The sequence below is a fragment of the Lepidochelys kempii genome, chromosome 3 (assembly GCF_965140265.1).
Source record: "Lepidochelys kempii isolate rLepKem1 chromosome 3, rLepKem1.hap2, whole genome shotgun sequence".
In the NCBI taxonomy this organism is placed as follows: domain Eukaryota; kingdom Metazoa; phylum Chordata; order Testudines; family Cheloniidae; genus Lepidochelys; species Lepidochelys kempii.
In genome coordinates, this window is record NC_133258.1 from 120,793,154 (window position 1) to 120,936,330 (window position 143,177).

General features: G+C 42.3%; 6 protein-coding genes and 1 non-coding gene across 14 annotated transcripts in view; 3 read left to right on the forward strand and 4 right to left on the reverse strand.

Annotated features, from left to right (window-relative positions):
- The window catches only part of SOD2 (superoxide dismutase 2), a 15,036-nt gene extending 751 nt beyond the window's left edge, over positions 1-14,285 (reverse strand). The window contains exons 1-4 of the mRNA XM_073337820.1: positions 14,134-14,285; positions 11,187-11,389; positions 4,427-4,543; positions 1,212-1,391 (exon numbers count right to left, since the gene is read on the reverse strand). Coding sequence (XP_073193921.1) covers positions 1,212-1,391; positions 4,427-4,543; positions 11,187-11,389; positions 14,134-14,162 — 529 coding nt within the window. The 5' untranslated portion in view covers positions 14,163-14,285. The remainder of the gene's footprint in view (positions 1-1,211; positions 1,392-4,426; positions 4,544-11,186; positions 11,390-14,133) is intronic.
- Positions 14,286-33,244: 18,959 nt separating this feature from the next.
- WTAP (WT1 associated protein) lies at positions 33,245-69,599 on the reverse strand. Of its 5 annotated transcripts, none has more exons than XM_073337822.1 (8): positions 69,424-69,599; positions 58,405-58,440; positions 58,247-58,302; positions 49,270-49,328; positions 47,363-47,490; positions 41,967-42,145; positions 36,855-37,009; positions 33,245-34,598 (listed from the first exon to the last, which is right to left on the reverse strand). In XM_073337822.1, exons 2-8 carry the CDS (start codon positions 58,432-58,434, stop codon positions 34,015-34,017), a joined length of 1,191 nt encoding a protein of 396 aa, XP_073193923.1. In that variant the 5' UTR covers positions 58,435-58,440; positions 69,424-69,599; the 3' UTR covers positions 33,245-34,014. The 5 variants fall into 5 exon arrangements, with proteins under 5 accessions (XP_073193923.1, XP_073193922.1, XP_073193925.1 ...); XM_073337821.1 differs by lacking the exon at positions 69,424-69,599 and adding an exon at positions 69,057-69,257; XM_073337826.1 differs by lacking the exons at positions 33,245-34,598; positions 69,424-69,599 and adding an exon at positions 69,057-69,257 and having other exon boundaries at positions 36,902-38,573.
- A 12,410-nt stretch (positions 69,600-82,009) lies between these two features.
- ACAT2 (acetyl-CoA acetyltransferase 2) lies at positions 82,010-99,319 on the forward strand. The gene is made up of 9 exons (XM_073337828.1): positions 82,010-82,209; positions 84,746-84,880; positions 86,900-87,081; positions 88,737-88,854; positions 89,884-90,027; positions 91,346-91,468; positions 92,943-93,097; positions 97,746-97,856; positions 99,068-99,319. The coding sequence occupies exons 1-9, from the start codon at positions 82,152-82,154 to the stop codon at positions 99,239-99,241; spliced, it is 1,200 nt and encodes a 399-aa protein (XP_073193929.1). The 5' UTR covers positions 82,010-82,151; the 3' UTR covers positions 99,242-99,319.
- Positions 99,320-99,486: 167 nt separating this feature from the next.
- Positions 99,487-116,021, reverse strand: TCP1 (t-complex 1). Its single transcript, XM_073337827.1, has 12 exons — positions 115,866-116,021; positions 112,935-113,020; positions 111,577-111,705; positions 110,855-110,952; positions 110,488-110,598; positions 109,087-109,268; positions 107,154-107,280; positions 103,134-103,309; positions 102,171-102,294; positions 100,696-100,888; positions 100,166-100,329; positions 99,487-99,805 (listed from the first exon to the last, which is right to left on the reverse strand). The coding sequence occupies exons 1-12, from the start codon at positions 115,930-115,932 to the stop codon at positions 99,589-99,591; spliced, it is 1,674 nt and encodes a 557-aa protein (XP_073193928.1). The 5' UTR covers positions 115,933-116,021; the 3' UTR covers positions 99,487-99,588.
- On the reverse strand, positions 114,005-114,139 carry LOC140909843 (small nucleolar RNA SNORA29). Its single transcript, XR_012158379.1, has one exon. It is a non-coding gene; the product is annotated as a small nucleolar RNA SNORA29 (small nucleolar RNA).
- A 5,000-nt stretch (positions 116,022-121,021) lies between the features above and the next one.
- Positions 121,022-125,208, forward strand: MRPL18 (mitochondrial ribosomal protein L18). 2 transcript variants are annotated; one of them, XM_073337830.1, is made up of 4 exons: positions 121,022-121,577; positions 122,950-123,133; positions 124,394-124,628; positions 124,959-125,208. In XM_073337830.1, exons 1-4 carry the CDS (start codon positions 121,511-121,513, stop codon positions 125,001-125,003), a joined length of 531 nt encoding a protein of 176 aa, XP_073193931.1. In that variant the 5' UTR covers positions 121,022-121,510; the 3' UTR covers positions 125,004-125,208. The 2 variants fall into 2 exon arrangements, with proteins under 2 accessions (XP_073193931.1, XP_073193930.1); XM_073337829.1 differs by having other exon boundaries at positions 121,027-121,577; positions 124,979-125,208.
- Positions 125,209-127,391: 2,183 nt separating this feature from the next.
- Positions 127,392-143,177, forward strand: part of PNLDC1 (PARN like ribonuclease domain containing exonuclease 1) — a 23,032-nt gene continuing 7,246 nt past the window's right edge. The window contains exons 1-12 of one of the 3 annotated variants that reach the window (XM_073337831.1): positions 127,392-127,526; positions 130,448-130,505; positions 130,634-130,707; positions 133,075-133,108; positions 133,261-133,384; positions 135,128-135,216; positions 135,503-135,603; positions 136,213-136,292; positions 137,405-137,542; positions 138,602-138,671; positions 139,003-139,088; positions 140,485-140,540. In XM_073337831.1, the coding sequence (XP_073193932.1) occupies positions 127,451-127,526; positions 130,448-130,505; positions 130,634-130,707; positions 133,075-133,108; positions 133,261-133,384; positions 135,128-135,216; positions 135,503-135,603; positions 136,213-136,292; positions 137,405-137,542; positions 138,602-138,671; positions 139,003-139,088; positions 140,485-140,540 (986 nt within the window). In that variant the 5' untranslated portion in view covers positions 127,392-127,450. Of the gene's footprint in view, positions 127,527-128,220; positions 128,282-130,447; positions 130,506-130,633; positions 130,708-133,074; positions 133,109-133,260; positions 133,385-134,347; positions 134,543-135,127; positions 135,217-135,502; positions 135,604-136,212; positions 136,293-137,404; positions 137,543-138,601; positions 138,672-139,002; positions 139,089-140,484; positions 140,541-143,177 lie in introns of those variants that run through there. The other 2 variants (XM_073337832.1, XM_073337833.1) reach the window with 2 other exon arrangements.

A 143,177-nucleotide genomic window follows, 5' to 3' on the forward strand; every position in this document is an offset into this window, starting at 1 on the left:
GGATTAGGAAACCCCAACAAGGAATTGCAACTGAATCCAGCTAAAAAGTCTTTGCAGTTGCTAATCCACAGAGATTCAGTTCATCCTCTGTATTGTGTTCTACATAGGTTCTTGTATGGCCCTCAACACCACAGTATCTGAGTGCCTTCCAAAAGTCCATTAACTGATGTGATTAACAACTGTCACGTGTGGTTTGTTCTCTCTCTAGAGACATGGAGGAAGTTTGCAGAGTTTTTGCACTGGGATGGGAGGGAGAGACGGACAATAAGAGAAACCATCAAAAATTATGCACCTTGTTAGATGTACTGTGGTATCTTCCCTCAGCAGCACAGTCTGAATCCAACTGGCTCAACTGCTACCATCACAGCACAGAGTCAAATAAAATCTGCACCCATGGCAAATCAGACATCTTTTAAAAGAGGTCAGGTCCAACATTTTGCTGTTGGCTTATCCCTGGCTGAGAAATCTTTAAGGGCCATCTCTTGTTGACAATAATATCTGTCATGACCATATACCTTCCCTAGTTGTCGTGATTCAAAGAAAGGTAAGTGTCATTTCAGGTTTTAACATATGCCCCAGTGTGCCCTATCAATGTCAGTAGGTTTAAAAATAAAAATGGTGTGATTGTAAAGAGGAGAGGTTTCTCTCCCCTCTGTTGAGAGACAAGCCTACACACAGGAGAAGTTAATTATACACACAGTGCTGTCAAACACACAGAATAAACAAAACAGTTTAATCTTCCACTTATAGGTGAGATTAAGTGTTGTTTGCAAAGAGAAGCAAAAAGTTTTCAGATGAAGGCAATTTTTAAGTTGATGCCTCTTAAAATTACTCTCTCCAAAGAGGAAACCTTATGAGCAACCCTCCCATCATCCATGAACGCCGAAGTCCCTGTACAGCTGAAAATTCATCCTCCATACATCTTCCTCCTCTCCCTGTCCACCGAAGCTAAGATTTTAACCCCCACCCTCCATATATTCTCCAAAATTCATAAGTGGTTCTTCACAAGTGTTAGGTTTAAAAAGGATATTACTACTTTTCATCATTTTTAATAAAGATACAGGCACATGCAATCTCTGTCTAGCCATATTTACGTAGAAAGAAAAAGATGCATGTATTAAATAGCCCTTTCAAGCTGCTGCTGCAGCTACTTTCCTCATAAATATACAGTTTGTGGTTTCTTTCAAAGATCATTTAAAAACAAAACTAACCTGTTGTTCCTTGCAGAGGGTCTTGATTGTAACAAGCAGTGACCTGCAGGCGGCCTTGGTCCTGGTTAAAACCAAGCCACCCCCAGCCTGAGCCTTGAACACCAACCGATACTGCCGTCAGCTTCTCCTTGAAGTTTCCAAAGGAGCCAAAGTCACGCTTGATGGCTTCCATCAGTTCCCCTTAAATTTATATTTAAAAAAAAAAAAAAACACACACACACCACACTTTACACTATTTTCCAGCGGATAAAGATTTAATTTTTGAAGTCAGAGAGAGGCCAAGGCAGTTGGCTTCCCTCTCCCCATTTTTTCTGAGAAAGGAAAGAATTAATTCTGAACAGATCTTATGCATTAGTATTTTATATAGATAATCCAGTTTAAAAGGAAAGCAGAAAGGAAAAAAATCTCAGCGAAGTGCAATAATCAATATAAAGGTACTATCATGTTGTTATCCAGTATTTATAATGCTAAGGAGCTTGTGTGTTTGTCAGTCCACAGCAGAATGAACGGCTGGGTGACGGGGAGTGTTATTTGAAGAGTGCTAGATAGTTTGACTTGAAAGTATACAAGACAAGTATCCTTATAAACTTTCCCACGAATTGCACCTCTGATGCTCACTGATGACCAGGTGCCAGCTCATGCCATGGTCCCCACGCCTCAACTGAATACTGACAAATACATAGCTGAATCAGGCTGGCTCCCCCGTGGTATTGTTAAAATAGGCATGAGAATGATAAGAACATGTTTAGACTTTACTGAATGTTTGTGAGCTGCAGCACGCAGTTAGTAATATCACTAACATCTGTATCCCATATTGTAAGGTACTATTTGAGCAGTTGTAATATAACCCTCTGTAACTAACATAAGAATAGCCATACTGGGTCAGACCAACGGTCTATCAAGCCCAATACCCTGCCTTCTGACACTGGTCGATACCAGATGCTTCAGAAGGAATGAACAGAACAGGGCAATTTATTGATTGATCAATCCCCTGTCATCCAGTCCCAGCTTCCAGCAGTCAGAGGTTTAGGGACACCCAGAGCATGGAATTGTGCCCCTGACCATCCTGGTTAACAGCATTGATGGACTTGTCCTTCATGAACTTATCCAATTCTTTTTTGAACCCGGTTATAGTTTTGTTATGACCTACTCTCTTCCCTAGCCGCTTTGTCTAACTTCAACTGTAGACTCTTTGAGTAAGTGATGCATCTTCTGTACCTGAAGGAGCATGAACTATTCTAGTGCTGTACATAAAGGCTTTAATGCAGCATTGCTAGGTCTTTGCTTAAACTTCCAGGAAAGCATGTTCTAATCATTTCTAACTGAGGAAGCTGCAAGGGAGTACAAAATAAGGGGAAGCAAAATTAAGGCAGACTTTAGACTAAAGTACTTCACAAAGTTCTTGAACACAAGTGAGCCTGAACTGTATTATTCAAGCTTAGCCTCAGTGACACATTTACTCCTCCCTTCCGGTTTCTCAATTCCATAGTGGAAATTCTGAATTTTCTAATGTTTTTTTTGTAGTTCGAAGACCAAGAAGAACTAGCAAACATTGAATCATGAAACTATAATTTTAATGAGAGGTTATGATGTTAAACTACAGCCCTATATATAATGGATAAGGATACGATTCTGTCATAGAGGTCGCAGATTCCACGACTTTCCAGGACCTCTGTGACTTCTTCCGCAGTGGCAGGGTTGATGCAGCGGTCAGCCCCAGAGCTGAAGCAGCGGCCAGGATTGGGTCAGCCCCCCGTGGGGCTGGAGCAGCAGCGGTCAGCCCCTTCCACAGAAGCAGTGGCAGGGGTAAAGCAGCTGCCGGTGGTCAGCCCTCAGCAGCACTCTGACTGTTACTCCCCCCCCTCCCCTACAAACCCCCAGGGTATTCTTAGTAAGAGTCGGGGACAGGTCACGAGCTCCCATGAATTTTTGTTTATTGCCAGTGATCTGTCCCTGACTTTCACTAAAAATACCCATGACAGAATCTTACCCTTCACAATGACTCTTCAAAGCATGTTAACTACTTCACAGCAACAACAAATGCCTAGTTTCTACCAGAGAAAAACTGAAGTAGTTATGTACTATCCTGAACCCCAGAGATTGAAAGAACTGACACGTCCACTCAAAACACTTTCCGATTTTACATAAAAACAAAATTGTTAATTTTTTGGGAGGGCTGGGGGAGAATCACCTTCGTCTAAAGCCTCCTTCATGTCCTTCTCCAGTCCTTTTCTACATGGTCCCCAATATCTTTAACTGCCTCCCTGTCATAGTCTATAGCACAATGATTCTCAACCAGGGTATGTGTACCTCTAGGGGTACGAAGAGGTCTTCCAGGGGATATGTCAACTCATCTTAACCTCGGAGTCGCAGGACAGGTTTAGGGAGTTGCAAGTGCAGGACTGGCATTAGGGGGTGGCAAGCAGGGCAACTACCTGGGGCCCCACATCACAGGGAGCCCTGCAAAGCTAAGTGACGTGCTTCAGCTCTGGGCAGCAGGGATCAGGCTTCAGACTCCCAAAAGGGGTACAGTAGTCTGGAAAGGTTGAGAACCACTGGTCTATCATACCTCTGCACTTTCCTTCTTTAAAACTGCACTTCTTCCATGAGGTCTTTTAAAGCTTTAAAGCTAATAAGTCAGGTCAATGACACAGCCCGATCCAACTCCTGGAATGGTTGATTTTTGTTACCTGTTTTTTCTTTCCATGGACTGCAGTGCATTCAGCACTAATCTAGGTCTTGGAGACTTTTATTACATTATCACAGTTTCGGGTGGTTAATTTCTTCCTCCATAGTCAATCAATAAAATAAAAGGTTAATGAATTTTACAGCGGCAACATCATAACAACAGCAGTTTTTACACTGTGAACAAATATATAGCTACCTATGTAACCAAGTCTGTCTTTAGAAAAAGACTAGTCTCATGCTCAGTAAAGCTCTATTTTAAAGTGTATGTAAAAGATTAGAACACTATTAATTATTTGTATTACAGGAGCCTCTAAAGGTCTTGATCAGGATCAGGGCCCCATTATGTTAGGTGCTGAGCAGACATACTAGAAGACTGCCAATTTGGAAGGATCTTAATTTTTCGAAGTCTTTTAGCTTTTAAGTGACAAACTACATACAAGACATTTCTCTGCAGGCCACAGTTTGTCACAATTAATTCCATTTGTTAATGTTGACATATCAGTAAGCCATCAAAAATGAGTACGAACCTTGAGGCTCTCCTCCCGCATTAGGAGAAAGGTTTGTCCAGAAGATGGTGTGGTTGATGTGACCACCACCATTGAACTTTAGTGCAGGCTGAAGAGACACCTGAGCTGTAACATCACCTAAAGACACACAAGATCAACAGAATTAAATGGAAGAAAGTGTTGCCACAGTGATGAATAAGTACAAGTAAGCACTGTTCATACCAAGATAAAAGCTGAACTATAGTACAGTGCTGTAACAGGTTATTAAAATTTGGGAGAAAGTCAGTTTGTGGCATTTGTGCTCCCCACTGTAAACCGTGTTCTACACAAAACTGTTTTAACATAGCTCTCTGACGTCTTGACACATAATATCTCAATGTTTGGCAACTCTTTGCAATTATCAACTCTGCATCAAAAGACCATGTACGTTCCTGCACAGGTGTTAACTGGTGTTCTACCATTTGGCTAGATGAGCAGAAGGGGGTAAAATACAGACAGCTTTAGGTTGTAAAATGTACCAAACTCACAAGGGTTTTCTGAATTCATGTCCCTTGCAGATTTCTTTGCTTCCCTGTAGAAAATGACAGGGAAGCCTCAAGAACGGTCATGCACCCTCCACCAGCAGCACAAGCATGTCATTTCCGGCGCCTGGACCAGCCGGTGGAGAGGTAAATCACCGCACAGGGGGATGGGGCTGGGGACACCCAGTGGTGTAATTTTAGTGTTGGGAGTACACTGCCCCCCCCCTCAAACAAACACTGCCCCCTCCCTCGCCAGCTTCTGCAAGTACAGAGCTGCTCACGTGAGGGAGCCTGCTGCCCCAGCTGGCTGACTCTGCAGCTAGACATCACCTCCTGGGTCCTAGTGCCAGTTGTTCTCCCCTCCTATTTGTGCTGGGGCGGGGGGGGGGTGGAAGAGGCAGTGGGAAAGGAAGGGGGATGGGATAGGGCAGGGGAAGGGGATGTGGGAGTGGGTAAGGGGGATGAGATGGGGAAGAGAAGGGGATAGGGGAATGAGGGGGCAGCAGGAGCCCCACATGTGGCATTCTCTCTGCAGCGGCAGCTGCAGTTGGGGCTCCCACATTAAGCAGGCCCATTGAACCCCCACCCTGATGAGCCCACCCCCCTGCACCTGGACCCCCCAACGAAACCCCCCACACCCAGACCCCTACCCAGCTGCTTCTGACCCCCACCCAGCCGGTGCAGGGTGCTCCCACCTCCATGCAGCCAGTAGCCTGTACTCCCCACTTCCATGCTGGAGCCTCCACATTTATTAATTGACAAATAAAATCTGAAAATTTTTAAAATACTGTGTGCAGAAATTTTAAATTTTTTTGGTGCAGAATTCCCTTACGAGTGCTTACTGTATGTAGCATTTACTTTGAGGAATCTAGTGCTAAAGTTGTACTGTATCTGAACCAACTGCTTAAAACAGACATTGAATAAAACAAGGATGGTAGGAGATACAGTTTTGGAAGAACACCTATCGTATCCTTCTGACAGGATATTTAAAACAGAATTACAGTTCCATAAAAAAAAAAAAAGGGACCTAGTCAAATGTTATTTTCAGACAGACCGTTTGTGTGTATGTATGTATGTATTCCTTCACACCCAACAAGTTAAACTCCAGTTTTCTTCACTTTGTATTTTTCCAGCTGATTTAGCTTGAACTATACAGACTACAGTACATTTAATACATGATCTTTTTTGGAAACCTTGTAAGCAAAAAACTAAGAAGAATCTCTGATTCAATTGTTAATGAACAGCATACTGTGAGCCCCAACTGTTCTGATTAAATCAAGAGTGCAGTGTTTTGTTAAATCCTCTTAATAACTAACGCTAAAGCATACTATAAGATATCCAGTGTGTTTCATTTCTTTGTGGAAGACAGTCAACGCACATTAATACAACAGTTACTAGTCTGATAAAAATAGTAAGTTTACTTAAGATGTAAAAGTTAAAAAACAGATTTGCTACAGGTTCTTATGTCTCATGTTATAGCTGTATAAAAATTAGTTATTTTTAAATTTGTTTTTCTTTACATAAAAAGAAAGAGGCATTAAAAGGATTTCATGCTAATATGTTGTCAATATATTTTCAATCAGGGTCACTATCAGAACAACCCATCTAGACTGGGCACTTTGTTCAGTAATTCTGCTCCTATTTATATGAGCTAGGAAATTATCATCATCACACTGAAACACAGTAGGTATTACAAATAGTACCGACAGCACCTCTGAGGATTTGTACGGTCCCTTACACTTCTGCTTTCCTAAGAAAAGAGGTCAGCCCAGCACAAGTGAGATATGGAAGCTCACAGCTTGAAAAGGCACAAATCAGGGTGGAAGGATAACTCTCAGCACCTCTTAAGCTCCCTCCCTCAACCTTCTTCCTGACCCTCTCTTCTTACTCAGTTAGGAGTGCCTTTCACCTTACAGGCTGATAACACACTACCTTTGCCTTCTGATGCTAATCTGAGAGGGTGGGATCTCTTGTGCTGCCAAAGCAGTCCTGCTATCCTTTATCCAACAATGGGGCTAAAGCACTGCAAGGAATACATAGGATGGCACTGAGGAGAGGTGAGTGGAAGAGAAGGTAATTGGCACTCTGCCTATGGTGTTTTGTGTGCGCGCATGCATGCCTGCACACGTGCGCAAACACATATTCTAAGGTAGGAAAACCAGGTATATTCTTACCTTACGTTAGCTAACAGATGGTAATATGAGATAAAATCCTAGTGTAGACAAGACAGTTTGTAGTCTTCACATGTGTTAGTAGGTCTAGATAAAGACCGTGGGGTAGCCTGAGGTTTACCTTAATCTGCTAACCCAGGTTAAAACTACAAACTGCTTTGTCTTCACTAGAATTTTACCTCATATTAGTTATCACATGTTAACTAAGCGGAGGTAAGAACACTCCTTTTTTCCCCTAGTGAAGACAAGGCCACAGCAGTACACACAGGCACTGGAAGTTATCCCACTCCACCATGTTCCTCATCCTAGCCATTCAAAACCCTGTTTAGAAAACCGAGGTCAAAACCCAAACAGCCACTTGATAGACTATCATTACGCTGATTTTGCAACCCACTAACAGAGCTGCACGTTATTGTGTGAGAAGCAAAAAATGAATGTACTATAAGCCAGAGGCAAGTCACTATATAACTGCAGTTAATAACCACACACCTCCATTTGGAAGACGCTGTATAAGTGCATATGACGACATGGTCTACACCCTAAAGAACTATTTGTTCAAGGATCTGATCCTGCAACCGGCAAATCCCTGAAATTGTGAGGGGCCAGTTATAGAATCGGGGCCTAAATTGGAAAAAAAATTAAACTTATTTAAGTAAAATATTCTTATTTTCTGTAGTAAGGACCCAGTTCAGGAAAGCAAGCAGCACGCATTTTACCACTTTCCTGAACTGGGACATAAATCTCTTCAGGTACCTTGTTAATTTAATATTTTTCAAATGAATACAGAACTTTGGAAAGCAATGTTCTCTAAATAAACAAACATTACATGAGCTATACTTAAAATACTAATTAACAGAGTACAAGATAGCACACACCTACAGATTAACACTTCTTTAAAAATACTTCAGTATGTGGTCCAATGTTGAAATGTATTACTAACACATTTTTCTTTAAATATGAGGAAGTTTCATTCTAATTTAAGTTTTCATTCTCAGAAAGGCACGCTTTCGCATATTGCTTATGTTGTTGGGGGTTTATTTTTAAACTAGATGACAAAAATGGAGACTTTGCTCTTTCCTAGCAATGTTTACAAAACTGAACTCTGAAGGACAAAATTCATGCTACTGGAAGTATTGAGTTTATTGGCTTTGAAAGCTGTACGAACAACAATTTACTAACACTGCTGTTCGTTAACAAAAAACAACACTACATAGTAGTGAACATTCAGGGTTAACAGAATGTATCTGAAAGACTTTTTTTTAAACAAAGGGATAAACCCTGTCTTCTGATATACACATGCAATTCAAAGTGAAGTCAGTGGAAGCTGTGTGTACATATCTAAGTGCAGTACTTGGTCTGTACCATTAATACACCATATCACGAACAGTTGTCAATGCTGTAGACAGATATCTGCTTATCTAGGAGCCACCAATGGAGACAACAATCCTGCATTCCTTTAGTTACTACGCATTTGTGCAATATAAGCAGTATGTCTGGTTCTTTTCCTATTTATACTTTTTCCCTCCTTAATCCTATTTTCTCTAATTCTGCTCTGCAACAAAGCTTTCCTTTGACCACTACTGAAGGGAAAACGCATTGTCTAATCCAGATAAAAGAGGGAACTAAATTCATGCTTCTACTATAGACAACATGGCATTTGAAGAAAATGGATCCTAAATGAATGACCTAGTTAGTTAAGTACCAAGTGATTTTCAGAAATACCCTGATTTATGTGCGTAAATCCCACTGACCCCTAAAGTGCACCTAAATACCTAGTTATTTTTGGAAATGAATTGTACATACTGATATATGACCATCAAATGACTCTGTACAGTAGTGGATAAAGTTGTCTTCTTTCGTATGGGTTGGGTAGGTAGCAACGACTACAAATTTATATCTAAGTTTGACAGCCAGCACACTGCTGCAGCAGGCCCCTGGCAAAAAAATGATGAGGACACTCAGATATGACGTGCTCCATCATTTGTGCCTGGTGACCACAGTCACATACAGGTGATTGCCTCATTTTCCATTTTAAGGGGGTTTGTCCACATCTCCCATGATATGTCCTGATGCGATTCAATCTGCACCAGTCTTTCCGACATAAAGCAAAATTCAGTGGTTCTTCAACAGGATCAACAAGCTGTTTCTACTGAGTGGTCGAAATGCTCCATGTGACTCTCCATTGACCTTCAGCATCGAAGTTGGGTGTAAGGGTCTTGGTAGAGTTCCACAGAGGGTTGTGGGATTTTAATCTCATCTTTGGCAAATTCTGCAGGTTATGATGCAGCGGGATTGTCGCAATTGCATTGACATGGTTAAGAAAGCGAGCTGCCTGAGCAGTTCTTCTAATCTGTGGAGGCTGGATGTGCAATAGCACCGGGAGCCAGTCACCTGGAGTCGATTTGAACATTTCTGACACTACGCACATACCATTATTGACTTGAGTGTCAAGGAGTTTAGTGTGACTGATGAGAGACCACGCTGGCTGAATATTCAGCTGAAGAATATACCAAGGCAATTGTTGTGGTCCGTAAGGTCTGTGGACTGGAGCCCCATAATGTTCCGGTCAATTTTCTGATAAGCACAACATGAGACCTGACTTTATCGCAGGTGTTCTCAAGGAGTTATCGAAAGGTCAAACTCTGGTCCAGTGTAATGCCACGATACTTTGGATTAGCCTCATGGCTGACGCTCTCACCACAGACCTGTACGTCAAGTTTGGTATTAGCCATTTTATTGTTCAGATGGAAAGCAGTTACCATGGGATTTTTTGGGTTAGGTCTAAGTTTCCAGAATTGGAAATAATCAGCCATTGTGCTAAGATCTCAGATTAGGGTGCAGCAGACGGGTATGGAGGATTGTATGCTGAACAGCTAGGGCAATGTCATCCGTATACATAATTTCCTTGACTTTGTTGCTGGTATATCCACGGTGTATAGATTAACAAGTATTGGGGCCAGGACAGACTCCTGAGGGATGCAGGAGTTAAGAGTTCTTGGTCAACTGATCTGGCTATTAAGGTGTACCTTACAGCAGCACTCTCCAGTCATTGCCGCCAAGAGGTGGATTGTTCACCATCAGCGAATAATGCGGGAGATCTTGAGGAGAAGTCCCTGTCTCCAGACAGTGTCGTATGCCGAGGACAGATCAACAAGGGTGATCCCCGTCTTCAACTTACTATGGAATCCTGCCTCAATGTGGCCAGTAAGTGAAGCTACTTGATCACAGCAGTTCCTCTTTGGGCAAAATCCAGCCTGCTACGCTGGGAGGATGTCTTTGATAATATTAGACAGGCTGTGGAGCAGCACCCGTTCCATGAGCTGGCTGGTAGTTGAGGGAGATGGGGTGGTAGCTGGCTGCATCCTCTGTGGGTTTCCCACTGTTGCCTGTCACCAGCTTCTTGGCACATCTCCGATTCTCTGCACAGCAGTAAAAAAACTCCGCCAGCTATTCCTGTGAAGTGTTAACCAACTACAGTAGCAGAGGTGACTCTCTAGACAGAACACATCTTAAAAATCAGGTGTTCTTTAGAAACCCAACAAAAATTGATCTGCCTGGCTAAAGGGAGGTTCACTCATTTTTACCAGTCCAGTATTCTGACAGAACAAGATGTAAGATGCACTTCTCGATATGATTATACTGAAACATATTTGAAAACAGTGCTAACAGTATGTAAGATTATTGCTGCCAACTTTCTGAAACAGAAGACATGCAGCACTGACATTACAGGAAACCAATGCAGAACTTTTTAAAATGTTTATTTTGGCAAGCAAAAAAATGTGTAATATTGCTATGTATCTAAAGTATTATTAATATTATGCACTTCTATAGAGTTTTTTGGAAAACCTTAAGTTTGAGCCCACTAATAAGTTAAGTCTAACATGCCTGAGAGGAAGGCAGATACTCTAGTATCACCCTTTTATAGGTGGGAAACTTCTGTGTCTCAGTTAAGTGATTTTTCTAAGGTCATGACAGTAAGACTGTCGCAAGCTCGGAATAAGACCCATATCTCCTATCAGTCACACGCATTAACTACAAGATAAGATTGTAGTAGCTTTCTTCCATTCTGTTAACAGCACCCACCCATACCTTTTGCCAATGCCTCTTTATATTTCTCCTCTGCAACATTCAGATTATTCACGTAAGTAGCATGATGTTTGCTGTGGTGCAGCTGCATGATTTCTGCATTGATGTGGGGTTCCAGGGCACCATAGTCATAAGGCAAGTCAGGAAGAGTGTGTTTTTGCCTGGAGGCCAAACATCCCAAAGCTGCAATCAGCTTCGTGCAACTCCTGGGGAAAAAAAAAATACACTCATCTTACTGAGCATTCAATATTAAATTATTTTTAAAAAAGCAAATACAGTTACACAAATGATCTCATGTGCCAGATCCTGCCACTCTTACGCTGATTAGTCTCTTACTGTGACAGACTCACAATATCTTGGACAAACTTATGGAATTAAGATAAACTTCACTGAATGAAGTTAAACTTTAATGAATGAGGTTTAATCCTTATGAGGTCCAATGTATTAAAAATCTATAATTGTTTATGGGTCGTTGTAGTATTGTTTGTAACTTTTCTAGAAGAATAATGTAAACCTTGGGGGAAATGTTAGGAATTTCAAAGGACATTTGGGGACAATGCACATAAAGTGGATTTCCTAGGAAATACCTGGGGGTAAGAGGAATCTAAATTATCCTCCTTAAATCCATCCTTCTGAAACTATGCCCTGAGAAAAGAGTCCCAGTGTCTACTATTTACATGCTCCCCAAACTGCATGAAATATGAACTCCACTGTTCATGAGCACGCTAGTTCAGAGCCGAAATTGCTCTGAATTAGTGACTACAAAAGAGACCCCCTTGGGAGTCTGAAGGACTCACCATCCAAACCTGGGGGGAAATCTCCGGTAAACTGGCTAGCATATAACTTGGTTCTTTTATTGTTTTTAATGTGTTTTCGCTGTCGTGCTTTTACCCAAAGAATAAAAATAGGCTTGCATAGGAAGAACTGTGTGGTAACTTATAACCATAGCAATTGCACTATTATGTCATTGAAGAGAAACTAAGCAGCGCTGCTAAGACAAACTGTCTTTGCTAGGAGTAACACAACAAAGGCAGGGAACTGCTCAGCTTGGAAATACCCCCGTCAGAAGGGAGAGCAGATTTCCACCCTAGTGAGGTAACAGCTAGGCAGCTGAATGCCTGAGTGTGGGTGCCCTTGAGGGCCCACAGAGGGCAATAGGGAGCAGCTGCCCTGATCTGTGACACTTCTCAACTTGTCCCATTAATTTCATTGTGATTACTTGTGGCATAAAGTACTTCTCAATGTGAGTAACATTGGCCGAATTCTTCACTATGTAATTAAGGTCCAGACATATAAAGAAGTTAACAACAGTATTGGCAGCCCCAAGCAACCTTTTCACTGCAACTATGGGAGCTAGAAACCACTCTTTTTAACAAAAGTCAAGATACTTGCGCAATCTCTTGGTTCCAACAGCTACGACTTTAGGAAAAACACCAGCTACAACACAAATAGTGATAAAATCATGAGTTAGCAACATCCAGCTCCCTGATGCTAGACTGTGTTGTTGTAGCCATGTTGGTTCCAGGACTTTAGAGACACAAGATAGGTAAGGTAATATCTTGTATTGGACCAACTTCTGTTGGTGAGAGAGACAAGCTTTTGAGGACCTGAAGAAGATCTCTAGGTAAGTCTGAAAGCTTGTTTCACCAACAGAAGTTGGTCCAATAAAAAGATATCATCTCACCCACCCTTGCTCTCTGATACTAAACAGTTCACACAAAGGAAATAAGATCTGTTCATGGGGGCTTTAAACTTTGAAGGGCTCAAGTCCCTAAACACCTAAGCATTTGCTTAGATTTACTCACATAAGTAGCCCTATTTAGTTCAAGAAGCCTACACAGCTGCAGAAGCATTTGGAGCCCCAGGCCAGGATGAAGCTGCTGAGAATTAAAAATGATAATCTAATCACAGCCAGAAAAGAAAACCCAACCCTTTCCTTGCGCCTTGCCAGCCAGGGTATGTGAGCTGACGGGCAAGGGCTCCAAGCCAGGAAACTTCCCACCGCACTGGGAAGAGAGAAGTGAAGTGGGCCTAAAAATTACCAAACAAACCTCTGGCTACCCGCTGGTCTGGTCCCATGCCAGGGCTGGGGGATATGGGGTGAGAAGAGTGGAGGGCAGCTGAGGTATGGGGGGGGCACAGCGTGGGGATGTAATGAGGTAGGGGGGAGCAGAGCAGGGAGCAGATGGGATTAGGAGGTAACAGGGAAAGGCAGAAGAGAGAGAGGGAGTAATGGGACAGCAAGGGTACCAGGGGCAGAGTAGGGAAATAATGGGGTAGGTGGAGCAGAGTCACGGGGTAAGGAGCAGGTGTGTGGGGGGGCGCAGAGTAGGGGGTCGGGGGGGCGCAGAGTCACACGGTACGGGGCAGAGCGGGGGGGCAGACCGGGGGGATGGGGGGGGGCGCAGAGTCACGCGGTAGGGGGCAGACCGGGGGGGCAGACCGGGGGGGATCGGGGGGGGGCGCAGAGTCACGCGGTAGGGGGCAGAGCGGGGGGGCAGAGCGGGGGGATCGGGGGGGGGCGCAGAGTCACGCGGTAGGGGGCAGACCGGGGGGGCAGACCGGGGGGATCGGGGGGGGGCGCAGAGTCACGCGGTAGGGGGCAGACCGGGGGGGCAGACCGGGGGGGGGCGCAGAGTCACGCGGTAGGGGGCAGACCGGGGGGGCAGACCGGGGGGGGGGCGCAGAGTCACGCGGTAGGGGGCAGACCGGGGGGGCAGACCGGGGGGGGGCGCAGAGTCACGCGGTAGGGGGCAGACCGGGGGGGCAGACCGGGGGGGGGGGCGCAGAGTCACGCGGTAGGGGGCAGAGCGGGGGTAACACCCGATTAATGACCCGCCCCGAGACGGCCCCCGAGGGCAGGTCAGACTGACATTGAGACAGCGGCGTTCCCCTCCCGCCGTGCCCGTAGCCGGGCGCCCCAGAGCCGCAGCGCCGAGCGGGCGCTCACCTGCCCCGGGAAGCCAGGCGGCCCAGCATGGCGGTAGCTGTGGCGGTGGCGGGTCCGGGCCGTACTGAGCGCAGCAGGAGGCCGCTCGCTGTCCCGGGGTCGCGAACAAGGCGCCTGCGCCGCCCCGCCCTGGCCCAGCGCGGGGGTGGGGCTGGGGCTGGATCCGGATCCGGGTCAGCGGAGCCCAGCCCGGGCAGGGAGCGGCCGAGCGGCTCCGGGACTGCTCGCCCGCCCGCCCGGCCCACACGCTGCTGGGGTCAGACCCGCCCAACCCCAGGCGCCCCGGGGCTCCGCGGAGGCGCCGGGCGGCTGGAGCCTGGGGGGCTCCCTGCCTGTAGGGCAGCTCAGTGGCGCTCGGGACCTGCCACAGACCAAATGGTGCCCGGGGGGGTGGAGCATCTTTGGCGCCTCCCTCCGGCTGTTAAACTTTTGAATACTTTATTTTTGATTGCGTGTGTAGCCGTTTCACGACTGTGAGACCCGAGCTACGTCCATGATCGAGACCTGTCATGTACCAGATGATAAATTTGCAGGGAAATGGCGCATCAGAGTAATGAAACAAAAACAGCCCCCCGCCCCACCCCCCCAGCATGGCACCCTAGACCAGCCCCGCAGCCAAACAGACTCCTGAAAAGGGATGGGGAAGAGGGTGTGGGTAGGGAGGATGGAGGGGAAAAGAATGAATGAAGTAACCAGATGTGATGGCCTCCAAAATATAATCTGCTCCTATGCAGGTTGGAAATGGGAGAGACAGTCTCTAAAGGGAGGGAGGTCAGCAGGGTGGGGCAGCTGAAGATTTTGGAGGTGGGGATGTTCTGGACCCTTGACCAAACCATCAACATTGTCACTTGGATGAAGAGGACAGATAGGTCATGGAAGCAGTTATGGTAGGTGGTCTTTTCATTTGATATCTCGGCCACCTCTTAGATGGTTCAGAAGGACTTTGTATGTAAAGACCTGAACCAGATGAGCTCTCTGTGCTATTTGTGACCTGCTAGATTTTCTTTTGTTTACAGGCATGTATGTGCCAAGGGACCTGAGAATGGGCCTAGAATCCCTCAAAGTTTGGAGAGGTTCTTTGGTGGACCTGGAAAAGAGTTTCAATGCATCAAAAGGAAAGTTTTTGACCTCCCTAAGTATTTTGGACCTTGAAACACAGATAGCTGTAGCCCACAGTATGGCTTTTGCTAGGAGTTGACGCTCAGCTATTATGGACTTGACCTGGTCACAGTGTTCTGCAGGGAGGTGCTCAATAAAATGATTGGATTTTTCACAAAGAGTGTGGTTGTATTTCATCATCAGCGCTTAGTAATATGCAATCCAAAATTGCAGGGTTGCTGAAGAATAGCTCTTGGGAAGCAATTGGTTGCATTGCTTTTGGTCTTCATCATAGGGTATAGAATCATAGTATATCAGAGTTGGAAGGGACCTCAGGAGGTCATCTTGTCCAAGCCCCTGCTCAAAGCAGGACCAATCCCCAACTAAATCATCCCAGCCAGGGCTTTGTCAAGCCTGACTTTAAAAATATCTAAGGAAGGAGGTTCCACCACCTCCCTAGGTAACAGATTCCAGTGTTTCACCACCCTCCTAGTGAAAAAGTTTTTCCTAATATCCAACCTAAACCTTCCCCACTGCAACCCCGAGACCATTACTCCTTGTTCTGTCATCTGCTACCACTGAGAACAGTCTAGATCCATCCTCTTTGGAACCCCCTTTCAGGTAGTTGAAAGCAGCTATCAAATCCCCCCTCATTCTTCTCTTCTGCAGACTAAACAATCCCAGTTCCCTCAGCCTCTCCTCATAACTCATGTGTTCCAGTCCCCTAATAATTTTTGTTGCCGTCCGTCCACTGGACTCTCTCCAATTTATCCACATCGTTCTTGTAGTGTGGGGCCCAAAACTGGACACAGTACTCCAGATGAGGCCTCACCAATGCCGAATAGAGGGGAACGATCACGTCCCTCGATCTGCTGGCAATGCCCCTACATATACATCCCAAAATGCCATTGGCCTTCTTGGCAACAAGGGCAAACTGTTGACTCATATCCAGCTTCTCGTCCACTGTCACCCCTAGGTCCTTTTCTGCAGAACTGCTGCCGAACCATTCGGTCCCTAGTCTGTAACGGTGCATTGGATTCTTCCGTCCTAAGTACAGGACTCTGCACTTGTCCTTGTTGAACCTCATCTGATTCCTTTTGGCCCAATCCTCTAATTTGTCTAGGGCCCTCTGTATCCTATCCCTACCCTCCAGCATATCTACCTCTCCTCCCAGGTTAGTGTCATCTATAAACTTGCTGAGGGAGCAATCCACACCATCCTCCAGATCATTTATGAAGATATTGAACAAAACTGGCCCGAGGACCGACCCTTGGGGCACTCCACTTGATACCGGCTGCCAACTAGACATGGAGCCATTGATCACTACCTTTTGAGCCCAACAATCTAGCCAACTTTCTATCCACCTTATAGTCCATTCATCCAGCCCATACTTCTTTAACTTGCTGGCAAGAATCCTGTGGGAGACCGTGTCAAAAGCTTTGCTAAAGTCAAGGAACAACACGTCCACCGCTGTCCCCTCATCCACAGAGCCAGTTATCTTGTCATAGAAGGCAATTAGATTAGTCAGGCATGACTTGCCATTGGTGAATCCATGCTGATTGTTCCTGATCACTTTCCTCTCCTCTAAATGCTTCAGAATTGATTCGTTGAGGACCTGCTCCATGATTTTTCCAGGGATTGAGGTGAGGCTGACAAGCCTGTTGCTCCCAGGATTCTCCTTCTTCCCTTTTTTAAAGATGGGCACTACATTAGCCTTTTTCCAGTTGTCCGGGACCTCCCCCAATCGCCATGAGTTTTCAAAGATAATGGCCAATGGCTCTGCAATCACATCCGCCAACTCCTTTAGCACTCTCGGATGCATCGCATCCGGCCCCATGGACTTGTGCTCGTCCAGCTTTTCTAAATAGTCCCAAACCACTTCTTTCTCCACAGTGGGCTGGTCACCTCCTCCCCATGCTGTGCTGCCCAGTGCAGTAGTCTGGGAGCTGACCTTGTTCGTGAAGACAGAGGCAAAAAAAGCATTGAGTACATTCGCTTTTTCCACATCATCTGTCACTAGGTTGCCTCCCTCATTCAGTAAGGGGCCCACACTTTCCTTGACTTTCTTCTTGTTGCTCACATACCTGAAGAAACCCTTCTTGTTACTCTTGATATCTCTTGCTAGCTGCAACTCCAGCTGTGATTTGGCCTTCCTGATTTCACTCCTGCATCCCCGAGCAATATTTTTATACTCTTCCCTGGTCATTTGTCCAATCTTCCACTTCTTGTCAGCTTCTTTTTTGTGATTAAGATCAGCAAGGATTTTACTGTTAAGACAAGCTGGTCGCCTGCCATATTTACTATTCTTTCTACACATCGGGATGGTTTGTCCCTGTAACCTCAATAAGGATTATTTAAAATACTGCCAGCTCTCCTGGACTCCTTTCCCCCTCATGTTATTCTCCCAGGGGATCCTCCCCATCAGTTCCCTGAGGTTGTCAAAGTCTGCTTTTCTGAAGTCCAGGGTCCGTATTCTGCTGCTCTCCTTTCTTCCGTGTGTCAGGATCCTGAACTCGACCATCTCATGGTCACTGCCTCCCAGGTTCCCATCCACTTTAGCTTCCCCTACTAATTATTCCTGGTTTGTAAGCATCAGGACAAGAAGAGCTCTGCCCCTAGTTGGGTCCTCCAGCACTTGCACCAGAAAATTGTTGCCTACGCTTTCCAAAAATTTCCTGCATTTTCTGTGCACCGCCGTATTGCTCTCTCAGCAGATATCAGGGTGGTTGAAGTTTCCCCTGAGTCTCCCTCTTCACAGGGCCTGCGATCTAGTAACTTCCGAGAGTTGCCAGAAGAAAGCCTCATCCACCTCATCCCCCTGGGCCGGTGGTCTATAGCAGACTCCCACCACGACATCACCCTCGTTGCTCACACTTCTAAACTTAATCCAGAGACACTCAGGTTTTTCTAGAGTTTCATACTTGAGCTCTGAGCAGTCATACTGCTCCCTTACATACAGTGCAACTCCCCCACCTTTTCTGCCCTGCCTGTCCTTCCTGAACAGTTTATATCCATCCCCGACAGTACTCCAGTCATGTGAGTTATCCCACCAAGTCTCTGTTATTCCAATCACATCATAATTCCTTGACTGTGCCAGGAATTCCAGTTCTCCCTGCTTGTTTCCCAAGCTTCTTGCATTTGTGTATAGGCACTTGAGATAACTCGCTGATAGTCACTCTTTCTCAGTATGAGGCAGGAGCCCTGCCCTCTCGCGCGCTCCTGCTCGTGCTTCCTCCCGGTATCCCACTTCCCCACTTACCTCAGGGCTTTGGTCTCCTTCCCCCGGTGGACTTAGTTTAAAACCCTCCTCACTAGGTTAGCCAGCCTGCTTGCAAAGATGCTCTTCCCTCTTTTCGTTAGATGGAGCCCGTCTCTGCCTAGCACTCCTCCTTCTTGGAACACCATCCCATGGTCAAAGAATCCAAAGCCTTCTCTCTGACACCACCTGCGTAGCCATTCATTGACTTCCACGGTTCGACGGTCTCTACCCAGGCCTTTTCCTTCCACGGGGAGGATGGACGAGAACACCACTTGCACCTCAAACTCCTTTATACTTCTTCCCAGAGCCACGTAGTCTGCAGTGATCCGCTCAGGGTCATTCTTGGCAATATCATTGGTGCCCACGTGGAGAAGCAGGAAGGGGGTAGCGATCCGAGGGCTTGATGAGTCTCAGCAGTCTCTCCGTCACATCATGAATCCTAGCTCCTGGCAATCAGCAGACTTCTCGGTTTTCCCAGTCGGGGCGACAGATAGATGACTCAGTCCCCCTGAGGAGAGAGTCCCTGACCACCACCACCCGCCTTGTGTGATGTCATTTGTCATGTTCATTGACACATCCGATGAAGTGAGCTGTAGGTCACGAAAGCTTATGCTCAAATAAATTTGTTAGTCTCTAAAGTGCCACAAGTCTTCCTTTTCTTTTTACGGATACAGACTAACACGGCTGCTACTCTGAAACCTGTCCAAAACTAAAGAATTTGGCACAGGGTGTGAAAACAAGAATTCCAAATTTTTCACCATAACCTAATACATTTATTGGCCCATTTTCGTCTGGGTGGTGTGGTGGCAAGAGTTAGCCAGATGGTCTTAGCAGGATTCACTAAGGTATCATTCCCTGGTAGAGCCACACAACTAGAGCAAAATGTATGCAAAATGTCCAACAGTTTATGTTGTGACTCATGGACTTTCTCTAACAGAATCTGTAATGAGTCAGCAATGTTTTTCATCAGTTACTGAAACTGTTTAAAAATTTCAGTAAGAGAAAGTGGGAAGGAGAGGCATTACCACGTCATCTGGCAACAGTGATGAAATATTAATCTGCAGTAGTCATCACTTTGTCCACTGCAACCTCTTGCTCCTCAAAAGATTCCTCCTGAGGTTGGGGATGTTGAGAAAGGAGTGATGTAGCAGGAGAATATCTCCTTCAGTGATCTCCTCAAGAGGAGCTAGATCTTCAGGACTACTGATGATAGGCAGCCCAAGTGTCCCAGTATGGCTACCTAGGTGGATCATAAGGCAAAAGAGGGGGCATCCAATGTTGGTAATGCCAGTGAGAAGGGACATACAATTTTTTTTCCCTAAGAATTTCCATGCAAGGGACAGTGATAGGGAAAATGTCCCTTTAATGATAGACAGGAGACCCCTGTACCAAAATCTGGGAGTCTAAGGAATCATCCTCGACATAGTCCCAGGGTGGGGTGGACAATGATGGTGAGGATGGCTGAGGTAGGTGTTGGAGATCAGGTGCTACCAGGAAAAAATCAGGTCTGGTGACCTAGTTATTCAGAATCCATTAACAGTAGAGATTCTATCGCATCAAAAATATACAAGTCCTTGGGGTGTCAAACTTCCTGAGGTACCTGATATACGTGAGTCGAGGTAATACGAGGCTTTGTAGCAGCTGGTGTCAGCACCAAGAGAGCTGAATGCTTCAGTGGTTCCATTTTAGAAGATGGCGTTTGTACTGAGGGTGCTGTTTCAGCAATACATGTTTAACAGATGGCACTGGTACTGAGGACATTGATGACTTCTGGGACAACATCTGGTTACTGACACAGAAGAGTCTGAAGGTAGTCTGAAAGCCAGAGTGCTTGGGCGCTTCGATAAAGCAATCATGCTTAGATGGTACATAAGAACGGCCATACTGGGTCAGACCAAAGGTCCATCTAGTCCAGTATCCTGTCTTCCAACAGTGGCCAATGCCAGGTGCTTCAGAGGGAATGAACAGAACAGGCAATCAAGTGTGCACCATCTCCTGTCGCCCATTCCCAGCTTCTGGCAAACAGAGACTAGGGACACACACCATCCCTTCCCAACCTACCTGGGTTGGTTTCTGACACCATGGGTTTTTTTTGAAGAATTGAAAGTCTGAAGAGCTCCCAGTACTGGGACACAAGAGGTCTTTAAAGTGGTCAGTCTCTAGGGTAATCGGCTGCTCTTTGGTGGAGGCTGTCTGTTAGGAGTTCTAGAATGCCTCTTATTTAGAGCCTTGTCAGTGTCTGCCTTACTCTTCTCCTATGAAGATCTTAGGGACTGGGATATGGAGATTGACAGGGTACTGTCATAATGAGCCAAAACAATCTTCTTATTTTTTTGAGATGTGATTTTAAAAGAGGGCAGATCTTGCACTTCAAAGCTATGTAGGTATCTTCCAAACAGCTAAGGCACCAAGTGTGTCAATCACAGAGATTGATCCCCAGCAGGAGAGACAGTGCTTGAATCCCAGGGATCTCTGCACACCTCAGTGATGCAGCCCCTGAGAAAGCCCCTCAGGTAGGAGGGCGGGGGGAAGGGACCCCTTAAACCCAAAGAGATGTAAAACTAATATAAATTAACATTAAGGCCTGGTCTACATTATGGGGTTAGGTCAAATTTAGCCGCGTTAGGTCGATTTTAAAATGAATGCATGCACACAACCAACCCCATTCTGTTGACTTAAAGGGCTCTTAAAATCAACTTCTGTACTCCTCCCCAGCGAGGGGAGTAGTGCTAAAATCAACCTCACTGGGTAGAATTTGGGGTAGTGTGGACACAAATTGACGGTATTGGCCTCCGGGAGCTATCCCAGAGTGCTCCATTGTGACTGCTCTGGACAGCACTTTGAACTCCGATGCAGTAGCTAGGTACACAGGAAAAGCCCCGGGAACTTTTGAATTTCATTTCCTGTTTGGTCAGTGTGGCAAACTCGGCAGCACAGGTGACCATGCAGTCCCCCCAGGATCGCAAACGAGCTCCAGCATGGACCGAAAGGGAGACACTGGATCTGATTGCTGTATGGGGAGAAGCATCTGTGCAGGCAGAACGCCGATCAAAAAGAAGAAATGCCAATATATTTGCCAAAATCTCACAGGGCATGTTGGAGAGAGGCTACATCAGGGACGCACGGCAGTGGTCTGTAAAGGCCTATAAAGGTCTGTAAAGGCCTATACTCTAATTTAGGTGTATTCTTATCACTTAGCTAGTTATAGAGGTATAAAAGAAAGACTCAAAATCACTGTCTGCTGGTGTAAGGGCCTTCGCTTACTGTGACAGTCTGAGGCCCTGTTCTTAGGCTAAGGCCTTTGGCTAAGCAGCAGAGGCAGCCATAAGCTGGGAAGCAAATGGTCACATCTTCACATTCCAAACTAGTCACATTGAGATAAGGTGATGTTGGGCTGTGAGGAATACAATCCTGTCCTGATAGTGCCTATCACCTCCAGAAAAAGGGAAGTGCGTAGAAAATGTAAAAGGAAACTTAGTTTGATAACATCCTGTCTGGCAAGAACTCACTTATCAAAAGCTGGGATGTGAAATCCTCATTTCTTTGTTGTTCTATCACCCCATTTCCCTGTTGTTTGTCTGCATAATCTCTGTTTGGTTCTGTGATTGTTCCTGTCTGCTGTATAATTAATTTTGTTGGGTGTAAACTAATTAAGATGGTGGGATATAATTGGTTAAATAATCATGTTACAATATGTTAGGATTGGTTAGTTAAATTTCAGTAAAATGATAAGTTAAGGTATAGCTAAGCAGTACTCAAGTTTTACTATATAGTCTGCAGTCAATCAGGAAGGGGCGGGGAATGGGAACAGGGAATGGGGGTGGGGAAATTGGAGTCATGTTTTGCTAAGGAGGGGGAATGGGAACAGGGACACAGGTAAGGCTCTGTGGTATCAGAGTTGGGAAGGGAGACACTAAGGAAGGAAACTGGAATCATGCTTGCTGGAAGTTCACCCCAATAAACATTGAATTGTTTGCACCTTTGGACTTCGGGTATTGTTGCTCTCTGTTCATGTGAGAAGGACCAGGGAAGTAAGTGGGTGAGGGAATAAGCCCCCTAACAGGCAGTGCCGCATGAAAATTAAGGAGCTGAGGCAGGCTTACCAAAAGACAAAGGAGGCAAACAGTCACTCCGGGTCAGAGCCCCATGCATGCCGCTTCTATGATCAGCTGCATGCCATTCTAGGAGGGACCCTACCACTACCCCACCACTGTCCGTGGATACCTGCAAGGGGGAGTCTCCCGCAACAGGGAGGAGGGGTTTGTGGATGAAGAAGAGGAGGAGGAGGAGGAGAATGCGCAGCTGGCAAGTGGTGAATCCGTTCTCCCCGGCAGCCAGGACCTTTTCATCACCCTGGAGCCAATACCCTCCGAAGGCGGGATCCCCGACCCTGAAGCTGGAGAAGGCACCTCTGGTGAGTGCATATTTATAACTACAGTACAGGGTTTAAAAGCAATAGTGTTTAATGTTTGATTTTCCCTGAAGAATTGGAATGCATTCGTGGCCAGTACAGCTACTGGAAAAGTCTGTTCACGTGTCTGGAGATGGAGCAGGAATCCTCCAGGGACATCTCCATGAAGCTCTCCTGGACGTCCTCTGACAGTATTCTGGAATCATTGCAGCACAAAGCATGGCAGCAAATGGTCCTGGGTTTTGCTCGCATTCAAGCAACATTCAGTCTATATCTTTCTGTGTTAGCCTCAGGAGAGTGATATCATTTATGGTCACCTGGTTGAAATAGGGGAATTTTTGTAAGGGAACAGTAAAAGGACCCCATTCATGCTGGGCTGTTTGCGCTGGGCTAAAAGGGATCATCCCAGAGAATACCCATGCGGTGAGGTGAGGGGAGGTGTGTGCTGCACATCCACCTGAAAACTGCAGCCCATCCTTTTAAATGTGAAACCCAACCCATTGCTTGCTATGGGAAAGGATGGTGCTGCAGTTTGAAACCATTCCTACATGTTATGCATAAGAAGCCAACCCCGTGTACCCTTTGCCTTACCATGGCTGCATGGAAACCAAATTCTGTTGCCCAGCCATGTGCGATGTGTCACCATACCAGCAGGCGCTCAATATAAAAGGCAAAATACAACCTTGTACCTAAAGCACATGTGCTGTCTGCTGTGAAGTGCTTGATTCACTGTGAAAGAGTCTCCCTTTTGTTCTCAGAAATGTATCATCTTAAATTTTACTCTCCCTTTTTATCTCCCCCCATGTGCAAATGTTTCTAGGCTCCCCCTATCATCTCCATCCCTGAGGTTATCGCAGATTAGAAGGCGAAAAAAACGCACTCGCGATGACATGTTTTCGAGCTCATGCAGTCGTCCCGTACTGATAGGGCACAGCTGAATGCATGGAGGCATTCAGTATTAGAGGCTAGGAAAGCATTAAGTGAGAGCAAAAAGCAGAGGCAGGAATCGATGCTAAGGCTAATGGGGGAGCAAACGGACACGATGAAGCGTCTGGTGCAGCTGCAGGAAAGCCAACAAGAGCACAGACCCCCGCTGCATCCATTGTACAATCGCCTGACCTCCTCCCCAAGTTCCATATCCTCCTCACCCAGACGCCCAAGAACACGTGGGGGGAGGCTCTGGGCACTCAGCCACTCCACTCCAGAGGATGGCCCAAGCAACAGAAGGCTGTCATTCAAACAGTTGGATTTGTAGTGTGGCTACAATAAGCAATGTGGCCTTGTCCTTTCCTCCTGCCCCACTCCACCCCACCCGGACTACTTCGTCAGTTATCTCCCTTTTTAAAAAAATAATAAAGAAAGAATGCATGGTTTCAAAACAATAGTTACTTTATTTCAAAGGGGGGAGGTTGGTTGGCTTACAGGGAATTAAAATCAACAAAGGGGGTGGGTTTGCATCAAGGAGAAATACACACAACTGTCACAGCGAAGCCTGGCCAGTCATGAAACTGGTTTTCAAAGTCTCTCTGATGCGCAGCATGCCTTGCTGTGCTCTTCTATTTGCCCTGATGTCTGGCTGCTCAAAATCGGGTGCCAGGCAATTTTCTTCAACCTCCCACCCCATCATAAAAGTCCACCCCTTACTCTCACAGATATTATGGAGCACACAGCAAGCAGCAATAACAACGGGAATGTTGGTTGCGCTGAGGTCTGACCTAGTCAGCAAACAGCGCCAGCAAGCTTTTAAACTTCCAAAGGCATATTCTACCACCATTCTGCACTTGCTCAGCCTGTAGTTGAACTGCTCCTTACTACTGTCCAGGCTGCCTGTGTACGGCTTCATGAGCCTGGGAGCAAGGGGTAGGCGGGGTCCCCAAGGATAACTATTGGCATTTCAACATCCCCAACTATTGGCATTTCAACATCTGGTCTGGGAAGTAAGTCCCTTTTTGCAGCTGCTCGAACAGCCCAGAGTTCCTAAAGATGAGAACGTCGTGCACCTTTCCCAGCCATCCCATGTTGATATCGGTGAAACATCCCTTGTGATCCACCAGTGCTTGCAGCACCATTGAGAAGTACCCCTTGCAGTTTATGTACTGGTTGGCAAGATGGTCGGGTGCCAAGATAGGGATATGCATTCCGTCTGTCGCCCCACCACAGTTAGGGAAACCCATTGCAGCAAAGCCATCCACTATGACCTGCACATTTCCCAGAGTCACTACCCTTGATAACAGAACATTAGTGATTGCATTGGCTACTTGGATCACAGCAGCCCCCATAGTAGATTTGCCCACTCCAAATTGATTCCCAACTGACTGGTAGCAGTCTGGTGTAGCAAGCTTCCACAGGGCTATCGCCACTCACTTCTCACCTGTCAGGACAGCTCTCATCTTGGTATTCCTGTGCTTCAGGGCATGGGAAAGCAACTCACAGAGTTCCAGGAAAGTGGCCTTACACATTCAAAAATTTCACAACCACTGTGAATCATCCCATACCTGCAATACTGTGCAGTCCCACCAGTCTGTGCTTGTTTGCCGGGCCCAGAATCAGCGTTCCACTGTATCAACCAGCCCCATTGCCACCATGATGTCCCAGTTGCCACAGCCCGTGCTGTCATGAACGTCTGTGTCTTTGTCCTCATCAAAATCATCCTCGTGCTGGCGTCTCTTAGCCCGGTTCTGCATCTACTCCAGGATAATGCACGAGGTGTTTACAATGCTCACAACAGCAGCGGTGAGCTGAGCGGGCTCCAGGCTTGCCGTGGTATGGCGTCTGCAGGAGAGCAGAGTTGCAGCAGAAGCGGTGGATGACGATGGATGCCATGAGAATAGATATGTATATAGAATGACAAGAGGACCTGCGAGGTGGATTCATGGCACCAGGAGAGCAGAGTTGCAGCGGAAGCGGTGGATGATGACGGTTAGCAGTCATACTGCACCATCTGCTGACAAGAGCAGTGGTGACGCTGAGCTGAGCTGAGCGGGCTCCATGCTTGCTGTGGTATGGTGTCTGCATGGGAAAAAGGCACGAAACGATTGTCTGCCGTTGCTGTCACAGAGGGAGGAGTGACTGATGACATGTACCCAAAACCACCTGTGACAATGTTTTTGTCCCATCAGGCATTGGGAGCTTAACCCAGAATTCCAATGGGTGGCAGAGACTGCGGGATAGTTACCCACAGTGCACCGCTCCATAAGTCGATGCTAGCCACGGTAGTGAGGATGCACTCCGCCAACTTCATGCACTTAGTGTGGACATATGCAATCGACTGTATAAAATCGATTTCTAAAAATCGACTTCTATAAAATCGACCTAATTTCATAGTGTAGACATACCCTAAGAATGTATGGTTAAGGTATAAGCTAAGTGGTACACTAGATGCTCTGTCTCAGGTGGGTGATTGAGAAGGAACTCGGGGCAGTTCATCTACGCAGCTTTATATATCCTCTGTACAGGGCACAAGGACGGCTGGAATGAAAGTGCAGGCCACACAGGCATTGCTATGAAAATCTCCAATCAAAGGCACATGAGCATCTGCAGTGGAGCACCCATAGGAATGTTACTTGACATTCCAATTTATTCCATTTAATATTAATGCTGTAAATATAGGGTCATACTGAACGATCGTTGTCATAAATATAAAGGGAAGGGTAAACCCCTTTGAAATCCCTCCTGGCCAGGGGAAAGCTCCTCTCACCTGTAAAGGGTTAAGAAGCTAAAGGTAACCTCGCTGGCACCTGACCAAAATGACCAATGAGGAGACAAGATACTTTCAAAAGCTGGGAGGAGGGAGAGAAACAAAGGGTCTGTGTGTCTGTCTTATGTTGGTTTCTGCCGGGGATAGACCAGGAATGGAGTCTTAGAACTTTTAGTAAGTAATCTAGCTAGGTATGTGTTAGATTATGATTTCTTTAAATGGCTGAGAAAAGAATTGTGCTGAATAGAATAACTATTTCTGTCTGTGTATCTTTTATTGTAACTTAAGGTTTTGCCTAGAGGGGTTCTCTATGTTTTTGAATCTAATTACCCTGTAAGATATCTACCATCCTGATTTTACAGGGGGGGTTTCTTTATTTCTATTTACCTCTATTCTTTATTAAAAGTCTTCTTGTAAGAAAACTGAATGCTTTTTCATTGTTCTCAGATCCAAGGGTTTAGGTCTGTGGTCACCTATGCAAATTGGTGAGGCTTTTTATCCAACATTTCCCAGGAAAGGGGGGGTGCAAGTGTTGGGAGGATTGTTCATTGTTCTTAAGATCCAAGGGTGTGGGTCTGTAGTCACCTAGGCAAATTGGTGAGGCTTTTTACCAAACCTTGACCAGGAAGTTGGGTGCAAGGTTTTGGGAAGTATTTTTGGGGGAAAGACACGTCCAAACAGCTCTTCCCCAGTAACCAGTATTAGTTTGGTGGTGGTAGCAGCCAATCCAAGGACAACGGGTGGAATATTTTGTACCTTGGGGAAGTTTTGACCTAAGCTGGTAAAGATAAGCTTAGGAGGTTTTTCATGCAGGTCCCCACATCTGTACCCTAGCGTTCAGAGTGGGAGAGGAACCTTGACGATTGTGAAGCATGTTTGGCACAAAATAATCAGATAAAGTGATGGGGGCCACATAAATACCTACCTAAAGAAATAGCCTTGCCCTTTTTTTTAGTGGTTTTGTATTTATTTATTGGTAAGTTATCTTTTAAAAAAAATCAAGGGGAGAGGGAGAATTGATTTCTAAATTTCTATTAGTTTGGTTTGTCTCAAAGTCTGTCTATGTTGGTAGTGTTGAATTTCTTAGATTTGGTAGGCTCTTCACAGATTTTACAGCCAGAAGGAACAATTTTGATAATCTAGTCTCACCTTTTGGGTATAGCACAGGACATAGAACTTCAATGAGTAATTTCTACATCTAGCTCCAGTGCTTGAACTAGACCACTGTTTCTAAACCTTTTTAGTTTGGTGGCCCCTTTTTCAACACACATTTTCCCCCCATGCCCTTATGTTTACTATAAAAGAACAAAATATATCAATGCTAACCCTATGTGTGTGAGTATTCCAAGAGGTTGACAAAGCATACTTACCTTGAAGGAGGGTAAGGATGTGCACAGGAGCAGGGTGCAAGATTCTTTGCTTTTAGTTTGTAATATATTTTTTCAGTGCCTTGCAGTCCACCAGATGAGAAATACTGGACTAGATTAAATCAAGAGTAAATGAGGTTTGGAGAGGGATATAGATGTTGGTCTCTGTGACGGTGCCCCTCATAAGGCTTTATGGAAATATGCTTATGAATATATATGACATAACTGGAATATGTTCTATGCTACATATGCTTTGTAACATATCTATGTAAAGGTTATGATTTACTGAATCTATTAATCCTACTTGTATGCATGTATCATTTTTGTATTCAAAGTTATGAATATTGGCCATGTACTGGTTTGATTTCTAAATAACCTTAGTAGAGCATTTGGTCAGTTCCTGGAGAAAGGAATTTGCAAAGTTAAGTGCCCAATCAAGAAGCACTTAAGGAACAATGCATCTTGGAATGCTCCAATCCACATAAGAAGTCTTCCTGGAGACATTTAGGAGACCATGTGGGCAATGGCTTCTGCCTGTGGCAATGTCCACTGACTCCCTTGACGCCTTTGAGGAGCAGTGGGCGCTGTCCGGGGTTCTCTGCTCGGTGTCCCCATCTGGTTCCCTTCATTTGACCCTTTGACCACACTCCTGTCCCTGTTATTTCATTAGTTGTCCCCCGTACTACTTTGGTTTCCAGGTCCTGTGGATTCCCCTCTTAGGCTAGAGGGGGATTCTTTAGGGGGAGGGAGGGGGGAGGCAAACAACTGTGCATATCTCTCTGTTAGTGTTAATAGAGGGTGAACAATTTATGAGTTTACCCTGTATAAGCTGCTTTCAGTTAAGCCTACAGCTGTTAGGGGATGTGGTTCAGACCTGGGTCTGGCTCAAACCAGGCAGAGCACTGAAGTCCTAAGCTGACTGGGCAGGAAAGCAGGGACAGTAGTAGTCTTGGCACATCAGGTGGCAGTTCCCAAGGGGGTTTCTGTGATCTAACCCGTCACATCTCCATTCTCCACTATGGCTGAGCTGTACTTGAACATAATGGAGGTAGTAGCCAAAGGGAGCCAGTTGCAGCCCTTCAGAGCCTCAGTTGCCAGGCAAGTTAGAGGAGGAACGGTTGTACTCTGAACTTGCCTAAGTCCCATATGCCAATAGAGGATTGGGTGTAGCACAGCTGAGTTATGCCTCACCTCCTAGTACCAATGTAGATGGAGGCTGATATAAGATGTAAAGTCAATATGGTCTCCTCACCAGCAGGGATTTTCCCCTCTGAGGCATCAGCTGATTTACACCTATTTTGCACTGCATAGCAAATGAAAAATGGGAAAGAACTGGTTAAGCGGTACTGCAGAAAACGATTTGTGGGGGTAGAGTGGGTCACAAATTAAATATGTCAGTGTGATGCTGCTGCAAAAAAGGCAAATGTCATCCTGGGATGCATTAACAGGAGTGTCATATGTAAATGGTGGAAATAGTTCTTCTGTACTCAGCAGGAGTGAGACCTCAACTGGAGTATTGTTCCTAATTTTGGGCAGTGCACTTTGAGAGAGATGAATTGGCAAAAATCCATGGGAGAGCAACAAAAGTGATAAAAGGACTAGAAAGCATGATGTACAGATAAAAATTGAAATTGGACATTGAGTTTAGATGGCAGGGGAGAGAGAAGACATGTTACATCTTCAAACATGTAAAAAGTAATTAGTGATCAATTGTTCTTCATGTCCCCTGAAGGCAGGAGTAGTAGAATTCCATTTAATTTGCAGCATAGGGGTTTTAGGTTAGATATCAGAAAATACTTTAACTACAGAGGGTTAAGGACTGGAAAAGGAAGCCCAGGGAGGTTGTTGAATCTCCATTATTGGAGGTTTTTAAGAACGGGGTATTCACCCAAAAGAGGGATCACAAAACCATATGGTAGAAGGGGATCACAGTATTGCCACCCTTACTTCTGCACTGCCTTCAGAGCTGGAGAGCCAGAGAGTGGTGGCCGTTGGCTGGGTGTCCTGCTCTGAAGCAGTGCTGCCGCCAGCAGCAGTGCAGAAGTAATGGTGGCATGGTATGAGGGTCATCACAGCCTGAAATATTTTCAAACGGGGTTCCCACAAAAAAAGTCTGAGAATGCCAGGTTTAAACAAACACCTGTCAGGGATGGTTTAAGTCAGTGTTTCCTCAAACTTCTGTATTGGTTACCCCTTTCACATAGCAAACCTATAAGTGCAACCCCTCTTATAAATTAAATACAAAAAAAAAGTTTAACACTATTATAAATGCTGGAAGCAATTGGGGATAGAGACTGACAGCTCACACCGCCCCGTAATAACCTTGTGACCCCCCTGAGGGGTCATGAGCCCCAGTTTAAGAACCCCTGCTCTAAGTGTTCTTAATCCTGCCTCAGCACAGGGGAAAAGACTAGAGGTTTTCAAGGTCCTTTCCAGCATTACATTTCTGATTCTATTATTTATAGCAACACCAAGTGGCCTTAGTGAACTGGAAAAAACTGACCCTTCAAGTGATCAGGAATATGATTTCTGTATGTTCACAGCAATACTGAATGCAACATTCAGTTATGTTGAACCTGCTATTTCTGTTCTTTGTTACTGATCTTTTCAGGCTTTGTTTTCCCCTCTGCATTTTCTTCCATGCACCTACTCAAATTCCAACTCCCATTCATTCCCTCCCCACCACTGCTTCATTCCAAAACCTTTTCCTTTATCAGCTAAAATAATCAGATATTAAGTAGTCTGACATTTGTGTTATTGGAGAGTTAACTGTAAAGCCCACTAGCAGCCATAAGCAAGAGCACTCACACCTCTACACTCTTAAGGTTATTTGCAGAATCAAACAAACTGCCTCAAGTGTAGATCACATCAGAAGGTTCTGTTAGCCAACATGAGTTAGTTTTTAAATGAAAGTGAAAGATTTCAGATTCTGCAGAATCTAGATGTCAGTTAAGCCACAAATACATCAAGCAATTTATAAGCCAGCATGTTAGATTTGACTTCTGCTAGGAATGCTACATGAAGCATCATGTCAGAAAATCCAATTGAAGGGCACCATATAGGGACCTTAAATTGTATCATGTGCATAATTTGACAAATTACTCTTTTGTTTTGTAACCCCATTACTTAGGATGTGTCGTACCATAGCACCTAAGAGGTTGCCAGTTTAGGACTGCTAGGACAGCATACCAATGTGTCATATGGCTTGATCTGAGCCAGTTATACTGTTTGGCAATCCAAGGATGCAGAATAAAAAGTTGTATACTCCAACATCTAGAGTGAAATATGGACCTCACAGAAGTCAATGGGAGTTTTGCCATTGACTTGAGTGGGGCTAAGATTTCACCCCCAACATTTATGACAAATGCAGTGAGATTACATGTCTGCATCTTAAGATGCAGACTTCACTTGTATGTTGATTAATTCATTACATTTGATAGTTATGACCATTTATATATCCACACATACTTAATATTCAAACTGTTTAGCCAGTTTTTTTACATTGCTTTATTTCCTCCCAGTTGTGCTGCATTCTGACAAATATGTTCCAATAAGCAAGCCATTTTGCAAAACAGATCAAACTTTTATCCCATTAACCAACGTAAGGATTGCAGAACTGCTCAAACTTATACACTAATTTTTTTTTTAAACTCTGGCTATTGGAACACAATTAACATAGCAAGTGGAGAATAGAGAGGGAAATAGTTTTAACAAGTATTTGAACAGCAATTGGTTTACCCTTGGCATAGAAAGTTTTTACACTAAGGCAATGTACAAGTTTTATAAAAATTAGTATGATCTGCTTTAGAATGGAGAGTGCCTAAATACTGTCAAACTACTCCACTCTATCTTTTTAATAAAGTTAATTTTAAAACATACCATTACAATGGGAAAAAAGTCATTTTATATTAAAAAGATTTAAAATGTAAACAGGCAATTTAAATGAAACAATGCTTTTAATATTCAAAATCAGACTGCCTTATTTTGCAAGGCAGATAACTACATAAGGAAGTCAATTTAAAAAAAAATCACATTTGAAAATCAATTAAAAACAGCATATTGCTGTAATTTGAAGATTAGAGGAAAAGGTATTTTTCATGTATTTACTCTGAACATTTGATGGCACTGTACAGAGTCAATTTTATCATTCACCTGTAGTTTCCCTAGTTGCTGTGAAATATGCAGATACAAGTGAGAAAAAATTGCCTATCAAACCACAGAAGTGCCTTGGATTCAATAGTGTATCTGAAACTCCTTTTAACTCATTTATTGAGATCGGCTATATTTCATGTTGATGTCTAACAGGACTCCTGCAGTTTATTACGTCCATGGTTTTGTTTCATAGCATGTTATGTCCATCCCCTCATCTTTTGATATTGCTATTGTAGACACCTTTAGTATACCATGGACTCCACATTCTTCTCTAGATTACAGTACCAAACAAAATATCAAAACATTTATTCTTATAAGAATTTAGTAAAATGGATTGTAGAGTTTCTTTTAATAGCAATTAGTTAAAAGATGGTTTCCAAAAATCTACATGGCTTACAAGTACTGCTTTGCAGCAACAGAAGTGCAAGTGCTTCCACAAGCAGGCTGCAAAGTTGGCAGCAGTATCTCTTTTTTGCCTCCGCTATGCACAAGCGGCATAAAACCTTCAAGTAACAGACTGATAAGTTATCTAGTGTCAATGCATTTCTAGTTAAAGGTGAAATTAAAGCAATTTTAAAAGTATGGTTCTTAACTTTAACTTAACCCTAAACCCACCAGATAGTGCCACAGGGCTTTAGCCATATAGTTGTGTTTATAAAAGTGCCATTTTTATAAAGTAATCTCCTTGTTTTCATACTGCCACCTTTAAATTGGTAAAGCATAGTGTGTCACCAGAAACTCAGGTGCTGAAGAACTTGTAACTAAAAACACATTTATCTGACAATATAAAGTGTGATCTATTTTTAAGCAGTTTCAGATTTGCTTTAACTCAAGATTAAGGTTAAGTTAATCATAACGAAACCAGGAATAACTTAATTTCTTCAGCTTTTATAGTTTAATTCCTTGTGAATTTACACACAAGACATTTATACCTCGCTATGGATCAGATTTATGACACCATGAAGTCTGCAATATCAATTCTTCACACATAGTATTGTCACTTCTTCATTTGGTGATAACAAAAACAATTTACAAGGTAAGCACCCGTAGCCACCAAGCCAACCTGAAATTAAACTACAAGAACTTATTTTTATTTATTAAAAAGAAAAATGTCACATGTCTCAAACTTGAGGTCTTCAGCATGATTTTTTACTATGTAGATTGGTAGTGGGCAAATAATCCAACAGAAAACATGTACAATAAAAATGCATTGTATACAAATACATCACATGAAACCAATGCAGACTAAAATAAATTACATTATTAAAAGTCTTTATTTAGGTTTGGTCAGTACAGGTAAGATAATATTGGAGTCACAGAGCAATATGCATAAACAAGATACAACAGTTCTTAAAAACTGAGTAACTATGCACACAAACTTCTTAAACATTCGGTCACCTAAGGAGAAATGCACAGATGTATGGTGGAAAAAACTGTAATTAACACTGGAACTACTACAGGACTCCTTCAACAAGTCCATCTTTTAGTGATAAAACTACTGTACTGGGCAAACTTGGCAGTCATAAACCCACAGCTAATATGACAAATTTTGAATGTGGTGTAAATATAACAATATGAGTAAGAATGCCCTTACACAGCACAGGTTCTAGATATACACAGATTTGTACAGACATCATTTATGTTATACTTTGTGGAAATAATTTCCATTTTCAACTTCACATTAACTCATATAAAAATAACTTGAGCCTACACAAATGTCCTTTTAGCAACATTCAACGTAATTAACTGTTAAAATTTCCAAAGTGGCAGAGGTATTGAAGCAAAAAAACCACAAAAAGGCAAAACTGTGACAAGTATGCACTAATTTAAACGGTTTCTGGACAGTATCCTCTCCCAATTTAAATGACACTGTATAAAAGTGTTGCAGAAAAAAATGTTACAAAACTGAACCCTGGACATTTACATTGGAGTCCAAACCATTCTGAACATGACGAGAACCCACAGTTCTGTTACCTTTCATGCTCACTGTTTTCTCTTCTTGAGGATCATGATTGGAGTCTGTGTCATTTGAGTGGTGAGTGAGTGAGTTTTCACTGCCAGTGGGAGAGTCTACACTTTCATACCCAGTACTTAGTTGGTTTATGTAGCTACAACCTCCTCTGACTGTTCTATCTTCAGAGTGGTTGGAGAGCTTATTACCATTCCCTGGAGACGCTGGGAAGTCATCTTCCGTGCCACTACCCTCCCTATAAAATCCAGGCCCAGACGTCCTCTGATGGGAAGAGCTGCCATTGCTCGGTCCGTTAGCCAGACGGCTGCAGTCTTTACCCATGGCCTCTCCCTGGTCTGTAGGCTCAGAAGATGGAGTCCTGCTGGTACCTGGGGCTGAGGCCTGGGACTGCTGCTGCTGGAACTGAGCCAACTGCTGGCGAGTCTCCTTCAACTGCTGCTGGAGAACTAGGATGGTACTCTGCATACCCTCTACCTCCTCATCAAGCTGGATGATGAAGTCATTCAATTCTATATAGAGAAAACACATTTGGAGCACACACTTAATAGCTCACATACCTGGACCCTAAAACAGTACATAGAATCCTGAGCAGATAGAGTTATTACTAAAGGTTCGTATGCTAAAGTTCCTAGAGGTCTGTATTTTCAGCTGTTGCATCTGCAAATTGTGTGATGTTGCAATGTTTTGTATGGAGGAAATCCTAAATTCCAAACTGCCATCTGCATACTTTTTCAAACACAGCTATTGGGTGAGGGTGGAGGAGTGTGTGGAAAAATCCACTCTAGGACAAAGGGACAGTGTAGAAATACGTGCTGGGAGATAGCTGAACTCAAAAGTATTAGTAGGAAATATACTGCAAGTGAACTTCACTTCCAGGTACAATACTATAGCAGCTATTGTTTAAAAAAAAAAAAAAAAAAAAAAAAAAAGGTAGTGACAAAGCACATTCTGATGCAACATATGGGCTACTTGTAGGTATCAGAATGATTCAGAATCATTAGTTTACTAACAATAAGTGATTTAATTACTTTTCCTCCTTTCAGCCTTGCATAACAAGTACAACAGGAGAGAGATGGATTCCAGTCTGACTTGTGCATCATTAACAGATTTGTTAACCAAGTTGCAACTGTAGAATTTTTAGTTTGGATGTATAACAAAAGAAAAAAACAGCTCGCCTCTCATAGCCTGGATTGAGGATGCAATACCGGGAGTCAGGGAAAGAAAAAATTGTATTGGCTAACTGAGCAAGTTTGACTAGGAGTCAATAAGAGAAATATGGAATCCCACAATGCAATTTTTGGTCACTTTTTACATTAAACTGCACATTAACTCTACGATGACAAAGCAAAACATGCAATTACTTTATTTTGATGTTTTATAAACAAAGTATCTCGAGAAGATGGACTTTTCAGAACTCTAACTCATATTATTTGCAGCTGTAAAGGAAACTAAAAAAAAAAAAGAGAACAGAATTGTGAGCTGGTTACAGTCTCAGGCCTTTTAGAACCTCACTTAAAACATTTGGTTCTGCAGGGAGTGTGCGTTCATACCCCCAGTGGTTGCTTTTAAATCATTCTGAAGCTTGTAACACTGCATCATGTTCAAGAGCAGATACCTGCAGAGGCAGTTTTTGAAAGAACATTCGCTTCCTTTGTTTCAATTACCAACTTGATAAATTTAGAAGGAAAAAGTCACTTGGGTGATTTAATGCATTAATTTAGGGAACCGAAAAAGTAGTCTTTATTCCAGTAACATACTGCAAATTGATGTCACAATTGTAAGAACTATTTTCCCTAATTCTTCTAGGCATTCTACAATGAGCTTCCTCACAAAGGAAGCAGATAGTCCTATCTTCAAAAATAAGTGCATCATGTCACAAACCATTAACCAGCTACAGGTTGTAAAGTCAAATAAAACCTGCATAGTCCTGTTGAACTTATAGCTTTTCTTTTCCGCAACTGGTTTCAGGGACAGTGTCAGACTTAACTCCCAAACTTTCTTTTTAAAATATTTTATAAAGAAGTCTGTTTAGGGCCACTCTCAGACAATAAATTTAGAAGAAAAATTTCCTGACCTATGTTACAAACTCTGAACCTTTAAGGCTGGAAATTTAGTAGTCTAGGATTTTTTCCTCCATTTCAGCTAGGTGAAAGTCAGTCAGTTCACAGGTAGTTTCACTTGCAGGTTCAGAGGCACTAACAAATGCTGCAATATTTCAATTGTGAATATTGCAGAACATTTGTGTAAAAAATAGTCACTGAAATGTAAAAAGATTTGTGAACATTTCTACTGATTTTAGGTATTATTAAAAGCCTGTTTTTAGCAAATGAAGTGAGACTATAAACATCCAATTAATAAAAAGTAAGAGTTTTACATTTAACAGTTCAGCAGCTTTTGCTGTCCAAGGAGCGCAGAATATTGTGTTCAGACCCAAAAAGTGAAATAGTTTCATTCTCCACCTTAAAGTGACTCTGACCCCAGTGTAAACAGCGAAGTTACCCTTAAATATTTTGTTTTAGTAATCTAAGGCAACCAGCACCACAGATAAGAATTTACACATTTAAATTTACACGTTTAAGAATTTACACGTTTAACCTGACACTGTCCCTTTGATTCTGGGAAAGGGGGGGGAAAAAAAAAAAAAAAAAAAAAAGTGTCTCCTGCTCAGTAACGGGATAATTTACAATATCCACATGACCAGTAGATTAAATAATTAAGCCAGGGCAAATGCAAGGCAATTTCCATTTTCTTAAAAAAGCCCTTACCATCCTGACTGCTTTTTAGTTCCTCACTATATTTCTTCTGTAAAGCCAGCTCTGCCTCAAGCTGCGCAATGCGTCCTTGGGACAGCTGCCTTCCAAGCTCTTGATTCTCCTGGATAAGCATTCGACACTTCGCCATTAACTTTTTGCCTGTTTGGCTGCAAAGGAAAGAGCCATCTATCACAAAATGAAGATAAAACCTTCTGTAATCTTCCTCAATTACAATTATAACAGAGATAGGAGATGCGATTTCTGCATGTCACAATTTAAGGAACATTGTGCCTCAAGGTAATTGTCATAGCAGAAAGTCTCCCTATAGTTACCACGTGCTGTTCCAATGTCTGTTGATCTTCTGTCGCCGTTCCATAAAAGCGAAAGGCAAATTCTATTACTGTAAATATGAATGGCCACAATGTTTTTGATTACTGACATCTGGACTATCAAGGACACAATTTGGCATTTGTCCATTCTCAAAGGAAGAAAAAAAAAAGGTTAACTATGTGCCTGGTAATCAGACAGTGAGTTACAAACATTAAAAGTGCTCCTTCACTTTACGTACTAAATATTTTACTAGCTAGTCAGCTTTATTTATTTATTTATTTTTACACTGTCAGGTTTGAAGAATATTGAATTTAATGTGTTTTTTTGATCAGCATGAAAACTTCTTACTTAACATACCTGAATGATTAAATATTTATATTTTTCCAGTTTCGTACTTTTGACTATATTATATACATTGCTTCGTTGTTTCCCCAATAGCTACAGTCAGCTCCTCCTTTGTGTTTTTCACAGAGCGTGAGGGGAGATAAGAGAAAATGGAGCTGAAAAATACAAGGCAGCAGGGGGATTCAGGAGCAAGTAGTGTTTTTTTTGTTTTTTTTTGTTTGTTTTTTTTAAGTTTAACCAGATTTCAAAGTTGACAGTGTACCTTTAAGAGTGCCTGGTGATCAAAAGCCAAGAAACACCAGACCAAAAAGTATTTCATGGGGAAAAAGCAGATCTGATATTCTGCTTTTTGCAAAATCAGGAACATACACATATCTTAAATCTTCATGTTAAAACTGCAATGTAGAGCATTATAGGAACTAGTATGCAAATTAATATATAGGCAATAATATTTATTTAATCACAAAATAAAGTTGATAGCTAAAGCCCTCTAACACTGTTGGTCTGCCAAAGTTTGGAAAGTAACCACAAATATTTTGCCTTCTTTGAGGTTTAGCAACATATATAATGAAGCAGTCCTCTTTTTCCACAGGAAATGAAAGCCCTGGAAAAACAGAATTAATGGGTTTGTGATTGAACTTCAGGTCTTGTATTAGGTAACAAGCCTGAGGAGGTCAGCTTGAGACTGTATAATAAAGTTACAAGGGCAGAATGAAATTTTGCATATTAAAAAGGTAAAAAAATATTGCTAGTGTGCTTCAGACCACAGCTCTCCCCAGCAAAACTGGTGCCCAGCCAAAAGTCACTTCAAATTATCTCTCAATTAACTGTTTAAGCATTCAAGCTTTTAACACTTCAGATTTTTAATAGTTCTGCCAACTCTGTCCATTTAAAGTCTTCCAACTGACTCTCCCACATCTTTCAGAGGGGCTGCTCCAGAAGGAATCTGGCTGTGTAAAGTCCTGGAAGCCTGCAAATGTGCTTAATACAGCAACCTGTTCTTTATCTTGATGTGATGTCCAATGCCAAGTTCTTGAAGCTTAGAGTTGTGCTGACCTAATACAATACAAGTAATACAATTTAAGATAAAAATTTTCTACGGGATGCTTATTTATTCTGTGTAAACTAGGACCACTTTGGACTTAACCAATGTGACAGATATTGCAAAAGCTTTTAGGCAGACAGGCAATGATTTAGCCATTTCCAAGTTCCTGCTACTGGTAAGCTTTTATTCTGTATTTACTACCACTATAGATCATCATGTAATGTCTTCACAACAGTCATTGCCAACTGTTGCATGTATTAGTATGCACCATTAACAACTTCAGAAGCTTTGCACCATTCTAGAATGCCTGCTATTTCTTCACCATGTCTGTTCCTGCCACAACAAACCTTTTGCTTTTATTACCCGTATAGGAATTTGCACAGTTACCTATAATGCAATTTACTTTTCTAAACTTTACTTTGTCTAAACACTTTGCACTACTGAGTTTGAACAAACCTACCTTGCATGTTGAAGTATGTAATCAAGATAATACATGCAAGAATATCAGAGGCAGTAAATCTTAGAATAACTCTGATTAAAGTCACAGAACCAGGTTTTGCAACTGTATGTTTACCAAATTTATGTGCGAACACATACTATGAAACCTGTAAAAATGGAAGGGGTTAAATTTCAAAAGACTAACATTTGTAACAGTAAGTTTTCTATAAGTGAAGTTTCCGCTGACGTTTTATTTAAACAAAAATGCGTATTATGTACTGAATGTTTAAATGGTGATTTAAATGGCTTAATAAAACCACTCACTTCTTTCCCCCTTTAAACATCTGTCAGCAAGTATAATGCTGTATGCATCTACTACAATGAAGTCCCAGGCTTGATGCTAAACTTGGGCTTGCAATGGAATTGGAGCAGACGTGTGTCGGGTTAGTTCAGAACAATTAAAGATTTTGAAGGAGATCATCAACTCTTTCAAATATGAGATGAGGTGCCATAAAATAAAAGTAGTTATACAGAAGGACAGGACGAAAATGGGAAACCGTTCCTAGTGAAACAATAAAAATTTCTACAAACCCTTTATAGCTTGAGCAGTCTGACTCATCTCTTTACCAATGAAAATAAAATCATGAACCCAATGACAAATAAAAGAGTTCCCTAAATATTGAAACAAACGAACAGACTAGAAATAAATTGTTGATTCCTTGCATTCTATTTCCTGCATGTATCTAATATGTATTCATATACTTGCACCATGATTAGACTCAGATTACACAATATTTGAATTAGGGAATATTGTTCAGTTCTTTTATCACTTACTTTTAAACACAACATAACCTCCCCCCCTCAAAGACTATATAAAAATTAGCAAAACAAGATTTTAAATACTTCTGCTTGAAATTAAGACAAAGTGGTAAGAAACACATTTGTCACCTCAGTGTCACACAACACATTTTGCTCCAAAGGACAGTTTTGCATCCTTTATCTAAATAAATTAACTGATTTATAAACTTCAAATTACCAAGAAATCAGCATGGCTGGTTTTTTTGACTGCATATTATAGTAAACAGTACTTTCAAATTACTTGGTAACACTAACACAATTGTTCACTAATGCAAGTCTTACCTTTGTTTTGATGCTAGATCACTAAAACCTTAAATAATACTGTCACAGCAAAATAGATTCAATATATGTATAATTTTTTTAAAAAATTAAAATTTTGAAGGTTTTCTTTTGATGTAAATCCACCGCTTAGGTAACACTACACAAAAGCACACTACTCTTTCTTGCCCACATTAATTATGTGAAGCACAACAGTTTAAGATACTTTAAGTGAGTTGAATTAAAATTTAAATGATCTTAATGAAAAGTGCATTTTGAACAATAAGCAGTTAGAATACATTACCTTTTATAAAATGGAACCTGGTGGATTTGGGGTTTTGGTTTGTTTTTTTAAAATGATTTGGTTACAGTGAACTTTCCACAGTGTTGGACGGAGTCATGAAATAGTGCCCGACTGTATATTTAGAACATTAATGTTCTGACAAACTAATCAGCTAACAATACATGAGCACTATACCAGTCCACATAATTTCACATTTCTCTGCACACTTACACATCTCAAAACATGCACTCTGAGCTGTCCCATATTACTATTCTTGCAAATAACTTGGGACAACATTACAAAAAGGCATCAATAGAGTAGCAAAGCTCCTTAATTGATTCCAGCCAGAAGAATGCATGTGTTTAAATTATTATTTTTTTTAAGAATATGGTCTTCCCTCTCTTTTCAGAGAACGAGACATCTTAAAGGTAACATTCTCGTTCATTACCCCAAAAGTTTCACAGTACAATAGTATTACCGTCGTGTTCCTTAAGCTCTATATTAACAACGCTTTCAAGGCACATATTATATAGAAGTGCAATACAAAAACAGGCATACAATGAAACAAAAAATACCCCATACCAACACTGAAGACAGTTGCCATTATGTGTGCCTTATATATGAAGCATTTGAGATCAGTTCTCAGAATAGACGTTTGAAAAAATTCTCATTTCTGCATGTTTCCATGCAGTGAAATACTTATCACAACTAGTTTTCCTAATCATACACTCTAGTTGTGATCAAATATATTGCTTCAAACAATTTAAAACCTGCAATTAGATAGTACCTGTATTTTATACAGTCCTATTTTTGAGTCCACAGTATCATCAACCATCCAGAGAACAATCCATTATTTAAAATCATATTGACTTAAGGCTCAGTGAAATGCTATATAGCCCAAATGCTAAACAGTCAGAAGTGTACACTACCACTGATGCAATATGAAATAGCACTCTCTTGTGGCTATTTAAAGCTGGTTAGCAAATAAACTCTTTAATGCAAAATTCACCTCATTGAGTTTTGACCCAGCAGTTCAGTGAACAAGCAGGAAGTCCAGTCTTATTGGCAAAACTGACTTACAGTGTCTCTAAGTCACTAGGCTCAAGGTTAAGAGCGAAGCATATTCCATTTTTACATTTTACTGGAATTTTACATGTTCAATTCATGATTTAAAATCTCTAGGTTCTCTCTCCTCCAAACTGTCTGTAGACACAGTGTGCCACAGACTTAAGCCTTCTGTTTCTCCCTCTATTTCTTCAAATAGAACCACTTTGCACGTGTCTACATGTTCTAGAAAAGAAATTTTTTTTTCAGAGGCAGCCACTTCTTCAGAATAGTCCGACGCCATCAGGCCTCTGAAGCAAAGGGGGAGAAAAAAGCTGAAACACAAGGTTCATCTGGTAAGTTTTACATTAAGCATTACAAGCTGGACAGTATAAGAATGTGGCTTTTTGGCTCAAAACGTCTGAGTCTTGGTGTGGAAACGAGTACGTGGCTGTCCCACCATAGCATTCTCGCAGTGAGACTGTCAGGGTAGTCTTGACTGGGGAGTATTTGTTTTGTTTACCTATCAGGCGTAAATTTCCAGGCACTCAGTTCATTTTGGGCTTGTTCCAGTTTGTCTTTAGTCTGTTCCAGTTCACCTTTCATTTTTAGGAAAAACAAGTTGATGGCTGGGTCCACCATTGTTGATCTCAGTTGGGCAACACTAGGCTGCTGGACTTGCTTGAGGTACTGAATCTGATTCTGCATAAAATAAGAGAAACAAATTGTTACTGTTTATAATTTAAAAAGTGTCAATGATTTCAGAATGGACAGTTAAAAGAAGCCACATTATTCTGCTGATGGAGTTAAAAGAAGCTCATTTTCCTTCCATATTGTAACTGTTAAATTCACAGGCAGACAGCAGTATCAACTAAAGTATAAATCAGTAGGAAAATGACCCCAGAATAGAAAAAAATATGGCTCAGTTTACTTTAAATTTAAAGGCTACAAATTTTGCTTCTCTCTCCCAAATCTACTTAATTCTTCATACCACCTCAATTTAGGTTTGCATAATAAGAATAGCATTTAGGCTACTATAATACTCTACTTTTTGATTGTTTGCATTCTTCTGAAAGGTGACTACAAGTAGGAAGAGTATCAAAACCAGAGTTTTCCCAAAGTCAAATTAGAAATTGACTAGTTTCCATATACCTGTAATGTAGACCAAATCAGAGTGATGACATTAATGTTGACAAATAAATAGTGGTTCTTACTATTTCCAAATTGTTTGTCTAAAATCCTGATGTGTTTATGAAGACCACAAAACAGGCACCTTTGATGCTGGTTTGTATTATTTGCGGTATTCTTATTTAAGAATAATCAGGAAGCTAAGGTTGAAAATCTGTGTTTTGTTACAGAGTATGAAACTTCATTATCTTGTTTTAAATTAAATTTAAGCTATACTTCAACAAAAAAAAAAAAAGGGGGTTTTGTTTGGATTTAGGTTCTTTTGCAGAATCTGCAATCCAGTAATGAAATGAAAAGAAAAATTTGTAGTTACTTTTAATTTACCTATTTTCTTTTAGCACATGAATTACTTATAGAACTACTGTTACCATATTTAAATAGGATTCATTCAAATGCATTTTTGGAAGTGTGAATTCTTTTAACTTAAAAACCATATCTTTATATACTTTACTTTAAAAGGGGTGCTAAACAGAAGTATTTGAATTCTAAATCCATATACTTGTTAAAATTACATCCCCTTAGCACAGGCAGAATCGGTTTATACTAAATTCAGTTTAATATGCTTCCTAAACCTCTCTCATGTTTCTATTACAACTAAGTAAATTAAGAATTTCACAGGCTGAAAGAAACATCAACTTTAAAAATTAAATTTGTTTGATTTTTAGCTGCTGTGATCACTTATACACCCCAATCCTGTAGGTAGATATGCACTGGCAAATCCTTCTCCTAAGTAAAGTTTCACTTACGTCAAAGAAGCTCTGCACCAGGCACAAGGATCTGCCTGCAGGATTGAGGCTGCTTTGTATACGTGATAAACTAAAAAAAACACAAATATTTTTCTATTTTGTGCATTTGACAGAACTGCATGTCCAGTTAGCTTGACTGTTCTCTTTGTATAGTCAGTTTATGCTATTTGAGTCTTTCAACAACAAAAATCTGACTGAAAGACCACCACCACTTTAAACAGCAGCGAAGACCCAGGGGCAGGTTTAGTCCCTGAAACCAGTTTAAACTCTGATTGATTAGATTTTATTTTAATTATGCAACTTGAAGTCCAAGTGAAACAGTGGATATCTTAAACTAGAAGAGTCATTTTGTTTTAATCATTTACAGGGGGTCTTTCAAACAAACTTCAACTGGTCAACCAATTACAAAGCCTTTTTTCAAAGATGCTTTCCAAGAACAGGTTTATTATATATTCCCCTCTATATAAAACATATTACATACAAAACTACACTAAAAACGTTATGGTTGCAAAGTTAAGCGGTCAAAAGTTAAAGAATGCCATGTGGTGTCATTTTGTATTTTTACCAACTATACTATGTCGATTAGGTAATCATTTTACATAGAATGTTTCACTATAGTTATTTAATGGACTTCATCTTTCCACTAAACAGTGAGACCTCACTAACTTATTTTGTTAGTTTACAAAACCCCATTCATCCCATTTTTCTCTTAGCTTTGCTCCACTCTCTTATATAATGCTGCCAGTACTTTATTTGTGAAAATACTTCACTTCCAATGTTACAAAACAGGTTTCTACCATCATCATTTAAAACATATACCAAGCTTCCTCAAAGACTGCATTGCAAAATCAAATATGAAAGAGTAAAAAAAAAAAAAAACAACAACAAAACAAACTAACTAGCCAGCCTCTCCAATTTTTTTTAATTTTTTTTTTTTAAAAAAAAGCCCTCATACTCAAGGGTATATATATCTTTCTTTTCTGTATCTCCACTTAGAGGTGGATATTCCATCCTTTTAACCATCCCCAAAAAGAGGAGATTCATAAAGGACGTGTTCCAAACATGTAAATGGGTTTTTTAAAGGGACAAATTAAGCTGCAATTTGTATTTTTTGACATCCTGAAGTTAAAATACATTTCCATCTTAAAAATATGAAAAAAGTTTCTGTAAGAGAATCTTCTTTAGGTATATGTGTCCTATCTGCAAACAATTTAATGACATTCCAAGTAAACCTCACGGGATTGTCACAGGATGGCTGTCTCTTTAAGGAAAACCAGGCTCAGTCCTGTCTGTGACCTCAGCTGATGGTGATATGGCAACTTAATTAGTGACCCAGCTGCAGAGAATCAGGAAGGACTTCTTAAATACAACTGAGAATGCACTATAGGGAGAGATGCTGTAAAGGAGATGGGACACGCCTGCATGGGAAGCCCAGTAGTTTGGGGCTGCTTGTGGTTAGAGCAGAGCTTTCCCATAGAGTTAACTCCTATTGGTGAGCTCCTGGAAGGGGCCAGGCATCCAGGGAGGCAGTAGGGGAATCCTGCGGCAGAACCAAGACAAGAAAAACAAGACGCTCCGCAGGGGCCCGGAGAAGGGGTCAAGAAGCAGAGTACTTTGGTAGAGCCCGACAAGGCAGAAGAACCATAAATGTGAGCATTTGTTTTGGACTTTCAGTTGGACCTTTTCTTACCTTAGAAGGGGAGTAAATTTTTATGTAAGATGGCAGGACAGCCAGGCCACAGAAGAAGAGCGAGGCCATCTCAGGGCCAAGAAAATGATAACCTGCAGCCAAAGACAAGGATCCCTGGCAACACTGCACCATGACACAAAGGAGCAGTACTCAAGGTAAGGATGCATCATTACAAGGATTTACATGATTGTCAAAAAATGTATAATCTCGTATCTACAGCTACTGGATAATTAAGTCTTTCAAGCTCAATGGTATGCCCCCCCACACACACTTAAATTCAACAACTGATCTATGTTCTACAGACTCATCGTGGAAACAGTTTAATCTGACTATCTAAAAAGAAAGTGATTCCTGTATGTATTTCAAAAATCTCTCTGAACTGAAATAATGTTCCTTACCAGAAAAATAAAATTGTTGAAGTCATTCATTTGTAAATAAGAATATGGGGATGGGGGAAAGGAAAACATGTTCTCCCCTCATTTCTTAACTTTCACAGCAGAAGTAGAGGACTGTGACAATATTTCAAAGGTGGCTCTGCACCAGTGGTGTAAACCTGATAATACGTTTCACACTACTACTACTGGCACCTCTGTGATCCCGAAGAGGAGGAGGGAAGAAGACTGGAGAAAGGGAAAGGGGTTGTGAACCTGTTCTCAATAGCGCTTAGGTCTTTGTTCCCCATACAAGCAGATCCTAGGAGTGCACTGTGAATGGATGGCACACTTAACCCCTATGATTAGGGAGCATTTTATAGCTCTCTCTCTCTCTCCTGAGTTTCTCATCTAATCAAGTATTTATTTTTTCAGTGAGCAAGGTAGAGGTGATATGGAAGAAACCTGTAAAAAGGAGAAAATATGGAATTCCAAGAGAATCCCAAACAAGGAAAGAGGAATCCCCAGAGGCCAAATTAAAGATAGAAAATCAGAGAAAAGTAAAAGGGGGGAGAGGGTGAGTAGAAAGAAAAAACCATTAAATATAAAAAGGAGGAGCAACTGAAGTGTAACCCTGAGGGAAAAGAAAAGCTGAGCTGCTAAATTTCAAAAGAATTCTGATTTTAAAAAACCTCCTTTCCTAAAATTACTGCATTGTCTACCCATTTGAATCAGTGGGAAGGATAACAAAAACCAGCAACCCAACATCAATTTGAATTATGTCAGACCAGAAGCTCCAGCAGTAGACCTTGATGCTTGGCGCTTAAGGATAAAATGCCACTGACTTCCAAAGTCTGCTCCCATATCCAAAGTGAAGAAGTTATTTTACATGTATACATTCGATAAACTATATATTAAAAAAAGAAAATGGCCTCATGCAACAGGCTAGCAGCAGCAAAAGTATGGAATTGTTTGAATGTAACAGCACTTGAATTAGTGCCACTGATCAGGAGAGGAATGTCTTTGCTATATTTATTATCTGTTGTCGGTAGCTACCGTGAGGTGCTCTGCTCTGGTTCAATAAGTCGGCTACATGCATGTTCCCTCTGTGTGCTGCCCCAGCTCTGTGAAGACAGCTGATACAGCAGACCCCGAGAGAACTCCCAAAAACCACAGACTCTAGTAAGGTATGAAGGCACCCGGCCAGGTTTATTGTCAAACGAAGCACAGTAGTAGTTTCCCATAGACTCTATAGGACATACTACGAATGTGCGCCCCCAACAATGGGCACAGCTCAGTCAGTGGCAGGGCACTCCACTGCCCCCTAGGCTGGACAAAGATGTGCGCTCCAGGACCTATTTTTATACAGTTGCAGGACAGATTACTCATCCCTACTGACGTATTGAGGTACAGCCCCTTGACTCATTAGGGTGCTGTTTCCCACTTTGATCATGTTGGTTCAAACAAACACATCTGTCCATCATGCTACCCTTTTGACCCTGTCTTTGGGATGCACCTGGTTGTTCCTTAACTCTGTAAGTATCCTCTTATCGGGATGTCCAGGTGTCATCTTGGCACATGTTCTTCTTACTACTACTTATATCATTAGTACGTGCTTTCAAGGAGCCCTTTTCTTGCCAAGTACTGCAATTAGGGCCTGCCTCTGGGTCACAGCCCAGCTTTGCTTAGCAATGCCTGGAAGTACTTTGGTTCAGGCTTTAGGCCTCAGACACAAGGGTTTATGTTTCAGGGCCTCTTATTAAATATCTTACTTGAGTTTAAGTTAAAATGTATATTCTTCCATATTAAATTACTCTTTAGATTCTGATCCTATTTTCCCTTACAAGATAACAATATGCAGTACATGCTCAGCTGAAAACACATTCCTATAACATTAAGACATTTATCAACATTAAATACTTACAGTACACTCTTGCATTTCCTGTTCCTTAGTTGCCAGCCTCATCACTAGGATATTCTCTCTTCGGGCAGACTCTTGTTGTTGTTGCTTCAGCTTCTCTTCAGACTCTCTCAATCCAGTTACATCATTAGCTAATATTAATGATAAATACAGAAAGCACAAACTTTAATAGCCTAGTTTACAACAGACTAGTTCAAAGACTATGATGACTTTAGAAAGAATAAACTGGTTGCTTTAAAAATAGATTAAAAGGAAAACTAAGTCAAAAACATCAAGGTTTAGATACTGGAATTACTCTAAAGTCCATTTTAAATTTGTGACATTAGTCCCTGTTAGTTTCTACTAATCCTTTTTTGAAAGCTTTCTATCATGTTAAATACCAGTAGTAGCAACTGCAACAGCGCTAGTGTAAACCAGCCACTGTTTGTGCCTCTTCTTCATTAGCACTCCTACTCTGCTACTAGGACCCAAGGAACTGCATTGGTATTAAGGGAGGGAAAGGTCTTCAGAAAGAGACCAGTATAGCTGAGGACTGTGCATTCTCAGCAACTGTACTCAATTTCTAAGCAGCATTGTTTTTAGACAATACTCAAGCTGGAATGTCCAAACCCCACAGTCACATTTTGACATTACAAAACTTCAGAGATGGCAATCCAATCACATTTTAAAGTTTCATTCCAACCAAACACACCATGTTAAAACATTTCTATTAGGTATGTTGGAAATGTAAGTTAGGGATTCAATTTTTGTTTTCTACTGACGTTATAATAATGTATGTTTTTGTTTTGCTCATAGCATTTGTCAACTAATCTGACAAGATGCTGGAAGTGCTATTTAACAATGTTATTTTAAAACTACTTGAGCTCTTTTAATGCACACTAAGGAAAAACTTAATACTAGTTTTGGGGAGGATTTAAAAAAGTTTTTGTACAAAATCTGTAATAGTTTTAATCACCGACTATTTGTGCTGGTACAGCTGTTCCCGCACCTGAAGATGGCAGGAGCATTCGAGTGGAAGCTACACATCTAGTCCATTCATGCACTTCTACAGGGCTAGCGTGGTCCCAGCACAGAGGGAAACCATGGTATACACTCATTTCAGTTTGTTGCATGTACAAAACCATAACGAGCAAGAAACCAATTAGAGGTCAGTCTCTCTCAAAGCAAGCATGATAAAGACAGGTTGAAAAAGAACAAAGCCACCTTGAAGAGTAGTGGTACAAAGAATTCTCAAGATTTGAAAGCGGGGTGGTGAATCCATTATTTTAGTTGCCAATCCAATTAGTGACATAAGTAGGATTGGTAACTCAGCTACCCCTAAAACACACTCATTCATCCAATCTTAGGGTGGGTGGAAATCTCTCTCCTTCTCTTTCAAAAGGAGAAGATCTACAGTTAAAGAACAGCATAGCTGGTGAATATTCAAAAGTGGTAAATTAAGATACATGATCTATACAAGACTTAACTGGCGATTCATTTTAGACCACTTCCCCTAACCAAAAATCCTTTCACTTCTCATCCTAGAACATTTTTGTAAAATGGCCTCTCTTTCACAGAGAAATGATTGCCAAAGTCTGTCTTAAAAACGATATGTATCCCCCCCCCCCCCCAGTCGGGGCACACCTGCTAATTTTATACATGCCCAAACAAAGAAGACCATTTACTGATAGATGAAGAAGCCACTGGAAGACAGGGGGTGGATATCTGCTCTAGAGGATGCAGGTCTTGTGGGCCTATACTAAACCATCCCGGCCAGTGCACCAGCCAGGTAACACCTTCTGTTCAGATTATCATTCCCCACTGTAATTTATTTATTTATTTTATTTTTTTTACAAGGCATATAAATCACTTGAAACACTATTTAAACAGATTTGTGTAACATTTGTGACTTTGAAAGTAGACTAACTTACAATTAAGATCTGTGTATTTGCCCTCCAGAGCCTGTACATATGCTTCATATTGCTTCCACCTATTAAGGGAGGAAAACAAACATTTCTGAACCTTGATTCATTAGACTGAGGCATCTTAATTTAAAAACACTAACATAATACACATTTGTACCATAACCAGAATAGGTCACAAGGGATACATGCAGGTGTGCGTATGTATATACACACACACACAGATACACATATATATAATCTTCTATTTGCTAGTTAAAACGATGGAAAAGTTGACTTTCATGGCTGAAAGTCAAGTTTAATTCTGCTTCTGAACTAAAGAGAAAAGGATAAAGAAAAATCACTACCTTCTAAAAAAAGTGACATACTAAAAGTCTTAGAAGGTTGTCTGCATTATTCTGGACAAAACTTTAGACCATTCATGTTTACTATTTAGTCATGAATTTTATGGAACACTTTACTTGTTCATTTAAATATTATCGTGTTCCCAAATGCAAAACTATCAAAACCAAAATTTAGTAATAAAAAGTGAACACAAATGCACAGCATACAAGTGGATTTAGAAATCCATCAAGAGATTCAGACAGTCAAAATTAATAAGGTGAAAAGTTGGAAAGTTTTCTTGGCTTGTTCAAGCCAGGATTGTCTTCTGAAAATCCAGTGAATGGGAGACAAATGGTTAAGTTATTGGCAAACAAGCAGTTGTTAGAGTTGGCCATCTTTTAGCTACTCTAGCCATGGAATACTTAAATAATCCATTTATTCAAAAAGACTCTAGATTACACCATCCTGATGCAAACAAAATTTGGGGGGGAAGGGGGGGGGGAGAATGGCATTTGGACATCCAGGTCAAAGTCTTAAGAACAAGAAAAAAAAATTAGACTACTAAATAAACTACCTAGATTTTTCAAAGCAATGAGCTCCCAATGGACTTAATAGCTGACTTCAAGAGGTCTTTATCAAATGGTAAGGTATACAATAAGATTAATATTTTATTAATGACCGTGAGACACAACTTCAGAATTTTGCTTAAATAAGAACATTCTTGCAATTATTCCTTGAGACATTTTTCCATTTCGATTAAAGGTCTGAAAAAGTCTAATCTGAGATAAAATTCAGTTACAGGGAAGGAGTGATCTGTCCAAATAAAATCTTAAATTTATTTATGAGAGCACCTGACCCCTAGGAATAAAGTGAACGCACCCAGTAAAATAATATTTCTGTTAAAAGTTGCCATCTCCTAATTTATAGGAACATTTTTAATCTGTTCTATTTTATGGCCAGCTTTTTTTTCCTTCAAGATTTTCCTTTGGAATTTCTACTAAGTTCTGACGCTTAAATATCAATTTTCAAGAACAAAATTACTTACATTATTATTTCTCTGAAAATACCATACAGGATTCATTCTTGGGTCTTGTGCCCTCTACACATTTAGGAAATTTCCTTAGCTCTTAAGACTGTGGGGGGGCAGCTGCAGCAGGAGGCTCCTCTAGTACACCAGTAGTTTAACTCAAAGTCTGAATGCTGAGCTTGCTTCAGTCTAATTTTTTCAAGAGGCTGTGGATGTGCTTATCCCCAACCCCAGAGAGCACAGGGGGAGGTACAGTGTAGCCCCATTGGCTCCCAGTCCCCTTGCTCCGCACAGAAAGCCTGGCATGTGGGCTGCAGCCTCCCTCTGCTGTCACCCCGCCTGTAAGCAGATTTTCTGGGAGCATGCCCTCCCAGGCTGCAGCCCTTTATTTCCTTCCTTGGCTATTGACTCAGAAACCTGCCTTCCACTTATTAGCATTTCAGTTGCCAGTAAAAAGTTATTTGGCAGTTGCTAATAAGTGGAATCTACTTATCTACCAAAAAGCCTTGCAGTTTTCATTGCATGCCACATGCTTGGGGGGTGTAAACAGACCCAAGGGAACCTTTTACTGCACACAATTAACCTTCATATGTCATCAGACAGCTCATAGAGGAAGTTCCTTTCTTGACCAGTCAAAAAGGAACTAGCTCAAAATGTTCAAGCCTCTGAGGTACCTGGGGTTGGAATGTTCTGATCACGGAAAAGCCCTGCCATACAGTCAGCCTACAGGTACCACAGAGGAGCAAAAATCTGAAGAGCCAGGAAGGCACAATATCCAGGAGTGAAAATCCTGCACTGAGGTTATTTACTGTGCTTTAACTCCTGCCTTTGACATATGTTCCTATAACAGCATCTATTCATAACCCCAGAGAACTCATCTGCAGCAGGAGCTGCAGTGAAATGCTACTTCCTGAAACGTTAAACTTGAGACAGAACAGCACATTTAATAGGTGTTAACTAACGGCACTTTTTCATGAAAATTGATGGTTTAAAGGCTAGGAAGATTAAGCCAGTTTCCTAGTAACTGTCAAAGTGCAGTTTTACTCAGAAGTATGACTAAAAATGCCACATTCTTATTGAACAGATTTCTTTTGTGTAATAGTCATCTGTATTTGCTTGCTTGTGTGACAAGAGTTACTACACCGGACCCTCGCTAGAACGCAGGATTTGGGATTCATGTGCAGTACCGCGTTCTAGTGGGGACCGCGTTAAAATGCATTACAATTAAAGGAATTAAATTTGGGATCCATGGCCACGACCGCGTTATATGCAAACTCGTGCTATATAGATGCGCGCTCTAGCGCGGGTCTGGTGTACTTGTTGCCCCTGTTAATACAGAGCATAGCTAGAAAAAATGAGCTGGATTCTGTTCATGCATCAAGTATTTGTATTACAGTGGTTCTTAAAGGCTTCAACAGATATCAAGGCCCAATTGTTCTAAGCACAGTACAAACAGTTCAGAATCCTTGTCATTAAGAGTTTACAGTCTAAACAGACATGATAGACAAATGGGTGGTAGGGGTAACAGATTACCCAAGCGCTCACAGCAAGTCAGTGGCAGAACTGGGAACAAAACCTGCTTCCCAGAGCAGCACCTTATCTTCTAGACAAATGGCACAAGTACCCTCTGAGGAGGGTTTTACAGATTTTAAGGCTAATAATAGTCAACATAATCTAACTCAGTGGTTCTCAAACTTTTTGGATTGGCAACCCCTCTCAGACAGCAAACCACTAAGTGAGAGACACCCCCCCCCCCCATATAAATTAAACGCTTATTTAACACTATTTTAAATGTTAAAATGAATTTACCTTTTCTCGCCACTTTTAAAATTAAGACAACCATTTTTTACTGAATTGTTATAAACAGAAAAGTGGTTTTTGTGTTTTTTTTTTAAAGTTACTGTCTAATTCCAGGGTCGGAAAGAAACTGTGCATCACTTTTTACACCAGACATTAGCACAGACTTCAGAGCAGACTTGCTAGCTAACTGGGAGGCTGGGAAAAGTGGTATTAACAATCACTTTTCACAGCAGATTTGCTAGTGCCCTATTGCAACTCTTACTTCTGTGCTGCTGGTGGTGGTGGCAGGTGCTGCCTCAAGAGCTGGGCAGCTGGAGAGTGGCGACTGCTGGCTGGTCGCCCAACTCTGAAGACAGTGCTACCACCGACAGCAGTGCAGAACTGCACAAGTAAGGGTGGCAATGCCGTATCATGCCACCTTTACTTCTGCATAATGCTTGGCCTTTACGGGGGGGGGCTTTAGGCCACAAGCCTCCTTCTCCCCCCGAGTACCATACTATAATTTGTAATTTAACAGTCAGACACACACTGGGGGGGGGGGGGCTGATCTCAGTGTTTTGATTGGTCTAGTTTAGTGCAGCTTTTCAGCAGCTGAATAATCAAGCCCTCTGTTGTCCCACCTTTTTATCCTCAAGATGACAAACCTGCATGCACGATATTATAATCCCCAGAGCCCAATTTCCTTAACGTGGTGATAATACAAATATATATTGATTAGAAACAAAGATTTCTGCATTATGTTTACAATACTTTCTGAAGTAAATACCTTTCTACTGCAATGTAGGGTGTGTATAGTTTTCCAGAACACTAGATTTAAACTATATAATTTAAAGTAGTTGCTCTCTGCTTCATGCATGTACTCGTGACCCCATTTGTGAACCTCCTAATCTAACCTGATCTCCTGCATAAACACAATGAATAGAATTCCACCCAATAATTCCTCCACTCAGTTTAACTTTTGAGGAGCTATAGTTTTGTTGTTTTAAAAAGATAGATGTCAAACTTTGATGTGAAGAGTTCAAGTGAGGAGGACCTACCACACCTGATAATCTGTTCCAATATTATGCTTGCTGTTAGAAAGCTTGCATCTTATTTCCCCATCTGATCCAGCCATTGGATCTTCTTATGACTATCTAAGATTAATGTGCTCTCTAGCCGTCAGGATCTTCTCCCTGTATAGGTCATCAAATAAAGACTGGATGCCTCTCCTGAAAATATGCTTTAGTGACACATTACTGAGCTCAATACAGGAGTAACTGGGTGAAATTCTGTGGCCTGCGTTACACAAGAGGTCAGACTACTTCAGGGTTTCCTCAAACTTCATTGCATGCGACCCCCTTCTGACAACTAGAATTACTATGGGGACCCTGGGAAGGGGGACCAAAGCCCAAGCCCCACCACCCAGGGCCAAAGCCCTGCCACCCGGACGGGGCGCCACAGCTTGAGGGCTTCAGCACTGGGGCTCAGATGTCAGTTTCAGCCCCAAACCCCAGTAAATCTAATGCAGCCTGGCGATCGTATTGAAATGGGGTCCTGACCCACAGTTTGAGAACCGCTGGGCTAGATGATTTAATGATCCTTTCTGGACTTAATGTACAAATTTGATATCTGATTTATTAGAGAGAAGGTTAATAGACTGAAGGACCTCCGTCTCTCATTGAAGGAGATGTTTTCAAGACCTGAAACCTTTTAGTTTTTTTTAACTCAATTTTTCAACATCCTTTTAAAAAATTTACTGTACAGATCTCTGGCATTTCTTCTTGTTGCTTTCCACAGCGATACAAGCATAACTTATCTTGGATGATTGACACTAGAGCCCATACTTCCTCACTAGCCTCCTACTGGTTTTATACATAGATTAATAAAAAGGGGAATAACGAAATTATGCACAATAGTCATCCAGGTAGGGGAGTAATTTGTTCCACATGATCTTTGGGGCTCTTGCTCCCTTAAAAACAAAAACTGTCTACCATTGGTAGGCTCCAAACAGCAAACACACACTTTATGGGCTTTAATACTGTTAACTGACATTTCCAGAAAAAGTAGCATTGACATCTAATTTTAATCCACTACTAGAAGTGGAACCACCACACCACTATTCCCAGGGTTTACCCAAAAAGAGAGACTTGGGTCAAGGATATCATTACTTATGGTTCTGCCAGAACTGTTCCATCACAACCTTCTAACCAACATTCACTAAAAAAGATGATTTGGACAGAGTAATAGCTGAGAACAATGACGAGAAGTTTTCTTAAGCAACATCCTAGCCTTCTTGGAGTGGATCAATGCCTTCCCTTCAACAATAGCCAAGCGTATTCCCACTTTCCTTCATTAGATAAGTTATGGACTCAACCTATAGGCTTGTACCCTGCAACTCCCTCAATCTGTCAAAGCTCAGGTAGGAAAGATGGTGCCAATCATGCACGGTTTTGTCACAACGAAGACAGCTTAGTCCAAATCCAAGTGGTTTTAGCTGCAAGTAATTTTAAAAGTCATTCAAAATAATAAACCTGTGACTGTTGCTAGATTAAAACAGCCTCAGTTAGTCAGGCTGTTCATCTTCTGGAAAGGTGATGATCAGAACTTTGAAGATGCTATAAGGAAGATAGGTTTCAGAGTAACAGCCGTGTTAGTCTGTATTCGCAAAAAGAAAAGGAGGACTTGTGGCACCTTAGAGACTAACCAATTTGAGCATAAGCTTTCGTGAGCTACAGCTCACTTCATCGGATGCATACTGTGGAAAGTGTACACTAGTCTCTAAGGTGCCACAAGTACTCCTTTTCTTTTTATAAGGAAGATATTTTCCTTTGCCTGTATAGTGAGGAGTTTAACATTTGTGCTGCAATTGTTCAACCTTAGAACATGACTTCTCTGAGTAGCCTCCCTTTGTATGTTCCACTTCAGATGCGCATGCCCTCCATGCGCCTTTAATCTGAGATTTTTGGTAGCAGTGCCTCTTCATTCCATGACTTCCTCATGTCCATACAGAGGCGATACAGAGCTGTGCCCAAGAGGTCAAACCACCACCCTTCGTTACTTAATTGTTCTGCAACAGAGCATCTAGCATGCCTGCTTCAGGTTTACATTGTTTCCTTTTACTTTATAGCTCTATTTTGTTTTAGGGTTTTCCCCTACATTAAACACCATTTCTTTTTCTCCCCCTCCCCCCCAACACCACCACCCCCTAAGAGACTCTGCTCAGGGGTTGTCATTAGTGTGCTATACCAGGGTCCCTGGGACTCAAGCAGTGCCTCACATGCTTGGAATCTATTGCAGTTAGCAACTGACATTCACAGTGCATCCACTGTCTGGGAGACACATACATAGTTGAAAAGTATAGTAGACTCAAATTGGCAAAGCTGCAACTTGAGCATCAGTTCACACAGTTTCCAAACACTTTGTTCTGGTATATGTCTCCAGGCAGCCATATGCTGCTGTTGACAAAGCAGTCTTATCAACAGTTTTAGATCCAGCTCTCAAGCATGATCCTCTTTCCAGAAATGCTGCTCTGGAGTCTTAGTGGAGCACCAATAGGGACACTACTCAAAAGAAAGAGAAGTTACTTACCTTGTACATTAAGTTCTAAGGGCTTCTCTACATTACCCGCAGGATCGACGAGCAGTGATTGATCCAGCAGGGGTTGATTTATCGTGTCTAGTCTAGACACGATAGATTAACTGCTGAGCGCTCCCCCATCCACTCCAGTACTCTACCGGAGCAAGAGGTGGAGTCGACGGGGAAGCATCAGCTGTTGACTCACTGCAGCGAAGACACCGCGGTGAGTAGATTTAAGTACGTTGACTTCAGCTACGTTATTCACATTTGCAGCCTCATGCAGTTCACAAGTGATGTACATACGTGCTCTACAGAAGCCATTTGTAGAGTGGAAACAGTGTTAGGAATGACATGGGGGGGGAACAAAGCAGACTTAAAGGCAGGATTCCATGATAAATGTTGGAACCATAGTCTGCTCTTGAGCTGTCTGTATAAGCAAGGGGAATGTCATTCCTATAGTAGTAAGCTACTTGATAAAGTGGAAAAAAAACCCAGCAGCTGCCGTCATGCAGAGCTATAATGAATTTGGGTTCCCCTAGGTGCAGCTAGATCTATTTTTAAAAAGTACTCATGTAACCAGTTTGAAAAAGAGTTGGAAAGACAGTATTTGTTGTGGAACTTCAAGTTAATGATTTGTTTACTCACTGATGTAACCAGTGCCAGGATGCGATGTTTGTCTACTTCATGTGTACATCTTTTAGCCCCATTTAAGAACAGCAAAACATTATCCACAAATGTGCACTGATAATCGGTGCACAACATATACAGACAGTAAGATTCCCACAGACACCACTGAAACATTTTAAGTTGTCAAAATATACAACCAAGGAAAATCAGTCTATACAATTCCTACATACTAGATATGTAAACATGAATATTGCTAGTTAGTAAATACTCCATTATCTTAAGGGAAAAAAAAAATAAAAAGTCCCAACTTTCATACTTCAAGGTTGTGAGACAACACTTATGTATATTCCTGTGTCCAAAGACAACTCTGAAGTCACTTGCCATCTAACATGAGATACAGGCTTGAAAAATTCCTGGATGAAGGCCATACAACAGACCAGGTGGTTGGGTGGGGTGCAGTCACCAGCAAGGTTCAGCAGTAACAGCCTGGTGAAAAATCCAGCCTACCACTTCCAGCTGCTTAAAGGCAGGAGGGTATTCCAACACAGGGTGAATTCCCTTCATTTGGCCTGATCTACATACAAGATCTGCAATGATTTAACAATTGTTATTTAAAATCTATTTACTTAAACCAACATCCATCCCTGTATTGACACAATCCCAACTGTGTGGACACAGTTAAATTTGTTTACAACTGGATTGTGCTCATCAGAGGGCCTGACATTGGGATAAGTGAACAGATTTAAGTTAAACTGTTGCAACTTTTACAATTACAAAAACCTCCTAGCCAGAATCTGAGAACATCTGACCAATTTTAAATACTCCCACTTAATGGCTAGGGAAAGGGACTTCTTTCTCTTCCCCATATAGTCAGTCTCTTTTGCTCTCCCAAGTCTGTTTCTGATGTTCCCTCCTTTGAATAGTTTCAGTGTATTTGTTCCAGACAGCTTTCCATAACAGTGGAGGAAAAACAAGATTGTCAGTTTCAGTGCTGGCTAAAGAACTCCCAATAGCAGTAGTGATATGGATCAATTTTGCCAATTTCACTCAGCTACTACTTGGGGAAAAAGGTTAAGCAGCTGAGGTACAGAAAATGTATGCAGCCTCAGAAAGACAGCACTGCATCAGTTGATATTTGATCCACATTCAAGAGATCCTTATGGGGTGTGAAGACTGCCAGAAACTTGTTTTTAAATAAAAAGCTTAAATTAATAGAGGTTTCTAGCTGCTTAATTCTCCCTACTCACCAATACTAGTATGCTATTTACAATTAAAGTGGATTTTTTTTGAACCCTGATAACTCCAAGGACATGTTTATAGATACTGACAAATGCTTTTGAGAGTGACTAGTGATTTCAGGTGCCTCAGTTCTGGATATTTAAGCTGAGACACCTTTAAAGAAGCTTGATTTTTCAGAGGGTGGAGAGCAGCAATATGAGAAATCAAGCCCTTTTAATAAGTTTCGAGTTGGACACCCAAACATCAAAATCACTTTTGAAAATCTTGGCCATTGTCAACTACCAAATTACATGTACTGCTACATGGTGTACTTTAGAAATAACAGTTTGGACAGAGTGGTACTTTTCCCATTAGGATTTGAGAGAAATCCCATTTAAAAGTTTTTGTTTATACAAAAAACATTTATTACTTTACCTTAGGATCAGTTCATCTCTAGCCAAAACCTTAAAGTCTGTTTCACTAAGGCGAACCTACAAAGTAAAAAAAACAAACAAAAAAAAAACAAAACAATTTAACTGTTTGTCTCTGCTACCAACAAAACAAGGAAAAATGGGGAAAAATTTCAAACTTACCTTCTTTGGGAGAGGTTCTTCATTAGTCATTGTGAACTGAGGAAGAAAAAACAAACCTTAGTCAGTCTGATTTGGTCCAGTTACTGAGTTCAGAAAGTTAGCCCATCTTTGCATTCCCATCCTTAATTAAAAAAAACAAAAAAAAACCCACACCACAATAACCACACATCAGCGAGGTCAGATGCTGAAGTACACAACATCTGTTTGATAACAAGCCATGCTATTCACTCTTCCAGCACAAACATCAGGAGGTAGAACTTCCAAGTAACGTTTTATTTTGGTGATAACATTAATACCAGTATCAATAGTATTTTTGCTGTGACTAACAAAAGAATGGCCTGTTAAGACAATCTTCAATTTTAAGTGTTCTCATTTCTATTTTCACAAGTGTAGTAGGAAAACTCTACAGACTTACATATTTAAACAAACATCTATAATTTTGCTATTAACCCTGGCAATAACTTCCAGAGAACTCATCCAGTTAACTCATTTCTGCCATACATATGTACAGTTTATTCTCCTAGTGAGACAGTTTGCAACTTTATTCTGTAGTACGGCTACCAATATTTAGGATACCAATGTTTATGAAACAAAGTCCTCAGAAGAAGTCTCTCGCTCTAAAGGGTCATGCCTTGTAGCAACAGGTGTAATGACACACATAACAAAACCTAATGGGAAAGGGTCAAATACCATAAAAGGCAATGGAAAAACACCACCAAAATAAAGGATCACTTACTTTAAACTTTTTGGTTGGTTACAGTGTTTAAGAAGAGATAGAGGAACTCAGTACAAGGTCATAAACAGCAGTGATAGCAGTTTCAGGTCTTTTACATTTTCAGTTATGCACAACATTAATTTCTTTGGCCTGTGAGTGACTGATTTACCATTGCAGCAGTGGACTGCCAATCTAGTTATACAGGGTTTCTCACAACAAAAATTTTGGTGGCCTCAGAGTGCAGCCACCAACTCTTGCTGGTGGCCAATTTGTTTTTCCTAAAGTTAGTTACAATTTTAGGAAAAATTGTCAAATATGCATGTCCAATTCACTGCAATTTAGGTTTTTTTTGCAGACTCAAAAAAAAGTACAGTTTCTATTTATGGGAACTAAACAGAATAGAAACAAAAAAGGTGCCTTGCATGTTCTTGATTTTTGTTGTTTATTTGGGGGGTTGCCTTTTCTTTTTAAGACTTGCTAGTTAATCTACTTCTGTGAAAAGTGATATTTGTATGTTTGTTAATATCACTTTTCTCAGCAGCAGACTTGCTAGCTACCTGGGAGGCAGGGACAAGTGATGTTAACAAACATACAAATATCACTTTTCACAACAGACTTATTCAGCCCTAACAAGCCAGGGGACAAATTAAGCACTGAGATGGGGAGGCGGGTAGGGAGGCAGTACAGCAGTGAGGGGCGATGGGGGAAGAGATTAATAAGGGTCTGAGGGAGGCAGCAGGTGCTTGGGGAAATGGGGTGGCGGGTGAGCCTGCGGCTGGAGCCTGGGAACCAGAGGCCTGCAGTCGCACCACCAAAGTGCAGGGCTGGAGGACGCAGCAGGGACCAGAAGTGATGGAGGGGTGGGCCAGGGCCAGCACCTGCCGCCATGTGACTGAGACCTGAAACTCTGTGGCCAGGGGACGGAGCCCACTGCCTTCCTCCCAGGGCTGAAGCTGAAAGCCAGAAGCCCACGCCCTACTGCCCCCAGGAAGATGGGGTACTCACACTGGCTGGCTGCTTCTCAGGTGTTTGTGGCTCCAGAGGGAGGGCAGGGCCCAACCCCTGCTGACAGTGCCAGGGGAAGGGCTGCTGTTTTGTCCCCCTCTCCCCCAGCCCACTCACGATCCAGGAGGCTATAGCCGCATGAAGAGCCCCTGGTGGCTGCATTTAAGGAACACTGAAGTAGCTCCCGAGTAACATTTAGCATGTTTAGAAAGTGGCGGATAGTGGCTTTTCTCCCACAAATTGATTTGAAACAAAGCGGGTCTAACACTTTTAAACTAATTCCACGCTGACTCAACTCGGGGGAAGTAGTTTATGAATACACAAACATGGTTGGAGGATAAATTGAAAAATTAGTAAAATTAGTTTCTTTAACTAGGATACCCCAGTCCGTTATGCTTGAACCTCTCTGCAACACTTCAACATTAAATAACCTAAGTACTTCCCATGATTTTTATTTTTGACAAAGCCCGAGTCTTAATAGGCTGAAATTTTAACCAATTCTAACCAGGGGGCAGCGCAGGGAAAGAGGGGGGGAGGGGAACTCCAGCTTTCCACAGGCCAAATAAGTCTTTTAAACAACAAAAGAGACTGATCCCCTCCTCCCTCTGAAGGAAAGCTTCAAAACTAGAAACCTGCTGTGATTTAGATGGAAGGGAAAGTAGTATAGCCACCAGAAAAGCATTTGTGAAGCAGGGAAGCTGCTATGCAGTTGGACGCAGCTCTACTCACACTCTGGCGGGTTTTTTGTTTTGTTTTTCAATAAAGAAGTGGAGTGCAAGAACTCCTTTTCCAAACACTGAGATTCTGTTCTCAAAGACCATAGTTAAAGGGCAGCAACAGAAAAACATTCCCCAAGAGTGTTTAATAAAAAGGGAATAATAATCATGCAACAATTGTGTTTTCCCAGGGAAACTTTTAAAGACTGCATTCAGTAAGTATCATTAACTTGTCCATTATACTACAGATGCAGAGAAAAAGAAGCCATATTTTGGCTAATTGGTTTTGCAAGACTGATCTAATAGACACCTGAGTTTTACTAAAAAAAAACTGCTTTGTTCCCAGAAAGTGTTCATCAGATTTTACTTTTATTTCTTACTATGTATTGTTGTTTTAAGTGCAGAGGGTGGGAAGTAAAGGGAATTTCTATCTAGAAAAGCTCATTTCAGGTGCACAGTTTAGTTTTCACAGATAACAATGTGCCTTTTAAAAGTTTTAGAGCTGAACGGGTAAGGCAAGAGGGTCATGAAACCACTTGCCCCACGTGAATCTCAGGCATCCAGTTTCTGTAATCCTTACGATACACTGCTTCATCTTGCATTTTTTATAACACTGGAAGTGTTTTAACATTGTCCTATAATCTGGTATTCATTAAAATGGGCTCTATTCTATTATGAAATAGTCAATGGCTATGTCTGTACTAGACTTCTGTTGAAATAGCTATGTCAGTCTAGGCAGTTCTCAACCTATTTACCATTGTAGGCCAAAAATACAGCTCTCTGTGTTATGTGGGCTGTATCCACACACTATATATACTCCCTGTATGGCCCTGAGGATGTCACATGGGCTGCAGCTGTATGCTGATTGGGCCATAAGCGGCCTGTGGGTTGAGAACCACTGGTCCAGGGTATTGAGACATGATCCCTACGTGGCTGAACTCTACTTTTCCCAGTAGATCAAGCTATACCAGTAGAGGGCTTGTCTACACAGTGCATTAGTGCACATCAGCCAAGTGTAAATTCTTATGTGCAGCAGCATGTCACATACTGCGTGCAACCTTGCTGACACATAGTAAAGAGTTTAAAACAGTATTATGGCAACGCCAGTTTGGGAACTTTTAGTGTGCACCAGCACAGTTCACGACACACTGCTGCACACAAGAATTTACACCCCCATTGGTACTCACTAATGCACTGTGTAGACAAGCCCAGAGAACAAACTATGGAACGCATCTTTACCACTATAATCCACACCAGGAGAGCTCTGCCAGTGTAGTATATTGGTATACCTACATAGGTAACACACCTAGCATAGGCATAGCTTATGACAAGAGCCACTTGGATTTTGACAGTTTGGGGTGTTTTGTTTTTTTTACCACACACAGAGAGGTACCAATGATTAGTTTCCATCTAAGGACTTGGCTACACTTGCAGATGTAGAACACTGGGAGTTAAACCAGCCTTTGGAGACCGCAACAGGGAAAACGCTGCCATGGGTTTACACTGTCAGCTGCAAGCGCACTGGCATGGCCACATTAGCAGCTCTTGCAATGCCACAAAGAGCAGTGCATTTTGGTAGCTATCCCAGTGTGCAAGTGGCTGCAACGTGCTTTTCAAATGGGGCGGGGGTGGAGTGTGACAGGGAATGTTGTGTGTATGGGGGGGAAAGTGTTTTGGGGGGCTGAGTGTGTCAGCATGCTGTCTCGTAAGTTCAGACAGCAGCAGACTCCCTTCTCACCCGCTCACAACAGCGGCATTCCACACTAATGGTTTGCTTAGTCCTGGAGCAGATGAGCATGCCGGCTGTCAGAAATGGAGCTTTGAAAGGGGATATCTGCATGCCTGCAACCAATTTCAAAACAATGAGAAGAGTGGCCACTTGATTTCAGGGGGATTATGGGACGTTTCCAGAGGCCAATCACAGCACTGTAATGCAACAACTTGTCCATACTGATGCCCGGGCATTTCAGCTGGGGCACAGCAAGCTTTATGCTGCTCCTGGAGGTGGATTACCAGGAACGCTCCAGCTGCAGACTCCAGGCACTCTACATGCGTTGCCAGTGTGGACACCTCAGGAGTTAGGGCTCCCAGGGCTGCTTTAATGCACTCTAACATGCAAGTGTAGCCAAGCCGCAAGAGGTAGAAGCAACAGCCTTCTCAGCTGTCCTCAGGACCAGACTTATCAGTATGTTAAGAGCAATAAAGAACACTTACACTCAGAAAAGACAAAAAGATCATCAAGGGCAAGTCTATGCTTAAGATGCTGCATTGGCACAGCTACATCACAGTAGCACTTTAATTTTGGGAGGCTTAATTAAGTATTATGAAGCTTCTTCTCTCCTTCCATTCCACACTTTTTTAGGACAAATAATTCAAATACAGAAAGTGCACTTCCTAATAAAATGAATGTATGGTACACAACTGCCAAAAATCTGCACTGATTATCAGAAATGAAACTCTTCAAAAATACAGTATAATCAGAACATTTAAGAAAAAGGTCATGAAGGAATTTTCTGTTTGTCATCAAGTTTTTCTACAGTGGGTGTCAGAAGCTAATACTAGTTTATTTTTAATGGACTTAATGTGAGTTTCTTTAGGTGTTCAAATGCCTTATTTGGCCAATTAAACACTCCCAATTAAACCTTAACTCCGACACATAATATCAAGAATATATGTCCCAGATCACACCTATGTAATGTTGTTCTACTTTCACACTGCAGAGATCACTATTAATGTTTTGCCTTCAAATCAAAGTTTGATAACCTGGGATGCATACTGCTTTTTGCCTCTATTCGTGACGGAAGTGAATAACTTTGGGAGTGTTACTGACCATGTTGTAGGGGATGTGAAGATGGCAAAGAATGCTGGAGACTTCTCTTAAGAGTACAGAAATAAGGTAAGGTTTTGGATGGATGGAAAGTATACTATAGCAACTTAGAACACTGGAGGTTGCATGGTTACCACCAAAGTTTAGGGTGCCTTCACAGCCTAAATTCTGCTCTGTTGTGCATGTGTCACAATTCAGTAATTAGGTAAGATTACACTTTCTTGAATTACAGTATACACTTCCACACCTTAAACAGATGTGGCTTTTTTAAATCATTGAAGTGCCAGACTCCTCAAAAATCATTAACATACAATGAGTATCCAGCACAGCCCTCCAATCTTTGTAATGTAAGGTGTATTCAGAAGTGTAGTAATATAGAATTTGAGAAACTATTTTAAGACCATGGTGTGATGTATACCCACAAGCAGAAAACCTTAACTTTGGTATTACCTCGTTTGCAAGTGCTTTATTTTCAAGCAGGGTGGATTGATTTAAAATCACCAATTTTAATCATGATTTAAAACAAGCATGAAACCTTGATGTAAGTCATTGATTTTAATCATGTTTTACATTTGTAAAGTGAATGAAGTGGGCTGTAGCCCATGAAAGCTTATGCTCAAATAAATTTGTTAGTCTCTAAGGTGCCACAAGTACCCCTGTTCTTTTTGCAGATACACACTAACATGGCTGCTACTCTGAAACCTGTCATTATTTGTACTTCAGTTATTTTCCTAAAGAAAGGTTGATTCTCCTTGACTGGTAACTATTAAAACATGTTGATTTGCAACTAAATATAGCCTTTATGCTAAATTTGGCACTTTGCTAACTAGGACACACGATCCATACACATTTAAGCAATTATATAGCTTCACTAACATTTATTCAAATTCTTAATTTTTACTTATGTTAGAAAATGATGAGTGATGCATTTATTTACTAGGTGCTTAATTTTTCCTGTGATCGGTCAAGCTCTATTTCGATAGAAATCCAAAAATCAAAATGCACAGAGAGCATTTTAAATTTTTTCCATTAAATTCTTAAAATTTATTTATTTAGCACCTCAAAATATTTTTTGCATTTAAAACTGATTTATAAAGCAAAGGAAGCATATATATAGTTAGTGAACTGATTGTTTCTGATCACCACATCATTCAAGATGTTAGAACTAGCAGATCATCATCTCATCCTCACACCTACGTTTTATGCATAGATTGGAAGAGGAAAATGTTTTTCCAATCCCAATTGGTTTCTTAACTTTCAATGAGCTAGTCATTAAACTGAACTAGTTGAATAAACGGAAATGAACAGAATATTGTCTCTGCAGAAGAGGCTATAGATGTCACAAGTTGGTTTAGCATTTCATCAAACTCTGGTTCGAGGTGCTTAGCTATTGACTTTCACTAGGTCAGTGATTTTCTTTACAACCTGACACGCTGTTAAAGTTCTGTACTTAGTTTAAGTGATTAATAGAGTATAGAAAGTTTAGGTCTTAATAGAGGTGGTCAATTTCTAATTTTATGTTAAACAGGTATTTTTAAATAGCCTGTACTTAATTTAAATTAAAAAAATCAAAATTTAAAAACTGATTTTATTCACCGTTTGCAAGCATAATACTCTTAGATGTAATTTTTAAATGATTTTTTTTTAAGCCAAACATATAAGCTAAACCCTGCAAAACATTCTAGATGAGCCTAGTAAGGCAAGGGCTTAAAGTTTTTTCATGTTTTTAAACTGCATTGGGAAAATACTGTTTTCAGATGTGCAAAGCTATACTCGCTCAATGAAAGAGGGCTCCATCAATGTACATACACCACACTGGTATGTTAGCCATGCACAGAACAGTGGCAAAAAGTACTTAAAAGTTGCACCTGAAGTACAGTGCATGTACGAAGTGCAATTTTCAACCTCTCAGCCTGGTTAAATAAAGACACTTTACCTCGGAACAAGTGGAGATACAGCTATTCAAACTTTTTAAAAGGGAAGCATTTGCTGCCAGGCCCGCCCACCCCCCCTCCCCCTTTTTGAAAAGCCACCAAAGTCTTTTTGCTCAAACTTTCTAAAACAACCCATTTGTGGGCAGAAATCATGCTCCGAGATGAAATTTCAATAGATGAAAATTTTGGAAAGAGCTAAGCAACTGAAAATGGGATCATAATGGAAATACTCAGTCTTACTAATCACTTTTGCTCCATATGCTGTCATCCAAAAACATCACAAGTTGTTCTACATCATAGGATGGAACCAGTAGTGGCCCCCTATGTTTAGGCTGTCTACCACTCTTCATAATAAAAGGCTCACTTATTTTTGTAAGTGATTCTAACACCTGCATTGTTTGGCATGTCTGAAATTCAGCAAGGCGAAAGCCTTGGAGATAGGGATGTGCCTTTTGCCTGTCCCATGAAATGCATGAGAAGTTACAATGTTAGACAGCTCTTTCCCATATGCTACTTGTTTGCCTGATGAAATTTTGGCAGCATGCCAAAACAACAAAATGTAAACATTCTAAAACAGGTCCTAGGTGCTGTGCCAAAGCTGCAGCAGCAGAAACACCTTGGAGCTGCAAAAGCAGTGGTGGGAGCACAGCTGGGCTCCATTCCTACAACCATCTCTGTCTGGACCAAGCACAAGGCTTTAGGGGCATTGTACCGATCAGAAACAGGCCAGGTTGCCTGCACCCCAGCAAAAGCTACCAGAAGTTAATCTACCAAGTTATTTCTCCTACTGTAGTACGAGTCCTGAGGCAATGAAGGTTCAGAGTTCAAATCATGCTAATGATGCTATATGTATAATCTTAACACTTTTTTTCCTTTAAGAACTATAAAATTATATTAAAACTCTACAGTAAAACAGTTAATTGGTTGCAAAGCCATGTGGCTCAAACGTTAGGAAATATCAGATGTAAGTTTCCTGTACAATCTTAATTCCCACCCACCCCCGCATATGCATAATGATATAATCTTTAATCTGATAGTGTGTATTCCCCCCCACACCTCCTGGATTAATATTATTCAGTGCACAGGATGGATGCACAAGGGTCAGAATTCATGTTACAGTTGCTCATGCAAGTCTGGCATTTCTTAACTTAGGGGTTGACTTTGCAACCTAAATAGATAACTTCCTCTTAATAGTTTTTTTGTACATTATATAAACACTACACCCTATTACTGAAACATGGCAGACTTTCTGCATCAGCAAGACTTCACAGTATCTTAGCAATTTAAACTTGAGAGGTTTAGCTACACAGAGCAGATTGATAACACCACCCCGGTAGTCAACATTGAGACACATTAAGTAACTTCCTCAAAACTACTGACACATCTACAGCAGCATGAAGGAGAGTTAAAAGCCAACCTAAATTGTTTTAGGTCTTTGAATGTTGACTGGCTGTTTTATATTGCTTATTGTTTTATCAGTATATATACACACCTGGATATGGGAAAAGGAAAAATAAAATAAATCAGTAAAGCAACAATCCTATAAACACTTAAGCATGAGGTACTCAAAGTTATTGCATGCTTAATTATTTGCAAGCTCAAGACCCAAGGGGTCTTGTTTGTTATTTTATCAATTTTCATTTTAAATGTCATTAACATGCCAATAGTAAGATGGGTAAGAAAACATGTTAATGGACCACCATCTCCAAGATGCTGACCACAGTACATAGAATACGTTTACTAAAAAATAAGTTTTTTTTTTTAAAAAGCAAAGCACAAAGAATAAGCAACTTTAAATATTGTCAAAAAGAAAAAGAGTATTGTGGCACCTTAGAGACTAAACAATTTATTTGAGCATAAGCTTTCGTGAGCTACAGCTCACTTCATCGGATGAGCTTATGCTCAAATAAATTGGTTAGTCTAAGGTGCCACAATACTCCTTTTCTTTTTGGAAATACAGACTAACACGGCTACTACTCTGAAACCTTTAAATATTGTGCAATAGCTAAAGATGCTTCCCCTCAGTTGGCTCTCAACTGAAAGAATGATCAAGCTCACTGCTAAGGTTATTGTAATTTTCTGTAAGAGCATGACAATGTGCTATTTTCTACAAGAACAAACAAGAATTCTTTTAAAGAGTAATCTTCAATACGTCCTATTGAAATAAACACAAATTCACTGTTTATACATGGTATAATTTATTCATTATCATACTAAAAAAATGTGCATCTTAACCCAAAAATTCATTCTGGTGACAAATGGTAGCTTGTCAAGTTTCCAGCCTTTTACTTTTGCTCTCAGTAATATCAAACGTACATTAGTATTTCACCTATACTAACACATTAACACACACAGTTGGAACACAGGATGGGTTTTTATTTAAAATTTCTATGTAAATTCTTAACTTATTATAAGCTGATTATAGCAGACATTACTTTGCCATATTTGACACATGAACTAAAAGGCTCATGCTTGAGGATCATAATGTTCTATTTTATCTCACATGCCACTTAACATACTACGGTATTGATGACATATTGTAAAGGGACATAAAATATTAGATACAGGGATGAAATGATGCAGTTAATTTCAATTGTTCTAGTTATAACATTGCTTTACGGGCTTTTTTTTAAAAAATACCTGGCAGCTAATTTTTTATATTACAGTCTGCGTAGAAACCACCACTACAGGTATCAGCGTCTCCAAAACAAAAACAAGCAAAAATGCAAAACAAGGCCCCGGCTCTACAAAGATTTCTACACATACCTAACTTTAGGCACGGTGACTAGTCCCACTGCCTTCCCGGAAACCCGCACGGAGCGTAAAGCTAAGCATGTGCAGCAGCCGCCGCGGGACGGGCACCTAAGTGCGCTGCAGCTCTACCAGCGGACCCTTCCGCCACGCTGAACAAGCCACTGGAAATCGTTCACCTCTCCCGCACGGCCCCAGCCAGGCCGCAGCAGCCGCCCCCGCAGCAAGAAGGGCCATTTGACAGCGGAGCGCACAGGCCGCTCCCTGCGGCGGGGCTACGGCTCATTGCCGGTGGAAGGGGGGAGCAGAGCCCCCGAATGGCTCCTAATCCCGCGGGCCCGGGCTCCGCCCAACCCGTCCTGGCCGCTGTCGCCGCAGCCTACAAGAGAAAACGGGGCCTCCCCAGGCGGCGGGTGGGCACAATGGGCGCCCCCGGGGCCCGGCCCTGACTCACGCACCCAGCCGGGCTCTGGCCTGCGCCTCACACAAAATGGCTCTAGGTGCTTCTGCCCTGCCCCCGTAGGTAACGGCCGGAGCCGCCCGGCCCGGAGCCCCCAGCCTCAAAAGCAGCGGGACAGGGACACCCTGGTGCCCGGTGCGCACCGGCCCCGCTCCAGCGGGCGCATCCCGAGCGGAGGAGAGGGAGATGGAGGAGACGGCAGCGGCGGCACCCCGGGAGAAGGGGCGGCTGCTCGGCTACTCACCTCCTGCTTACGGCGCGGAGGCCTCGCTGTCCCCGCGCACCGACTGCCTGGGCCGGGCCGGGCCTGTCACATCAAGGGCGGCACCTTCCGCACCCGCCTCAGCGCCCAGACCCGGGGCCTCAGCGGTCACCACCTCCCCCACCCCGCGCTGCCGCCCGCTCTTTATTTGCGGATTCTCTGCGCTACAAAATGGCGCCGAAGGAGGAAACGCGAGTGCGGCCGCCCCGCCCCCAGCCCGCCCCTGGGAGGAGCCGCGGCCGCCCGCCCGCAGAGCCCGCCGGGCGCAGGGAGCGGGAGGAGCAGCTGCTGCTGCAGTAGCAGCGCGACACGCCGGCGGTGGCCCCTGTCCCGCGCCGCTCTTACTCACCCGGCGGCGGCGGCGGCGCGACGGTAACTTCCCTCCTCCGGCTCCTCACCGGAACTACTTCCCAAGCGCCTTTCCTCCTCCCTGCGGGCTCCCGGCCTGGAGCCGCCGCCTTCCCACGGCGTCTCGCCTGGTATGTGGCGGGGCGGTTAACCTGACAGTTGAACGGACATCGCATGGGGCAGCCGGACAGCTGCTGCGGAGGAGGAGGCGGGGGGGGGGAAGACGCGGAGGGATACCCCCTGCTGAAATGAGGCTTCGGGCGGAAGCAGAGAAAGTCAACCTCTCTACTCCGCGAGAGGACGCGGCGCTGTTGGCCTCGAGCCCAGCGCGGGGTCATCCCCACGTTACCCGCTGACAGCCCGGTCCTGAGGCAGGCTCGAAACCCATCCGCCGGCAGCTCCCCGGCCTCATCTCCACCCTCCCTCAGGGCAGAGCAAATAGTATGGCCAATGCATGGCGAACCCAGAGTGCGCTCCATGGCTCTCTCACCAACAGAAATCGGTCCAATAAAAGGCCATGTTACCCACCAAGTCTCACTGCGACCATGCGCATTTTTGGAGCCCCCCCCCCCCCCTCCCCGAACCGTCCTTCGGATTTGGAGGCGCCCTTGGTGTTGCCTATTAAAGGGTCACCAAAAAGATAAAGCACCGTGAGAAGCAAATTCACTTGTTGCTACGAGCCAGCTTATTAAACTAAAAGGATGTTTAAAAATGTAATTTTTATTTTCACCTTTTATATTGTTTACTTTTTGCTTTTTTCTCAGCGTGGATAATGAAAATTAGACTAGTCAGTTTCAGTTGTCTAGTACAATGTTCAGTCTTCAGACAGTAAACTGCAAGGAAATGTTTATATCCTATTAATGTTCAAAAGAATAAAAATATTTCTGCTAATTTTAAAATGTAGAAAAAATTGCCTAATGTTGGCCTTAATTAAAGTTTGAGTTTGGACAGCTACTGTCTACGTTTCATTTTGTGGTGCTCTTTATGTACTATCCATTATTTCTAGCTTAAAGATATTCAGCTGACAGAAATGTTCCCTCCCTACTAACTCAACAAATAATAAAGTATGGTATTTTGGGTCAAATTAGGCCCTCTGTTACACCTATGCAACTGGGTTGTGTAGGTATAACTGATTAGAACTCTGTAAGCAATTCTAGCAATGATGCACAAGGAATAACGGAATCCATCTAAAAAGAAAAGGAGTACTTGTGGCACCTTAGAGACTAACCGATTTATTTGAGCATAAGCTTTCGTGAGCTACAGCTCACTTCAGCTGTAGCTCACGAAAGCTTATGCTCAAATAAATCGGTTAGTCTCTAAGGTGCCACAAGTACTCCTTTTCTTTTTGCGAATACAGACTAACACGGCTGTTACTCTGAAACCTGAATCCATCTAGTCCATTCTCTCTCAGCTATGTTAGCTGAGCTCTCTAGCACTAGAAGGACTAAACAGCAGTACAAATGTATTTGTCACTAGAGGGCAGGTCTGATTGTGAAATATATACAGAAAATGGATCTGTTGAATAAGAAGATGCTATTTTTACTTAAACAACAAGGAGTCCGGTGGCACCTTAAAGACTAACAGATTTATTTGGGCGCAAGCTTTTGTGGGTAAAAAACCACTTCTTCAGATGCATGGAGTGAAAATTACAGATGCAGGCATTATATAATGACACATGAAGAGAAGGGAGTTACCTCACAAGTGGAGAACCAGTGTTGACAGGGCCAATCCGGTTCAACACTGGTTCTCGACTTGTGAGGTGACTCCCGGGGGCCCACCTCCCACTCTCACCCCCAACCTTGCAGATGTGTATTTCAAGTTCTTGCATTTTGTATTAATTGATAACATATCCAAAGTCTAAGAGGGCTGCTATTTTATCAGACTAGTTTGTAATATAAACATTGATATAAGTGGAACACTTACATATTTGATCATACAGTGGGACTGCTCAGACCCTACAAAACTGGGCATTTATATTTAAAGCAATTAGGACAAGAAGTGGGAGATTTATACAGTGGAAAAGGGAAGATTTCCCACTTTAAAATAATAATGGACAATTATTTTAGGTAATTTATATTCCATACATAAATTACCTAAAATGGTTTTTCCATGTATAAATCACAATTTTAAACATCAAACATCTCAGGATTTCCAGGGCTAGAAGTAAATACTGTTTATCTCATTGGAAAACCTCTTCTCTAATGATATAAAACTCCTATCAGGCTCTGATGAGTTTTGAGATGTTGAACTTTAAATCTGTCATTGGTACATATTGCCCATCTTGCACCTCAGTTTGTGCATCTGTTGGGCGTTTCTACAATAGGTAAAAGAAGAAAATCTTTCTTGTTGCTGTTGTTTTTTAAAGGTAGTATGAGAATGCCTAGCTTCACCTGGTTTCAGGATCAGGCTGAGACTTTCATATGTGATAGGTGGCTGAGGCAAGTATGGATCTGGAGGGAGGGATAGCTCAGTGGTTTGAGCATTGGCCTGCTAAACCCAGGGTTGTGAGTTCAATCCTTGAGGGGGCAATTTAGGCGTCTGGGGCAAAAATTGGGGATTGGTCCTGCTTCAAGCTGGGGGTTGGACTAGATGACCTCCTGAGGTCCCTTCCAACCCTAACCTTCTATGATCTATGTTACAGTGAAAAGTTAGGTGCTGAATGAGTTTAGGCAGCAGCTGAGTGGAGGTTTTGTGGATCTCAGAAATTCCTAAGTCCCTTTGTGGATCTGTATCTTCCTGTTTTGCACTTGCTTTTAGTGGAAAAGTGGTTTTTAAAAAAGAGAGAGAGAAAATGTCTTCAAAAGAGCACTACCTGGCATTAGGGTAGAATCAAAAAGTCTACAATCACCCATATGCCAAAGCTGTCTTCATCCAACGACTGATCTTGCTTAGCGTCCAAGATCAGGCCTGTTCAGAGTGGTATGGTTATAGACAGTTTTAATTGTTGCTTTTAATCTTTTCATCCTCTTCTCATCCTGTTGTAGGTTCTGTGGATAATCGTACATTGCACATTAACCTAATTATTCTACTGCTGAGAGGCTTGCAACTAGAGTGCTTCTTCACTTACCCAGCTCTTGATCTTTTGTTTTGCTTTTGGCTTTTCAGCATGGAGGCCAGTTAGAACAAAACAAACTTGAAAACATTATTTAAAAACAAATGCCTGTATATGTCAATAATAGAGATTTTTTTAAACTAGAAAAATGGTCTTAAACCACTGTTACTACTTTTATTTGTGTGTTCTCTTCCAATATTTTCTCTCCCTTCTTGTTCTTCACTTGTGCCGGTCCTGACCTCTTCTATAATTGCATGGCGTGCAGGTTCTCTAGGCAACCAGAAGCTAAGATGCATCTGGCAGAGCTGGAGATGCTGTTATACAACTTGAATAGCTGGCATGGGATGATTGGGTCCACTAAGAAAGCAAAAGAGGAGCAGTTGGGCTCTGAGCATAGTATTGCTACAGTTGTCTCCTGTTGCCATGCAGTCTGGACAAATTTACAGACACAAGTATGGTCCTTGTCAAATAAAAAGTGATGCAGTATTTAAAATTCATGACTCAGACTAAACCCCCAAAGTCATGAGATTGTCTGTCTTTAAATCATGGGATTTAAAAAAAAATAATAATAAATTTGGGGTTCTTTTTGGTGTCAGTCTTCTGAGCCTTTAGAGTACACTTGATTTGTGTTATCAAACTTTTCTCTGTAACTATGAGGGCTATAAACTTAGTTTAAAAGTAAATAGTTGAGATTCCCATGAAATAATCTGGCTCCAGAAACTGAGGGTTGGGAAAAAAAATAGTGAGGAAAAAGGGCAAAAGTTGGCAACAGCTCTGATGGCAGCTATGATCTGTAGCCTTGGAGAGCTAGGCAGCAACAGATAAGAGAAAATAAGGGTTACAGAAAAGAAATTGGAAGTAGTCAAGGTAGAAGGGTCAATACAGTTTCCATAAAGCACTGGTAGTCTGCAAGAACCTTAAAAGAGCAGGAACTGAAGAAAGGCTGATCAGATCATGAAAAGGCAGTCTCTGATTATATTTACTGGGGGGGGAAATTCCCCAGTAGAAAGGAGAGTAGGAATGAATCAATAGCCCTAACCTAGTTCTATAGACAATGTGGTGTGGAAGGAGCATGGAATGAGGAACAGGCAAGGGCTTTTTCAGGGACAATGGGGAAGGGGTATTATTTTGTCTGTCACCAACAGAAAAGATAATTCAACAGAATATATGGATCACTGAAACCACTGGACAGCAGGAAAATGATATGGACAGGTTTACAATCTGACCACCAGGTGGGGACATCTGAGCAGAGGTAAGCCCAGGTTTGAATTCAGTGACTCTCTCCAGAGAGGGTTGGGCTAAAGGAATATCTTGGATACTAAACTGGAGGAGCAAGGCTATTCTTGTACACTTCTATTTAGGGTGACCAGATAGCAAGTGTGAAAAATCGGTACAGGGGGTGGAGGGTAATAGGCACCTATATAAGAAAAAGCCCCAAAGCCCAAGCCCCATTGCCCCGAGTTGGAAGGCCAAAACCAAATGCCAAGGGCTTCAGCTCAAGGCTGGCGGCCTGTAACCTGAGCCCCACCGCTCAGGGCTGAAGCCCTCAGGCTTCGGCTTCGGACCTGGGCAGTGGGGCTCGGGCTTCAGCCCCAGACCCCAGCAAGTCTAAGACACCCCTGGCGACCTCATTAAAGTGTGGTGACCCACTTTGGGGTCCAGACCCACAGTTTGAGAATTGCTGCTGTAGTCAGAATCAATTTTGGTGGAACAGTTAATACAAACAAGTTCAAAGCACAACTGCCTGTACAATTTTTTGAGACAGACAAGTTGGGTGAGGTAATATCTTTTATTGGACCAACTTCTGTTGGTGGAAGAGACAAGCTTTCACACTACGCAGAGATTGTCTTTTCCATCAACAGAAGTTGGTCCAATAAAATATATTACCTCATCCACCTTCTCTTTCTCATAGCATGAGACCGACATGGCTACAACAGTGCAATATACAGTTATTTGGCTAAGGGATAAAATCAAGTTTCTGTCAAGCTCCTTTTTTAAGTCATAGAAAAACCCCCACAGCTTTAATTTGCAAAGATTTTTATTTGAAAGCAAGCCAGAATTTTTTATGTGATCCTGATTAGGTGATGAGTTGCACTTGCCCTGATTAAGTTATATTTAGCAAGGAAGTTAGTTGCTTACCCTGAGCTTCTCATAGCTGAGAGGAATTCCTGCCCACCTACTCCTGAGAAACTTTTCTCCCACAATACAATCAGTTCATAATTTGAGGATTGGGAATTTGAACCTTTGTATCTCATATCTTACCTCGGGATAGCAGTTTGATCTTCAGGCTATGCCTAATGGCCTGAATCTGTCCCTGCACTGTAGACTGGATCTGTGGGTTCTCTTTGGTGGGAAAATCTGAAGGAGGAATATCACGGCCTCCCGACTGGAGATGGGTGAATAACAGATTTTTTTGTTCACTTACAACTCCAAAAAACTGGGAGGAAAAATATAGTTTTGGGTCAAATCAAAACCAAAAGTAAAAAAGTTATTTTGGGTCAAACAAAACATTTGTATTTTGAACTTTTTTTTTTTACATTTAACAAATTTTTAGTACAATCAACGGAAGTTTCGAAACAAAAAGCCCTCTAGAATAAATAAATCAAAATGTTTTATTTCAAACAGGCTGAAAGAAAATGTTTTGATTTATTTTGAAAACTGTTTTTGGTGTGTTTGTTTTTTAACCAAAACAACTTGACAAACTAGACATGAATTTACAAAATGTTTCTGTGTTGCTGAATGTGCATTTTTCACTGAAGAAAGTTTCAATCAAAACATTTTACTCAGCTGTATTCCCTGTCCTACACCTTAGAACAGGGGTGGCCAACGTGTGGCTCTTCAGACGTTAATATGCGGCTCCTTGTATAGGCACCAACTCCAGGGCTGGAGCTACAGGCGCCAACTTTCCAATGTGCTGGGGGGTGCTCTCTGCTCAACCCCTGGCTCTGCCACAGGCCCTGCCCCCACTCCACCCCTTCCTGCCCCCTCCCCTGAGCCTGCAGTGCCCTCGCTCCTCCCCCCTCACGCCCTGGAGCCTCTGCATGCCATGAAACAGCTGATCAGGAGGCATGGGGAGGGACAGGGAGGCGCTGATCGGTGGGGCTGCCGGTGGGTGGTAGGCACTGGGAGTGGGTGTGGGGAGCTGATGAGGGGCTGCTGATGTATTACTGTGGCTCTTTGGCAATGTATATTGGTAAATTCTGGCTCCTTCTCAGGCTCAGTTTGGCCACCCCTGCCTTAGAGCATACACTATAGACCTTGAACAGGCCCAGGCACAATATGAAATCAGGCCCTCCTGTGGGCAAGCTATGTGGAAGGGCAAAACTGGAAAAGATTGCTTCATCAAGGCTTTTTCAAAGCAGCCAAAACAACTCGTTTTTGCAAAATGAATGCAAAACTTTAAGATTAAGTGTATTGTATATCTGTATATAAAACAAAGAATAATGGTGTTTAATTCTTTTTTAATGGCAAAAGTGTGTGTGTGTGTGTGTGCGTGCTCTCTCTCTCCCCTTTCCCCCCCAATCTTCAGGCACAAACATCGCTGAAGAGATTTTGTCCGAACCAGACTACAGATTCACTCTCTCTCTGGCCCTGTGACAGTTCCACTATGGATAAATATTTAAATAGTCATGGGACCAGAGAGAGAAAGAATGGGAATGACTCTGCGGTCCCATGGTTAGGGCATCCATCTGGGAAGTGGGAAATCCTGGATCCAGTTCCCCTGTTCCAAACTCTCATTATTTAGCTACTGTGGAAAAGCTTCAACAGGAGAGACTGAGGGAGCCCTACATCAGACTATCCTATAATGCAGTGGTTAAAAGACTCTCCTGAGAGGTGGGAGACTCCTATTCAAAATGTTTTCTTCCCCATGCTGGCAGAGGGAAGGGATTTGAAGGCAGGGTCTCCCACAACCCAGGCAAGTGCGTTAGCCATCAGGCTAAGAGTTATAAGGTGGGCAGCACCATCACCTCCTCCTCCTCTGGTGGTAGCCAGACTGTAAATGGGACCCAGTCTTGTAGGTGGCCTCTGAGCATGCCTACCAAATCAGGCATCTTATGCGACTTAGGCAAACGTATATCTTTCCTCTGTGTGTGAATCACTCTGGGGCTTATACGGGAGATAGATGACTGGATGACTAGAGTGAGGAAGCACTGCGCAGGCCCAGAGACAAAAACGTGGGTGGCAGGGAACATTTACCCTGAAAATATAGAGGCAGTTGGTATCTATGTGCCTACAGAGTTCAGTGGCAGTTCAGTGGAGCTTAAAACTGGGACTTTGGTGCCTAAACATGAGGCTTTGGCACCTAAATCTGAGGTTTAGACCTTTAATACCTTTGTGGATCAGGGCCTCCATTCCAAATTAATTTTCCCATCTTACCCAATTGGATTTGTCAGGTATGGATGAGATTTCAAAGTAATGGGAAAATGTACCAACTTTGGACACTATTTTGCTATTCATTAACTGCTGGATCCAAAGCACAACTTGCCAAACTGCTGAATGTACTTTTTTTGTATCACTTGTATGCAGTTTGACTTATTCTGATCTGTAACCTACCTGTTTCATAATTGTCTTATGCAATTGCTATGTTCTTTTGAGCATTGCTTTTATGAATTTGGGTCCCATCCTGGCCATTTTCTGATCAGAGTTAGTTAGGACATTGCAAGTTCGGTAGGAATGCTTTTATAAAATTCACCAACTTCTCACCATTACCACTGAGACCCTTGTTGTATCACGTCTTGACTGTTGTAACTTTCTCTGTTCTGGCTGTCAAACAATTTTGTTGCTTGCAGCTAGAAGAAGAATATTGCAGCAGGCTAGCTTACTGGGGTGAGCAGTCCTGTTGATTTACTGCCCTCTCTGGACTTTGCACTCCTAAAAATAACATTTAATACCACCAGAAGCTCATCTTAAATTGAATGTAGATTGTGCACCTGCGGTGATGCCTCAAATTAATAATTAATCAATTACTAATTATAGTAATGATCATGTTAGCATGGGTATAGCATCAGTGATGTGCTACCCTTAAATGTCCACATTAGTCATTCCCTCTTGGTCTGTAAAAAGATGTTGAAGACAACTTTGTGCTGCAGATGCTATGGTGTCTCAGGAATTATATGGATTTTTTTCCAAGGTTATCTACCCTGTTTGGCATAAAAGTATATAATCATAATTCTCCCTTATCTGATGGTAGACATAATAATTGCTTATTGATCAGGTCTTTTAAAGGACCTCAAACTGAAATACATTTTTTTTTTCAAATTTAAACAGATCATTGTTAAAGGACCAGGTGGCCCGGCCAAGATGGTCGGGGAGGGGGGGTCCTATGACAAGGAGGAAGCACCTGAAGGAAGAGCTGTTGTACCTTGAACCCTTCATATTTTCAATCTTTAGCTGCTTGGGAGCATATGGTATGCCTTCCTCTCTGCCCACCCAATGATTCTATTGCTCAAGAGATTTGTCTGGCTTCCTCGTACAACTTGTATACTGAACCCAAAGAGACTGGGGACACTTCTTCCCCTTTCAAGAGCTAGAAACCCAAGAGTAGCTGAAGCTTTCTTGTATAGTGTGGTTCCTTCAGTTCCAGTGTTCCTCCAACCAGACCAGAATATGTGAGGAGCATTCCCCACTGTGATTGTCACAGTTTTACTGTCCAGCCTGGTCTATCTTGATTACTGATGAAATCAGGCTCCTGTGAGAGTCCATGCCAACCATCTTCATCATCTATGTAACTGGAGTGTTGTATTTTCCTGTATATTAGCTCCATGGCTTCCTTTGCATTATAAATGAGATTATGTTAGGAACAAGTGCATGGAAGGCAGTGGTAATGTTGCTGCTCTTACCCTGTGCCTCCACACAGAGAGTCCAAATACAGGTTACACAGGCAGGTTAACCACCACCAAGTGCACATTACGCAATAGGCAGTACATGACCATCAGTAAACTTTTGTTGCATATGCTCTCTCATGTCCTATCTACTTGTCATCATGCTAGGGTATGTGGTCACCCATCTTTTTAGCTCATTCATACTTCTCTGGGATTGCATTTGCCCCCCAAAATACAATACTTAAATATATAGGTAAAAATATAATCCCCAGCTCTCCTAGGACGCTAGATAAATTGAGTCATGTCAACTTTTCTGGTCTTCTCCTGGAGCTGGCAAATTTCAGTGTTTTACTGCGCCCTAATTGGCATGTCAGCAGTGTCAGATACCTCTTGTGCGGGCCTGTTGGTGGGGGCTCTGGCATCTCAGTGAGAGAGAGGGCACGGATCTGCTCAGGTGGTTGTCTGTCCATCTGTCTTTCTCTGCTCTCCCTTTCTCTCCCTTGCTCTGTAGGTTCCTTCCTTTGTTCTGTCACTTTTCCTTTCTTCATCTCAATCACTTTCCCCTCCTCTGAACTCCCTCTTGCTCACACACATCACCTGGCTTCCCAGTAATATCTCCATTCTTCTCGAGCAGAGGCATCACCCCCAAATATTCTGCTTGATGCTTGTTTGTATAGGATTAAAGAGGAATCCCTCATCTGTAACAGCATATCACTCCATATGTTACCCCCCCATTATGCTTCCACCATGTAAAATGATCATGGTAGAGATACCTAACAGATCAAAGGGGTTGGTAATAATGGATTAAAATAACCAATAGGATTTTAACATAAATAGTAGAGAAGTGTTAAATACATTGATTTAACCTAATGTATGATTTTTTCCAATTATCTGGGCTCTGTGGACAACTGCTCTCCTATAAACCCAGCTGCAGCCTGTTGTTTCAAGGTCACTTGACATACTCACTTTCAATTGTAAAAAAAAAAAATTAAGTGAGAGTTTGGAACAACAAGAGGCTGGGCTAAACAAATGTTAGGTTAGGGTTTTCCATATAAAATGAGATCTGAAAGTAATTAGACAACCAGCAAGAACTGCTACAAGAGCAGTTCACAAGGAGAAGTTTTTAATGTCTGTTTCCACCTCAGCCCTACATTTCATTTCCCCCACTTACCAGCGTTTGGCTAGAGAGAGAGGTACAGATATCTGGGCTACTTTAAACTAGGGATTGAAATCAGTCTCCCAGGAGCACAATCCACCACCATCTGCCACTTGAATAGTTGACTGGGCATACCTCTATGTTTGTATCATCTGGAAATAATTTCCTGAACCATAGCAAATGTGGGCAGGCAGGGTCACTCAGAACATAATGGGAAGAGAAACACCATTAATGTTCGCAAAAAGAAAAGGAGGACTTGTGGCACCTTAGAGACTAACCAATTTATTAGAGCATACAGACTAACACGGCTGTTACTCTGAAACCAACCATTAATGTTGATGTTGTTGGGGATGAAAGGTAGAAAGTTTCCATCTATACACACTTAAATTTTTTGAAAATTCTAGCGTTGTGCACTTTGCCTGACCACCCTGTGTAAACTTCCAGAAACATGCCATGATTACTAATGCTTATGCCACCATTGATTCATAATCTTTTCTCTTGATCTACCTCGGGGCACTATGGGCACATGAGTTACACGAATAGCTCCTGCAGCGTTTGAAAAGCCAAATTATTTAAATACCTGAATCTCTTCAACATTTGCGACCTCGATCATAAGTACCTGCAACGTAAGATGAACAGCTGTGCACACAGCCACAATAACAGCACCCACTGGAGACTTCAGTCCCAAACTGGTACCCACTCAGCTGACCAATAAATATTTGAGCAGGCAGCTTCGACAGGGCAACTGGCCACTCTTTTCCTCAACCTTGTGGTCTGGTCTTGCAACATCACCAGAGGCATAAAAAATTGTCATTTCTTATTTTGAAGTTATGCATTTACGATTGCTTGTCCCAGATCTTGACAACACCCTGGTCCTGCTAGTCTGGGGTTGTAGTCCAGGATCAAAAGTGGCACTCCCCCTAGTGAACATCATCCTCAAATAGTACATGGAGAAAACTCCTCCTTAGGTAGTTGTGCATGACATTACAGCAACAACTGCTAACTATCTGGGCCTGGTCTACACTACAGAGATAAGTTGATGTAAGTTGCCTTACGTTGACCTAACTCTGTGAGCGTCTACACTAAAATGTTGCTCCTGCTGATAACTCACCCACTACATTGACTTAATAACTCCACCTCCATGAGAGGCATAGAGTCAATGTTGATGTAGTTAGGTTGACTCAGAGTAGACACTGCGTTGCTTACATCTACTGTTGCTGCCTTTCAGAAGCCATCCCACAATGTCCCACGTTGACAGTTAAATCGGAGCAAGTGCTTCTGGTGAGGATGCACACCACTGACACAAGAAGCATAGTGTGGACATACAAAAGCCATTTAATTACTGCGGTGGCTGTACATCGCTGTAACTTAGGTCGACATAATTTTGCAGTGTAGACATATGATTGGTCTGTGGCCGTCAACAGACATTGCTAGAACACACTCAGCCATCTTGCCAAAGCTGCCCCCAGTGCCTCACAATTACTTTCAAAAGATATAGCAAAAATATTCTCTGCTGAGCAAAGAGTGAGAACCAAAGCCCAGATCCTCAAAGGTATTTAGGCTTCTAACGTCCACTGATTTCAGAGTGGAATCAGATTTCACAGTAATTTCAGTGAATGTTAGGGGCCTAAATACCTTTGTGGATCTTTGAGTATTTACTTTAGCCACTGTTTTGAAAAAAAGACTTGGAAATTATACTAGTGCCTGGAAGCTTATTGGAGTGGCCCTTCAAATTAGGAGAATGTTACCTCTTTTTCCTTACAATTCCCTGTGCTCCCAGGAGGTCATTCTAAATCTCCCAGAGGCCACTACTTCAGGGAGTGTTTCAGGAACAGGGGGATTAGTACCCAAAAGCCAGTACAACTGCAATGATATAGTACAGTGCTGGCATGGACGCAGACAGAATTGCATCCTAAACTGTGTCTTTTTATTACAAATTTCATGATATTTGGTGTTTTTCTTTGGTGTTTTGTCTCAGCCCCAAGCATCAAGTGATTATATGAGAAGGTCAGCTTTCACTGAGGAGAAAAAAAAAGCCTAAAGCCTTTATGGTTGTGGAGAAAAGCTTGAAAATGTGAACCCTAAAAGCTGAAAAAAATAGTAGACAAAAGAAACCACCATTTAGTATTTTTGTTTAAATCTCATGATTTTTAAGCCAATCTCCTCCCTTTTGGGGGCCTGACTCCTGATTATTAATACTGGAGTTGCCAATATGGCATGTGTGGGCCTATGTTACACTTAAATATAATCACGCCAGTGTTATATTTAACTGTATATAACTGTAGCATAGATGGAACAGGATTGTGTCCCTGGTAGCAAGGCTGAAGTGCTGTCTGCAATCCAAATAGGTCCAGCCCACGCTACAGCTTTTAAGGATGGCGTCAGCAATCAGGAGGCTCCCTAAGTCAGTTTTATCTGTGGTGCAGACTGGCCCTGCCTTAGGAGGCCATGAACTGGGCCCCCCCTGCCCTAGGGCAACTCAGCCTCCCTTTGGAAAAACAAGGGAGAAGGTCACGTGGCCTGTCCACCGGCAACGCTCCTCCCCCGCGTCTGTCATGTGATGCGCCTGCTTCCCGAGGCGAGCGCCTCCCTGCCGAAGGTGGTTGGGAGGGAGAGAGAGAAACTGGGAGATCAGTCTCGGAGCCGGGCGGGCCAGCCGCGGGGGCGCGAGCGGGGCTGGGAGTCCGGCTGTCGCCAGCATGAGCGCGCAAGGCTCGGAAGCGGTGGTGCTTGTTTCCGCTGCAAGAACCCCCGTTGGTAAGCGGCCCCGTGGTGCGCCCTGCAGCGGCTGGCGGCGGGGGAGGTGGGGCGTTGAGCCAGTGGCTGCGGATGGCAGCGGGGCCCCCCGCGTGCTCTTGCGCGCGCGTGTGATTGCGCGCGGGGGGGGGGGGCTCCTCTTTCTGCACTGTTTGGGTGGGCGGATGCGTGCTGTGCGGCTTTGTTGCCCGCTCCCACCAGCCAGGTTGGGTGTGTTTCTGGGGCACTCCAGGCACGCGCTGCCCCTAGGTTCCAGGGTGCTTGGGCAGCCTTCGACACGGAGGGTGCTATAGGCGCGCAATATCCTTTGCTACTCTTCTTTCTGTGAATGGGGCTGGGGGAGAAGGCTGCTGGTGCGGCTGCTGATTGGCTCGCTCCCCTCCTTGCAGCCAGGGCCGGCTCTGCCTTTTTTGCCGCCCCAAGCAGCGAAGGCGGGGGGCGAAGAAGAAGAGATGAAAAAGCTGCCGCCGAGGAAGGGAAAACGAAAAACAAAATAAAAAAAACCCGGAGTGCCGCCCCGGCACCAGCTTCCCTAGAGCCGGCCCTGCTTGCAGCGGCGTCGGGCCATCGCTGTGGGCGCAGGGAGACTCCACCCAGGCCCTGCGCCTGCCTCGCACGGATTGGGCAGAAGCGATGGAGCCACTCTGTGAGGCGGTTTGGCGCTCGCTTAGCCGGCCTCCTCGAGGGTTGCTCTTGCTCCGAGTGGGTTGCGCACGGTAGAACCATAAGCTGCGGCCCGAGGCGCTGCGACGCCTCTCATTCAGTAGCTTCAGGGAGTCCGAGGAGGAGGAGCTGATGTGTTCATTCAGGTTCCTTTTGTTTAGGGTGTGGTTTGCATTAAAGAGAGAGGTTTCAGAGTAGCAGCCGTGTTAGTCTGTATTCGCAAAAAGAAAAGGAGGACTTGGGGCACCTTAGTTTTGGTTAGTCTCTAAGGTGCCACGAGTCCTCCTTTTCTTTTTATTAAAGAGAAAGCAAACAATCCCTCTTCGTTCGGCCTGAGGCCAGCACTTTCTGTAGGGGGAAGGCCTGTAAGGTAAACATGATGCAAAGCTTCAAGGATGTGGGTAGCATGCATATAAATACTGGCTGGTACGTTGAGAGGTATAAACGAAAACACTTACAAAGAAGAACAAGGGCTTTCTCATTTCAATGAAATGCCTCCTGTGAAGGAGGCAGTGTCAGGGGCACATGTGGGTGGGGATAGGTGACTTGACCTTTATCCTCTTGGTAAGATCTGTTTTCTTGGAGTGTTTTATTATGCTTGTTCTAGGCTAATCTTAGAATGTTAGGTTACCCATAGCCATTTGTTTAAGGTATTGGTAAACTGGGATAAAGTGTGTCCAGTCTGTCTAGAATATCCTTGACCACTACTCCATAAATATTTGATGATTTTATCTTGTGTTCTCTGACTCCTGCACCATTATATTGTTAATAAGTAGTTTTTTGAGGGAACATTCTTTCCCCTCCACGGTACTGATGGGAGAGGTGATACAAGTGTGGCTAATGAATTCAAAACTAATCTATATTGGACAGAATAATAAAAAAAAAACAAAAATGTGTATACCAGCCACTTCTCCTTCCTGTCCTGGGTGGATTAAAGATTTTTTCCAAATAGAATGTAAACTGTAAACGTCTAATGATTCCTCCCCCCTGCCATCTCCTTTTTTGAGAGAGAGAAAAATATTATAAACAAAGTAGACTGCGATCCCTAAATAGAACTAGTTGGGGTATATGTGTAGGAGATTCTAAGGACACAGCGTAGCAGCCATGTTAGTCTGTATCTGCAAAAAGAAAAGGAGTACTTGTGGCACCTTAGGGGCTAACAAATAGTACTCCTTTTCTTTTTGCAGTAAGGAATGGTAACCTGGTAGAGTATTTTATGGTTTGCTGATATTTAGGTCATATAATTACATTTTAAGCTGCCTACAAAATTTGTGGCTGGATCACATGGTGATCCCAGGACACTCCCTCCCCACCCCCCAGTCTAGAAATTGTATTCCCTCATTCCCCCCCCCCCCAAAACATAGTATTCATTTGAAATGATACTTTCCCCCACAACTTCAGCTCCCCCTCAAAGAATTAACCAAAAGAAAGGCATGATAGACTTTGACACACCACAGCACTATAGTATTTCTAAATAACACTAGGCAGAACTAAACATGGGTTTAGAAAGGCCCTTTTTCAGGTAAATAATTCAGATATTCTGCTGATGTATGGTGTCTTAAAATGTAGAGTAGACTAGATCAGATAATGGTACTAGTTGTTGAATATCACCCTTGAGTTCCTTCTGTTCTTTGTTGTGCTGCTCTGATCATTGTAAACCAGATGTTTTATTTCCTGTGTTCTTTTCCTCCTTCATTGACTGAAGTGAGAAGGAGCAAAATGAATCCTAAAGGCAAAAACTAATTTATTCTCTCTCAAGTCGAGAAGTGAAATCTTGGGCAATATTTTCCTCAGAATCTTTTTTGGAGTCATGAGGTTTAAAAAAAAAAGATGACACTGACATAAAAATCTAATTGTTTGGTTTTTTATGTAGGTTCCTTTAATGGTGCCTTGTCCACAATGCATGCCCATGAGCTGGGCTCTATTGTCATTAAAGAAGTATTGAAGAGGGCAAATGTCAATCCGGAAGAAGTGTCTGAGGTTATATTTGGACAAGTCTTGACAGCAGGTATTTTTTAAATTCCTTTCTCAAACAATTGGAAATAAAAGTTTTTTCCTTTAGTTTTACTATGAGAGACTATGATTTTATAGCAGAGAACAAATCCCATCAAATATCAAGTCCCTATTTTACTGTTCCATTGAAATGTTGATATTTTAAAATTTCATTTTAAGAATATTAACATTGTTGGTATTTAAGGACTGAAGAAAGCAGATCCTGACTTAAACCCCAACCTTCATTCTGGACACTGCATAAAGCCATATAGATATCTAACTTATTTTCTTTTAATCCAAAGAGGAACTAACAAAGTGGGTACGTAACACTAACCACAGACTGATCTTTCACTGTTGTAACCAGCCTCCTCTCATGTCTCCCTTGTCTCTCCTTAATCATTGCTTGCCATGTTAAGTCTGACTTTAACTGGAAAGTCCTCAGGGCAAAGAGCTGTATTGTATCTATCTGTAATGCAGTATATACACTTGTGAAGCTGTGGAAATAATCCTTGTGTTAAGACCCCATAAAGAGAAACCTCAGTTTATTTTGATATGATGGAAATGCAGCTGTTAAAGAAGACGACCACTTTAATGGCTTCTTAACTAGAACATTACATGGCTTTGGGTTATTTGAAATATAAATACTAATGCACATGCCTTTATTGGTATATTTTAAACTAGAACTCAATTCTTTGCCTCCTAGATTATGTAATTAAATGAAGGGTGTGCCCACTCTTTTTACTAGTGGCTTCTATACAAAAGAGCAGGCACTGCTTTGGCCTGGAGACATGGAGTTGAAGAATGTTTTCTGTAATATGCAATACTTCAGTTCTGTCAGAGGTTACAGAATGAAAGCTTTTATGACTCTTGCTATATGCTTGAGCTTTATCCATTTCCTAAGGGGTATAGGGTAATATTTGGTCATTCTTAACTGTTGTGTAGAATATCCAAGAAGTTTGATCTAGTAATAAAATGACCAATGTCTGTTTAGTTTCAGAATAGTACTAGTTTAGTCAAGTCACATTTGCTTGAAATTTGTAACCAATGGAAAGCAGGATTGTAAATATGAATTTACAGCAAATTGGGGAAATATCTATTTTTGCAAATCTTTTACTGGTCTTTACTACAAATAGCAAATAAAACGGTCATATCCAAAGATTAATACAGTGATATTACATACAAACATGGGAATTACATTACATATTAATATGAATATGGGAAAGGTCCTGTCTGTTATAAACGGCAACTGGTTCCCCTGACTCTTGTGCCTGTAGTGCAGGTAAAGCCCTCTGACAAAGACCGCAGCAGCACACTGTAGAATAGAGTTGGTTTTCTGTCTGCTCTGCTGTGAGTTCTTCAAAGGGAATCACAACACCAGGGCATGGGAGGAGATTGCAACAAATCCCTAAAGCATGTTGTGATGGATGTGCTATCACTCAAAATTAAGCTGTGTGTGAGGGTTCTTTTTAAAAAAAACAAAAAAAACCCACACACCCCCCACGCACAAACCTTAGCTGAGAAATTACTTTAGGCAACTACAGAGTCCCACTTGGAAGGGTGCTCTTCATTTCTAACCAGGAAAGTCATGTGAGCAAGACACTCTGGTGTCAGAAAGCAGGAGAACTCCCATGAGTTATTCCATTTGCAAACAAATGCCCTTGTAATTTTTTTCCTCTCACCCAGTAGAAGCTTAGATAACCCCTCTTAACTGCCATTCATCACTGGGAATGAACTCTAAAATGTGGGGGGAAATCTGGCTGTCACTTCATGAGTAGCAGAATGTATATGTTAGACCTATCTCCATATTAAACAGAGGTAAGTAAGCTATCTCAGAGCTGGAAGGGACCTTGAAAGGTCAGAGTCCAGTCTCCTGCCTTCACAGCAGGACCCAGTACTGTCCCTTATTTTTGCCCCAGATCCCTAAATGGCCCCCTCAAGGATTGAGCTCACAACCCTGGGTTTAGCAGGCCAATGCTCAAACTACTGAGCTATCCCTCCCCCACTCTGCACTTGTTCAGATCTGTAATTCTTGCAGGTGCTGGTCAGAATCCTGTACGACAGGCCAGTGTTGGTGCAGGAATCCCATATGCTGTACCATCTTGGGGCTGTCAGATGATATGTGGCTCAGGCCTGAAAGCAATATGTTTGGGGGCTCAGTCCATATTGACAGGAGATTCCAGCATTGTGGTGGCAGGAGGCATGGAAAGCATGAGCAAGGTGAGGCTATAGTCCCTTTTGGCAATAACAAAGGGTTACTCGTGACTTCAGGTTTACTATTGGATTTTAAAACTTGAATAATCTGGTAGGAAAATGTTTTGGATTGTTCCTTTGTTTTTTGGGCACCTGGAACTCTTAATGAGCTCAGTTGGAGTTGCAAGTGAGTAACTGTGGAATTGGTCTATGTATTTGTTGTCCTTTTTTTGTTTGAGATTTTTGTTTTTCCATTGCAGCCTAAACTTAGTTTAAAAAGTTACTACTTTTGTAGACTTCTCTTTAATAGATCTGTTGCGTTTGTCCTCTTCCACTAACCAATACCTCTTTAGTGGTTGAGGCAGAGTTGTCTTTAAATTCTTCTTTTGAAATTTCAAAACTGTCATGGATTTCTTCACCTTCATTAGTATCCAACTTTCCATTTGAGCAACCTTTTTCTCCTCTAGTGAGACTATTTCTAGATGAAATCTATTAAGCGTTCATATATAATGAATGATATAAAATGAAAGTCAGAATATAGTTGTAGTGGTCCCTAACTTGGATTAACCCTTTACTGAAATTCAAAATGTGATTTAGGAATTTTAGTATTATAGATCTGACTGTGTTATGAGACTGCATGGGATATGAAAATATTGTGTACGCTATTGATGTATCTATTGAGTGTTCCTGCTTAAAATCTAGCAAGAGGAAATTCAAAGGGAGATTCACTTAAGGCCCAATCCAAAGCCCATTGTAATCAATGGGAATCTTTTCACTGATTTTGTTGGGCTGTAGATCAGATCCTTAGGGCCCAGTCCTGCAACTCTTACTCACCTGAGTAATATGACTTAAATGGGACCATCTGGAATCTTACTGAGTAGAAATTAAACTAATGCTGATATGAACCCCGATTGATCAGAATGAATCCTTCTGAACTGAAACTAGACTTCTTGACAACCTTTTTTCTTTTTTAACTTCGCTATTTAGGATGGTAGATACTGACAAATAGTTTTTGGTGGTGGGGATGTATTTGGAGTGATAAGAAAACAGATTAAGAACTTTCTAAATTCATCCCCAGAGCACGGACATGGAGAAATAAGCAATTTCATCAGAATTTACAGTGTCTTAAATTTCTAAATGTTTTTAGTTGGCAATAGTTATAAATGCAACATCTGGCTTAAATAGAGGGAATGGAAACCTTGGAGACAAGACTGATTACATTGTTTTAATTCAAGCCTATTAATTTCCCTCCATCACCCTGACAGTGAGTGGTTTACTCCCAGCAAGACAGGCAAAGGCAGTATTGCTGCTTGCTCTGCAGGAGGCCCAGGTGCAGGAGTAATCTGAAGACTACTTTTCCTCATATGTGAACTGTCTGTTCTCCAAGGGTAGGTGTTGGCTGGGCCACCCAGTGCCTTCTGCTGGCTCACTTTCAGATTGAAAACCTTGGAATGAGAGAGTTCACTTGATGGTTGGAAATAACCCAAAACTAATGGGTGGCCCCTTGTCTGCTGGTTATTCTGCAGGCCTTTTATTCATTAAGCTGGAGAGGATTCCTTTTGGCCATCAGATCAAAGTCAGACTTTTTGATGAAGGGATTGGATGGGAGATGGGGCTTTGCTGGGAAGAACTAACCGTACCATTGAGACTTCTACATTTCTCTCAAAATATCTTATCTACAGGCTCCTCACTTAGTTCATATGCGAGCTGGAGTGAAAATGGGGGAGGCCTCATTGCAGGACAGTATTATCTGTGATGGTCTTACAGATGCATTTTGCCAGTATCACATGGGTATAACAGGTAAGTAGTAGCAGTTAGACTCAGACTTTAAGGTCAGAAGGGATCATCATGATTAGATAATGTGCCCTTCTGCACATTACAGGCCACAGAACCTCATACAGCCACTCCAGTAACTCAGCTAGAGGTTATGGGCTTACTACAGAAGTCTTTAAATCTTGATTTAAAGACTTAAAGTTACAGAGAATCCACCATTTACTCTAGTTCTGAAAAGTTAATTGTAAATTAGCAAGGGGGTGGGAGTGCAGTATAAACAGATTCTGGAAACTTTAAAGTGCGATTCAAATATACGTCAAGGCAATAGAAGTTAAGAAATTGACTATATCTACAAGTTCACATTGATTTTCCCTTTTGCGTGTTACCATATTACAAAATTGACTTGGAAAGGATACTATCTGAGCTAACAGTCAGTTGGGGGGGAAGAGGGGGGAATTTTTTTTTGGTCTGCCTTATCTATTTCTGTCTTCAGCATTTTGTCCCATAATACTGTACATCAGATAGTGATATCTGTTGCAAAGAATTATCTGAAATTAATCTCTGCAAATTCAAATTTTAAATTGCTTTTCCCCAAACTTTTAAGTGCAAGGACAGAATACTGGAGAACATGTATGAATGTGTAGGAAACAGTTCTGCACTGGAAGGGGTAATGAGTCTTCAACCTCTGATTTTATGAGGTTAGTGTATCTACAGTACAGTCTTTCCAATATACAATTGCTGCAGAGATATTTGAACACAACTGTCCAGAGCAATAATGAATACTTGATTTTGCTTGCTCAAAAAACTCTTTAAAGCAATTCTGGATGGAGATCAAATATGGAAATGTTCAGCCCCAAAAAGTGAATGTAGCAGAAAGTCATGAGTGAAAACAGGAGCTCAGAACGAACACTGTTCTGTAAGCTTAACCTACAGGCTACTACCAGCAAACATTGTCTGATTGGCATGCTGGAATTTTAACTTAAGACCTAGCAAACTTGCGGTTAAGAGTAAATGATTGAATTTTTTCTTCAAACTGGTATTTTTGCTTTGTTTCAGCTGAAAATGTGGCAAAGCAATGGCAAGTTAGCAGAAGGGAACAAGACCAACTTGCTGTACAGTCACAGAAAAAGGCAGAGGGTGCACAGAAAGCTGGCTACTTTGATAAAGAGATTGTTTCTGTCCTTGTGCCTTCTAGGAAAGGTAGGGGTGTGTGTGTGTGTGTGTGTAATTAATTATAATGGATAGTCAGTACCAGATATTCCAATGCCAGTTTTTATTTATTTATTTAATGAATGGTGTCTTTGTGGAAAAGCCTATTTTACAGGCAGGAGGGCTCCTCTTTTCAATCTTTAACAATGGGTAAGGCTTCCCCCATTTTTTTCCCTAAAAAGAGAGAGAAGGTGGAAGAACACTGATGTTGTTTCAGAATTTCCAAATGTAACTCAGCAAGTATATGAAATATAGTTATGTTACTGATCCTACCACCCCTTCTTTGTAGGTGGACCCGACTTCAATGGTGCTCCTGCTCACATGTAGCCAGCTGTAGAATCAGGTCCTGAGTTACGTTAGACCCATATTATGCTAAGTTTAAAACATGTTCAAGCTCACCATGATATTTGGTGCATAAACCTCCCTCACTGGTGAAAGACATAGTGAAAATAACCTAGAGAGTCATTCTGTTATACTCAGTAGCTTATAGATTTTTTCAAAGCCTGCCAGCTTCTTAATCTTGTCTGTCAGTTTTTTTTTGTTTTTTTTAAATTTAAAGTCTTGGGGTGCCTTTCTTTGTATAGGTAGGCCCTTTGATAGTGGAGTGATTCCAGGATCCACTTTTGGGTGGGGAGTGGAGAGAGTTCCACATCTTTTGTGCTAAACTCACTCCCTAGATTCATTAGTCTGTTGAAGAACTCCAATAGCTTTTCTTTGCTCTTAATGGACTTGGTCAAATAGCTTTGGAGTTAGCTTAATGGCATCATATGTGATCTTTTACTGACCGTGTAGTTAACGGAGGAAGAAAAAACCCAAGCTGAACCAGGGAAGGCTTCTGGATAATATTGTGACTTGACTCTCTCAAATAAGAGCCCGATAAGTATCCATTCCCAAAAGAGCCTTCCTAGCAGAGGAATGGTTGGGGAATAGCAGATAGGAGAATTGCTTTTGAACAGGCAGGCAAATTTAGCCATTGGGGCTTGTTTCCAAAAGCTCAGATGTAAAGTAGCCATACATACTGCTACCAGCACCTGGAAGGAGTTAAGCCTCTAAAGGAATAGGAGATTATGGGGCTAACTTGAAGTTCTTGTGTATTATTGTTATAACCCTAACAGCTATGAACTGGAAAAATTAAATACATCCCTTCCTTCCCTCCCCAGTTACGTGTAATATATTCCTGAGTGGTCACTACTTAGAAGTTACTCTCTGTAGTCTTTATTCTAGAGGCTATTTTTCTCCATTTAGAACCCTTTTACAAGTGCAAAATTGCATAGAATTTATCTCAAGTTCATGTCTGACCATTTTGCAGGTCTTGTAGAAGTTAAAACAGATGAGCATCCTCGCCATGGAAGCACCTTGGAAACAGTAGCAAAGTTAAAGCCTTGCTTTCTGACCGATGGAACTGGGACAGTAACTGCAGCTAATGCCTCAGGTTTGTAGATGGGTAAAACAAAATGCCACAGACCAGCAATTGCAAGCAGCTCAGGATTTTGTTTGCAACATCTACAGTGTTTACTATTGTACAAGGAAATACAGCATTGAGTTCAAGTGCACATGTAAGAACTTGCATATGCGTGTGTGCTTTTTCCCCTAAATATTGCTTTTGTGAGATGTTGTGCAGCGGAGACTTGATTTTTGCATCAATGCCAGAATTCAACCTGCAACACCCCGTCATGACATGAAGTCAGAGGTGCTTTTATTACTGACACATCTCAGCAGGGTCCACATTCCCTAGTCCCCCATCCCTCTATTTCTTAGTCTAACTGTATTTAGATAATTTCTGTATTCCTCCTTTTTTCATTTCCTTACCTTGTGTGATGTGGTTTGGACTCACCAATGCAGTGCCTCCAGTTGGTAACTCTGGGAATTAGCTCAGTCCATGTGGAGCGCCCTCCACTGGTGGTGTCCCATCCATCTCTCACCCTCTGTTGGCATCCGGACCACGTTGCTCCCTTCTCACAGCATCCTCCTCAGAACACTGCCCCCCAGCAGTGCCCCCTAGTCCAAGTGTTTTCTCTTCACCCCAGCCACATCCCCAAAGTCTAACCCCTTCTGTCAGGTCAGGCGCAGTCCACTATTGCCACTTCTAACGGCCAGGTGTAGTACAAGAGGGGGAACCCAGGACCGCCCTCTACTCTGGGTCCCAGCCCAAGGACCCTCTGGCAGCAGCCTCCCTGCCATCCTTCACTCCTCTTGTCCACCTCTCCTCCCTGGGCCACTTCCCCTTCAGCCCCCCCGTGCTGGTCTCCTTCACTCAGGAGACAGATCTTCTCCCTTAAAGGTCTGGGAGAGACTGCCTGCCTCTTGCCTGAGCAGCCTCTATATAGGGCCTAGCCTGGCCCTGATTGGTTCTCTAACAGGCCCTCCCTGATTGGCTGTCCATCTGCGCAGCCCAATCTGGCTTGGGGGTGGGGCACCCCCCACCACACCTTAGTATTTCTACTTCAAAAAATGTAAAATGAATTCCTCTTCAGACCCTCTAGTGGACCCCAGTGGTCTTCCATGCTGCCTCTTATGTTTACCATGCCCTTCCAAAATCTGTTCAGCACAGCTGCCACCCTTTCCTTTCCACTCTTTCATTAAAACCTTGATTCCACAGCATCACTTACAGAAAGTACACATCACATAACTTCCCCCACAACCTAAGTGTGTATGCACCTAATCTGAGTAACCTTTAGCCTGCTGATGTAAACTGTCATATCTCCACCAAAACCAGTGGAGCTACACTGACTTACACCAGCCTCGATATCTATAGCCTGTGTACTGTCTTGCTTGTCAAACCTATAATTTAGACTAACTCTTTAGGAGAGGGACCCATCATCTGCTTCCTGTGAAGAGTCTAACACAATCACAGTTTTAGGTGTTTGAAAATAATAAACTGAAAGCAATTGTTCACTGTTCTGCAGGTGTGAATGATGGGGCTGCAGCTGTAATTCTTATGAAGGAGTCGGAAGCTGCTAGAAGAGGTCTTACTCCTTTAGCACAAATTGTGTCTTGGGCTCAAGTGGGTTTAGACCCTTCCATCATGGGAGTAGGACCTGTCTCTGCAATAAAGAAAGCTGTAAGTAATATCAGAAGAAAAATTACTGATCACTTTGAAATACTTGTTTAAGACAAGTCTCCCTTTGACTGTCCAGATCTTAGTTTTTCTCAAAGAAATGCCAAAAATGTAGCACCAAACAATTCTATAATGGAGACCATGACAAACAAGATTTCAAAAGGCAGGACATGTGAAGCTTTGATTCTTTTTTGCTAGGGCTAGTTATCTGTATTGTTATTTTCAGAGAAATTTATAAATGGGTCAAAAGTAGAAATGAGCCTAGTTCATGGAATGCCTCCCAAATTGTCATACACAAAGCTGTAACTTAACAGTAACTCTTCTAAAGGTGAACAACAAAGTTCTCTTTAATTGGGTTTATGGCCTTTTTGAAAACAAAAAACCTCTTAGAAATATCAGGAAAGGTAAATTTCTTTCCTGATGATTTCCTTTCTGCTAGAAGTGTGTCCCACAATCATTATATATATAGTTCATAGAATATCAGGGTTGGAAGGGACCTCAGGAGGTCATCTATTCCAACCCTCTGCTCAAAGCAGGACCAATCCCCAACTAAATCATCCCAGCCAGGGCTTTGTCAAGCCTGACCTTAAAAACCTCAAAGGAAGGCGATTCCACCACCTCCCTAGGTAACGCATTCCAGTGCTTCACCATCCTCCTAGTGAAATTTTTTTTCCTAATATCCAACCTAACCCTCCCCCACTGCAACTTGAGACCATTACTCCTTGTTCTGTCATCTGCTACCACTGAGAACAATCTAGAGCCATCCTCTTTGGAACCCCCTTTTAGGTAGTTGAAAGCAGCTATCAAATCCCCCCTTGTTCTTCTCTTCTGCAGACTAAACAATCCCAGTTCCCTCAGTCTCTCCTCATAAGTCATGTGTTCCAGTCCCCTAATCATTTTTGTTGCCCTCTGCTGGATGTTTTCCAATTTTTCCACATCGTTCTTGTAGTGTGGGGCCCAAAACTGGACACAGTACTCCAGATGAGGCCTCACCAATGTTGAATGGACGGGAACGATCACGTCCCTCGATCTGCTGGCAGTACCCCTACTTATACACCCCAAAATGCTGTTAGCCTCCCTAGTTATATAGTGGTTGTAGCCATGTTGGTCCCAGGATATTAGAGAGACAAGGTGGATGAAGTAATATATTAAGACAGTTCAAAGCTGTAGCAGAGCGTGTGCTAGCCATGCCCCCTTTCCTGGGCTGTTGCCAGATGATTCATTCCAAAGCTGTGTAAAAACTTGAGTACGATTGGTAACAATGACTTCAAAGCCAGTAACTGATGTACAGTAGATTACAGCCAATAAGCATAGTTTTCAAAATTAAATACTGTCCCTTGGCTAGGAAGCCACCCAGGGAGGGTAGAATTGTGGGAGACACTGCTAGCAGAAAGGAAATAATCAGGTGAGAAATGTAACATTGTGCAGCTCGGCATCTTCCACAGGTTGGATACATATGGGAAGTAGTGAACAGAAGTAGGGAGGCTTGAGAAAAACAGAATGCTATGAGAAAGACCCGTCAGGGTTAACTTCCCAAAATGGCAATGCCATTACTGGAGAAAGTCCATTTCATAACATCTGATGAAAGTTTTAATTGATGGGCATGTTGCTACCTTGCAGATTTCTGTAGTGGAAGCAGAAGCCCTTTCTTTGCAGTTGCAGTAGGTCTTTTGGAGTGCACCGTGATACATCTGGAACAGGAGCACTTGGTTTGGTAGAGCCTGGTTTGCCTCAACAGTGCATAGCTGGATCCATCTAGGAGGTGTTTGAGTCAGAGGACTCAGGTTTTTTTTAAACCTTTTCTTTTCCTTTTTGAACTTTTTGGCCCACTTTGTAGGTGTCGCTGCTCATCTCTGGCGTTTTGCATCTTACTTTACGCAGAGCTCTCTGGATCTCTCTCCCTTAATGGCCTCCCCTTGCTTGGGGGATGGGGCTTCATTGTTGGAATTCCCCGACTTGAGCTGGGAAGGAGCTGAGCATGAATCTTGCTTTTCTCCCTCTGGAACTTAGGACCCATTTTAAGACTTTGGGGCTGGGAGGAGACAAGGACCTGGTGCCCCTTGAGGGTTTTTCTTTCTGTCCTGGGACTCACCCTGAGCTGGGTGGCTGAACTCATGCTTGGAGTCTCTCCCCATTCTGCATCTCCAGGTCAGGCTTTTCTGTGTGCCGTGGCTTCCTGGAGCAAGGGTGGGAACCCAACATGTCTGTCTGACTCAAAGACCTGTGCCCTGGCAGTGCAAAGTTTGACTGAATGAGAACAGGCAGGGCCCAGTTCATCTTCCAAAGAGCCTGAAAGCTGCCTTCCAAACAGAACACTGCTTGGATTTAGCTTAGTGTTTGCACAATGCCTTTGCCATACCTGAGAAGGGGGCAGGGAGGCACTGTGATACTGGCTCCAGGTAGCTGAGATCACTCCACTGATACAGGAGGGAGAAGAAAATCTGCACGCTACTGCCTGTAAAAACAGGTGTAATAAGTTGGCAAAGAAAAGTCAGGCACAAGGCAATCCACCACTTGAGGGCAGAAAATCCAACAGCAGGCCAGAAAAGGGAGCGTAGGTAGCGTGAGCTGTGTTACAGCTTTGAACTGCCTCTGGAGAGTGCAGGCAGGAGGCAGAATAGCCCATCCCTGTCAGAACTGTGTCTGGGAGATGTTGAGCTGCAGAAGGTGAAGTCTGTTATTTTCCAAAGTAGATAGATCTGGGGTATACCATCCTCTTACTCCATATTTCAACTCTTCGAAACCTGCAGAACTGAGCGATGGAGGCTGTTACTGTCTGACTTTCTCACCCCACCCTCCAAGCATAATATTTAATGGAAAAGGAAACTAAAGCTGCGGAAACAAGAACACAAATAAAGTACTGTCAGTGTATGAACAGCTTTGAGGGGTTAACCGGCTCTACCACTTCATAGCCATACAGTAAATTCTGAAAAACAAGCACATTCCAGATCCTTTCATTGTAATTATTACAAGTTTAAACTGTCACTATGCCTAGTTGGTAAATATATCAGCTTGAGGACCTTGTAAGCCACTCGTGCATTAGCATTACAGTACCACAAGCGTGGGCAAACTGTGAGTCAGATCTGGCCCGCCAGCCATTTTAAGTTGGCCCTTGAGCTCCAGCCAGGAAGCAGGGTCGGGGGCCGCTCCACGCAGCTTCCGGAAGCAGCAACATGGCCCCCCTCCAGCGCTCCAGTGGGAGCTGCAGGGGTGGTGCCTGCAGAGGGGGCAGCACGCAGAGCCACCTGGCCACGCCTCTGTGTAGGAGTCAGAGGATGGACATGCCACTGCTTCTGGGAGCCGCTTGAGGTAAATGCCACCTGGAACCTGCACACTTCAGCCTCTCCCCGCACCCCTGACCCAGCCCTGATTCCCCTCCTGCCCTCTGAACCCCTTGATCCCAGCCTGGAGCACCCTGCTGCACCCAAACGCCTTAACCCCAGCCCGACCCCAGAGCCCACACCCCCAGCTGGAGCCCTCACCCCACTCGCCCACCTCAGCTCGGAGCTCCCTCCCACACCCTGAACTCCTCGTTTCTGGAGCCCTCACCCCCTCCCGCGTTCCAACCCCAATTTTGTGAGCATTCATGACCCGCCATACAATTTCTATTCCCAGGTGTGGCCTTTGGGCCAAAAAAATTTGGCCACCCCTGGAGTAGCAGAGTAGTTCCTAAAGAGATGCAAGTTCTTTGAAGTAGGGAGTCTCTTAATTAATGTCTAGACAATACCTAGTAAAATAGGGTCCTGAGCCTTGATTGTGTACTCCGAGGAGGTGCAGGCATACAAATGGTTTTGAAATGCCACTGCAGCAAATGTTTTCTGCTGACAAAGCAGATTCAACAGTGATGCAAGGTAAACTGGGGAGGTGGGCTTCCGTAAAACATACCAGGGCCTGTTCCTAGTTTGAGATTCTTGAAGCAGGAAAAAACAAGTTTCCCTGAGTTTAGAAATTAAGTGAGGCTGTTGGAAGAGCTTTTGTCTTAACAGGATGTTTTTAACTCCCTTTTTCTGGATGTTGGACCTACTGTGGTTATGACACCCAAGATAACTTCTAAGAGAACCAACAAGTTAAAAACAGTTTGTGCATTTCACAGCATTCCACAGGCCATATAATTATTTCCCATGTAAAGTTTGTTTCTCCCTTAAAATATCAGCAGAAAATATTTTCAAATATCCAGGATATAGTATGTGCAGGGCTGTCAAAACTGGCATTTTTTAAAATAAAATGTCCCTTAGTGCTGCTATATTTCTATTAACAGCACTATTTACAGGTAGATTCCTGGAAAAGAGTGAATACCAATGGAGCTTGGAAGAGGAAGCTCAACAATTCCGTCTCTTCTGTCACAGGTGGCTCTGAGCCCTATGGCAAACAGCTTGCAGCTGGGGTTACTGTAGAGCTACTGAAATCATTCACAACTGCCCCAGAGTGACATTTTGTAATCAAGTATAGTGGATATTGGAAAACTCTTCTGTAACTCTTGCCTCATTTAGATTAATCACTAACCTTGTAGGTAATGAGCCAAGTTACAGAAGAGTGTTAGGCCACAACACTTTCTAGTCACAAACCAGTGTAAGTTGTGAGGGGACAAAGGCCCTCCACAAGCCATTAAACTCCAGTCTCGTTTCAGTTAATATTAAATATTATCTCCTAGGTTGATAAAGCAGGTTGGACGCTGGAGCAAGTTGACTTGTTTGAAATTAATGAAGCCTTTGCATCACTAGCCATAGCAATAGCTAAAGAACTGAAATTGAACCCTGAGAAGGTATGTAATGGGAAAACACACCCAGTTCTTTATAAAAGCAATGATTTGGGTTAGTTTCTTCTTCCTTTTTTAGGAGAGAATTAAATACTTCCCTAGTGCCTGTATTGAATATGCTGTCCAAACTAAGCTCATGTACAGCCGAGATATAATTTTGCTTTAACAAGCGACTGAACTGACAGCAGAGGCATTATGCTGAGGATGTGGGGTAAGGGAATTGTCTTTACTTCACTAACAGGCGAACTAGCTCTGTTGTGAACTGAATCTGGTTCTCTAGCAAACATTGTACTAAAGCTGAGGTTCTCAAACTGGGGGTTGGGACCCCTCAGGGGGTCAATGAGGTGGTTATATGGGGGGAGGTGTTTGTGAGCTGTCAGCCTCCCCCTCAAACTCTGCTTTGCCTCTAGCATTCATAATTGCATTAAATATATAAGTGTTTTTAATTTATAAGGGGTCACTAGTACAAAAGTTTGAGAACCACTCTACTTTTAAAGCATACAGTGGCCCTTAATCTTACTTTCATGAGCTTTACTGCTACAGTAGATGTATGCTATCATCTTAGAAAGTTTGGATAATTCCTGTAACAGTTATGCTGATAGTCTACATACTGCTCAGTTTCAGTGCAAATCTTTAGGTAATTCTAGATAGCATCAGTACCTACACCTAAAAAACTGAGTTTGAAGACCTGTTTCCTTTGCAGAGGTAACTTGGATACACAGATGTACTGATGTAATTCAGGGCATCATTTGAGAACTGAAGGCACTCTAAACCATTGTCAGAGGTGAAGTAAGACCATTAAGTATAAGGATGGTGTTTGCTGGAACTAAAAGGAAAGTCCTCACTAGTTTTGTAGTAGTCAAACTGGTCTAAACACCTGACAGTAATGGTTTTCTTTCATGTAGTGCCACATATGTCCAGAAAATACCTCAAGAATGAGGGAAGGGCTAATGGAAGTGTTTCAGGAAACAAAGCCTGAACTACCAGTCATTAAGCACTCTCGATTTATTGGAAGGATGTTTATTTCTTATTTGCAGTAGTGGTAGAGCCATGTTGGTCCCAGGTTATGTGAGAGACAAGGTAGGTGAGGGACTCTTTTATTGGCCCAAAGTTTACCTTTCACCAATTCAAGTTGGACTCATTTATTGGCTTCTCACCTACCTTGCCTCTTTCTTATTAATTATTACAAGACAAATAAGGCTGACTTTATTTTTCAGGTTAACATTGAAGGTGGGGCTGTTGCCCTTGGTCATCCTCTGGGTGCCTCTGGTTGTCGTATTCTTGTTACTCTTCTGTATGCACTGGAACGAACAGCTGGAAAACGTGGTGTTGCTGCTCTTTGTATAGGAGGGGGGATGGGAATAGCTATGTGCATTGAAAGATTAACATAGTTCAGTCTCTTCTCACTGCTAATGTATAACCCTGTAGAGTGGTTTCAGCTTGCTAATAAAGCTATAGTATTAACTTAATTCACTTTGTCTAAATTGTGAACTTATTAAAAACTATGACTGAAGTTGTTAATTACTTCAATGACTGTTAGCCAGAAGGATGTGAGAAACAGAACTTACCACCCTAAACTCTACCTCTCAGCCCTGGACTTACTGTGGTGAATAAAGAACACAAACTTGACAGCAAGTTCTCTTGTAACTATCCCCATTTTATTAACATACACTCTAGGTACAATACTGGGAAGAAGTGTAAGATGAACAATTAAACAGTAACATAAATAAAAGCCAGACTAATTCTCAAGTGCTCCAGAACGAACGGCATCTTCGTAACACCCGCCTCTATCATCTTTGCTTTCAGGATGCAACTTAATAAGATCATCAATTCGTAGAATAGTAATTGCAGCTTCTGTTGCAAATTTCAAGCTCTTTACTTTGACTACAGTAGGCTCAAACACACCAGCTTGTTTGTTATCACGAGGTTTCCCATTGATTAAATCAAGACCAATCCTGCAAACAAGAAATGGATTAGACAAGTCTAATTTGTTGGGTAGCACATAGGTGCTAGGCACTATGGTAATACACATAATTTGGCTGAAGTTAGAACATAAACTTCTGAGGATTACCAGTATGCTTATCTGAAGGAAAATAAAAAAAAAAGTTTCCCAGAGCAAGCTCAGAGTTCCTAAATTATGATCAAGAGGAGCAGCTAAAGTACACAACAGGAGAAAAACAGAAATGCAGAGAAAAGTAAATTTACACTATATTTTGTAACAGAACTTCTCCACAAGCAGTCAATATTTACAAAACTCCTAAGACAGCCCTGCATTTAAATGTAACCCCCTTTCACTTCTATTAATGGATACTTGCCATTTCAGATTTTTGCGTTCTGGGTTCACTTGAGCTTCATTGTGAAATGCTCTCAGCTTCGCAACAAGATCTGTGGCATCCTGGGCAGCATTTACTGCCAAGGTATTTGGAATAATTAAGAGAGACCGTGCAAATTCTGCAATAGCAAGCTGTTCACGTGATCCCTAAATGAGAGGGAGGAAGAGTTATTTACTTTGAAACCCATCAAGCCAATTCATGCAATACAAGAGGAAAAATGTAGCCATAATTTTAGACCGCAGGTAGACACTTACAATCTATATTGATTATGAACAATACAGGGGGAAAATAGATGTAGGGAGAGGAAGAACTGTTCTGTTCCCAGCTCAAGGTTATTTCTTAATTGTTTTGAAAACTGAAGTTAATATTTTGGTGTATTAAAACAGATGCTCCCAAGATCTGGCAGAACAAAGCTCAAAGCACTTAAAAGTCAAGTTCTGCATTATAACCACCACAGCAAGAAGTTTTAGTGTTATGCAATGAAACACTGTTATTTTGTGAACTGCACTTACCATGCTGGTTGCATAATTTTCAAGATATATTGAAAGTGCTGCCTCTACAGCACCACCACCTGGTACCACAGACTTGGACTCCAATACTCTTTTAACTACACAAAGAGCATCGTGTAAGGATCTCTCCATTTCATCACACATGAAGTCATTGGCTCCTCGTAAAATAATTGATGCAGAAGTACGAGCCTTGGTACTGTCCAAAAAATGAGGAAAAGTGAGTTAACTTCACGCCGATCAGAAAAACTCTTCTGGAGAAAGAGCTTTGATACTTTACTATCTCATTGCTACAGCTAAATTCCTCAAACATTTAATCCTAAAGGGGTTATATTATCTCTTGTGACATCTGTGGGTAACCCTTCAGTTCACACTAACCCCTCTCAGACAATCCCAGATATTCTGTGCTGGCTAATGCATTTTAATTTGCTCACCCTATCAGAAAATTCTTTACTCCTCAGCAAGAAAGGCAAGGCATTTCCACACAATGGGAGTGAGATAAAAATTACCATTAATGGAAACGTATCCATTTTAAACACACATTTATTGCCACTAGAGATTTTAGATAGCACGTTTGTTTTTTCCAGCCTCTCAATTCCTCTGCTAGATTCCCCTCAGTACCATTGCTGGATTTCTTTATTCAACGTACAAACTTAGTGCCTGTAACTGCCATCAGTACAGCAACAGGTAGTCAGGCAGCTGCAGAAAGTGATATGGTTAGAGGTATCAACTCAACATCTTGGAGAATGTCTTTTAGTCTCATGAAACTGAAACCAGGGGATCACACCAGAAAACATGGGAAACCGATTAAGTGTGTCAACATATTTTATGATGAGGCAGAAACAAGTTTGCATTCATATCATCACCATGGCATACCAAAATCATAAAAGGGAAAAGGAAAAATGCACTGAGTTAAGAATTGCTGTTCTTGATAGTCACGTGACAATTTAATATGAATTCCTGCCATTAAATGGGTTTAAATCAGCATCAAAAAGGTTATACAGAGCTAGTTTTAATCAAACTTCAGTATACAGCATTTTCAAATCTAGGTAGTGTCACAGAAGACATAACCACACCTCTGTCACTATAATCACTAGTGAAGCTGATCATCATACAGTTACACCGTTCCGATTGGATTTTCTCTATACTTTCACACATCAATGTTTAGAAAAGTAATTTCTATAGTTATAGATAAGCTATTTAAACAAAAGACATTCTTTATGTCAACTACACAACAACAGGACAGGCTTACAGCTTGTAACTGGTATGATTGAGAAGGATGTCTGGCCCTAGCAATAATGGTGAAACATTGGTTGTTTCATCACAAATTTACAATGGCCTTACTATACTCTATCCCACGCGTATAACTGCTCATAGCATTGAGATTGCATAGCAGTAAATAAATGGGAAGTTTATCTAAAGATTTAGCAAAACATGTTTCCAAGGCATGATGAACTCTAGAACCCTAGAAAAGTCCTTACTTTTTTATTAAAATCAGTTCATCATCACAAATTCTCTCTTGCACCACCTCTTCTGCCTGTCCCAGCATTGATGCCTCAAAGCTTTCTTCACCTTCCAGATTAGCCAGAGTGGAACAAATGATTGCTTTAAAATAAAAACAAAACAAAATTGTGAAATCAGTGTGGACAACACCAACTCATTGTTATTTATCAAACTCACAGAACAAATGGTTTTAGGTTTACAGGGCAAACAGAATGGTAGTATTCATCAGTATTCCTTAACATTAAACATAAATGCAAGATTGAACATTTCTATTTCCCTGCAGTGCTGGCTGGATTAAGTAGTCCTATAGGCCCTACCTTACTTTTAAATCCGTTTCTGTATTTTATAGTCCCCCTTAGTCTCTCTGGGTTCATTTTTACTTGATCTTTACAGCACCTGTTCTGTATTAATTGAAGTTTTCACATTGCTGCTAAAAACAAATTACACACTTTGTTCTGCACGGTTCTAAGAAGACTTGAACTATCAAAATCTCTTTTAGATGATCTTTATAAAATGCATTTTGGGATTGAATAATTTTATACTATAGACTCTGAATTTTAAGAAAAAAATTTCAATTACTACAGGAAGTTGGAGATTAGATTAACCAGACTTCCATAATCCCCATTTCTAGATAAAATATAGTCTGGTTGTGTGCCCTGGCATAACAGAGCCTTCCCTGTGTCAGTGAACATCTCCCCTCACTGTACATTTTCTGCAGTCACAATTTTTCAGTGGCTCCTCTTTACTTAGTGAGGTGCTCCCTGTCAGGGCATTGTAGCATCTGAATGTTTTCTATTCCAAGCATACTTCCTTATCACTCTATATGTGGATCAGCCCAATAATACTCAGGGAACTGACCAACTACTGCTTAATAACAGCTTTGGAAACACTATATAGAACTAAAAACATATACTACGACCAAAATCACAATATATACATACCTCCTGCTGCTTTAGCAATGCGTTTAAGGTCCTTTTTTAAAACTCTGCGTACTGCCATAGCACCAGCATCCACAAAATATTTCAGACACATATCATCAATGCTACCAGTGGTTAGAACAACGTTGGCACCTGTGGCCAGAATCTTCTGAATCCTCTCTTTAGTGATATCGGACTCTCTGCAAAAGATAATGGGCACGTGTTTACTTATAACCAAAAATTATGAAAGTGGGATTAAAAATCATCAACTGAATGGCTAAACCATACACAAACATCTGAATAATTACCAGCAGTGCAAAGCTAAGATCTCCAGGGAGAAAAGGAACCATCACATGAATATGTGTCAGGGTGGATAAAAAATTAAATACAAAAAATATTTCTATTTTTAAAATTAAGCCTATTTGAAATGAGATTTGAAATTACAATAATCTACGTTAAGACCTACATTTACTATAATTTAAATTAAATAAAAAGTATTAAGGAATGTTGCTGCCTAAGTTTCAAAGAAAGTCTAACCACTGAACTCGTGGAAAACACTGGCTACACACTAGAGTTTGAAGTGCTGAATGAGTTTTTGACAGCAGTAACCCCTTCCATAGACTCAGAGAGAATATTTTATCCATTTGAGTTTTTTCAATAACTAGTACATTAAAAAGTTAAGAAAATGATTGGAAGTTGAAAAAGCATGAAGTCTTGTTTCCTCTCACAATCTAGGAATAAAACTGTGTTCAAGAGGATGAGATCTACTCATTCTAAAATACCAACGGACTTGGTGGGCAGAAATAATCAGTTCAATTCATTAACTTCCTTTGTTTAATAAATCAGTTTTAAATTCAAAACATGTTTTGATCTTTTTTTTATGAATAAAAAAGACTTTACAATTCTGTTTGTGCATTTTAATTGAATTTCAGTTTCCATCCAAATGCACCGACACAAATTACAAGTAAAAATAAAGTCTTAAATGCATCATGCACCATTTTCTGATATATTAAAATTAAAAAATTAAGAATCTGAATTAATGTAGGTGTAAGATAGATAATTGCTTAGGCATAGACTCAGTGTACCCACCTGGTTAGCAAAAATTGCTAAACACAGTGTACAGGCTATATTCTAATAGCCATCAACCAATAAGAATCAAATCTTTCTTTAGGAAAATGAAAAGTACAAACATAAAACAATGTAAATCAATTATTTAAATCAAAGTTTTCTGCTTGCTGATATAAATCAATCCAATCTTTGGTTCTAAATAATGTAACTTTTTTGCTTCATAATTCAATTAGGGCTGTCGATCACAGTTAACTTGGGATTAACTCAAAAAATAAAACAGGATTAATCGCACTTGTAACAATAGAATACCAATTGAAACTTAAATATTTTTGGATGTTTTTCTATATTTTCAATATTGATTTCAATTACAACACAGAATACAGAGTGCACAGTTCTCACTTTATATTATTTTTGTTTACATATATATGCACTGTAAAAATGATAAACAAAAGACAGTATTTTTCAATTCACCTCATACAAGTACTGAAGTGCAATCTCTTTATTGTGAAAGTAACTTACAAATGCAGATTGTTTTGGTCACATAACTGCACTCAAAAACAAAAAACCTGTAAAATTTCAGAGTCTACAAGTCACTCAGTCCTACTTCTTATTCTGCCAATTGTTAAGACAAACAAGTTTGTTTACATTGATGGGCGATATGGCTGCCTGCTTCTTGTTTACAATGTCACCTGAAAGCGAGAACAGGCATTCACATGGCACTTTTGTAGCCAGCGTTGCAAAGTATTTACATGCCAGATATGCTAAACATTCGTATGCCCCTTCCATGCTTCGGCCACCATTCCACAGGACATGCTTCCATGCTGATGATGCTCATTTAAAAAATAATGTATCAATTAAATCTGTGGCTGTACTCCTTGGGGGAGAATTGTATGTCTCCTCCTCTGTTTTACTGACATTCTGCATATATCTCATGTTATAGCAGTCTCGGATGATGACCCAGCACATGTTCGTTTCAAGAACACTTTTCACAGCAGGTTTGACAGAACGCCAAGAAGGTACCAATGTGAGATTTCTAAAAATAGCTACAGCACTCAACCCAAGGTTTAAGAATCTGAAGTGCTGTCAAGGTTCCTCCCCCACTCTGAACTCTAGGGTACAGATGTGGGGACCTGCATGAAAAACCTCCTAAGCTTATCTTTACCAGCTTAGGTCAAAACTTCCCCAAGGTACAAAATATTCCACCCGTTGTCCTTGGATTGGCCGCTACCACCACCAAACTAATACTGGTTACTGGGGAAGAGCTGTTTGGACGCGTCTTTCCCCCCAAAATACTTCCCAAAACCTTGCACCCCACTTCCTGGACAAGGTTTGGTAAAAAGCCTCACCAATTTGCCTAGGTGACTACAGACCCAGACCCTTGGATTTTAAGAACAATGAACAATCCTCCCAACACTTGCACCCCCCCTTTCCTGGGAAATGTTGGATAAAAAGCCTCACCAATTTGCATAGGTGACCACAGACCCAAACCCTTGGATCTCAGAACAATGAAAAAGCATTCAGTTTTCTTACAGGAAGACTTAATAAAAATAGAAGTAAATAGAAATGAAGAAATCCCCCCTGTAAAATCAGGATGGTAGATATCTTACAGGGTAATTAGATTCAAAAACATAGAGAACCCCTCTAGGCAAAACCTTAAGTTACAATAAAAGATACACAGACAGAAATAGTTATTCTATTCAGCACAATTCTTTTCTCAGCCATTTAAAGAAATCATAATCTAACACATACCTAGCTAGATTACTTACTAAAAGTTCTAAGACTCCATTCCTGGTCTATCCCCGGCAGAAACCAGCATATAGACAGACCCACAGACCCTTTGTTTCTCTCCCTCCTCCCAGCTTTTGAAAGTATCTTGTCTCCTCATTGGTCATTTTGGTCAGGTGCCAGCGAGGTTACCTTTAGCTTCTTAACCCTTTACAGGTGAGAGGAGCTTTCCCCTGGCCAGGAGGGATTTCAAAGGGGTTTACCCTTCCCTTTATATTTATGACAAGTGCCTTCCAAAATCTGAGAGGGACGAGGTGTGGAGCATGCTTTCAGAAGTCTTAGAAGAGCAACACTCTGATGCGGAAACTACAGAACCCAAACCACCAAAAAAGAAAATCAACCTTCTGCTAGTGGCATCTGACTCAGATGATGAAAATGAACGTGCATCAGTCTGCACTGCTTTGGATCATTATCAAGCAGAATCCATCATCAGCATGGAAGCATGTCCTCTGGAATGGCGACTGAAGCTTGAAGGGACATATGAATCTTTAGCGCATCTGGCACGTAAATATCTTGCAATGCCAGCTACAACAGTGCCATGCAAATGCCTGTTCTCACTTTCAGGTGACATTGTAAACAAGAAGCTGGCAGTATTATCTCCTGCAAATTGTAACCAACCTTGTTTGTCCGAGTGATTGGCTGACCAAGAAGTAGGATTGAGTGGACTTGTAGGCTCTAAAGTTTTACATTGTTTTGTTTTTGAATATAGTTTTTTTGGTATACAATTCTACATTTGTAAGTTCAACTTTCATGATAAAGAGATTGCACTACAGTACTTGTATGAGGTGAATTGAAAAATATGGTTTTTTACAGTGCAAATATTTGTAATATAAAGTGAGCACTGTACACTTTGTATTCTGTGTTGTAATTGAAATTAATATATTTGAAAATGTAGTAAACATCCAAAATATTTAAAATAAATGGTATTAGATTGCTTAACAGCGCGATTAATCACGATTTTTTTAATTGCTTGACAGCCCTAAATTCAATATAATTATACAGTTCAACTGAATACAGATTATCCAAATACATTTTAATCAATAGTTATGATCAATGTTTTCCACCAGTATTTTATATTAAGATGTGTTACTTACCTCTGTAGTTAATTTTGTTGTCTATTACACTCTTCAGAATACCCAGAAACCCAGTACATAATTAAAAAATACCAAAATTAGTTTGAAAATGTGCTACCTCTGTCTAATCTGGTCCAGTTTCTCCGGATCTGTGATCACCACCTGAACACCAAGCTTCATTTTTGTTTTCTGCAGACTGAAGTCAAGACAGGCAATCTTTGCATTAACTATCCTCTTGGTCATACCTATATAAAAATGGCATTTTATTCAATGTTGTAACAAGTAAGTTTTAATTAAAAATGCTTAATAAAGCAAAAATAGTTGTGATGTATTTTACTTTTTAGATTTCTAATACACATACAATTACCCATCTAAGGCTGCTTTTTTTCCTGCAACTCTTTTCACAAACATACTTGGGAAAATGTTATGACAAGAACAACGAAAAGGGTAGTGAGACATTCTTCAATATGCAGACATAACCTTAGCTGCTTTCTTAATTTACCACTTCATACGAAGACACAGAGGAGCACCTTTCCATGACTCCTTGCTTGCCAGTTTGTGACATTGGTGAGCTACAAGTTCAAGATGTATTAGTACCACAGGTAATGAAACTGACCCTTTGGTATCCAGTGTAATCACTATGTAAATCTACAGAGAACTCGGATATATTTAGCAGGGACCTAGTACATTCCCAGTAAGGGATAATAAGAACATGTTGATTTTAACAGAGCTGAACATGTCAAAATACAGTAACCTAATTCTAGTGACAGTAGCCAATTTCCTTGCTTTTACACTGTCCACCTTTGAGGCCTTGCACTGCAGTCAACAATCCTCAGGCCAAGGAGGGCTGGATGGAACTCCTTTGGGTGACATTTATTGTTGCTCACTTATTTGCTAGATAAGCTGAGCAATACAATGAACCTCCCCTCCACTACCAAATGAACAGCAGCCTGTGCTGTATTCCAGATTGTGTCATTTAAATGCACGTTCCTTTAACACTGACAACTGAAGCCTCATGAGTTTTACCTGCCGGTGTGGTTTCTTGACACCTGCAGAGTGCTGCACAGTAACCGATGTAATAAACTAGACATTCCTGTCAAAGACTGCACAAATTTAGACTTCAAAAATAAGCTTTTAAAACCTTATGGGCAATAGAAATAGTTCCTCGAGTCTCTCTTAAACTGCAAGTTTTTAAACAGTCTACTGCGATGTATACATTCCAAACATAAGTATTGTACGTACCTGATAACCTGAGATCTATTAGGCACTGATTAAGCACCAGATAAGCGATTGGCTTATTTCCACCATTCAAGTGCAAGAAAGTGACAGTGAACAGACTAAACAATTAAAAATCTATATGATCGTAGATCTCATTTAAAAAATCCTTATTGAGACAAGATTTCAAAGCCAAATATTGACTTCAGACATGAATGCAAGTTTCACTGAAGTCCTTAATAGCTGCCCATGAATTTGTACCTATGCGTCTGCTATTTTTCTAGAGATGGGTAGTTAGAAACTAGTACATTATTTATTGGATTTAAATTGCTAGAGTAATTTTACAAAGTTTCAGAAAAACACAACCTTCAACTGGGGAACCAGGACAGTGTTTCAATGACACAAATATTTAACATGTAATTGTAAGACCATGTAAAATGGGAATTATCATCCACATGATGTCACAACTGAAGTACAATGTAGCATAGTAAAGCAACCACCATAATTTTTCTTTTTGGTTTTATACAGTGGTGCCTCACTGCAATACCCGAGTTCCTTTCAGAACATCAACAGCAGCAAAGCCTGTGGACTTCACAGAGTCTGTGACTTCTCACTTTTGGGGCAAAAAACCCACTGGTTAGTGTAGGGTTTGGTTTTATTTAAGAATGTTTTCATTTACTTTGTTGTTTCAAGGGTTGTTTTTAATTTTTCTGAACGAACAATAGCTTATTAGCCAATTCTTCACATCACTAGAAACATCCACATAAGAGCATATTCATAAACAAACTTCAGTCATTCTGCTCACTGAAGGCTTATAAAACAAAATCTGAGCTTACCTTGTGAGCCCACCACACAGTTCAGTGCATAGCCGTTTACAAGAATACTCTCTTTCTGGCTACGGCCATGTGCCTTCAAAACGTTAATGGAACTGATTGGATATTTGGCTTGACCCTTTTGATCTGTGAATTTAACTGCAAGCACAGCATCCACCACCATGTTGGCAAAGAAGTCACCATCACTAGAATACCGTTAAGGCTAAAATGAGCTAAACAGAGACAACTAGCATAATATAAATTCATTTTAATCCTAAAAACAGCATTTATAGGCTGCTTTATATTAACATGCCTTTAAAATAATCCTTGAAGCACCTATGAGGTAAAATAATTATTAATCTCATTTTACAGATAGAAGGAACTAGGACAGAGTTTAAATGTTTTGTCCAAATATCAAATTATTTCATGTTTTCACAATCACAACATTTTGCTACTGTTTACACAAGTACGCGCACGCACACACACACAGCCTATTTTTGCCCACTTTATCCCAGTCACATCAGAATCCTGAATTAGTGAACAGTTTTTCAAAGGAAACAAATGGATGCCATAAACAAGTAACGATCACTGAACTACAGTGGGAAGACAGAATGCAAGAAGGAATGTTGCCTGGAATAATGGAGACACTCTTGGGATTAGTGTGGCTGATCGTCTGCTTGGATGCTTTTAATTTTTTTCCTCCATTAATGCAAAATATAAGTTATATGTTGGCTAGGGTGGAACGTGAACTGAGTCAGAGTGGGTTCCACAGGGGCAAAACACCTGGGCAGCCCCAGGAAGGAGAAAAGGGTTATGTAGTAAGTGGCAGAAAGAGCATTTTTTTAGCCATTATACTAAAAAAAGAACAGGCAAACTAACCAGAGTATTGTTTTTAAAGAAACATAAAAGATTGGTAAAAACAAGAAAAAATATAGGCAAGGGGCACAGCACATCATTGTGTTTTCTACAACTATTAGGGGGATCAAAACAGCTGTTTAGATTAGAACAGCTCCTTCAAGCCTCTGGGTATGGCAGCTTCTGTCAGAGAAAACAGCTACAATTTCAGCATCTAAGGGGGTGGTCAATTGTAGCTTGTGTTTAAGGATTAAGGGTTTAAACAAAATGTGATACCAAAAGAGGAAAATGGTTTGTAAGTGTGAGATTTAAAAACTTGTTGCAATTGTCCTTTAAACGAGCAGGGTTTGGTTTAGTAAACCAGAATACACCTTTTATGCCAAGTTGATACCAAGAACAAGTTTTCACAATGGAGTTATAACTCTTAAAAGAAGGGTTTAGAATGAAAAAGGATAAGAACTAAGAACTGCTGCCATGGGCTTTACAGTGGATACTCAAGCTCTCCACAATAATATCCCCTATTTTTGTAAAATTAAGATTCCAATTTATTATTACCAAGTCAAAGGATACATTCCTATGATTTTGGAGGACATTGATGTTTTAGCTGAATTAATAAGACACTCCCGGCCAAGTTCATCTGTGTTAATAATAAGATTTTCATTGATGTAGCGAACTGCCTCCCTGTTGAATAAAAACCAACATTTCAAGAACAATTTCTCTCTACTCCTTGTAAGGAACATTTCCTACTGTCGGGACATGCAGACTAAATGCAGAGTTAGAACCAAGTTGACAAACCACCACAAGTCTTCTCAAGAAAAATATCCTGTATTGTCGACAATAATGAATACAGGATTAAGGTAAAATAAGTGTTCACTGGATATAATGAAACACAAGAGTTGCAAAATAATCTATTTCAGCAGAAATATTTGTATCTTACTTGCAAGCAAGACGATAGCCACCAATAACAGAGGTGGGATGAATTTTCTGCTTGACCAATTCATCTGCATTTTTTAGAAGTTCAGCAGCAATAATTACCTGTTTGAAAAGAGGAAAGAGAGTCACTGAGAAAATGGGCAAGTCTTAATATAAGCAGTAGCTCTTGCTCCAACGAACAAATAAGTGACAAATATGAAAAGTTTCCCATCATTTAGATTCATTAATGAGCAAAACAATTCTAATTCTAACTTTCCATTTCACTAGTTAACTCTGAACTGATTTTGGGGCTCTACTGATATGAGTTGTCTGGAATCAGCTGATTCTAGTCCATCCATCAGTCCACCTATGTTTTAATTTTTTCTCAGGGGTTGAGAATTAAGAACTTCTTCAACCCAGAAGCTACTCTCAAATATAACTTCAGGAAGGGAAGGAATGATCATTCTCAAATTGCAGGCACTAAGTAAAGAATAACCCTCTTCCAGAATGCAAGCATGCATAGAGATGCTAGGTTTTTTTACAGTGGTCTCCCTCATTACTCCGGTTCCAGGAACTGTTTCAAAGCAATTTTCATAGTTTGCACTGGGCAGATGCATTTGAAATCTGTCGTCACATGACGAAATGGTCCAGATTTAATCCCTACAGTGCCAGCATTTATAAAGATATGCCAAAAGCTACATTTGTTAATGACTTTCAACACGTCTGCCTGTAAAACTTTCTACATACCACTGAGGTGGTCCCATCTCCAACTTCTTTGTCTTGAAGTTCTGCCAGCTCACATAGAACTTTTGCAGCAGGATGTTCTACCTCCAACAGCTTCAGAATGGTTGCACCATCATTAGTAATGGTCACATCCTAGTTTTCAAAAAATAGCAAATAAAAGATTGATATTCATGCTAATTTATTTTTAAACTTTATGAAACTGTAATATATGAGAAGACATTTTAATGAGAATAGTGGGGAAGAACTATGCTTCATGTAACATTGTGTACATTGACCATTTACCTTAAGAGTTTACTTTGTCTTTTTAAGTCAACTCTTCAATACTATATCTATACACATGTAACTACACACAACTAATCCCAGTGAACCATGTGTTGCAGGATGGGAACCTTGGTGCACAAGAATTTGCATGAGCTTTTAGATGGTAGAATTCTTCATGTTGTATAAATAAGAACTAAGGAAGATTTCTTAAATGTAGCTAGAATATCTTTGTCTATTTTTAATAAAGCATTTTAAATACAGTTACTTACAAATCTCAGTTTAGGATAATGTGCAATATTACGACCTTTTATTAACTACACAGTTACCACTCAATGACATAATGCTATCTCACTTTGGCTTTCAGGATAGCACAGCAGAAAGACAGAAATCAGATTCTCACCTGGTCTAAATATTTGAAAATGAGATGTGATTCTATCTTATTAGAAACATTAGCCAATGCAAATTATGTACAACAGCACCTAATTCTAATACGTGTAAAACAATTTAAAGACAACAACATGCATGTCAACAACCACAAAAATAAGTTTAGAATAGAACACAGAATGAATAAATCAAAACAATGTTAGTACAAGTATCCATGTGAGAAAAAAACGTTTATTGAAATTCAAACGTACTTGTATATGAGCAAGTGTTAATTGTGTTATAAAATAAGGGAGCACATCATGGAGGAAGTAACAGTTAACTATAGTTTACAATTAAGGCTTTCTTCAAAAAAATAAACTAAAGACAAATAGAGATTTAAATATTTAAAAAGTTAACCGTTTAAACAATTAAAATTATACTGCTTAATAAGTTACCTGATTAAAGGGAGATGGGCTGGGGGTTAACGGTTAAAGGTGGGTTAACAGGAAGACTAATGCTTACCGTTTAATATTTTACATCCCTAATGACAAAATGGAAAAAAGTCAAACTACCAAATGTATATTAGAGCCATGGAGCACATTTTAGATGGAAACACTTTACAAAAACAGACATGCCTTCAGCTGAAACAGAACAGGTGCCAGCTCTAATTTACAGTGTAAGTTTGTTACTATGCAAGCCCTTTTCTTCAAAGTCAAATGAAAGACGTGCTTACTTACACCAATATCATCCACTAACATTTTATCCAAACCAACTGGACCAAGAGAACTCTTCACAATGTTAGCAATAGAAGCTGCAGCCATAACTGTATAAATCAAGCAAAATAAAAATCAATAATTCTTTCTTCGCAAATATCTATTTTAAGAGCAGTATATTTTTGTGTCAGCAGATTCTCAATTTCAGCAACCTGAAATAAAATGACTCCTTATTTAGACTCCAATCCTGCAAAAAATTTGCCAATCTGACCAGGAAAATGGGGAAAAAGGGTGGTTGTGTAAGGGTCCATGACGATACTTGATTGCAAGATTGGGATCTTGGATACTACGAAATAGTGATGTCATGACTGGAATCTATGTATGGTGGCCAATCTAGAACTACTTTTAACAACCCAAAGGTGTAAGCAGATCAGAAAGTTTAGTTAGACGCGATCAGGTTTATTTTTTCATGCTTGAGGATCTCCTCTCTGCTAACCCCAGTTGCTTTTGTTTGCTTGTAACATTTAAGCTGAACCCCCAAGAAAGCTATTTTATTTTGGGTGCTTAATTTTGAGAATTGCTCTTAAAATCTAGCAAAAGCCTAAATGTATTCCAAATGTATTTTGTCCTTTTTGTTTTTAATAAAATTTACTTTTTTTAAGAACAGGGTTGGATTACTGGTCTCTTAAGAGGTTTGTGCATGTTGTTTGATTAGCTGGTAGCCATAGCTAGTGTCCTTTGTTCCTTTCTCAGCTCTTCCCCGGAGCAGGGAGGGGAAGGGCTTGAGGGTACCCCACAGGGAGGGATTCCCAAGTGCTCTTTCCTGGGTTAAAAGGGTGGTTTTTTTGCATTTGGGTGATGGCAGCATTTACCACGCCAAGGTCAGAGAGAAGCTGTAACCTTATGAGTTTAATACAAGCCTGGATTGGCAAGTATTAACTTTTAGAATCCTTATGGGCCCCCACTTTCTGCACTCGGAGTGACAGAGTGGGGATTCAGCCTTGAAGGATGTTGTTTTGGATACTGAAATAGTAAAAAACTTTCTAAGTTAAAGAAATAAATTATGCACTTTGGTTTGTCATTCAGAATCTTTTCATTCTGTGTTCTGCCATTTCATATAGGAAAAAGATATCGTCAATCTTCTCCTTCAGACTTTGGCAGGGTTTTCTCTATCCCATAAGCATAGCCACTCAATCTGTAAATTGAAGGAGTGGTAGTCAAATGGGAAGGGTCCAGTTTAAATCTGATCTTTCCCTTAAAGCTTTAAATGTACCAAACTTGCTCATTTTTTCTTTCCAGAGATCAGCCCTTCGTAAAAAAAACATTTCCCAAATTTGCCCTTAATATCAGAGGCTTCCTTAGCCATAGGCTAAATAGGCAGCCATGTACCTCATCCCATTTAAAGACACTGCGAAAAAACTACTGGAACTACAGACTTTACTAAGATATGTACCACTTTTCCACATGATGCATAGAGCACCCACTCCAAAAACAGCTGGTTTCTGCTCATTGTGCAGGGCTCCTGTAATAACTTATCTGAAGCACTGAGACAGATGGCACAAAAAACCCTTTTGAGGACTAAAAGGTAACTCTGCAAATTCCAGACTCACCAACATTGCAAAGAGATAATTACGGCTGTGGCAAAGGCAGGCTGATGAGCTAGTGGAGTACTAGGGAGCTACATCTAAGCCTCTTTTTGTCACTTACCATGCTTGATTCTATCCCAAACTAGCCAATGACCAGATTCTCAAAGATATGGTAGTGAGACACCCCTCTCCCCCAAGAAAACCTTTGAGGGCCTGGGACCAAAGCTTTATACCAAGCTGTATTATTTTCACACAAAACTAGTCTATCTACCCCGTTGTTTAATTAACACATCTTGATTTTATACTAGCACTAAGGGCCACATCCTGGTATTTGCTTCTTAACTGTCAGTAACCGGATGGAGTTAAGAAAATGTCTCAAAACTATTTTTGATCCTCAGATAGATTAAAACAGGATCTGTGCTACAGAGGATGAGAAACTCAGTCTTCATGCTCTTAATTTGCATATGCAGGAAGCTTTAATGTTTGAAAGTCATTCATAATCTATATTCAAAAACACCAATATTTTGTAGGAAACACATACAAGAATGGTCTCATGTGGGCAAAAACTTAAGAGTACCAATATCAAGTTTCACCCATGTGTAGCCTTAATCTCCAGTGTAACAAGGGCCACTTTTCATAAATTCCACCCAACCGGGAAGCAAAGGCCCGCCGGGGGGGGGGGGTTGATAAGACGGTCACTATTGTTCACAGGCACTTCAGACGACACAGTGACAGTGTAAACATTCACGGCACACGATTACCGATTTCTCGGCCATTTCCCCATAGCGAGCCGCAGTCCTGTCCCAGACGGGACCCACGCGGGATAAGTCACCCGCCGCTTCGCCCCAAGTCTCGCCTGCTGAAGGCATGTCAAAAATGGCGGCCGGGGCCATTCACGTAACAACGAGCTCGGGTTTGCCTAGCGCCCCAAAGGGAAGCGGGCTAGGAACAGCAGCAAGACACGAGCGGCCCCGCGCCCGGCTGCTCGGTGCGAACGCGGGCGCCCCCGCGCCGCAACCACCCAGGGGCCGCCGCGGGGAAAGCGGCCCTACGTAACGGGCCCGTGGACTGCCGCGAGCTGCTTCTCGGCAACCACCGCCCCGGGCCGAGCTCTGAGCGCGCCACGGGGCGGGCGGGGCCGGCCGCGCCTCGCGCTCCCTCCCAACGGGCTCCGGCACGTAACGATGGCTTCACAGGGACTGAGGCCGCGCCCCGTCCCGCAGACACAAGCGGGCTTGAGAGCCGGGGCCTCGCCCCTCCCCGAGCCCGGGTTCCTCTACTACAGGACACCCCGCCCCCCCTGCCGAGGGAGCACATGGCGGCGGCCGCTGAGGCAGGCGGCCAGGGCCCCGCTCCGCGCTCCCATTACCGTTCTGGCCGCGGATCGCCTCCCCGGAAATCCGCTCCCCAAACACAGCCAGCGACCCCATCTCCATCTTCCCCGCGCGCCGAGAGGAGAGACAGTGACACGCGCGCTGCTGCAGAAGAATGCGCCGGCGACGCCGCAAGGCTTGCTGGGAAACTGGCCCCTAACCGCGGTGCACGATGGGGAGAGGGCGGGGCAGAGAAAGGAACGGCGCTGACTCACGATGACGTTAACACTTCTGTCCAATCCAGCAGCCCGTTGCAATGCGGCCCAGAAGGTGCCTAGATTGAAGGTGGTGATTGGATTCTGGGGTTAGCAACGCCTCTGCTCTCTGAATGTCCCCCTGAGTCACGTTGCATGTTGGGAAAGGGGGCGGGGTTAGGAGCATTGGTTTTTTTCTCCTTCCAGGAGGTTGCAGGGCTGGCCTAGGAATTCCCAGCGCAGGGAGCGTCGCCTCAGAGGGGCGAAGCCGCTGCCGAGACGGCCCCTGCCCCGGCACGGCGCGAGCGAGCTTCAGCGCCTGTCTCCGGGCGGGGCCCAGCGCACCTCCACCCTCCTACGACACACACACGGGGCCGGCCCAGCAGGGCGCAGCCCCTGGGGGTTAGTGCTGGGTGCTCCGACGCTCCCAGTCCTGCGTGTTCCATTGGGCTTCGCCCGACGCCGAGGAAACAGGCCCGCAAACTAGCTCCGCGGCCTCCTGCAGCGGGTCCCGGACCGCGGGAACCCCGCTTCCGCCCGGGCCGCGCCGACAGCCAGCCCGTCCCAGGCCGGAGTCGTCCCTCCAATCCCCGCCCCTTCTCCAGCGCCGAGATCGCTGGAAACCGCAAATGTTCTCCCCAGGCTTGGGGGGGGGGGGGTTAATTGCAGGAAGCTGCGGGGCTGCTTTAGTAGCCATAAACCTAGACGACGACGTCGTCTTGCATTTTGGCAGTAGGGCGTAGGGGTAATTCCCTAGAGCTTGGTAAAAAGAAAAGGAGTACTTGTGGCACCTTAGAGACTAACCAATTTATTTGAGCATGAGCTTTCGTGAGCTACAGCTCACTTCATCAGATGTTTACCGTGGAAACTGCAGCAGACTTTATATACACACAGAAATCATGAAACAATACCTCCTCCCACCCCACTGTCCTGCTGGTAATAGCTTATCTAAAGTGATCAACAGGTGGGCCATTTCCAGCACAAATCCAGGTTTTCTCACCCTCCACCCCCCCACACAAATTCACTCTCCTGCTGGTGCTAGCCCATCCAAAGTGACAACTCTTAACATAATCAAGTCGGGCTATTTCCTGCATAGATCAAGGTTTTCTCACATCCCCCCCGCCCCCATACACACACAAACTCACTCTCCTGCTGGTAATAGCTCATCTAAACTGACCATTCTCCAGGTTTAAATCCAAGTTAAACCAGAGCATCGGGGGGGGGGGGGGTAGGAAAAAACAAGAGGAAACAGGCTACCTTGCATAATGACTTAGCCACTCCCAGTCTCTATTTAAGCCTAAATTAATAGTATCCAATTTGCAAATGAATTCCAATTCAGCAGTTTCTCGCTGGAGTCTGGATTTGAAGTTTTTTTGTTTTAAGATAGCGACCTTCATGTCTGTGATTGCGTGACCAGAGAGATTGAAGTGTTCTCCGACTGGTTTATGAATGTTATAATTCTTGACATCTGATTTGTGTCCATTTATTCTTTTACGTAGAGACTGTCCAGTTTGACCAATGTACATGGCAGAGGGGCATTGCTGGCACATGATGGCATAGATCACATTGGTGGATGTGCAGGTGAACGAGCCTCTGATAGTGTGGCTGATGTTATTAGGCCCTGTGATGGTGTCCCCTGAATAGATATGTGGGCACAATTGGCAACGGGCTTTGTTGCAAGGATAAGTTCCTGGGTTAGTGGTTCTGTTGTGTATGTGGTTGTTGGTGAGTATTTGCTTCAGGTTGCGGGGCTGTCTGTAGGCAAGGACTGGCCTGTCTCCCAAGACTTGTGAGAGTGTTGGGTCATCCTTTAGGATAGGTTGTAGATCCTTAATAATGCGTTGGAGGGGTTTTAGTTGGGGGCTGAAGGTGACGGCTAGTGGCGTTCTGTTATTTTCTTTGTTAGGCCTGTCCTGTAGTAGGTAACTTCTGGGAACTCTTCTGGCTCTATCAATCTGTTTCTTTACTTCTGCAGGTGGGTATTGTAGTTGTAAGAAAGCTTGACAGAGATCTTGTAGGTGTTTGTCTCTGTCTGAGGGGTTGGAGCAAATGCGGTTGTATCGCAGAGCTTGGCTGTAGACGATGGATCGTGTGGTGTGGTCAGGGTGAAAGCTGGAGGCATGCAGGTAGGAATAGCGGTCAGTAGGTTTACGGTATAGGGTGGTGTTTATGTGGCCATTGTTTATTAGCACTGTAGTGTCCAGGAAGTGGATCTCTTGTGTGGACTGGACCAGGCTGAGGTTGGTGGTGGGATGGAAATTGTTGACTTGGTGTGACCTTGGAGTTGAGTAGAGCAGAGCCAGTATCTTCTTCAGAAGTAATCCAGTACAGTTTTCGCAGATTTTCAGTGTTTATAGTCTACAGCCCCATGAGACTGTTTTAGCTTGATAACTAATTGCAGAGTTAACCAAATGTACAGTGCTACCCAGCATTTCGGTCAACCTCAGAACACTGGTGTAACAGCTTTGGATTTCATCCGGGAAATATGATCTATTTTCCATGTTAGTGCAAAGTCTGGCCCCAAATCTCTTTTAGTTTGTGACCATCTACAAACCTAATGTGAGCAAAGGGCTTACCACCATTACCTTGTTTTTGTTGTCTATGAAATCAAGATCTTAGTAGTGACCATGGAAATATTTTAGGAATCGTTTGTGTTTGGGGAAAAACTAAAATCAGTATAGAACAGTGGTTTTCAACCTGTGGTACATGGATTCCTGGGGGTCTGCAGACTATATCTAAGATTTTAAAAAGGGTTTGCACCTCCATCTGAAATTTTGAGGGGTCTGTAAATGGAAAAAAAAGTTAAAACCACTGGTGGACCAAAAAGAAGTGATAGGGTAGTTAACTCTTGGAGGGAAAATACAAGCTCCTTTAATTTTTATTTTATGTTAGTACTATTAAAAATAACAACAACAAAAAGAGCCAGTTATCTCTGCTTAATCTAATCCCCTTTGAAATTCCTGAAAATGTTGGTGGAGTCACCTTGTCTTCCTTTTCTAATTTTGGCCTTAGTTGAGGTCTCACACACACAGAGCTGAGAAGGCATAATGTGCTTGGGTAAATCCCAGTTTGAATCAATCTGTTCTGAAATTTTATCTGATTGTAGACTTCAAAATAGCTTTTGATTCTATCAAAGGCCACATAGAATTTCTCATTGCCTAATTTTTAAATATAAAGTACTCAATCAAGAATAATGTTCTCTGTGGTGGAGCATCACTCCCTACTCTGTTAATCTACAGTAAGATTTTCTTGATCGGCACTATCACGCAGTCTTCCCCAAATATCTCTTGTATATATTTTAGATATTCCATCTGCTAAGGTAATTTCTATCTCCGTTTTTAAAGATAGGATAAGAAGATTTAAATGCTAGCCTGTAAGGCTAATGCTTGTGGAGTGTATAGCTGTAAACAGATTTCATGAAAAACGAGAAATAAAGAATTAGTGACAAGTATATACAAATCTGACTTAAATTTTTTTAAATGTAAATTTTAAAAAAATCAGAAATTAAAAGTAACTTTAAAATTGTATCTAACCAGCCTTTCAGCGAATTGACTCAATATGAGCCTCCTCCTAACTAGCAAGGAAGGGGAAATAAAAGACGCTCTTGATGACATCCCATCCTGTGCATAGATGGGATTCTTTAGTCTGCAGAAGAGAAGAATGAGGGGGGATTTGATAGCTGCTTTCAACTACCTGAAAGAGGGTTCCAAAGAGGATGGATCTAGACTGTTCTCAGTGGTTGCTGATGACAGAACAAGGAGTAATGGTCTCAAGTTGCAGTGACGGAGGGTTAGGTTGGATATTAGGAAAAACTTTACTAAGAGGGTGGTGAAACACTGGAATGCGTTATCTAAGGAGGTGGTGGAATCTCCTTCCTTTGAAGTTTTTAAGGTCAGGCTTGACAAAGCCCTGGCTGGGATGATTTAGTTGGGGATTGGTCCTGCTTTGAGCAGGGGGTTGGACTAGATGACCTCCTGAGGTCCCTTCCAACCCTGATATTCTATAATTCTATGGTTCCTTACTGGAGAAATGGCAGGGATTCAGGAAATTTCACTTACTCCCCTTTTCCTAGAGCAATGGTCAACAACTGGTTGATCTCTGGTGGAAAAGCAGGGCTGTGGCTAAGGCAGGCTTCCTGCCAGCCCTGGCCCCATGCTGCTCCCAGAAGTGGCCAGGGGGGTCTCCCTCCATGCACTGCTCCTGCCTAAAAGCACCGTCCCCGCAGCTCCCATTGGCCAGGAACAGGGAGCTGTGGCCAATGGGAGCTGCTGGGGTGGTGCTTGCAAAGAGGGGCAGCATGCAGAGCCAGGTCCTTTCCAGGAGCTATGTGGTGCCAGGGTAGGTGGGGAGCCTACCTTAGTAGCAGCCTCGCTGTGCCACGGACCAGGAGCTGCTTGATGTCAGTGCTTCCTGGCAGGAGGCCGCACCCCCAGCCCTGAGCCCCCTCCCAGAGCCAGCACCCCATACTCCTTCCTGCACCCCAGTCCTGTCATGGAACCAGCACCCCAAGCCTGCTCCTGCAGCCCAACACATTGTCCCAGCCTGGAGCCCCCTCCTGCACCCAAACTCCCTCCCAGAGCTTGCTCCCTTCACCCCCTCGTACACCCTTGCCCCAGGCTCAGCCCAGAGCCCACTCCCACACTGCAAACCTTTAAGCCCACAGCCCCTCCTGAACCCCTCCCCCAACCTGGTGAAAGTGAGGGTGGGGGAGAACAAGTAACAGAGTGGGGGGCAGTCTCCGAGGGAGTGGGATGAAGTCTCAGGGTGGATCCTGGGTTGCCCTCAAATTCAAAACGGGATCTTTGGCGTAAAAAGGTCTGAGACCACTGATCCTATTGGGATTTACAAAAAGAACAGGAGGACTTGTGGCACCTTAGAGACTAACCAATTTATTTGAGCTTAAGCTTTCTGTAGCTCACGAAAGCTTATGCTCAAATAAATTGGTTAGTCTCTAAGGTGCCACAAGTACTCCTTTTCTTTTTGCAAATACAGACTAACATGGCTGCTACTCTGAAACCTATGGGGATTTAGTTTATTTCTGGCCCAGGTAATAAAGGTGTGATCCAGAGCAATACTAGGCAGGGCTTTGTCCTTTACCATCTGCCTCCACGAACCTGAGCGGAGAGAATGCAAAGGCTAAAGCCGATCCCATGACGGGAACGCTGTGCCGAGCAGGGGGGTTATTGGTTGCACAGCAAGGCGCCTGCCTCGTAGGCCCCGGGCCTGCTGTGCGCGGGAGCAGCCTGCGCCTCGCCGGAACTGACTGTCCCCTCTGTTAGCTCCGCCCCGCTGCGCGAGGGAGGCCGCCGTGGCGGCGCCTGGCCTGTGAGGGCGGAAGTTAGTTGTCTACTTCCGGAGTAGCCGAGCCGGTCGCTTCAGCAAAGATGGCGCGTCCTGGGCGGCCGTGAGCGCGGGGGACGTTTCACCGCGACTCCTGCCTGGTCGCGATGGCGCTGAGGACCCGGGGCCTGGTGTTGAGGGCCGCGGCCGGGAGACTCCAGGGAGCCGGAAAAGGTGATTTTTCCGCCGCTCCTCGCGATTGCCCTCATCCGCCCCTGGTTCCCCCGCGGTCCTCCGACCCGTGTCTTCACCCTGCCCGCGGGGGGCTGGCCATGGGCAGGCAGCGAAATAAAGTGTCGTCCGCACTCAACGCGCTAGTCCCGGTAACCCGCGCTGGGCCGCCAGACGGGCGGGAGGCCTCCCGGGGCGCCCCCTAGAGAGTGGGCGCGAGTCTTTTGTTCTTGGGACTGAGCCTCTTGCACTGCTCGTACCCCATGCTTAGCGAGCCTCCCAGCACGTTGGCAGGGAGGCTTTCACGGAAACAGGGGTGCTTTAGGAAGGGCTGTTGGTGGCAAGTTTTCCTCTGGGCCAGGGCGAGCCCAGTGCTCCAGGAAGGTATTGGCGGTACTCGGTTGCTGTAGATGTTGCCTTTGGTACCTAGGCATTTAGGGGAATGCAAGAATCACCATGCACAAACTAATTGTTCATCTAGTTACTGGTTGTGTTTCTGATGCTCTCCAGAACTAAGTGCCTCAGAAGAAGACGCAAGACACCCTGTAACTGGTCATAATAGTATAATTTGCCTACATGGCAAAGCTTTTCCTAGATTCTTACTGTGATATCTGAATGCCAAGGTCTTGCCCATATGTGGTTACTGAAGATGCCTGTGGCATATTTTTAGAAGAAGGAGTGTTAACACTGATAGTATTGACCTACCTAAATGCCTCTTGTATCCTTATTTGAATATTTGAACTTTTGGTTCCTGCCCAACATTGTTACACAGCTGTGCACTGTTAAACAGCTACTTCACCCCAGAGTGGCTTGAATATGAATGGATAATGGAGTGATCTGTGGACATAAACCTTACTGGACCCTTCAAAATGGAAGGCACTATTCATTATAAACAGTGATCAGTTTCTATTAGAAGTTTTTCTGCATCATGAAATTATCCAGAATTGAGCATTTGCAGTCTGCACATACAACTGTCCAGCTATAAGTCAGTATTGCAAATCAGGCTTCAGCTATGTTGGTAGAGATGTATAGGATGTCTTTATTCAGTTAGGCAGTTTCCTGTGCAATTACTTATTTTCATTAAGAATAACTTTGTAATCCTGAGAGAATCTTTCTGTCATTTATGCATTTGGGTTACAAGCATAGGCACAGAAAAATTGTCAACTCACCTTTGCAGACCATAAGTGGAAATGTGGTATGCCTTCTGCATTCAACTTACAACTCCGCACACATTTGGTGGAAAACTGTTCAATTCCACTAAGATTTTTACCCAAAATCTTCAGATCACTAGTTCTACATTTCAGGCTTTGTAGACTCAATCCATGTATTCTGTGTATATTCTAGTTCGTTCATTCTTTTCCTGATTTCCCCCAAGGGCTTCGTTTCATATCTGCTGTAGCCAGCTTCAGAACCACTGAGGGTGAAGTAGACACGAAGGAAAATGAAGTTGTTGCCCCAGATTTCACCAACCGAAATCCTCGTAACTTGGAGCTGCTGGCACTAGCAAGAAAGGAACGGGGCTGGGAAACAACATGGCCCAAGAGAGAGTATTGGCATAGGTGAGTCAGAAATCTGTTAACAATAGTGCAGGCTTAACAAAATACATCTAGAATGTAACCTTTAAGTTGTAACTCCCTCACTACAATATTTTTGTTTAGATTCAACTGAAGATTTCACTCCATTCAGAAAACAAGATACACCTTAAAGTGTGCTGAGCATCTGCCATCTGAAAATCGGGGCCCTTAAAGATGTTCAAGTTGGGCAACCAAAATCACTAATTACTCTTGAGACTACAGGCCACAGTGTTTTAGTGTACCAATAAACAGAAATAATAGCAAGTTAAAATTTTCTGCTGTTGATTCCAAATGAAATAAAAGAGTTGTAAATGAGTTTTTAATTCCAGGGAAATATCTTGTTTTCTGAATAGCCTGAAATCTTCAGTTGAATATAAATAAACATATTGTTGTGTGGGAATTATTGCTTTAAGGTTCCACTTATAAAAATCAGTGGGCAAAAAATACTTACAAATTAACTATTAATGAAAATAACAGTGAAAACAAAAAGAGAACTTGCAAACTTTTGAACAAGCAATAACTTTTGCAGCCTTAAAACATGTTTCAGAAGTTTTACTCAGGGTTCTAGTTACCTCTTCAGTGTCTTTTGCTTCTGTACTCTGGTATATCCAAAAAAAAAAAAAACGTTCAGAATCCTGGCACCCGATACCTCCTCTAATAGAGTCACTTAAATGAAAATATTTAGATAACAATTACTTTTAAAAATCCATGAGTCAGCATTAAGGTTATTGCAGTGCTTTTCTTTCTACTTTATAAGTGAGCAACATAAAATTTATGATGTCCTTAACTATTTTCCTTGTTTTTAAAATTTAGAAATGATTCCATAGTCACATATATTGTAACTTATCAACTTTTACTTTTTTCCTAAAAGTTTTGCTTTCAGAGTTGTAAACAAATAATCGTAGAAATGTAGGGCTGGCCTCAAGAGGTCATCAAGTCCAGTCCCCTGTGCAGAGGCAGCACCAAGTAAACCTGAATTATCCCTGACAGGTGTTTGTCTAAACTGTTCTTAAAAACTGCCAATGATGGGAATTCCACAACCTCCTTTGGAAGCCTATTCTAGAGTTTAGCTATCCTTATAGTTCAAAAGCTTTTTCTCCTATCTAACATGCATCTCCCTTGCTGCATAATACTGAAGCTGTCTTTCTTTCAGTGTGACACAATCTAAAATAACAATCACAGAATAATGAATCATTTCACTATTTAGCTTTCATGTTCCATGATATTTATTTTTCCCTCATCCAGACTACGGCTTGAGCGGACACAGCACTATGTGGAGGCCTATGTTGAGCATTGCAGTGGGAATGTCGTTGTGTCAGCCTCCACCCGTGAGTGGGCCATAAAGAGACATCTATACAGTCCCAAGGGAGTGGCGGCATGTGAAAATATTGGGCGTGTGGTGGCACAACGCTGTCTGGAAGCAGGAATCAACTTTGTGACCTTTAAAGCTGTTATCCCGTGGGAATATCGCTGTGACTCGGTAAGCGTCCATCTCCTTGCACTGGATTTCTTTACACAAATTTTACTGCTCTTGAACGCTAAAGTGATCTTTGGGTGGCTCAAAGAATGTACCTTAACCAAGAAAGACTACACAATCCCCTCTTCTTTCAGCTCAGAGCCATGTGGACATCCTACCAGAGCACCTTATCTCTGACAAGCAACACCTTCTGCTATTGCAGTTCAGGGGGCCTCCATGGCTTTGCATCTCAAAACTAATTTATAGGACTCCTATTATTCCAGTATAGCAGATTTAATTTGAGGTGGGATGATGGGGGGAATGAAAACTACTTTAAACCTTCATATTTTACAGCTGTTTCCCTTTAAAACCAGATCCAGCGATTCCAAAAAGCTGTGACAGATGGTGGTATTGTCGTGGGTGAGCCTCGAAGAATCTATCAGTAAGATGAAGACTGTGGGCGAAATTTCTTATAACGGACTGTCAAACAACTGCTCTCATACAGGAGTGGGCAAAGAAGCAATTCAGGCCCAGAGCTGGAACAGTGTGGAACATAGCAATTTATTATACTAAATAAGTGATGCTGATTTTTTCTTTTTGTTGACTTCAACTCCAACTTGTTCAAAGATTTTATGGCCAGAAAAAAATCATTATGATGATCTAATCAGGCCACAATTTCACCCAGTAACTACTCCTTCAAGCCCATATCTTGCGGTTGAGCTAGATCAAGTCTAGATTTGTAGACATCCAGTCTTGATATAAACTTCAACTAATGGAGAATTTACCACATCTGTTGGTATATTTTTCAATGGTTAATTACAATCACTTTGTTTAAATAAAATTAAAAAAAAAAAAAAGTTGCACTTTATTTCTAATCTGAAGTTATGTAATTTCCAGCTGTTGGATGCCTTTAATCTAGCTGACATAGACCACTACTATTTGGAATCTTCTCCCCATGCAGGTACCTATGAGAACTGACTTGACATATAAGCAAAATATATTGCACTTCCCCAAATCAGTCTTGTAGCCCTTTTTAATCCTTTCCAATTCAACATGCTTTTTGATGTGTGGACACTAGAAGTAGAAAACATGTAATGATTTCCCCAGTGCTATATACAGAAGTAATACCATTTCCCTATTTTATATTACCTTCTTATGCATCCAAGAATCACATTAGTCCTGTTAGCCACAGCATCCTACTGGGAGCTCATGTTCAGTTGGTTATCTGTCATGATCCCTGAATCTTTTCTACAGTCACTGGATCACAGTCCACCATGCTGCAGGTATGACCTGCATTTTTCTTTTTCCTAGATATGACCTTGCATTTGGCTTCATTAAAACACATGTTCAAATGAGCCCAGTTTACCAAGTGACCCAAGTTGCTCTGTGTAACTGACCATTTACTACTTGATGCAAAAAACAGGTGAGCTGCAAACTTTAGCAGCACTAATTTTATATTTTTCAAATCATTAATAGATAATAGAATAGTACTGGCCCAAGAAAAGGTCCTGGTCAGATGCCACTACAATGTAGCCCCCTTTGGGCGATCATTCCTCACCTTTAGAAATTTATCAAGTGGCAGTTTTAAAATCCATGGAATACTGACTTTTTAAAATTGTTCACTATTAAATTAAACCCCTTACAGAAATGGAAATATAGCAGTTACCTTTAAAAAACAATCTTAGAAGCATTCATAGTATATGGTGACCTATGCTATCAACCTTTAATTCTTTACTGATTATTTTCTATATTAGTCTTTCTATGATTTTTGCCTGGGATCAATGGCAGACTCGCTGGCCTATAGTTACCTGGGTTGTCCCATTTACCTTTTTAAAATACTAGCATAACCTTAACTTTCTTCCAGTCCTCTGGAAAAATTAAATGAGGTCAGTGAAAGTGACCAGTTGCGAGGCTTCTTTAAAACTGGTTGTAGAAGAAAGCTGTGGATGTTTGCATTTACAACATTAGGACAAATTTATCTTCAATTTCCTGCATAGTGCATAATTTATTCTCTTCAAATTTGTATCAGTGGAGTTAGCTCCCAAAGGTAGAAGCTTTATGTGTGCCCTGTCCTACTGTCTTCCAGCAGCTGCTATGGCCCTGGTTAAAACTGGTGGCCTGTTTTCCACAGAAAGTTAATTTTGTATGTTTCTGTCTTAAAGAAAATCCTTCAAAAGGGGGCAGACAGAATCTCTGCAGCAGCAGTATAATGTACCAGCAGCTGTAAAATAATTTGGTGCCCTCTAGTGGGAGACGTTGCTGTTGTAATCCTGACTTTTTCGAATCCTGGCTGTTGTCGGGGAACTCCTCTCTGCTCATCGATTATTATTATATGCCAAATGAGCCACAACATCAAAGTGTTTAAATGCTGGAACAGAAGAGAGCGTTGCACAACCATGCAGTTTATAACACGGTTACTTAGGTTCCTGGTTAAATTCCAGCTCCCAGTCCCTCTAGCTTTAGGAGCAAATCAGTACCTCTCCTGTTATAAGAACAGGAGTTCTTGTGGCACCTTAGAGGCTAACCAATTTATTTGAGCATAAGCTTTCGTGAGCTACCGCTCACTTCATCGGATGCTCACGAAAGCTTATGGTCAAATACATTGGTTAGTCTCTAAGGTGCCACAAGTCCTCCTGTTCCTTTTGCGAATACAGGGCTGCTACTCCGAAACCTGTCATTATGGAGGGAAAGAAGGGAGAGGATGGCGCTGACGTTCCTAACCGAGCGCTGATTCGCTGCTGTTCTTGTCAATCAAGCGGGCGTGCCCGTGAGGCCCTTAGTTGCGGCCCGGGAACTCCCCCCGAGCGCCGGTTTGTCTGCTCCGTCCTCGCGCGGGAGCGGCGGGGATGGAGCTGGGGACCGGGCAGTTCGCGCAGAGCCTGCCCCACCTGCGGGCGCTGGTCTTGGGCTGCGACTTCCTGGGTGAGGGGCCCCGCCTGGAGCCGGGCGGCGGGCCGGACCCTCCCCCCCCCCCGGCCGGCCGTTTACCGCGGGCCGGGAGCCGCCCGCTGCCTGCTCCCCCTGCGGGCGGGGAGACGTGGGACCTCTCACGCCTGCTAGCTGCCGCCGGGCTCGCTGCCCGGAGCGAAAGTGGCTGTTCACACTGGGCCGCGGGAGCGAGCGCTCCTGGCGGCGTGACTCGGGCAGCCCGGTCCGAGCCGAGAGCCAGGGCCGTGACTGGAGCGCCAGAGGCATCCCCTCCCCTGGTGACTTGCCTCTGGCCCGTGGCGCCAAACCGTGCGGGATGCGCCCCTGCTGAGCTCCGCTGCCAGACTAATGGATTGGCCTTTCCTGGTGCTTGGCCCGCAGTTGATAAATATTGTCTCTGCCCCGCCCCCCACCCGATTTTTTCCCGAGCCCTCTTCCATTCAGGGGTGTTGTGTGTTGGAACAATTTGTATAGTGGGTGCTGAGAGCCACTGGACCATTGATGGAAACCACGTCAGGCCAGGGGATGCAGCAGCACCCCTGGTTCCAGCACCTATGCTTCTACTGCCAAATGTGACAAGGGAAACAGGATTTTTTCCTTTTCCATTGCATACTGCAGAAAGAGGCATAGGCACAAAGTTGGGTCTCTTTGTGCAGTTGGTATCAAGGAAAAAAAAATTGGGTGCTGATGAGGATGTGTGGTTCCCTTCTGAAAGCCTATAGAAAAACCTCTGAGACACCTCTAGAAAGGTACAGAAGTGCTGTCAAAGAGGAAGCTGAAAAGTACTAAAGCAAAACTGCCTCTACTGCCCCTTTATTCATCTAATCTTTTTTGTGTGTGTGTGTGCACATTTTGTATTGAAAGGTAGGTAGAGCCAGTTATAATCATGTAGGGAAAGGATTGCACCATGGTAACAAATAAGAAACATTTTTATAAGACTTGAGAATTCTTTTCCCCTTCCATCCCAATTCCAGTGATCTCTGCTATCTCACTTTGCCTCTTCATCATGAATGATTACAACAAAGGATTAGAAAAGGAGTTCAGTCTTAAGCCTTGTCTGCAGTATAAAAGATTTACCAGTGTAGCTATGTATCTGAGTTCTTTTGCTGGCATAGCTTATTTTGTTCAGAGAACTGGTAGAGCAGAGTGTCTCAAGCTTTGCTGCCATAGCTATGTCAGGAATGTGAAAAAAATCACACACAGTGAAATAACTATTGCAGCATGACGTCATTTGGCGAGGTGATTTAATGCCTTTAACAGTACAAGGAGTTCTTTTGCTTGCATAAACTGCATCTCTGCTGCAAGGATTTGCCAGTATAGCTATACTTTATAGTGTAGACTAGCCACCCTAGGTGTTTCTTCCAGTTTTCTATTTAAGATTTTAATAATCACTACTGTGTATATAATCGTATCACAGTTAGTGTGCACCTGGAAAAGAATGTGAACCAGTCACTCCTTGATCTCCACAAGCTGGCAACTGACAAGAATGACCCTCATTTGTGTGACTTCATTGAAACAGTAGGAAAAAATGTCGTTTTGTTTTCTCCCACTCTCTCCACCATTGTCCTCGAAATGTTCCCCTTTTCCCTGATCTATAAATGAAGCACAAGTTACTTTCCATTCAGTAACTGTTAAACAGGAGGTAAGATTGGGAGAAGAATACATATATAACTTAAAAGTAAAAATATACACCCTTACAAGGATGTTGTAGTTATCTTTTTTTTAAAGTTCAGAGTTAATCTTAAGCTTCAGATTATTGGAAAGTATGGTACAGCTACAGCTGAGGCATCCAAACAACTTGTACTCTGTGCTGATGCCTGGGGTGAATGGAGAGCCGAGGGCCAGGTCTACACTACAAAATTTTGCAGGCAGAGGTATGTTGGTCAGAGAGAGGGGTGATGAGTTCCGGTTTCTGGCTGACGTATCTGAGCTAGCAGAAGCCTCTAGTGTAGACGCAGTTATACCAGCAAAACTGCGTTTGTGTTAGATATTTACGTTGCTGGCGGGGGCTGGTATAAGCTCATCATTCTGCCAGTATAAGCTATGTTACATTAGGGGTGTATTGCCAGTACAGTGTACTTCTATAGCTATATCAACAAAGCGCTCCTGGTGTAGGCTTAGCCTAGGAGAGCACCTTATCCATCCACATAACATTTTCACCTCAATTGTAGCTATGAACACTAGAATGCATTACTATTAATTGTCCATTTCCTGTCCCTGGTCTTTGCCTCTGCTGTGCCGCCTCAGATAGACAATGTGATTGCAATCTTTCCTGTCAGTGATTGTCACTAGAGAGGAATAGTATAGAAAATCATCTAACTAAACTATATCTCACTAGTATGTGAAAGTAGTTTCATATTAGGAGTGTGTACTTCTAATTTATGTAGAAATAAAATTGTTCTATTAATATTGAAAAGACAGAAAAATGTACAATATGTATGTACTGGTATTTTAGACTGCTCCCAGAAATAAAGCTTCAATTTTGGCTGAGAAAGGTAGTGAACCCCACGTGGAGAATAAGCCCAGCTCGTGTTTGCATTGCTGGTCTTGGTGAGCTTGTGTTGGCCACATGGTGCTGATTAAACATACTGTACTTTTTTTTCCTTTTGGCCCTAACATGCTATGCTGTCTAATGCAACTATGTGTCTTAATGCTACATTCAGGGATGAGTAAACCTCAAATGAATGTCCAAATTGTGAAGCACATTTTTTGTTTTGAAGGAGTAATGCCCTACCCAACTGCTGACTGGCTGAATAATTAATGGGTTAAAGGGAAAAGTTAGGGGGGATTTAATTTTCTTAGTACCATGTTGGGAGCTTAGATCACTCCTTTGTCCATTTGTCGTTAGTACAAAAGGCTACAGAAAGGCAGATTCACATTTTGGAATCTTTTTTTTGTGTGTTCTGTCTCTACAGGGTTCGATATGGAATTCACAGGTTTACATTCAGTCTTTCCACAAGGCAAGCAGACCAGGTAAAGATGTCACATTCAAAATGTCATATGATCTAGTGAGTTAAAATAATGGTAGAAGTTGCGATGAAAAAGTAAAACAGTACATCATGGGAGTATTTCTCCCCCCCCCACCTCCGATTGTTTAATAGTCTCTTCGATTCACCTGCTGAGTGGTATCTGAAGGCCAGACGGAGTGTTCAGAAGTTCACGGTCAATCAGCTCGGTGAGATCTTTTTTCATTGTTGTCAGAAAAGATAAAATCCCACTTCTTGCAAAGTATTTACTAGCATTTCACAAACTAGTTGAATTTGGCTAACACATAGCATCTAGTCTACTAGAGGATTGTGGGACTTTCTGAGAGGGATAAAGGTTTGCAATTCTGTTTTTGCTTGTCTGCTGTGTTTGCACTGGTTGTCCACCATGCTAGATCCCTTTTTATTAAGGAATAATGTTATCAGCATCATAGGTGCCGACTTCCCCTCTTTCCCGTGGGCTCAACCCCCTGCAAGTCTGCCCTTGGCTCTGCCCCCACTCCACCTCTTCCATTAGGCCCCACCTCTTTCCCACTCCCATTCCAACTCCTTCCCCAAAGTCCCCGCCCCATTCCTGCCTCTTCCTTGCCTCCTCCCCTGAGTGCGCCACGTTCCCACTCCTCCCCCGCTACCCCCCCCCATCCGAAAGCATGCTAACGCTGCCAAACAGCTTATTGGTGGTAGCCGGGTGGGAAACACTCAAAGGTAGGCGGAGGAGCGGGGACGTGGCGCACTCAGGGGGGAGGGAAGAGGGGAGCTTGGCTGCCGGTGGGTGCAGAGCACCCATTAATTTTTCCCTGTAGGTGCTCCAGCCCCAGAGCACCCCGCGGAGTCGGCACCTATGATCAACATGCATACATCTTAAGTAGTTTAAAGTCAGGTTGGCTATGCAAGAATTTTCAGTCTACTTTATATTTCTGCAAATTTATTTTAAAAAACACTTAAGGTATCTGTCATCTTTAAAGAAAAATGTAATGGAAGTCAGTCATTCTAGGTTCTGTTCCAGACTCTGTCATTGACTTGCAATGTGACTGTAAGCAAGAAATATAACCTTTCTGTGCCTTAATAGTCTCCCGTGTAAAATGGGAGTAATCCTAGCTCACTGGGGTTTTGTGAGGTTAATGTTAATAAATAACTCAGATTCTCAAATGGAAGGTGCTAGAGAAAATAATATTTTCTAAGGTTAAACAATGAAATATGCTGCTTTATAAAACTTCATTTTGTCCTCTGGCATTTTAGGTTACTATTGTAAGGGCTTCTCTTGAGGACTGAGGTACTGGCTTTAAGCACAGTTTGATTTGGGGGAGACAGAAACGAGGACGTATCAACTTTTTGACAATGTCTCTAAATAAAGGCCAGTTAGATTATGATCTCTGCATCTGTTTCCTGGGCTGCAGAGTGTTTTGAACCAATGTAGGGATGCCAAGGAGATATTTGAACCTTCCCTGCTGAAGCTCCTTCTGGCTGAAAAGGTAGAGTGGTGTTCTGGAAGGAGCTTCATTTTTGTCCTCATCCATTTAAACATCCGTATACTTTGACCCAGGTATGTCTGTACCTGAAGCAATTTAAAGGTGACCTGCAATGGGGAAAATGTACTTGTGCCTTATTTCTTTTATGACACACAGAAATCTTAAGGTTTGTTTTCTTGCTCTCTTTTGAATGTTTTTCTGCTTACTTTTTACATTAGAAATTCAGGACTTGTCTAGATTGCCTGTGCCTAAAGACACTCTGACTCAAAAACTAGTGAAATTCTGACACTACAAGAGACTGAACGCTGAGAAAATTAGAAGTACTAAGATATTTAGTTAGATGGTGTACTTTTTTTTGGTTAACACCTATTTAACTTCAATGACTAATATTTTGAATTAAAAATGTCTTTACTATAGATTCAGCCACCTTTTCTAGTCACACTGTGAGCTGTTAGTATGCCTCCTCTAAGGCATCTTCGTCAATACCAAGGGAAAACAAGAATTTATATTTCTAATGTTTAAAAACAATAGAGTTAGGATGCTTCATTTTTAGGGTGTTGGAAGGGGAGTATGTTTCATAATGAAATTAATTAAAGTTCCAAACTCCATCTTTAAAAATGGTTTGCAGGTCACCTTTAAAGTCTTAGATTATCAGAGTATTTATTGTGGTCTGAGGAGATCAGTTAGTGTTGGGGGACTTCGTTACAACACTACATGTAGAGTAGAAAGGCCTGTAAAGCTACAGCATGGTTGTAGCTCAATAATTTTCCTTTTCTCTTCCTTTGCTTAGTCCCTTTTCAGTAAGGGCTGCTTCTTACTGAAGATTAACTTGTCTTCCCATTGAGCCCTAAAATCTTATTTCTGTTTAACTATCTGGGGACCCATGTTCATGCCACCCCTTTGTAACCTGGCAGTGATCTGGAGGTTAGTAAAATTCTAGTGCAGCAGCTTTAGTGTATGACTAAAATGGCATAGCAAGGAGAACTCCTGCATCCGCTATTTAATTTTCACAATATCAGTATTCAGGAGACCGAGGAGTAACACCCAGCTCTCAGTACTAAGACTTCAGTTTGTGTTTGTTTCTTTCAGGGTTGTCTATATTTTCAAATGAAAAATCAAACAAGTAAGTAAAAAAAAAGTATTCTTTCTAAATAAGTTCATAGCTGTCTCTTACAATAGAGATAATGCAGTTGAGATTCCATGCTGGAGGTTCTCAGACTCCTCTGCAATGGTTCCTTGTGATCCTGTTTTAGGCATCTTTATTTTTCGTTGTAGGTATGTTGCACGCTGCTATAACTTCTTCCTCTTCCCCTCAACATTTGGAGTCATGGACTCTGAATTCTCTTTCCAGGCGTCTAGCATTCAGTTCCTGACACATTACGGTTTTGACTATAATAAGGTATGTTCTCTGTTGTAAGTGACTAGAGCAGAGGAGGCTTATGTAGTTGTGGGGAAGTATTAAGGAAAAATATCCCCAAAACTCTGCATTTCTTGTGTAAGCAGCAGCTCGCTACTTTTTCAGTACAATGGCTGCTTTGAACACTTGGGTTGGGTTTGTTCTGTTGTGTGTCAGTAGCAATACAGGGCTTTGGACACTGAGCTGTTCCATGACCAGGGGGCAATAACCACATCTTTGCCAATGGTTACTAAATTGAACCCCTAACTAACCCTGTGGACCCTGTACTGCTGCTTCACAGTGTTGCAGTTGGTCACTGGGCACCTCCTTACTGCCCTGTGACACCAACCTTAGCTGCCACTGGCCACAGGGCATCTCCATGTACTTCCCATCTCCTCATCAGCAGAGAGGTAAATGCCTGTCTTTACTGGTATCCCGGCACAGCCAGCCTTTGAATAAATAAAGCACATGGCAGGTCACATGCGTCCCTTCCTCCCTAGTCTCCATAGGCACCGACTCCATGGATGCTCCAGGGCTGGAGCACCCATGGGGAAAAATTAGTGGGTGCTCTGCACTCACCGGCAGCCAAGCTCAACTCCCCACTCCCCGCCCCACCTCACCTCCGCCTTCTCCCCTGAGTGCACCATGTCCCTGTTTCTCCGGCTACCTCCCAGTGCTTGCCGCTGCAAAATAGCTGTTTCGCTGCATAATAAGCTCCAGGAGGGAGGGGGAGGAATGGGAACGTGGCACGCTCAGGGGAAGAGGTGGGGCAGGGCGGGGATTTGGGGAATGGATTGGAATAGGGGCAGGGAGGGGGCGAAGTTGAAGCGTGGACTATGGGGAAGGGGTTGGAATGGGGGCAGGGCAGGAGGGGGCGGAGCAGGGCAGGAAGGGGCAGAGGGGGGTCGAGCACCCACCGGTGCCAGCAGAAGTCGACGCCTATACTACTCTCCCATTTCTCACCGAGTCTGCAAACCACGCTATCCAGGTGGGGTCTGCATGATGGGTGAATATCTCCAGGCCTCATACACTGAAGTAGAGTTTTTGTGTCTTAAGTGTCATTTCATTGGCTATTAGATGTGGTCCAGCATACTCAGTTGCACAGAAGACGTAAGACCCTGTGTAGGAGTGGGAAGCTTGGGTACGCAGATAAGAAAATGGGTACTGAATTTATTATCATCTGATAATCTCAAAGAAACTTGAACTCTTAGCTAAATATAACTTTACCTGTCTATGATGTTCCACCATCTCCAAGGCATAAGTATACAGCAGCGCTATCCAACAGTTCGTGGCAGGGAGTGAAGAAAATAGTACCCAGTTGAAATGGCTGGAGAATTTAATTAAATTGAATGTAATTAAAGAGCTGGAATTTGTCCTGAAAACCTAGATTAGAATCCTGACACTGAGTACTTTTTCTGTCGGCTCTTAAATAATCACAAATGGTCAGGACTTCAATTTTATCTTTCATGCACAGTCTTTCATAATTCAGTTTTTCCCTCTCTGTACCTGTGAACCCTTTGGAATCCTAAAATAAAACCTTTCCCTTCCTTTGCATATGCATACAAGTTGGATTACTGGTGAACTTTGGACTTTTTAAAAAAATTTTGGAAGCATTTTGAGAAAGGAATGGGGGAAGGCCATCGTATTAGAAATGACAGATTTCACAAATAAATACTTCATACTATTTTTCTAATTTAACACCAGAAAATCCTATGATAAATAAACCCTTTTCCCCCCCCCGTTCAGTTTCTGAAAGATGGAATCCCATATATGAATCAGGTTCAGGAGAAGAAACTTCAGCAAGGGCTCTTAGCTGGAAACTGGAAAGTTCGCAGGTAAAGCTCTTCCAAAGCCATTGCTCCTCCAGTGACTTCTGTTAGTATTTCACCTTCACTTTTCACTCAGTTTACATTTTGTAGGACTACTGAAACTGAGAGAATGTCTCATTGCCACTTCTGTTCCCTTGGGGAATATATAGAGTCCGGTGAAAGGTCACAGGATGGTGCTGTCAGTTGCTCCACAGAATGACTACAGCAGGAGGGAAGGGGGCCACCTCTTTAAAGTGGAGTCTTGCTTGGCACTGCTTTTGCAGCTTTCTCACTTTTTTTCTTTTCATTTCAGCACTTTGGACAAGGATAACGTGAAAAAGGTGATTGATGATGTGACATGCTGGGTGCCATCAGCAGAAGAGGGAGACTCTATGGTTCTACATAATATTAGTGGTATGAAATAGGATTCCTTCCTCATTTGTGATTTCTCAGTGGCTGCAGTACCTTTTCTGAATATATGGGGATTGCTGCTTGTTCAGCCCACTTACATAGCTGCCTGTCTTGTAACACTCTTTCTTTTTCACTTTTAAAAAAAACATACCCAGCCCACCATTGCTGCTGCCAGGCCTTCTGGTTCCTGTCGTGTTTTCATCTCTCTGCTCTGTTGCTCCTCTTTTGTCATTATGATGAGCTCTACTGTGGAAGGGCTTTTTTTCTGGAGGTAGGTTGGTATCAGTGGCTGTTTCTGGAACTGAGGTGGATTTTCCAGGGTTGGGAGTAGTAAGTCTGACAGCTTTCCTCGTTGTAAGGTTTTCTGGCTCGATTTTGTGCCCTTTGCATGGAAATGTTCTAAGATATATATTCAAAGGTATTTTTAAAATAATTTGAAATAGGGATGACTCAGATCATCAGCCCTCTTTTCTGGATTGTTGTATGCCCTAAATATTTAATTTTTATCTTGGTTTCCACACTGATATTTTATTCTTCCATTGAAAAACATTCTTGTTCTACCAAGCAAACTCCTCCCCAGCTTTAAATCTTTCTCTCGGTTTCTGGTCTCAGGTTTTCAGCTATTTGAGGTACAGCTGATTCTGAGACAGGCAATTCCAGATGTTTGGACAGAGCCTTTTGGAGATCAGAAGGTAAGTTGGAAATGAAGCCCTTTGGAGGGTAGGACTTCTGTTTTAGATATGTGTGCGCCTGTCCTTCCTGCTGGGATTCTGAAATCTTGGTTGTGCTTTAATGGAAAGGTTCCTGGAGGAGGAGGGAGCTTGCAAAGGAACCGTGCTAAGGGGCTGAACCAGGTTCCCTTTTCCCATGGGTTGGGAAGCTTTGGCCTCTGTTTCTCCCACAATCCCAAAGCCTCCTCTTCCAGAAGGGTCACTCTTCGGCAAAGTCTGAAATGACTCTCAGAATTTCCAGGCTTCTCAAACCCAGTGCCTCATGTATCCACAAAAGCGAACATTTGGTCTTCAGTAGTTGCTTTTTCATTGTTAAACTGTCCCTTGTATTAGCTTTGGAGACTTTCACCCATTCTGTTGCTGGTTTGTTATAACAGTAATGTTACACAGCCTCTCGCATCTAGGTCATCAGCTTGAATCTGGCACGCTCTTTACTGAATAAGAATGAGGGCTATTGGATGGCATATTCAGGAAACAAGTGGTCTCAGTCAAATGCCAGGGAGAAGCTTAAAAATACCACAAAAATCAATATTGCAGCTAGCACCCTTATTCTCAAACAGAGGCTATAGATGGGACAAATTTCCTGAGCTTCCATTTCACACCTAAGTGTGGGCCCTCAGAGTCAGCGTTGATGCACTTCGGTGTGGCGAAACCTGAATTGCTGCTGTCCCTGCAATACGTGTTTTATGGATAGAGGGCGTCTTGTTTCAGCGTTGTCAATCGAATACATATTACTAGCGCTAAGAGCACTTAAATTCCATAGCCACCCACTCGCATCCTGAAAAACGCAACCTATTTTATGGCCACCATCCTTCTAGCCGAGGAGGCCTGGAAGTAACTCCCTTCAGAGTTATTTTAATTTATCAACTGGGTGCTGATCGCCATTCAGTGACGGAAGAGAGACCATCTTCACCTTCTGTATTGAAGTGCTATCTCCACAGCCTTGGGAGTCTGAAAATTGAACCTGTTTTCAGCGTTAACACCAGGCTACCAGACAAGCTGCTTATATTGATTGTGTGTGTGCATTTGTGCAAGGTTATTTCTCCAGAGTTGTAGTAACTCTTTTCTTGCAGGTAATGGTGAAAAAGGTGAGTCCACGGCATCGCTGGTGTCTGGAGAACTCTTCTTACGACTGCTGCCGAAAGGAGCTCATTCTTCTCTCTGCCCGGGGTTTCACCAACCTTTTCCAGACCCTTGTTGAAGCCAAGAAGGTGACACTCACCATCCCTATTCCCACCTTTGGAATTCTTGGATTGTTACCATGGTAGCAGGGTGGTGATGGAGTATGCAAGATGTTTTGTATGGAGCTAAGTAAACAGATTCAAAGCAGTGAGTGGCTGCACAGGCTGGCTTCGTTAACCCCTTCATAGCTGTCAGTAAAACAACTTAGTGTTTAAAGGGTAATTTTGTCTAGAAAAATGGCTATTAAACATAGCAGATCTGTTAAGTAAGCAGGTGTGCTTTAAGTGTGTTCTGTTAAAACATTCTTACTTTATTGATCTAAAAATCATACTTTACTGCGTTGCATTCCTGATACCCTGCAGAGCAAGCACACCTGCGGGAGAGCAATCTAGGCTCTGTTCTGACTCATACATTTCAAACAATTTGTAAAAAATCCAAAAGTTCAGAAGTAATAAAACCTGTCACATTTCAAGGCATAAGCCACCATCTGAGAGTTAGTCAGATACATTCCTGCAGGTAGGTTATTCCACTTTGACATAATTGTGCATTTGCAGATTTTTCTCAAACATCTGGTGCTGGCCACTGTCAGAGCCAGCACACTGTACCACGTGGACCAATGGCCTGATCAAGTATTGGAATTCCTGTGTTCCGAGCAGCATTGTTGAATAAGATCCAATTTCAGAAACTTTATCCCTGGTGATGTATAGGGCAGAAAGACCCCACCTGGATGCTCAGATCCCAGAATAAGTTTGTAGATCTGACAACCAAAATAATCTTTCTGGGCCAGCTGGCCCAGAAAGATTTTTAAAGGCTATTGTCTCCCCTTCCTAGTTCCTCAGACCTCTTTTAAACAAAATGTTACCAATAAATGTCCCCCTCACCCTAAGGTTTACACTAGAGGGCAAGCCCAGCTGGGAATGGCATTGGCCTCACTGTGATGCTGTTCTAGGCCTTGTAGCTTGTGAAGAGGCTTGTATGGGTGTTACCCCTGTAGTAAAGAAGTTGGGCTATTGAACAGGTCTGAAGTTGGTTACTTGACCTACCTTCTGTAGGAACATGTTGATATTGTTTTATGTCTTTCCCCGTAGCCAGTGGTGGGACACAACATGCTCATGGACCTTCTGCATCTTCATGACAAGTTTTACAAGCCCCTCCCAGGTAGCGTAATCTTTAGCATCATTCAAATGCTGGTGCATCTCTCCCCAAAGCAGCTTTTTCAATCGCTGGGCACAAATGCAGCATGAATGTTCAGTGATCATCATTTACTCCGCATAGTGTGACTGGGTTGATGCTAGATAACTGCACTGGCTCCCCCACCTCTAGGGCAGGACCTGGTCCCTCCGGAATGCTCCCAGTGTGGTTCTCCCATGGGGCAAAAGACCAGAAAGATACTTAAACTTTGTTTACTGCATAGAGTGCTGAGTTTCTTTTTTCTCAGTTCTGTAATATTTTTTTCTGAATGTTTGCTTCTTTATTATTTTTCTTTCAGAAAGCTATGAGGAGTTTAAAAGGAATATTCACAGCCTGTTTCCTGTCCTCATAGACACCAAGAATGTAACAAAATCCATCTGGAAGGTAAGATATGGAATTTTGTTTTGGGAAATAAAACTTGCCTCACACTTAGATGGAAAGAAGGTCCTGATCACTCTCTGGTTATAGAGCAGGGACCAGTTTTAAATGTTGCACTAAAGCGGTGGTACCCAAACCAGTAGTGTGTTGTACAAGTGCTTGGACTTGGGGTTTGAATGCTGATCCTGGTTGTCACTCTGCAGGAGTTGAGTATTGGACAAAAAGCTGGGGGCACTGGATAGAATATGCCCTGTCACTGAGTGACCCTTCTGAAGTTGACTGACTTCCAGACGACTTGTGTTCCATTGCCAGAATATGGTTCCTGAGTTTGAGGGTGGAGGAGTTGAGAGTGCAGTATCTACTAATATTGATTTTAGGAATTGCTGTTGTAACACTTCATAACTCAGCTGTCACTTGGAGCTTAGAACACCTTCTCGGCAGAAGAGGTAGTACAGCTCCAGGGGAAAGAGGATTTAAAGGTAGTACTGAACAGATAGGATAATTTCCAGTCCTTCCATCAGGGAAGCAAGATGGCATCCAGGGACTGATATTCCAGATTTTGACTATCACAGCATCGTAACTTAATCTTTAAATTAACATTGTGAAGAGTACTGCAGTGAGTTTGCTTCTTCTGAAGAAACTCTATGGCAGGGGTCTCAAACTCAATTTACCTTAGGGCCAGTGCCAGTCCTCAAATCCTCCCAGCGGGCCAATAATGTCACTGAAGATGGTGTTCAGAAAAGAAAATGTTTACATTGTATTTTTTTATTTAGAATTTCTTAGAAATAATAAAACTGTCATACAACTTTATATAATTCTTCACCTGCCAGAGAGTTTTTAGTGTTTGCCAGACACCAGGCAACGCTTCAGTTCTGTCAGTTTGATGATGTTTGGCCTCAGGGACTGAGCAGTTGAAACCTTCAGGATTGCAGCAAGGCATGCATCAAATAGTTGTGTTCGGTACTTTGACTTGTTTATATGCATTGTGGGGGGAAAAAAGTGATGCTGCCTTCATGGCTGACTCTGCCGGGCAACTAATGATGGTGTCTCTGTCCCTCTCCCCCAGCCAATGGGAGCTGCGGTGGGCGGCGTCTACAGCAGATACTGCCGGCAGCGTGTCTGCCTGCATCTCTCCTCCACGGGCTGCAGTGGGGAGGTTCTTGGGCCGCAGATGGCCCGCGGGCCAGGACGTTGAGACTCTGGCTCTATGGGATCCCAGGACTTGAATCCTGCTGTTGTTAGTTGCCCATTGAAGGGCACTACTGGAAAAACAGTGCGGATAGGAAGCTTGCACAGCACTTTTTATGTGGTCTGACTGTTTCGCTTTGTTTTCTGATCCTGTGGTTCCTTTCTTCCAAAACATCACAGCACATCAGAAATATCTTGCCTTGTTTTCTTACAGGAATTTCAGTTTCCACGAGCATCTAACCTCCTAGAAATTTATGAAATCCTGTGCAGGTGAGCATTGAAATCTGGGAATTTGAGCCCTACCAGCTGGTCCATGAATCATCTTGGGAAGGTTTCAGAGTAGCAGCCGTGTTAGTCTGTATTCGCAAAAAGAAAAGGAGTACTTGTGGCACCTTAGAGACTCACAAATTTATTTGAGCATAAGCTTTCGTGAGCTACAGCTCACTTCATCGGATGCATTCAGTGGAAAATACAGGTGGGAGATTTATATACAGAGAACATGAAACAATGGGTGTTATCATACACACTGTAACGAGAGTGATCACTTAAGGTGAGCTATTACCAGCAGGAGAAGGGGGGGGGGGGAGGGGAACCTTTTCTAGTGATAATCAAGGTGGGCCATTTCCAGCAGTTGACAAGAACGTCTGAGGAACAGTGAGGGGTGAGGGGCGGAATAAACAAGGGGAAATAGTTTTACTTTGTGTAATGACCCATCTACTCCCAGTCTCTAGTCAAGCCTCAGTTAATTCTATCCAGTTTGCAAATTAATTCCAATTCAGCAGTCTCTCGTTGGAGTCTGTTTTTGAAGTTTTTTTGTTGAAGAATTGACACTTTTAGGTCTGTAATTGAGTGACCAAAGAGATTGAAGTATTCTCAGACTGGTTTTTGAATGTTAGAATTCTTGACGTCTGATTTGTGTCCATTTATTCTTTTACGGAGAGACTGTCCAGTTTGACCAATGTACATAGCAGAGGGGCATTGCTGGCACATGATAGCATATATCACATTGGTAGATGTGCAGGTGAACGAGCCTCTGATAGTGTGGCTGATGTGATTAGGCCCTGTGATGGTGTCCCCTGAATAGATATGTGGACACAGTTGGCAACGGGCTTTGTTGCAAGGATAGGTTCCTGGGTTAGTGGTTCTGTTGTGTGGCGTGTGGTTGCTGGTGAGTATTTGCTTCAGGTTGGGGGGCTGTCTGTAAGCAAGGACTGGCCTGTCTCCCAAGATCTGTGAGAGTTTTGGGTCGTCCTTCAGGATAGGTTGGAGATCCTTGATGATGCATTGGAGAGGTTGGGGGCTGAAGGTGATGGCTAGTGGCGTTGTGTTATTTTCTTTGTTGGGCCTGTCCTGTAGCAGGTGACTTCTGGGTACTCTTCTGGCTCTGTCAATCTGTTTCTTCACTTCAGCAGGTGGGTATTGTAGTTGTAAGAATGCTTGATAGAGATCTTGTAAGGTGTTTGTCTCTGTCAGAGGGGTTGGAGGAAATGCGCTTGTATCATAGAGCTTGGTTGTAGACAATGGATTGTGTGGTGTGGTGTGGTCTAGATGAAAGCTGGAGGCATGTAGGTAGGAATAGAGGTCAGCAGGTTTCCGGTATAGGATTCTGGGTGGACTGCTCCTGAAGGTCGAAACAACAGACTGGACTTCTACGTAGAGTGCTTCCACCGACATGCACAGGCTGAAATTGTGGAAAAGTAGCATCACTTGCCCCATAACCTCAGCCGTGCAGAACACAGTGCCATCCACAGCCTCAGAAACAACTCTGACATCATAATCAAAAAGGCTGACAAAGGAGGTGCTGTCGTCATCATGAATAGGTCGGAATCTGAACAAGAGGCTGCTAGGCAGCTCTCCAACACCACTTTCTACAAGCCATTACCCTCTGATCCCACTGAGAGTTACCAAAAGAAACTACAACATTTGCTCAAGAAACTCCCTGGAAAAGCACAAGAACAAATACGCACAGACACACCCCTGGAACACCGACCTGGGGTATTCTGTCTGCTATCCAAGATCCATAAATCTGGAAATCTTGGACGCCCCATCATCTCAGGCATTGGCACCCTGACAGCAGGATTGTCTGGCTACGTAGACTCCCTCCTCAGGCCCTATGCTACCAGCACTCCCAGCTGTCTTCGAGACACCACTGACTTCCTGAGGAAACTACAATCCATCGGTGATCTTCCTGAAAACACCATCCTGATCACTATGGATGTAGACGCCCTCTACACCAACATTCCACACAAAGATGGACTACAAGCCGTCAGGAACAGTATCCCCGATAATGTCATGGCAAACCTGGTGGCTGAACTTTGTGACTTTGTCCTCACCCATAACTATTTTACATTTGGGGACAATGTATACCTTCAAATCAGCGGCACTGCTATGGGTACCCACAATGCCCCACAGTATGCCAACATTTTTATGGCTGACTTAGAACAACGCTTCCTCTCGTCCCCTAATGCCCCTACTCTACTTACGCTACATTGATTACATCTTCATCATCTGGACCCATGGAAAAGAAGCCCTTGAGGAATTCCACCATGATTTCAACAATTTCCATCCCACCATCAAACTCAGCCTGGACCAGTCCATACAAGAGATCCACTTTTTGGACATTACAGTGCTAATAAGCAATGGTCACATAAACGGCACCCTATTCTGGAAACCTACTAACTGCTATCCCTACCTACATGCCTCCAGCTTTCATCCAGACCACACCACACAATCCATTGTCTACAGCCAAGCTCTACGATACAACCACATTTGCTCCAACCCCTCTGACAGAGACAAACACCTTACAAGATCTCTATCAAGCATTCTTACAACTACAGTACCCACCTGCTGAAGTGAAGAAACAGATTGACAGAGCCAGATGAGTACCCAGAAGTCACCTACTACAGG

Excerpts from the sequence above, each read along its gene's own strand:
- MRPL18 (XM_073337829.1), top strand. The coding sequence starts at position 121,511 with ATGGCGCTGAGGACCCGGGGCCTGGTGTTGAGGGCCGCGGCCGGGAGA. Across the intron at positions 123,134-124,393 it reads AAGAGAGAGTATTGGCATAG|ACTACGGCTTGAGCGGACAC; the intron begins GTGAGTCAGAAA and ends TCCCTCATCCAG. Across the intron at positions 124,629-124,978 it reads GGGAATATCGCTGTGACTCG|ATCCAGCGATTCCAAAAAGC; the intron begins GTAAGCGTCCAT and ends CTTTAAAACCAG.
- WTAP (XM_073337822.1), bottom strand. The coding sequence starts at position 58,434 with ATGACTAATGAAGAACCTCTCCCAAAGAAG. Across the intron at positions 42,146-47,362 it reads AGGAAATGCAAGAGTGTACT|AATCAGATTCAGTACCTCAA; the intron begins GTAAGTATTTAA and ends TATTTTATGCAG. Across the intron at positions 34,599-36,854 it reads ACTAAAAAGCAGTCAGGATG|AATTGAATGACTTCATCATC; the intron begins GTAAGGGCTTTT and ends TTCTCTATATAG.
- ACAT2 (XM_073337828.1), top strand. The coding sequence starts at position 82,152 with ATGAGCGCGCAAGGCTCGGAAGCGGTGGTGCTTGTTTCCGCTGCAAGA. Across the intron at positions 88,855-89,883 it reads GTATCACATGGGTATAACAG|CTGAAAATGTGGCAAAGCAA; the intron begins GTAAGTAGTAGC and ends GCTTTGTTTCAG. Across the intron at positions 91,469-92,942 it reads AACTGCAGCTAATGCCTCAG|GTGTGAATGATGGGGCTGCA; the intron begins GTTTGTAGATGG and ends ACTGTTCTGCAG.
- TCP1 (XM_073337827.1), bottom strand. The coding sequence starts at position 115,932 with ATGGAGATGGGGTCGCTGGCTGTGTTTGGGGAGCGGATTTCCGGGGAG. Across the intron at positions 113,021-115,865 it reads GGCGATCCGCGGCCAGAACG|TTATGGCTGCAGCTTCTATT; the intron begins GTAATGGGAGCG and ends TGATTTATACAG. Across the intron at positions 110,599-110,854 it reads GGCTATCGTCTTGCTTGCAA|GGAGGCAGTTCGCTACATCA; the intron begins GTAAGATACAAA and ends TTTATTCAACAG.